Source organism: Colias philodice, chromosome 1 (assembly GCF_061535455.1).
Source record: "Colias philodice isolate Cphi_HAF_F1 chromosome 1, ilColPhil1 Martin Lab GWU primary, whole genome shotgun sequence".
Taxonomy (NCBI): domain Eukaryota; kingdom Metazoa; phylum Arthropoda; class Insecta; order Lepidoptera; family Pieridae; genus Colias; species Colias philodice.
In genome coordinates this window covers 5,385,382-5,503,329 of record NC_143086.1, presented here as the reverse complement: position 1 = coordinate 5,503,329, position 117,948 = coordinate 5,385,382, and the positions used below count along the sequence as shown (strand labels likewise).

Sequence of the window (117,948 nt, the reverse complement as noted above, 5' to 3'; positions counted from 1 at the left end):
GCGGCGATCAATCCGGAACTTTGTAAGCGAGTTTTCGCCAACATGAAGGAAAGGTTACAAGAATGTTTGCAGCTAGAAGGACGCCATTTGAGTGGAGTGCTTTTAAAAAAATAAAATCCGCATTATTCTTCTGTAAGATAATTAATAAATGACTTTGATAGTATTCATGGTTCATTTTATTTTATTTTTTAAAGTGTAAAATCTGCCGGCGGACACCCTTTACAATCTTTCTGAAATATTGTTTCCTTCTGGGATTTAAATGTAGATTTACATCCGTAAACGGAACAGTTTGTGCGCGCCATAATAGAATATGTAAGTACCTATGTATAATAAAATTATTACACAAAAAATACGACTGCGTCGTCCTTTCGCGCTAGGTAAGGCAAACTAAGCGTGTTTGACTTACGCGGCCCGCGTCGCCCGACCCCCCGCCAGTTCCCCTCCGTTTCTCTGCACAAGTACATTCGCTTCCGTACTGTATAGATATTGTAATACTGTGGTAATACTGTGACAGTATAGTATGCTTTGAAAAAAACATAATATTTAGATAGGTAGTAGACCGGGAGATACTGACACAAAATTTCGAGTCATTTGTAACAGGATGGCGGTTCTACAGGGGTCTTAGTACGCAATGACAAAAAGAAAAATGATGGTGTGAACGCTGGTACCGGTGGGTTAGTCGCGTGGGCGTTAGTCGAACTCGTCGGAAAAATAGCGAAAGTCAAACGATTTGTAACACAAAAATTTTAGAATTTACCGATAGCCCATAAAAAAGAAGTAGGCGGTAGTGTCATGCCATACTTTTCCGGTATGACTTACAGCCCGCCATACCGACGCGAATGTGTTGATTTAAAAAAAACAATTATTCAACCATTTGTACCAAGCTAACTTTTGCACAGGTAACCATCGTCGTGCAGCCATTTACGAAAATCGCCATGCCATACTTTTCGGACGATTCCAAATGGTCGCCATACCGCCGAAAATCTGCAAAATTTTTATATTTCGCCTATCTTTTTGTACCAGTATTGCATTTGGCTTTTTGGAGAGTATTTGATAAAATGTGACCATTATTATATTTGCCATACTTCTAGTAGGGGGAAAAAGTGCTGTCATACTTGAAAAATAAATTTATTATTAATTTATATAAGTGAAGATTTCCAACACCTAGATCTTTGAAATTTTGTATTTATATTTGTTGATCCTCAAACTTACAGGAAAAATAAGTGCCATACTGTTACAAATCGTTTGACTTTCGCTATTTTCCGATGAGTTCGACTAACGCCCACGCGACTAAGCCGCCGGTACCAGCGTTCACACCATCATTTTTCTTTTTGTCATTGCGTACTAAGAACCCTGTAGAACCGCCATCCTGTTACAAATGACTCGAAATTTTGTGTCAGTATCTCCCGGTCTATAGTCTGTCACTGCCTGTAGGTAGTAATGAAGGTAGTAATTAAACATATTTTTTTTTAATTCTGGCACAGGATACTAAACATAATAGTATAATATTTTCTACTTACTAAGTAAGTATGATGTTAAAATAATAATAAATGTTCTAATCCAATAATAATGTCTTGTAATATTGCCCCGCATTGGCTTCGTCTAGGATTTTTTATAAGTTTTAAAATTTTATTTACTTTTTAGTTTTACGTTAGAGATTTCAGATTGCTCTACACTGTGGTTCTAAAGTGCGTTGACAAATTTAAAAATAATAAATTTCAAAAATGGAACATGCTGCGTTGCTTTTGTTTTTTAATTATTATTTTCACATGTTTTGGCGCCAACTTAACGTTATTTGTGAAGAGAATAAATAAAAAAATAGCTATTTTTTACTATGTCTGCTCAACGAGGTGCAATAATATCCTTATATGAGGCTGGTAAGCGGCAGTACGAGATAGTGCGACTTCTCGGTATCAGTCGGCAGTTAGTTTCTTCTGCTATTAAACGTTACGATGAGCTTGGCCATCTTGGTGATCGTCCGGGAAGAGGCAGAAAAAGAACTGTGAGGACGCCTAGGCTACGACATATCGTCAAACAAAGATTGACCCGCAATCCACAAGCCAAGGTAAGAAAAATGGCTCGAGATTTAGGTGTAAGTCATTCAACGTTACAACGAGTTGTTAAAAATGAGCTCAAGTTAGCAGCATACAAGCTGCGAAAAGCGCAGCGGTTGGATGATAAAGATAAAAAAATACGCCTTGAAAGATGTCGCTTACTGAAAGCGCGCACCGCTGGTGAAGCGTGGAAAAATATTGTTTTCACAGATGAAAAAATTTTTACGATTGAACAGTCTCATAACCGCCAAAACGATAGAATTTACTCTTCTAGTCGCCCTGGAGCCACAGCAATTATCCCCCATCGCCAAAAACCGCATTCAGTCATGGGTTGGGGTGGCATTTGCTCAACAGGCAAAACTCCTCTCGTTTTCGTAGAAAAAGGTGTGAAAATGAATCAAGAAATATACCAACGCAATATTTTGGAGAGTGTAGTTCTTCCTTGGAGCCAGCAGCACTTCGGCGACCAACCGTGGACTTTTCAACAGGACTCTGCTCCATCTCACAGGGCCTCAAATGTGCAGCAGTGGTGTATGGACCATTTCCCAGAGTTCATAAGTTCCAAGGAATGGCCTCCATATTCACCAGACCTTAATCCAATGGATTACAGCGTATGGTCAATTCTAGAGGCGAGGGCCTGTGCAACATCACATAGAAGTGTAGACGCGCTGAAGGCAACACTTACTCGTGAGTGGGACAAAATATCTGAAGAGGAGGTACGGAAAATCGTTGAAAACTTCAGAAGACGTTTAAGTCTTTGTATTAAAGCTAAAGGTGGTTATTTTGAAAATAAATAGATATTTACGTTAAAATAATACTGTATTTTTATTATTTAGTAGTCACCGTTATTCTGTGTAAAAGAAAAATAAAATAAATCGTAAAATAATTTGTCAACGTATTTCAGAGCCACCCTGTATTTCCCTACACATATTTTTAAAAATAATTGTCTTTCTTACAAATCGTAAAATATGAGTTATGTTTAAATACTTATATATCATATTCCATACCTACTCTTTTATTTTAACGTTTAGAGTAGGTACCGTACCTAACGTCATGATGTATAATAATTATTCCTCTCATCGCGTAGGATAGGATGTAGGACGTAGGTAGTCGGTAGATAGGTATTAGGTACCCACAAAATCTAGCGCCCATCGCGAGCGCTGGATTAAAAAAGAATGTAGAATCACTTTCAATAAGTTAGTACAATCGTCTAACAATGTGTACCTATACTGTATAATTATTTTAATGATTGATAAAAAGGGCAGTACTTTTTAAGACCAATTTATTGAAATGTTACTTAATAAAAATCAATGTAGCCTATGGTGGATGCTGTAGTAGTAACCTAATTGCAACCGACATAGGTCAGCTAACCGTCAATAGTAGGTACCTAATTAGGTATCTAAACATATTGTATGTGCAATCAAATGGTTGTTAAATATAAATTCAATTTCAGGTAGGAAAAGCTTATTATATTTACTATTTACCTTGTTATCAAACCAAACATTGATTTAATTAGTCCTGTAATGTGATAATATGGAATGAAATTGAAATTTTCAGTTGTGTTTCAGATATAAATACACAGAATTGTGTCTGTTTATTTCTACATCTCTAATTTACAGAGAATACATTACATGCACAGTTTCGGAAAGAGTGTTAGTTTCTTATTAGGAAAGTTTCCGGACGTGCCGTACCTATGAGCTCAAACTTCCGATACCTAACCGACTAGCTGTGGACTTGAAGTTTAACAAGAATTAGACATTAAACTTTTAATTGGACGCTTGTAAGGTCTTCACAACTTCATTCGCCGTAAGTGTTTAATTATGTTATGCGCTACGGTTTTTTTAATGAACTCGTGGATTTGTTAACTAACCGGCTAGGCTGACGGACGTCATGTGTTGCGTTTTACGTTCGATGTTAAATGCGAGAAAAAAGGAAAAGATAAGAAGCATGTTTTTGCACGGATCGAATTTTTTATTGAATTTAAATGTATGAAAATATGTTATTTCATAGTAGGTATTGTTGTTGTTACTTATTCGACTACCAATAATTGTAACATTGTAAAGACGTATTTCTCCTTTCTAGAATTATAATTACCAAGGTGATAACAGACCTAAACTTAGAGAATAAGAAGACGTTTTGTTTTGTAGACAACCGATAAGAAAAAGAGGACAAAACTTAATTATTTTCAGAATGTTATACATAATTTGTCCCGAAATCATAGCGATCCAATATCCTTAATGTCTGTATATTCTAATTTAATATTACGTGCGTATGATCTTCACGGTGAACGCTTCCGAGGGGTACATTGTCTATGAAAGCCCGGGGCAAAATGGAATACCGGGGTAAAATACACGTGGAAAAAGATGCAAAGCGTTGCGAACTAGGTAATTTCTTCGCCTTCGAAGTTTATTCGTGGCATAGATATGTAATAGACTGTTATTTTGGTAACGATCTCATTGACTCGTTTTGGAAAATTATCATCATGTTCTTTAATCTTTATTTATCTGTCTAGATATTTAGAGCTCTTCTATTTCAATATCCGATAAGAAATTTGCTGACACCTGTTGATTCAATAAATAACCTTTTATCAAATGGTTAAAAAACATATCAGCAGCTATAGGTATCTTTTCCATCATGCGTGATGCGCATAACTATAACTAGGTAAAAATGTTGGTATTATGATGCTTTAATTGTTCTTTCCACATCACAGACATAATTATAATGTACCTACTTACTAACTTATAATTCGATCTTTTCTGTTTCTGTACCTATAGGTATAAGTGTAAGAAGGTCACAGAAAAACACAGTTACTTACCTACTTAAGGGTCATTAATAGTCAATAATTAACCCTTAGTAGGTGAAAACGGCAAAATGGACTGTTATCTATGAGCTTTAATTGAAAATATTGAAGTTTTTTCGCACTAAAATTTCTAATATGTATTACGGAACGTATGTGTGATGGGATCACTGTTTCCAAAACACGATTGGAAAAATTTTGCTCGATAAAAAAAATCCTGAAGTTACCTCTAAAATATCATATAAATGCTCATTACAACCGTATTTTACGATAATAATTCGTATAAAATCACAAATACATAGGTATTTCTCGATTTCGTGACTGTTTTAGATTTAGAAAATACTAAATATTTTCATTTACTTTTTATCAAAATGTGAATGGCGCTTACGATTTTTAGTTTCGAGCACGTTGATTCCATAGGTACTAAACGCGGACCCCCTCACCCCTTTCCTAAGGCGCGAATAGCTGAATTTTCGCTGACCGCCTAACCACTCTTAACACTACATTTTGTTTAGTTGAAATCTTCCTTCCATCTCTGCTCCACCGAAAAAAATATATTTCTTATATTCTGATTTAGAGCTAATAATCCTCCTAAGTCTTATTTCCCAAAATTTATGTGTAGGTGGGTACTGGGTCTATTTGCTTGACATAACACTGATGCACATGTCGAAATATAAACAATATCAATGAAATACAGTACTAAGTAAATAATATTATGTTAACATATCGTTTCTAGGCTAGATTATTATTTTAATATTATTAGAGGCATGTACGAAGTGACACTAAAAATACATTGTTTGCTTCTGTTATTAATTGGCCCGGGTCGTACCTTTTACGTAACAAAATATTATTTCAGATAATTCAACCAGCCAGAATTTGGACTAAGTTTTAGTAAGATTATTATTTTCATAATTTAAAAGGTACAGACAACTTAATAGTACCTACCTATTAACCTTCGAATAATTTGAAGAACGTAGGTAAGCCACAACTAAGCTATTTCAATTACTGTCCTCAGAATTCTCTTGTGAATCTTGACTCTGAGGTATTCCTACTGGACACAAGTCAAAATCCGAGCCAAAGTTCATAACACTCTTTTTTAGAGTAATTTTGTTAGGAAAAATATTTTTATTTTTAGTAGCTAGCTAGCTACCTACTAGGTAGTTATTATTCTGTGGTAGAGGCCTTCCATTATTAAGGTCCTGCGGCCTGCCTTCGCTCTCCTGTTTACCGTATGAAAATTATATTAAATCGATTAACTTTACATTATAGGTTTGCCCATTTGTTGCTATAAAAATATTTATATTCCACGTATAATTATTAAAAAATATTTTTTAAATCTTCACTTGGCCAGGAATTACCTATAATTTTCATCTTGTTGGTATAAACAAATGAGCGAAGCCTCGCAATTTTAGACCATTTTCTTTGGCATTTGAAGCTTTTTAAATTTCATTAAATCCAACTTACCTACACCTATCTGGTTCTGAATAATTCCTTTCAGAAAAATTATGTTTTTTTTCAGAATTTTATTCGAGAGAAAACACGCCTTTCAGATACCTATCTAGTGTATTAATCTTCTAGATCACTTCTAGATACTTGCAAACTTTCATAATTCTCTTCTAATATTTTATAGCCGTGTTGCTAGCTTGCCGCCCGCGGCTCCGCCCGTGTTGTCAAAGAAAAACCCGCATAGTTCCCGTTTCCGTGGGATTTCCGGGATAAAACCTATCCTATGTCCTTCCTCAGGTCTTAAACTATATCTCTGTATCTAAGTAAATCCATGCAGTACTTTTTGAGATCAGCCCGGACATACATACAGACAAACAGACAAAAATTAAAAAAACTGTATTTTTGGCTTCGGTATCTATTGTAGATCACGCCCCAAGTATGCTTTAAAAAAATATAATTCAAGAAACTGTTTTCACTTTCCTACGATTTTATTATACCTATTATGTACCTATAGATTAACGTTCAAGTTAGTTAAAGGAGAGTTATCTATATTAAAGGTTATGAAGCAGAAGACATAATATTTATATTTTATTAATTTTAATTTTAAATTTATTAAACAAAAAAAATATTATAAGCAAACACAAAATCAACGAAAAGTTCTTGGTTTCGGTAGGTATTAACAATTTCAAATTTGGAACACACTTAAACACTGCTCTACAAGTAAAGCGCAGTATGTTCACGAAAGCTCTCGATTATAATATTTTTACAAGACATTAACACCGCCATTATTGATAAGAATGTATAATTAAATTACTCCTACATTTTAAAATGAGCACAATATTATAATTCGATATGAAGACGTAATATTACGTTCTTGTAAGAATTGGCAAATTACCTACAACGTGTTTTGTGATTTAATTAAATAATTTTTATTTTATACTTTACTTTTAACATCGTTATGTATATTACATAATATTATGTTCTTAAGGTTTAAAGAGAGTATAGTATTATGATCGAGTCAATATTTTATGTTTAATTAATACCCAAACTAATAAATATATCTAATAAACCTGTTGTAAATGGAAACTGAAAAATTTGCAGAATATTATTTTTATTATTTTGTATTCAGCCTTTTCTGAATAGGTAAATAACGTAAAGAGCTATAAAGAGCTGTTTCAGTATCAATATTTATAAATAACAATGTTGGACAAAAAAATAGTTGAATACGATGTACCTACCTACATAATATCGCGAACTAAGTTTTGGAAACTGGCTAGAAACAATACGTTCCGAGTTGTTACTTTTAAAGTCGGAAAATAGTTTCATCGGATATCTCGGAAAACTTTGAAGAAGCTTTCGCGAAAAGTTGTCTATGGAAATTCCGCACTCTAGTGCGAAATATGGCATGATCTTTTTGCTGTTTCGAGTCGGTCGGTGATGGTCATATGCTGGTAAGTGATCAGCGGAGGTACGGCCATGTTGCGGCCTCGGACGGCAAATCGCTGCCGCCCATGGGAGGCGTGAGGCGCTGAACTGCGGGAGAGGGACGGAGCGATACGCGCCAGAGCGGCAAAAAAGAGAAAGACGCGAGGCGGCGCGACGCAGAGGGCGTTTGGCTTCGCGGATAGCCACGCACTCCTGTTCCGGTCGAGTCGACGGGCGGCCGGAATCCCGCTCCTCGCAACACTGATTCCGTAGAAGCTGTTTACAACGACTTTTCCAAGTACGATATTTGAATGCGCGCTAAACGGCGGCCAGGTGAGAAGCCCGCGGCCGCAACATTTTCTCTTTCACACCCCGTGACGGTCGCGTCGCGTGCGAACTACCCCATTTTCCCGCCAATCCCAGCTCCGAAAAAAGTGAGCGAAAAGTTTTTGGCGCGAAAGCCACGAGTCGGACTGTAGTGGTAGCCGATACGATGACTTTGGTTATGAGTGAAGATTGAGCTGACTGTTGTGTTTTGGCATTGTTGTCTTGGAGTTTATCATAATGGATGACTGGGAGCGACACGTGACTCCCCTTCTGCAGGACATGGGTTGCTCCAATGAAGAGCCACAAGATGACTTCTTTAATCAACAAGATGTAAGTGATAACGCAAACCACTTTACCTGTATCTCTTTTATTTGCTCTTCATCATTTTCAGATACTAATAACATCAAAAGTTAAATCACACAAATATCAGATCATGAAAAAGTTATAAATTTTTCAGATGGCTTTTCATCACAAAGTTTTTTAAAAAACATCAACACATAGTTTATTGCAATGCTACACGTTCTATAATTAGTGAATTCATTTAATTTTTATATATTGTCATAAATTATTAATACCACAACACATACCTATCTTAAGTAAATCATTGCCTACGGAAATAATATATTTTATTCTTAGATAGATATCATTATAATAATATCATTATTAAAGATCCGATAGGTAATTATTTTATATATAAATAATACAACAGTTGAGTTTGCTCTACCTCCATAAAATAATCATAACATAGATAACAACAAGTGACCGAATACAGGGAGAGGGAGGTGAATGGGTTTCAATTTAAACTTAACCCTTAATTTGGTATAGTCCGGTGTGACGGACACTTGTTTAAAATAAATCCTGCCAAGTTTTTATTTCATGTTCATCGATTTCTAATCGATTAAATGTTTATTTATACCATAAACAAATAGTAAAAAATTAAGTAATGATTGTGACAACATTGCATATGTCAGTTGGGACGTAAAATGTCTGCGAAAATGTAGCCACCTGTTTTGCTCAAGGTATTTATACCTATTTTTCTTATTTTTTGTGGAAAAATGAATTGAATTATATATTTATTTATTAGATAATAAACATTTCAATCATTATTTACAAAAACATACACACTTTATTACATTTTTATGGTGTTTATTTGTAACCAAAATGTTTTGTCCGTCACAGCGGATGTTGCTAATTGTATAGAAAAGTACCACTTTATAACTATGTCCGCTGCGGCGGACACCGCCAAAATGTGGGTGCTTCTGGTTGTTTGGTTATGGTTCTGAGTTTGGATTTTTTTTCTTTGCCAACAGCCTAACCGCGCAAGTAAAATTATTGCTTTAGTGCCGAATGAACATGCACCTTCCGATACTAGCGAAATATCAGATTCGGAAACTGAATTGCATGATGCAAGTACTAATTCTTCCACCCCTTGTTTTCTCCTGCACCATATTCCCTTGCTAACGTAACGATAGATACATCCGACGATGAAGAATTACACTCCGTAGATTCTGATAGACCTGCTGATGACCAGAGTCTTTCGTGCGTAAATTGGCGAGTCTTTTTTTGAAAATGTTCTATCTCTATCTGCTATTCCTAGATTGCCTGCAACGCCTATAACAACAATAGCTTCTTGATTAGCACCCCGAAAAATAAGTACTAAGAAACCACCCACAGTCAAAGCCAAAAGACCAAAAAAAAAACAACTTTCAGCTGACTTACAATTATTGGAAAGTAACTCAATTCCGTCACCAAGCGACAATAGAAGAAGGTGAGGAGGATGATTACATAGACATGCCAGAAGATGATTCACCTTTGAGTTTCTTTCACCTTTTTTTCTCAAGATATTTTTACTAGTTTCGTAGAGCAGACAAACTTATATTCAGTTCAAAAAACCGGCAAGTCAATTCAACTAACAGAAGAAGAATTAAGACTTATTTTTTTAATTTTCATACAAAATAAACATGAATTGTTTTTTTTTTTTAATTTCCATATAAAATAAACTGTACTTCAGTATCAAATAGTTCTAAAATGTTCATTTCTGTATTTTTCTTTAGTAAAAAAAATAAAATTAACTGTGGTTTTTATTTTCCGTAATTTGGCAGTGTCCGCTGTGACGGACACCAGTTTTCCCAGCAGTGGGCAATGGTAGATTTTTTTTTTCATTTTTCGAGAACTTTATGACATACTCCTGAAACCACAAAATTGTCAAATTCATATATTTTGAATATTTTTATCCGTGCCAAATTAAGGGTTAAAGCAGACAATGTCGTAGCAAATGTCTAGTTATCTAGGTACCTACTCATACAGACTCGATCACTCGCTTTTGGGAATACATACCTACTAGGTATGTATTTTCCAATAAGAACTCTATATCTTTACTTTTTACCTGTTTTATGTTCTATATTTTAATCTGTGTTCTTTAATTATTTATATTAGACTTAAAGCTCAACAAAATTATTTTCTCATAATTTAGATCAGCCTGAGTTTCATTGGATTTTATGGTAGTTAAAATAATACTTTCCTATGTATCTCATTGAAAAATAATAATACCTACAGTTGAAGTTGTAAACATGTTCTGTAACTGATAATTAATTACTTAAACGGTATTTTAGTAAATAAATATAAATAAAAAAATTAAAAAGTTGTAATATATCTGCCACTTATCAGGACGAATGTTTTTAAGACGGCATTCTATAGAGACAAGACGATGTTTTATGACTTGACATCAGAAATAAAAATACCTACTATACAAAATGATAAGTAGGTATAGAAAATAACTATAGCTTAAAATAATTTAATGGATTTAAGGTCAACCATTTATATTATGTAATTATTTTTAATCTTCAATATCGTTACCTATTACTTACTTGAAACGTCATCTGATGAATATTAAAAAAAAAAAAACTGATCTTACTAAATCATGCCAAATAAATAATTGGATAATGCGTTTAACAAAATATAAGGTATGACAAACATTCGCGCACAGCACTATAATAAAATGAAAAGCTCTATTTCGATTGGCTACAATTAATTTGCAATTTTCCACTAGGAAAATATCAGTGGAAATTCATTTAAACTGAATACAACCTGGATTTTCCTATATTAAGTATGGTTCGCTATTATTAGGTATAGTATACCTACACAGAAAGGGCGGGTTGTCTTCAAAGGGTATACTATGTAGAACCTACCCTACTGCAACTATAATTAGCGGATACTAATTTAATAGGCTTGCTCTGTCTTGGCTTACGTGAATCGATTGCCACCTGTAATTGGCACCAAAAAAGCAACGCCGCGGCCGTAACTTAAAAAAAAAGCTTTTTTATTTTTTTTCATAGCTCGTTTGATTTCCTTAATAAATGTTAATACACACACAATTGACAGGTTGGCAATAATTATAAGACTAAGTAAGAATTCACGAACAAGTCTCATAATGAAAAACTGCAATAAAAGGTTCGTCTGATGCAGAAAAAAATATGTTTATTTTTTCGTATAATAAATCACTCACTTGTCCCATTCTAACAGTATCTAAAGAGCATTAGTGTGAAAGAGACAACCGGCTATTTTTTATGGGATACCTTTTTATAAGTTTTCAATGCTTATCAATGGCACGCGATCCCATTTTTATCCTATCTCATCTTAATATTTAATTACTTTGATCAACGCCTAGGCGTGGATATCGACAGTAGAGATAGAGCCTATCAGATATTATTCACTAGTTTGATTCTTATTCTTTCATATTTTTAATACGTTTAATTCTTTTTTGTAAGTAAAGTACCTAAGTGGTAGTTATAAAAGTATGAGGTTATAAATTTTATTTTTTATAAGCGTTATGACTTACTTTATTTGGTATCTATATATTATGAAATGCAGTAGGTACAAGTTGAAAGTATTTATTTAATATATGATTCGATAAAAATAGAAAACACGGTAAATACAGTAATTACACATAATATGTTTTGTAACAATTAAAAAATCATTATAACCCTTTATAAAATTTACACACCATTTACTGTATTGCTTGTAACATATAATTTGAAGAGCATGATTAACACAATGTGTATTAATAATAGAATTACATAAAAATTGGCGTTTTTTAAGCAACAAGAAACTAACAGTGATAAGTACCTACGTATTATTATTATTATGTAGGTATTTGGCAAGATTTGAAATACCCAAATATCCTTGTCAATGCCGAAATGCCATCAAGATTCACTAAATTATGTATGAATTAACTTGAAAGGATCGTTTTGTACGTCACGATAATTTATTAGCTTTGTATCTATAACGTTTTTAATAAAAGAAAATATTTCAGCGTGACCCAAAATGAATGTCATAAAATCCGTAATTAAAATTAATGCTTTGATTGTTACATGTAAAAAATTTTACAACACAAAGATGTCAAGCTCACAATAAAAACTGAAACATTGTTTTCAGATTGATGCTTTTTATATATTTCAAGGAATTCCGAGTGAAGCTTTGTTGACTGAATATTAAATAAGAAGAACATGTTATCTCTTAGCTATTTTCGCAATATCTGTTTGCTTCTTAACATTTTTCAGTCTTGCTTGCGGCAAAAATATTGCCAAGGACTGGGCAAAGTTGGAAATTTGTTGGAAATGGTCATAAATTCATCTATACCTTCTTGTTATTGGCATTAATGTAGTTGAAATCTATATTTAAATCACATTTTAATTACCTACATATGTGTTTTCATGCTACGTTTATTTGCTTTAATTCTAACACAACACGTACCTAAGTAATTACACAACTCTAAAATTTCACTAATCAAATGACAATCTTGTAACATGTCCAAATTATTTCACTTCTAATTTACAAAGTAGCGTTTCCCATGTTAAATGTTAATAGAAAGTTTACAGAAATATATTGCAATTTAAACAATAGCCGCAACTTTACAAGTGGCGACTAAAAAAGCAGTCGAAATTCTCATGAACAATCGCATTAGAATAAATTCGCAATGAATAAACTTGGAAAGTGTTTAACAAAGTGAATACACGCTAGTGTTCGTTTATCCAAGCGAAAAGTGAATGGAAAATCGCTGAATTTTTTATCGTGTATCAAAATTTCGAACATTAAAACAAAAGTAGGCGTGCATTTGTAACAATACTGATATCCGAGTAGGTATCATGCAAAACGTGTTTTACAACAATTAAAGATCTTTAAGTTCTTGTAAAGTCGATTACTAAGTGCATAATTTGTCCCTTGTAGGAAAAACGTTGAACGCAGCCACGCGTGGATATGCGTCTTCCCCGTATAATAACTGCTATGCGCAATGACGATTGACTTTTTCTTACCGTGAAAGTATTATTACACCTTTATTACCCACTCGACTATCTATTAACTGTCGCAATGTTGTTATACATTAATCGCACAATTGTGCATTTGCCACAAGTTGACAAAGGACCCCTTTTTCGCGCCACTATAATTGCACGCCTCATAAGCGAAGCGTTGAGGTGGGTACTACTGTCACTTCGCGCAAAACATCTGATTTTTCAAACTTAAAATGTCTTTATGTATCATACATTGCACTTGTAAGATAATACATACACACACATATTAAGAAAAAACACTATTTTTAACGTTCATGATATTTTTGATGTCATTTTTGTTATTTAAACTAGTTAAAAAACAGTTTAAAAAAGTTCTGTCTTGGACGTCCGTGTGTCTGTATGTGCGGATCCTTTTTCTTGTTAACACGATAGCGACCGAAATACTTTACTAATCGAGTCTTTTTTTTTCTCTTACGCTTGAGTATGCTCAGGAATAGAACCCTTTCATTTTTCAGGGTCTGATTCGATGTGGTTTAATTGTTATTAAATAAACAAAAATAATAATTAATAAATATTTATTAAAAAAAATTATGAGGCGTGCACTTTTGGATTTTCCAAATTATTTTGTCTTTATTTTTATGGTGTTTACATGGTGCTTTAAAATTACTATGGGTTTACACGTGTAAAAATAAATACAGTTTTATGTAATATACAAATGACCTGACACCGTACAAGTGCCAATTTTAATACTTGGATTATAAGGAAGTTATTTGTAGTCGTGCCGCTCCATCGTAATAAATTAACGTGCTTTTATAACAAAAACAACATTTATCATAAAACTAGTCATACGCGAGAAAGTTCATTACATATTATTTACATTTTGCTTTTTGTCGCTGTGAGTGAGTAAAAAATGACGGTGTAATTAAGCCAACATGTATGTATCCTTAATTACATGATATATTTTTTACTTAACACACCTATTTATGTTTGCAACTGTGTATGGCTGGCTAATGATGCATAGCTGCGGCCAACTCTGTGATTACTAAATTAGGTATTAAAAATTAGAAACATTCTGAGTAATTATTTTAACATATTTTGTGTTTTTAGTGGGGGTAGGTAATGTAATTAGATAATTTACTACATTAACTTTAAGTAAATGTTCTATTCGGAGTTGCTTTTTAGAAAATGAAAATTATGATTTTCAATTATTGAAGCACTATAATGAGCTTATTAAATACATGCATTTTTTTTCGCTTATGCAAACCCTAAATATTTATATGTAATAAAAATTGCACCTGTTTAGAATGAATTACAATTGATTCACTTTTATTCTAAATACAAAGGTAGGTAATTAAAAGCACAAAAATATTCAACTTACCTAGGGGCTAGTATATTTTGATAGTTCAATTCCCTTAGTTACAATAGAAAGAGTAAATACAACATGTACTAATGTTCCTACAACCAACATTAACTGTTACCAAAAATTGATAGCATCAAAAAAGCCTTGCTTAGTAATTTGGAGTAAACTATAATTTATTTGTAATAAGTGGTTTTAGTTCTGTGCTAGTTATACAAAACAATGATTTGTACTAAAAAGCTGATGAAAACGTAAACCTATAGGAAAATATAACGAGCAAGCAATTTATAGCTATAACGATAGCTAAGAAATGTTACATTGTTTCCTTTTAGTATTTAATATTATGTACATTGTAGGTGTGTAAATACTTATTTTTTTTACATATCAATCGGTATTTAGTATTTGTATCCAACCAAGTTCACGAGAAAACCAATCTTCTATGGAGATAGGAAATATATTTATGTAATACTTCCACTAAACAAGCATTTTTTAAATCTTTTTTTGACGTGACGACGTCTTATAATTCGATAGAGCTGGCTGCACGCACGAAAACGCCTCGCTCTGAGGCGTTCCATAGGCTTGAAGTGCAAGCGAGAGCGCGGAACGAGCGACAAACGTCAGTAAACCGACTTTACAGACAAACAATTTTTTTTTCTTTTCTTCGTATTTGATTGTCTATCCTGTGACTTACGTTATTGTCCCTCATTGTCGATAATATCAATGGCAATTTTCTTAAGCTAGCTTCAAATAACTTAACTACTTAGGTACATAATAATATTATGATTTGCTTTTAATATGCACTAACAGTGTGTAACAGTAGTCGAGTAATCGATACTTACCACAGCTTCTGTAATTGCTCATTTCATATAGTATGGAGAATGTACATACCTACAGAATATTAACACAAAATATTAATTTAATCTTACATGTGAAGTCCCAAATGATTCAGTTATACAGATAGAGCTATTTATTTTCGTTATACATTCAGTTATAGCTACAATACTTGTAGAGCAAAAGCTCTATCAATATTTGATATTGATAGAGCTTATATCTTGATATATTCTAGTAAAATATTGTAAATTTATATAGTTAAGTTTTGGTTTATTTATTCGGTCCGCCCTGGCTTCGCTCGTGGTACATATTTCGCAATAAAAGGTAGCCTATGTTATTTCTCAGGGTCTAAAGATTGTCTGTGCCAAATTTCATCAAAATCAGTTGAGAGGTTTAAGCGGGAAAGCGTAACAGACAGACAGACAGAGTTACTTTCGCATTTATAATATTTTAGTAGGGATGCATTACTGTAATATAAAATAATGCATACCTATATAAAAATTATGTAGCACATTTAATTGTGTTTTACATACCTAACTACTTACCTAATTACCTTTATTGATATTTTATTCCAAATATTTTTCAAGATAATAAAACTAACTTTTTCACCAGGTATTTCCATGAATGTCAATAATATATATAGGTACGTCTCACATAAACTGAACTTTGATATTTATGAATTCTATAAAATAATCTTTTAAACAGATTGAACATATTATTCTTAAAAGAAATCGGCGTTAAGTAAATAATTAATACCTGCGTGTGGACAGATCAGTTTTTATTTGACGATTTATATAAGGTTCTTGATTTCAACAAACCAACAGCTTTTTAAATAGCAAGATAAAAACATAGTTATATGCTTATCGCGAATGAGAATTCTCTTCGAAGAGAAAGAAAAAGTATAACAAATACAAGCCATTCGGATCGTTGCTACTGTTTTTTAGTATTTGTTCATAAACAACTTGTCAAAGTCACCTCTGTTGTGGAATTACGAGAATAAAACACGCATGAACCTATTGGCGGGGCTGTAAACCTTCGGTTCAACTTTTGCTTTTGTACAATCATTCTACTAAGTTCAACCTACTTAAAAATAATTAATAATATAATAAAAAGTTATTTGCTCAAAAGTGATAGCAAGCTTCTCAAAATTTAATTTCCTATAAGTACAATTCATAAAGCCCCATCAAATAAGCTCGTACTTCCACGTAATCGCACAAATACATACTTATGATCGGGCCGGTCGCAATAAACATACGTTTTGTATGTTGCGTTGTAAAGGTTTATTATCCCTGCTATAAATCATAAAACGACAGAGGTTTTTCAAATCGTAGTCAGCGAGCCTTAAACTTTGCGTGTCCGGGCTGCTATCGGACTTGCGAGGTCCAGAAAAAGTCTAACTGTCGCTCGAGAACTTATCGAAAAAGCCAATAAAAACAATAAAACAATCGACACCAAGTTCAATACATTTTTATGAGAGTAACTCGCTAATATTCAATGTTAATTTTATTTGTTTCTACGCAACACTTATTTATTTGTTTATTGTATCACAATTATAATACGGCTGATTAGCAATTACGTTATGTGGCGTTAAATTTTAATTAAATTTAATTGTCACTTTATTAGCATTTATAAATTCGCTGCTATCTAAATTTAAGGCACACGAACACGCGATATCTACTGAAATTATTTGAAAATACCGTATATACCCTATCTATAACTAAAACTTATGTGGCAATAAATAGACGAGTAAGTACGTCTAATTATCGAACATTGCAGTAACATATAAAATAAGTATTTATAATTTCAATAAAAATAAAATTGCAGAGCCTTTTTATGACACACATTCCTAACACTTCGAACATACCTAATTTATTACAAGAAATACAAGCACATAGGTAATTGTTATTCCATGAACCAGCCATTCACAAACGTAGTTCTGTACCAAAAAAAGTTTATCAATATGTAACATGGTTTGATTGTAAAATTGTTGGTAATTTGAGCTTTATTGTAAAGGCATAAGGTTCATAGAAGTGGCGCTCTGTGACGAGTGACAGTCGTATGTGATCCCGGTGGCGAAGGTGTGTGACCGGCGCATTTATATGACCACTTAGTGTTAACAATCGCCAATACTTTAACACGTTTCTTTGGAAAATTTGCTAATCACATCTCGTCGGGTCGTTTTTGCGATATGAAATTAACAGTTCTGTTGTGTTCAGAGGAAACCTTTATGGTTACAGGAGTGCATTTATATCTATCAATTGTGAATTAATGATAAAGGGGATGCTGGTAATTTCTTTTTTTATAAGATTCGCAATGTTTAGTGAGTCTTCCATAGAGTTTAAATTGTCTATAACAACAGTAATTGGTTATCTTAAGTTGTAGACAAAGGATAGTTAAGTTTATGTATCGGCGTGCAGTGGTCGATAAGTCAGGGGTTCGAGACAAAATAAGTAGGGGACATAAATCGATTTTTCAATTTATCTGCGCATCTGCACATCATCACTGATGATTTTGATGATAATAAAGTATCGAAATGGTCATAATAACACGAAAAAATAACAGATGCCACTATAGCAAAGCATCTATATACTTTTCGCGTTAAAAACTTGTTCTAAATAAATAAATCGTATTACGTAGGCAGCCTTCTGTACCGACCACAATTTCATTGCCTCATTGTTGTAAAATACACAGCATTTATCACTTACATACACTCACCTATAATATATACCCCTCTTCCAATGCATATAAAAATGTTTACGTAACGAAGCCTTTTTTTGTAAAACACCTTATTATTTCATGTCATCTTTAAAAACGCGTTTTTTTCCTAATTGCACAAAACAATTAAATACTTCATAAAATATAATATCCTCATTTGTATTTGTATCATCTATTTACCAACCAAGTAATTGTTTGTGAGTTCAATTCTATTACAACCATTAAAAAATCTACTTTAATATTCATAGCTTTAAGGCTGTATTTTCAAAACGTTTGATCCAACTTCGTTTTATAAATAAGTGCAAACGCATACATAATACTCGATATAATAAATTACGATCTTGTTTTCGTGGGAACCTTTTCCGAACGCTTTTCATTATAGAGATATAGCTAAAATAAAATCTGCCCGTGCAAACTTAATAGCGTAGATACATTGATATCGTGATAAGTCAGCAAATGGCATTTCACTGTCGATTATATTTATAGAATTCAACATCTAAGCTTGATCTCATTTTCTATTTAGACCGCTGACATTCAATTATGCAATAACCGAAATATTCTGGAACAATCTAGAACATCTCAAGGTTCAACCGCCGAATAATATACCTTAGAGCAACCAACATACATTGAAATTTGCAACGAACATTCTGAACGGTGCTTTCGTTTCACATTAGTTGTCAGCGTCGTATATAATATATAGCTGAAGTGGTTAAGTGGCAAGTTAAGTTTTCCATTATGTCTAACTCATTAGTGAACTGAATATTTAGCGGTCACTGGCGTGAGAAAGTTTAGTGCTATACATTCAGGTGGCACGAGGAAATGTTCCTTGGACACGTGTGTCCGCCAACCGATCGACTACCCGCATTATTTTTACTCGAGAACCGGTAATTTTAATGTTATTCTACACCCAAGTGCAGCTGTGCCACACTCCGCTGAATATCTTTGCAGAGGCGAATTAATTTCTTGCTCATCAAAACGCACATTGAATTTTAAATCCAATATAGACAACTGACAGTAATCCACTTTTAAACACTGTTTTTTAAATTCCGTTTTTCCATTTATAACGCTCATAGTGATGATTTTTTCAAAATTTATTATTATTGCCAAGAAAATGTACTTTAAATCTGTATTAGAATCACCACGTAGATATAATTACAACGAACATAAATAAAATATGACTAATATAAAAATTACATAAAGTTCAAAAGCGAAGTGAAAGCAATGAAAACGTGAAGCATTCACTTGTGGAGTCAATAGTCATCCTTAATATACATAATGCAAATATTACAATGCCGAATATCTTACTGTTTTAGATATCAATTTAAAATAAACCTCACATCAAACGGGTGCAGATAAAATAATACATAACGCAACAACAACTACAAAAAATTCCAAAGAAAATGCAGTTTCATAAAACAACCGATATCTACGGAAGAATTACTGATCCATAATTACAAACAAACTATTTGACAGACTTCTTTTATATAGCATGACATAAGATATTGCCGATTGCCGTGGAGGAAGCATTGCGTGCGATGCGCATACCTAAATGCTATGCCTATAAAAACAAACGGGGACCTTATATCTATGGAATCATTCAATAAATATTAAATAACATTGATGACTTTTACATGTACGATTAATACAATTTGCTTGTCCATTGCGAGACTATTTTATGATGATCTAGTGAACGAGTTTGTCGAAATTAACGATTTGATATGGTCAATAATTGGTTATTGTGTTTATAATTTAAGAGATAGTCAACGCTTTATGAGAAAAAGAGATATTTCTTGAAAGATTTCACAAGATAAACTCGTAGAGATCAGAAAACGTATTATCTCAAGTACAATTAATAAAGTTACTATAGGTATCCTCCATTTTTGTATTAGGAATCGAGTTAGAAGCTACGGAATAGTTGTGAAGAGCCAATTAGTTGCAAAGCAAAGCTACAAAGTTCCTCACATTTTTGCACCCATCGCAATTCAGCGGTTAATTAAAATGCAAACAAAATTACAAACTGCATCCGATCGATAGCGATCATATTAATTCGCATAATACTTGTAATAATTATCATACAAAGCTCGAGCACTTAGTAGATCCCGCGATAAACTTTCATTATTATCGAATTCTCATCACAGCGAGGCGAGTAACAATGTATTACAGGAGATCGTCAACATAGACAAACGATTACAAATTGAGAGTACAAAAAATATTGTTGCGTGTAAATTATACGGGAGACAACTCGTTGGCGGAATTAGCATTCAGCAGTCCAGGATCGGCTTCGACGTTAAACTCGTATTGTTATCTCTTTATCGAGACCTAACCTTTCCGTGAGTGTTATTTAATATAATAACATAAATGATAATTAGCCTGGTGTATGGTAATTACAATATTAAAGGTATAAATAATTCAAAGGCCTATCGGTGGAAGCACGCGACGTACTTCCGGAGTGTTCTTATTAATGCGTGTCTGGGAGCGAACCTTTTGACGAACTACGAAAATTATACAATTATCGAATATCTATAGCTTCATTTGGGCCGTCGATTCACGCGCCAGCGACGCTCCCACTAATTTGATTCACATAAATATTGACTATCGACTTTTTGTCTGCAGTTTTACAGTTTTAAAATACAATGGTATCCATATTTACGATTCTTGATGTGATATTAATAGATCTGGAAGGTTTTTGCAGCTGAACTTAACAACTTTGGAGAGAGTTGAATAAATAAATTAACACTTACTTAATGCTATACCTACTACAAGACTTTGCTCGCAACGTGGTTCGCGAAGAATCGGGATAATAACTGTTTTTTATAGAGTAACAATGGTACTTAATTTTATCTATACCTACATATAATAAATCTGTAGAAGGGTCAATTCTGTACATTGAAATTAATATTGAAAAAATAAATAGCAGGGGATGTTACTGGATCGATACCAAACCCAAATATGTGATTAAAAAATTTTTTGTCTGTCTGTCTGTCTGTCTGTCTGTCTGTCTGTATGTGAAGACATCACGTGAAAACTAACGGTTCGATTTCGATGAAACTTGGTATAATTATACCTTATTATCCTGGGCGTAAAATAGGATACTTTTTATCTTGGAAAAATACATAGAAAAAAAATTAATCAAAATTTTTCAGTTTTATCCATAGACGTTGTTCTGTAGAACCGCGAACACACGTTGCGTATTATTATAGGCCTAGCCGTATTTGGGTCCAATAGATATTTATAAGATGTCATTGTCAGAGTTAATCAAAATGGAGACCATCCACGCGAAGACCGACATCCACGCGGACGGAGTCGCGGGCGGAAGCTAGTATCAAATATTATTACTTACCTTTACTCAAATCCAAAATAGTCTTAGGCTATTAGTATGAAAGCCTTGCATACATACATACACACGTTCAGAGTTTCAACATTATAATACCTACAGAGGTCTTTGAAATGTAAACAAAAAGCGCCTATGCCTTTGTATTTTTAAGATTAATACTAGGATTTATACAAATTCATCTCAACACGATTGTGGAATTGTGGGTAAGTTTCACCCACGCTTCATTGAAGATAATATATTTCTTAGGATCACGAAGTTTAATGACCCGTGTACTTCCTTCCACCGCACCATATAAGTCTTTCCATTGCGAACTTTGATTGTCCTGAAATCCATTGCTAATTTCGACACTCGGAGATTACCAGATAAATTATCGTCAGACTTGAATTTTGTAAGGATACTTAATAGGACCCTTTAAAATAAAAATGCATGTATTCACACAGTTTTATTACGTATAATAGACCGGGGTATGTATTCTCGAGTCACGACAAATACGGGTCTTAAGGACATACCTTAATCACTGGGCCCTTGTAGTATCGAGGGCTTTATTTATTGTTTACTCGACCAACATTATTACCTGACTTCGCGTTAAGGTGTTATATGCATCTGTTCGCTTGGTGGCTTTTCAGATATTTCGGTTTTAGAAAACGTTATATTTCGTTCGAATTCAGTTCTATAAAGGGTTAATGAAGTGAAGTTCTTTTCAGCAGTGGTTAGATTTCTAAAATTAGCAACGTCTGCAAAGTAGGGTAGACAGGCTTTTTAGTAGATTAAAGTGGCAATTGTTTAACGAAGAGAATCGTCCGCTATCAAAGCTACATTTACACGTAAAGTGGATCTTAATTATGGCTATTCATTTGTAAAATTTCTGATGAAAAGCGTACAAAAATTATTCAATAATTGTGGGAAATTTACAAATACTCTGTGGTCAGGAATTCTCGGTTTGCGCGTAACAGTTTTATTACGTGACACTTGAAGATAAACAACAAACATAAATAATACCTATTTATTTTCCGCTGCACTGAGTACTGAATGAATAATAATTATTGGGGTTGTACAACTGGTAGTTACATAAAAAATAATATGTTGATATTTGTTCTGGAGTAAAAAAAATATTTAGTAGGTACTCGTTTACTGAAAGGGAGTCTAAGGACCAGAAACCAAGAAAATTAGGAGTCTCAATTTGTTGAGATAATGCTGCAGTTTGGTATATTCTTCATATTAATTGAGGAGTATTAGGTTATAAACCTGAAGATCAAACTGATTCAAGCGCTTCGACCACAGTTACCTACTATTGCAACTTCAATGAGTCAGCAGACTGTGTTGACGACGAAAGAAGAAGACAATAAACTTGTGCGTATATAGTTTAATATTTAAAATTACAAAGTGCGTTTGGTAGAATTAATTAATTTTAGTGAGGGAGTGTCCTGCTCAGCGGTTGCGTGGCGAGTCGATGTCGTAGAGGACAGTGGGGTCAATCCGCGGCCAATCGCACGGCGCCGCGACGTGACGATGCGATGACGCAGTCGCAACGCTCCGTTCTGCACGATTTTGTTGCGGCAACATGCTCCCGGCCTTGGAACGTGCTGGTTCCAACGAACTGTCGACCACGAAGCGAAGAATCAGCTATCTGGTGAAGGAAGCGGACAAATTTTAGTGAACGCCCGACGCACGATGCCGTCTGCAGTACGAATGTCGGCCACTCGTGCTACTCCATCCTTCCCCGGATATGTCGCGTGGATGCGCCCCAAGCTCCACTTCAACGGCGGCAATCGGTCGTCCTTAATGAGAACGAGCGTGTTCTCCTTGAGCTCCCCCTTGTGCTGGTGCCATCTGGTTCGCGTTTGCATCTCGGAGACATACTCTTTGGACCAACGATTCCAAAAGTGCTGGCGTATTTGTTCCACCCTCTGGAACCTCGGGAGACGAAGCTCAGGCACGTCGTATAGCAGCTCAGCCGTTACAGGTGCAGTCAGCGGACGACCAACCAGGAAATGTGCAGGGCTAAGTGGAAGGAAATCATTGGGATCTGTGGAAAGATGGGTCAAAGGACGGGAGTTCAGGACAGCTTCAACCTGGGTCAATACTGTGCTAAACTCCTCGAACGTTAGATGTGCGTTACCTACTACACGTTTGAGATGGTGCTTGCAGCTTTTTACTCCAGCTTCCCACAATCCCCCGAAATGACTAGCGTAAAAAGGTATCATTTTAAAATTAATATTTTGCGAAGTTGCATATGCTTTAATTTCATCAGAACAGGTAGCTAAAAATTTTTTGAACTCATTCATGAGACCGACAAAATTCTTCCCATTGTCAGAAAAGATAGTCACGGGTTTACCTCGCCGCGATATAAAACGTTTCAAAGCTAAGAGATATGATTCCGACGATAGATCGCTAACAAGTTCCAAGTGAACCGCGCGTGTAACAAAACATATAAATAAGCATATGTACGATTTTTGTAACTTAGCACCTCTGCCTTTACGATTCAGCGTGAACACTGGGCCAGCGTAGTCGACACCACAACGTATAAACGGATAACCTGGGTCCAGACGCTCCTGCGGTAGATTCCCCATAATAGGCGCGACCGTAGTCGGTTGTAGTCGTGCGCAGCGCATGCACGAATGTACCACCTTCCTAGCGAGGTTTCTGCCGCCGACCAGCCACCACATCTCTCTGATCGTAAACAGTAGAAGCTGTGGCCCGGCGTGGAGTAAACGTTCATGCTCGAACCGAAAAAGCAAAACTGAAAAATGATGATTAGCTGCGATTAAAATAGGAAATTTTTTATTAAAACTAAAATTTGGCGAATTTTGAATACGCCCACCTACACGAATTAAATTATTATTTGCGTCAAAGAATACATTTAATTTAGAAATTTGATTGTAGCCTGATATATTCGTTATATTTTTATTATTTTTAAGCGCATCGTAAATATCGGGGAACGATTCCTGTTGACTCAACTTTGCTAACGTTAATTCAGCACGATTTAATTCCTCGACTGATAATAAACCTGACCACTTATTAGTTTTATTTCGCGCGTTATTAATAAAACGTAATACATAAGCAGCTGCGCGTTTAAGTCTATTATATTGTGAAAATCGAGAAAAAATAATTAAATTATCGTTTAAATTATTACTTATGTGACAACAAATATTCGTAGATTTAATTTCCGGCAAATCTGAATTAATTAATTTGGAATGTTTTAATTCGGGCAATTCAAAATGTACATTATGTAAAAATAACGGACCCTCCCACCATAAAGATGAGGAGCTAAGCGCTTCTAGACTTTGCCCGCGTGAGACTAAATCGGCTGGATTATCCTTGCCTGCGACGTGACGCCATGGATGTTCCTTGGTCAGCTCGTGAATCTCTGCCGTCCTATTTTGAACATAAGGTTTTAATAAATTAATAGGCATACCTAACCAACCTAAAACGATAGTTGAATCTGTCCAAAATACAATTTTATTAAAGTTTGAACGTAGTGATCCAATAAGCTTATAATATAATCGTGCACCTAACAGCGCACCACACAACTCTAATCTAGGTATAGTTGTAGGTTTAGTCGGCGCGATCTTACCCTTCGAACATATCAAGCGCACTGTGACATCAGCTGTTGCATTGATCGTACGAGCGTATGCGCAAGCTCCGTACGCGACCTGTGAAGCATCGGTAAATATATGTAGTTCGGTTCGCACTGGATCAATGCACATAACGTGACGCGGTATTCGTAAACTACTAAGAAAAGATAATCCATTTATAAACTTATCCCATATTTGCGAAATTTCGTTAGGAACCGATTCATCCCACGTCAATTTTAACAACCAACATCTTTGTAATAAATGCTTTGCGATAGTAATAAACGGACTCAATAATCCTAGCGGATCGTATATTTGTGAAGCACACGATAAAATAATACGTTTTGTCACTACTTCACTCTTTTGTATAATTTGCGTGAAATAATAAATATAATCATCGAGACTATTCCATCCGATACCTAAAGTTTTATTGTTACAAGTTTTATTCAGTAAACATAGATCGTGTGTTTGCGATTCATTAACGCTAGGCGTAATTAAATTTAAATTATGACTAAAAATCCATTTTCGTAATTTAATACATGCTGAATCTAAAAGACTACTAGTTTCTTTACAAATATTTTCTAATTCGGATATAGAATTCGATGAAACTATGAGATCGTCAACGTAAAAACAATTATTAATAGTATCGGCTACATACGGAATATTCGAGTGTTTGGCTAATTCCTTTAAACATCTACAACTTAGATACGGTGCGGATGCCGTTCCGTACGTCACGGTGTTGAGTCGGTACACCCTCAGCGGCTCTGAGGGATCATCCCGCCACAAGATCAGCTGCAGGTCACGCTGATCTTCAGCAATATTCAATTGCCTGTAAAATTTTTCAATGTCAGCGCATGCAACATACCTATTCTCGCGAAAACGTAATAAAATAGAAATTAAGTCACCTTGAATAGCAGGTCCAATCATTTGTATGTCGTTTAATGATACGCCGGAACTAGACTTCATACTCGCATCAAAAACTACGCGTAATTTAGTTGTGGTGGCGTGCTCCCTAAACACACCATGATGCGGTAGGAAATAGTGCGGATTCCCATACGTATTGACGAGACTCATATGACCTAAATTAATATACTCCTGTATAAAATCAGAATACATCTTTTTATAATTAGTATTTTGCTGAAGACGTTTCTCTAACGCGTAAAAACGACATTCAGCTTGTGCGCGTGTATTACCTAATAACTCAGGTGATTGTTTCAACGGAATTGAAACACAGAAACGACCATCGGAAAGTCGACGTGTTGTGCGAATAAAATGTTCCTCACAAGCAATATTATCTTCGCTCGATAATTGCTGTAATTTATTGCTAGGCGCGGATAATTCTTCTAATTCCCAGAAATTCCTAACTAACTTATCGAGTGAATCATCTTCCGTGGATAATGTCGAATAATTACAATTAATATGTGATAATTTTTTATTACTAGTATACGGAAAAGATTTAATTGCACCTGACACTATCCAACCTAATTTGGTGTTTTGAAGGAAAGGACCACTTTTCAGGCGCATTTTTCCTTCGGTTATTAATTCCCAAAATAAATCAGCACCGATCAGTAAATCAATAGGTTGACTTTCGTAAAAATTGGGATCAGCTAACAATAAATTGTGAGGAATATTAAATTGATTTAAATTAACCGTGGTTGTAGGCAATTTTGATGTAATTTGGGGCAAAATCAAACATTGAAAACGGGCAGTGAAGCTCCCGTCGCGCGATTTAATTTCAATGTTACAAGATTGCGAACATTGCGTAATAGAATTACCTACACCGTGAATATGTTGAGTGGACTGTAATATTCGTATATTTAATTTATTTGCAAACGATTGCGTTATAAAGGATCGCTCGCTTCCGCTATCTAGAACTGCGCGTGCGCAATAATACTCACCCGATTCATTATATACTTCAACTATCGCCGTAGACAATATGACAATCTGTTGCGAAGAATTGTCATCCTTTGTATGCATAACGGTTTGTGCGTGATTAATACATTGAAGTTGCATGTGTGCGTTATCTACTGAAACCACTGAAACGGGATGCGTATTAGTAAGCGAGGGGTGCTCGTACGTAGTTAACGTCACTGTATTTTGTTTAATTGGTGATAATTTAATTGCATCACAAAGTAAACTATTGTGCTTTTGTTCACACTTTCTACACGGACCAAAAAGACAAGTACCAACTAAATGACCTGGGCGCATACAATTAATGCATAAGTTTTTATCATTTATGAAATTAACCCTATGTTGCGGAGATAAGTCGAGAAACTTCTGGCATGAATACAGCTGATGCTTTTCGTTACATAGCAAACATGACTTGTAATGGCTGCGCGACTTATTGGATTGCAATTTAGAGTGTTTGTTATCCGAAACTATGTTGCAATGAATTTTGGATGATGAATTTTTATTTTGGTAAGTAGAAAATTTATTTGAGTTATTTGAAATACTAGGTTTATTGTGATTTACGGATAGTGTAGTTAATAAATCGGCTTTTTCTTTAATGAATTCTAATAAATCGTTTAGTTTAATAATTTTGTCCTTATGTAATTTATAAAATGTGTTTTTATATTGTTCCCACTCGCGTTCAGTGGTAGGATCTAACTTTGAAACTACGATATAAATAATCAAAGTGTCCCAGTATTCCGTGGGTTCTCCTAAGATTTTAAGAATACGTAAATTTTTTAAAACTGTATCAATTAAATTGTGTAATTGAATAGCCGATTCTCTTGAGACGTTTTGAAGTGAAAATATTGCCTTAATGTGACTTTGCACTATCAATCGCGTGTTATTAAAACGGTGTAATAAAAGCTCCCATGCAACCAGATAATTTTCGGATGAAAATTCAACGTTTTCTATAACGATTTTGGCATCGCCTTTTAAACTCGCCTTTAAATAATGAAATTTTTGAACCGGTGGTATTGTTTTCGAATTGTGAATTAAGGATGAAAACGTATCGCGAAATTCTACCCAGTGTTCATGTGAACCGTCAAAGCTAGGTACAGAAATAGTCGGTAATTTTACTGAATCGTTATTAAAATTGTTACAGGTCGTATGGTCGTGCGCTAAGGAACAGTCAATGGATTTATTAGATCTATCCTCGGAATTATCTGGGTTTACCATGCAGTCCAGCATCGCCAGGACAACATAATATTCCCTCTCAAACTCTACGCGTGATTCTATGAGTTTATCCGTTTCTGACTCCGGGACAAGATCTTCGATTTTACTTTGTACTTGGTTGAAATCGTTCATTAAACTTTGTGCACCTGGTATACGTAATTTTAGTTCTGCCCTTTGATGTGTATCAAGATCCACGTTTTCAAAAGACGAAACATATTTCTTAAAATTCGTTAGCCTACATTTGATTAATCCCCTTTTTTTTCTCAAATCCTTAAGCTCCTTTTGCTCAGAAAGAGACATAATGACTGAAGTAAAAAGCTACAAGTACTTACGTGCCACGTGAAGCAGATTCTTCGGTAGCGTAAAAGCACGTGAGGAGGCAAGCAACACCGAAAGCTCTGGAATATACAAAGCACAGTATCACTCAGATGAAGCTTTACAGGGTTGGATAAATTAGCTGGCCGTCTTACCAAACTGCACTGTAATTTTGCGACTTCTTCGCCGATTGCGTCTCCAAAATCCAGGATGTGATCCGGTGTCGAAGGTCCAGAAAATGTTGACGACGAAAGAAGAAGACAATAAACTTGTGCGTATATAGTTTAATATTTAAAATTACAAAGTGCGTTTGGTAGAATTAATTAATTTTAGTGAGGGAGTGTCCTGCTCAGCGGTTGCGTGGCGAGTCGATGTCGTAGAGGACAGTGGGGTCAATCCGCGGCCAATCGCACGGCGCCGCGACGTGACGATGCGATGACGCAGTCGCAACGCTCCGTTCTGCACGATTTTGTTGCGGCAACAGACTGCTAGTCCGATCATGCCAGCTTTACCTTTTAGTAGAGCACTACTTTCCAAATTCCTCCTTAGACATACCTAGATATAAGACTACACAAGTCAGCATTATTCATTCGGACGACATAAATAATAAAGACATTACATTGGTCATTCATTATAATTACAAACAAACTCCCAACTCATTTCAGTTTTACAATTACGAGATCATATCGACCGATTAAAAACTGTTTGTTCTTTAAACATGAATTATTGAAAACGATTCAACATAAACTGACATACAATTTAATACGCGTAATGAGAAACAATTAATCGACTCCGGATATTTGTTTTCTAATCAATATTTAGATCGATAAACTTATAATTAAATGCGAATGATGGTGTGAATGGTCGATAAATAAATTCATATTTTTAAAATGAAGTATAGGACTGATAGACGGGGCGAGATAACGCCCAATTAAAACAATTCCATCAAAACATTTTGTGTCAGGTCATTCCACCTGCCGTGGCTTGATAATTTATTCATAAGGAGTCGACGGTGAGTTGAGCGTATTTGTGGGTTGTACGGCCGGAGTGGACAAGCCTCGATTTTTCCGTTTGCGAATTAAACAAGCGAGGAAGACAGAAGACCACTTTGTGTCAGTTTTCCTTGGGAGTTAATGCTGAGGCCGTGTTCACACGAGATCGTCGGTTCGCATTAAGGACATTTGTATAGACACGTATTGTACCCACTGGAACTGTGTCTATACAAGCAGTTTGGGTTTTATTGCACAAATATCTTATTACCCTTCCTACTATTAATACTATAACCACAAATCTAGACAAAAAATAACTATATACTTTTGTATATTTAACTATGAACAACGTATTTAGTATTTACAAGCCCTTTAATACGCTCGAGCTCGCGGATCGTGTGGAGTGGCATTACAAACAACGTTGTACCTCCAAAACTTGGCTAGTCAGTGTTGGCTAAACATTGTTTAGTTTTTCACCATTTGCTATCGGCGTTCGATCACCACTTAATCACGAAATTAATGCGCTTTTATCCATATGTTTATATGAATGTTTAATTCCCAACTTGTGGTTTAATTCGATATCTCTATTAGGTTATTTTTCAGTGGAGTTAGGGTTTCTTTGTTTATACAATTAACACTGTTTGAAAGGATTTAAGTGCTTTAACTGCTAGAGTGAAAATCAGTTTATTTACAATATTCGATTCTGCACTTGACATTTAGGATAATTACCTATTCTCTCAAGTTTTGCAATGCGTGTAAGTGTATTGATTAAGACATCGTTTAATCAACTATTCGTTTGGTGAATAACATATTAATCTGAAGTTGTTAAGTATGCAAAATAAAAACATACACCAAACAAATTTGTCAAACATACTTTTCCCATAGTATTCCGTTGGAACAGCCGCTGGTTCCAAGAATATGTTATAGCAGAGCCTCGGAGCGGACCGGCCGTGGTACATTATACAATACCGTACCTATTGTCAGATTTATAGTGAGACGAGCGGATAAACTGAATTCGTGGCGAAATAAAACCATTTTAATGCTGTGTTAAATCGACTATTCTTATTTAGTTCGACGTTTATTATATCCTGTGGTTGAATCATCTATTTGGACGTCGTTAGTGGTCTATTACGGTTTGATGGGGGGGGGGGGGGGGTATTTGTATTTTTGTGTAAGAAATACCCAAGCTATTTGTACTGTTTGCTTTAATAAAAGTACTGTTTGCTTTAATAAAAAGTCTGTAGACTTCTCTCTCCTTCAGCTTAATTAAGAACTGCGCGTTGTTAGATTTTATTTATTTCTAAAAAAAAAACGAACCTTTTATACCATTTTAATACTCGATATTTATATATTTAAATGCATAAACCTGCAATCTCTGAAGAAAATGAAACGATGTTTTTTTAATTGGACAATTTTCTTTACAAAGAACACATAAAACCTTTTACGTAGAGTAAGACTACTCTATTGCACTGTAAATGATCTCACAAATGCGACCAAGATAATATGTAAAATATAGAGCTAATAGGTGCACTTCATATGTATTATAATTTCACAAAAAATACAATTAATCAAGACACTAGTATACTAGGTATTCTAAAACAATAAACAATCATACTCTGCATGTTATAACATAACAAAACCATACGTTATTATCAAACAGTACTTAAAAATCTGAAAAAAGTACTGTAAATGTGCAATGTAAATCAGATCGCCCCATTGCTATAAATAAAAACAAACCTTACAGTTGCCAAGAACGAACTATAAAGTATAAACTTGGTATAAACCTATAACAATCATGCAGTGTACGAACAGAAATCGAACTTGCGAACGGTACTTGAAAACAAAGCCTTTTACTCGAAAACGATAGGATTTTTCAATGAATGCGGTTTTTCAAAACAAGTCTATAACTGTTTACGCTTTCATCGTTTGACCATGTTTGACTTAAGTAGGAAAGATTTGTTTACGAAATAATATTTTTTTTTGCTAATGATTTTTTTCTGTAAATCAATTATTCAATTAGAATCAAAAACAGTAACCTTATCAAACACAGCACCTATGACAACCAACAACCTAACGTTATCAAAGCTTTTGCAATTATTAATAAAAAAATTCATTAAATTAAGGATCCGTCTGATAATTGAAATATTAATTTAATTTATATTCTATTTTCATTGTAATAAACAAATAAATAGTATTTATTGTGTAAGTATAATATTTCATTTACATATGAGTTAATGCATAAGATTGATTAATCATGATTCATGAGTCAGTCGTAATTCATCAATGTTAATTTTTTCATCATGTCTAATCAGGCGCAATAAAATCACTTTCGCATGAAAACTATGATGAATAAAGATAAATTTGAGATGATTTGAGGTTTCTTTTTACGTTTGTATGGAAAAGGGAAGGCAGGTGACGAAATTAGATGTTACTTTGTTATAAATATGTATATTATTTACATTAAAATAAAAAGAAAAGTCCTCATAACAACTTCTATATGAAAACTTAGGCCCCTTATTCAACTTCACTTAAATTACTTTTCTCTAAAATAACTCATAGTCTACGATCACCTATCTATATATGTATATCCTATATATACAGTATACACACAGTGTTTCTCTTCCTTAAATAAAATTACATTCATAAAAAGAAAATTCAACACAGAACCGCTGAATAAAATTGCAGTACTTCATCCAAAAGTGATAAAGGTTAACAAGGTCAGCAGATCGTCGGTGAGGCGAGCGAGTCACCGGCCCGTCACGATAAGCATCTCATGTGATAACCCGGTAACTAGTGGACAGTCGCCCGCAGATATTATAAGTGACGTTTTAATTATGCTAGAACGTATGCTTGAGTGGGAAAGTGTTAAATTGTATATTATGTGATTATACGATGTTAGTGTATGTGGTTTATACTAATATATTGGTAAGCTAAATAGCTGTGTCCTGCCGTTTCAGTTACGTTTTACGAATGGCAAAAATTTTCACCCCCTAGGTTGATTAGATCCTCAATTATACATTTTTTTTTCAAATTTCATCACAATTGTATAGTTTAGGCGTGAAACCAGACAGACAAACTTTCGCATTCTTCATGAATTGAAGCGTTGAAATAAGATAATAAAAAGTAACAAATGTTTCTTCCTTCGAAATTTTAGGCACATTCGTTATTATTCATTATTTCTAAAGTAACAATAATTAATAATTTAAATAAAATATTAATATACACAATTAAAACATTCACAAACAAACACGATAAAAGTTTTAATATATACCAATTTATTGTAACGTTCAATATATTTAAAACCACTTATTGTTATAGAGATTGTGGTACGCAATTAGAATATAAATTTAGAACACACCGTCCCTCATTATTTCCCGCCAGTTCAAAATGTGTTCAAACGCCAGACCACTAATTAGCGTCTTATTAATTTCCAAAACGTAGTAAAGTTGTTAGCGGTTGTGTCGACGACTGTACCCCCACTTATTGTAAACAGCATTTAAAACTTCGCTGTCCCTCCTTTATCTTTGTAGCAGGTAGGTACTAATTATATGTTATTATTTTATACAATGTCATTAACTAGCGACCGGCCGGCTCATGCTTCATACACGTAAGTACGTGCGCCGATAGTGTTGAAAACAAAGGAATATTGAAACGAAAATTAACAAGTACGGTTTTGTTATCTGCCGAGAACTTCTAACGTGTACTTAACGCTTATTCTACAATTGAGTATTTACATTTTTTATTATTCATGAATTTTAATTATCTGTCCAACTGACGTTGTAAGTCTAATTATGCTACTTAATACGGGAGGTTAAAAATTAAAATCATATCGTATGCAGTTTATTTTATTGATTGCGCGCGGTATTCGATAATTATATTTTTATGGGGTTATAATTTCTTCGCATTAATACCTGCCGTTCGCAATGGTTCGCTTGTGTATTTAAATGGTACATCTTCAATCATGCTGTAATGAAATTCACATGTACTTGTTTTAAGATGTTATTGTGCTTATTATTGAAGATATTAATATTTAAATTTCACTTGATTAACTCTGTCACGAAATCATTTGTGTATTAATGGGTTTTGTTTATTGCTATTGTATTAAGGTATTCATTATTGCAGTTTTCTTGAGTAACAAGAATCGTATAAATCGTGACATTAAACTAGCTTATCAAAAGCATAAATAATCATTTAGTACTCGATGTCTACTGTGTGTAGAAAGCATTCAAATCTATTTCAAAAACAAATTTCATTTCCATCATAAATATTTATGATATAGAAGTACTTAAACGAACAACATAAGACGTTAATTATAAAAACAAATTGGAAATTACGTATCAAGGAGCACTTAGGGCGATATTTAATAATGCAGCAAAAGCGCCGTGGCCCGCTAGTTATAATAATAAGAGATCGAAACAGAAGCCAATCTCTGTAACGGACTTGGCTTCAATTATATACAGCCCCGGGCTCTTCACATTTCAAAGACAATTCTGGGTTCGCCAACGCGCTCAGGGCAGTTTTATTTAAGAATATTTTTCTAACTAATTAAAAGCGTTAAAATAAGAAGATAAAAACAGGATTGGTTATCGAAGGCATCGACCGGCGTTGTGTCGTGGCCACCAGGGCAGGCAGGGCTTAGCTGTTCTCAATAATTAACTAAAACCGACGCACCAAATAACAAAGAGTGCAACTCGAATAAAACGCGGCGACAATGCTGCGCCACTGCACATGCTATAAATTATAGTCACTGCATTTTTCCTTAACTTTGCAGGTCTAATGCGCTATTTTTAAATTTTTGCTCGCATATTGTTCAACGCAAAAAGGATAAAAAAAAAATTTAACATTAGCTACATTACCTTTACTGAATATTATCATTTAGTAATGAAAATATCTAAGTCGTCTAGTTTAGTCCGCTCTTGACAAGGGTCACTTAATTTAAATTTATGTGTTTGATCATCTAGGCACTTTCAAAATTTTAACACATTAATGTGTCTGATTATAAGATAGCGTTGCTTTTTTAATTTATGAAAGTGATGAAATTTATTCGCTCCATGTGCGTTTTACTCGTGGAAACCATCACAATTTCAGCGTTTGTACTCAGCTTTAAAATACAAAACTGTACCCGAACGTAAAGTTTTTTCAATCAGCCCGCACCTCATAATCAATCAAAGTAAACTCGTAAAAGGTCCACTTTAGTAGGTAATTTTATTCTTTTGTTTTTACAAAAATCCGTTTTTTATCTCCGGAGACGATGGTCGATTTTATCGTGATATAAATCCAGATAATTAAGTAGTGTAACAAAAAATGTAGGCGTTATGTGTTTTCGGCCCGTCGCGTCTTATAAAAATAGATGGTAATGAATGAATGTAGATAAGCGGAGATGAAGGGAGCCTGGCCCGAGACGCGACATGTTGGCCTTTTGTGAATGAAATAAAATTTCTCAGAGTGAGTGTGATTACAGAGACACGTATTTTTACGCTACATGAACTTTGACTTAAAATTAACGTGAGCAGACACCTACAGACTGGTTTTGGACGAATAATGGGCGTCAATTTTACAGTCGCCATTTTAGTGTGGTGTAATAATGAATATTGGGGTATAAACTCCAAATTGTTTAAACCAAATTAAGTAATTATATTTTGAATTTGCCCAAAAACGGAGTTACGAATGGAGTTTATGTAATTGTTCAATTATAGGTACTTCGTCGTATCATAACTTTTGTTGAAGTTTACTTCGTTATTTGCAGGTACTACAATTAACCACATTTCTCCTTATCTCACATCTCAACTTGTATTTATAACAAATATTTTAGGTAGCCAAGTGGATATTATGTAAATCGATATTAACCCCACAACACATGCTTCAAAATCGTTAGTCTGCGGTGTAATTAAAACTTTATAAACATTTAATGTGTAACATGAAACTACGTTATCGTCATCGGAATTGTTAAGTAATTGAATTGAAAGTCTCACCTGCTTTGTATTAATCTGATCTCCAATTATAATGGAGTAATCGTCCCTACCCCGGCTTAATATTATAATCTTATTCTGAACAAGGAATATATTAAGAAGATTCCGGCCTAAGTTGTAGCTCAGGCTGACGGGTGAACCGATTGAGGAAGGGTGTATGGGGAATTAAGTTGGTAGTATTTTGCATAGTAACTTCTAGTAGTTCTTTGTAATTTTACTTCTAGTCATTTTGATGATAAGTCATACATCATACATTGATTATTAGTCATAATAAGGCTATACAATAGGAGATAGTTTATGCAGATGTATGTTGCAATTTCCATCCAATACTCCTATTCTAAACTAAAGTAGGTACAGGCAAAACCCATGGTTTGAAAAGTATCTTAAAAATTTAATATTATGTTAAAAAAAATATGAAATCAACACATTAAAATATTGAAGAATCAACATAACGAGTTGAAATTAAAGTAATTATATCTATAACGATGACAAAGCGTTATAGAATAATATTAGTATATTTCATAAAATATAGTACTCCGTTTTACATATGTTATGATAATTAATTAAGGATGTAATAGTGGCAATAAGTCATTAATTATTTATTCTAGAAATTATATTTAAATTATTATCTATCGTTCATCTATAAAACCAGTTTGAAATATAATTTGCGTCATCAAAGATGCTAATTTCTGGAGTCATGTAATAGGCAAATAATTATAAAATGAAAAATTAATTGTTAAAACTTTATTTAAAATTGTATTGAGAAAAGGTGCAGTAATTGTAATTAATACATAGGTATATTAAAGGTAAAGAATTAAAAAAAATACTATTTTTAAATAATAAGTTTCCTATAGCGAGACCATTTTAATATTATGTAGGTACCTTTATTATTTTCAAAATGTTACCCAATTAGTTGTATCTCGCACCTACACAAGCAAAACCTCAACCTATTCCTACACTACAAAACACAGACATCTATTAGGCAAATCGAAATGAAGTAAGATCAATAACGGCACATATACCCACGTATAGAACACGACACAATCAAGCAAGTGTACATTCTCCCAGAGGATCTTGTGACATGTAAATGCAGTCCCGGCACGATCATCTCAAAAGCTCTTATGTGAAACGCGTACCTTAAGGTTTCACTCGATTCTCGATGCTGTAAAAAGTTTGTTCGCGACACGTCTTTGTATTGCTTCTGTTTGCGAGTTATTTTCGGAATATTGAGACTTGTTTTTGAATATGGTTTCGGTTGTTTTACGGTAATCCGAACGTATTTCCTTACTTATGTATATGGGAAATTGGAAACAAGGAATCTTTTGTCGTCGGTAACGTTGTATATTATAAAAAAGTACTTGACCCATACAAAATCTCATCTCATCAGTTCTATAATATTCCTGATTTTACATCACTGTGCGTCGTTAATCCGTGCTTAACTTCGAGTAATGCCCTTTAAAGGCTATTTTTCCCTTTTAAATAATGTATATACTAAATAATGTAGGTTACATTATTTAGTATACTCGTGTTTTTAACCTCATTTCCTATATAGATAATTTGATAATTCATTTTTAAATTATAATATAGGTAGGCTAAATGACGAATGAAACAGATTTTATTCGTGTACACCGTGAAACTGGAGAAAAAAGTGTAATCAAACGTTCCCACACTAAAAACTACTAAAAAGGAACGTAATTAATGACAGACAGACTGAAACTTATACACTATTTCATTATACGATGCGTGTATCATTTAAATTTATATCACAAAAAATTGCATGTAATCTCATAAACTACTTAGTTAAAATGTCATATCAACAAGAGTAAACATTCGAAAAGTACAAGTGAAATAGATAAAAAATATGCAATATTGGTATTTAGAAAATAATATACTTACCCATTTAGCAATCTAAAATTGTACACTAGTCAAATTACGCAGCTCTAACTTTTAACGCACAATCTATGTCCTATATAACAGTGTGAAGCTAGCATTGAAGTCACATGAAAACCATTACCGTATAAGCATACCTATGCGTTTCAATGAACTGAGTAACTAGGTAATGAGATTTGCGCGTAACCGCTCTTAATCCAATACCAGAGTAAGCGGCTCACATGCGATGCGATGAGATGTAATCGGCTTATGTCCGCAAAGAGTTAGCTTTTCTTCTAATTGGATAATAAACACCATTTAATTATCGTGTAAGATGTCCGTGTACAGTGATATTTGTTAGTCGTGTTTATTTAAGTAGTCTATTATAGAATATATTGTCTTTTATGAGCCTTGGAGGAAATTCATAGATTTCTATTCTGGTTAGAACTTAGAACTCTGTTTTCTCTTGTGTTATTAGCGACCACTCTTCTCCGCAAGACATCGCTGATATAATGATTCTATCAAAACTAATGGAATTTTGAAATGTAATATTCAGATAGAGTAAATCATAACCATAGTACCTTTATTGACCTTGTATTTTTAACCAAAATTTTCAAAGGTTTTCAATTTATACCGTTTAGGTTTAGCCCATTTATTATAGCAGATAGATGTGTCCTGTCTCTCTAAGCTATTCGTGTATAATTCAAACAATAATCAATAGTTTATTCGAATAGATATTTCGTACGATTGTTTCTTTCGGAATTTCCTTAACATACACAGTTAAAGCATTCGTATGTACTGTTTATATAGCCATTGACCACCGTAAGCCCCGATCGGGGCGCGACACAATAGATTTTCTATTGTGTCTGTGATTCCGAGGACTGATGGATTAACAACGTTTATCGTTCGTTATCTCAGAGTGCGAAGTGAATATTTTAACATATACGCGACTTAATGTTGATTCCATTTGAAAGAGAAATTATGTTCTATTTCGAATATATATTCTAAGAGTTATTAGAACTGAAACTTTAATGTTATGGTAATAAAGATACCTATTAGTACATTTTAAATAAACAGGTACTTATCTATTTAGTTAAAATACTGTTTACAGTTTATATGGATAATATTATTATGTGCTCTTGTATTTAATTTGTGTATACAATTGAATAACTATCAGTATGAAATAGCCCATTAACTCTAGACAGTTAAATTGCATTTGATGCACCGATCTTTAAGTTTTCACGTTTTTATGATGTTTTGCGATTCTCAACAGTGATACTGTGTGTTACAATTAAATATTATTACATGTGATAATAATCAGATGACTGGTAGGTATATTATATACTCTACTATGGTAATTAATAAGTAGGTACCTTTGTTCCTTGAAGATGTTTGTGAATTTATTTTAAAAACTCTTTGAATTCCTACAACATAATTATATCAACGTCTGCATTAAAAAGTTTCCTTGTCATACAACCATATAGGGAACAGAAAAGAGCCCGCTTTATTCCGGATATTTTCGGTGAAAATTGTAAATTTTCCATCAATTTATATTAACTAGATTCTAGAAGTAACGTAACCTTAAGCGATGCTTTAAAAAATTCAAATTATTGTCTATGAGGTAAATTAGACAATGTAAATTTATTTAACTGTCGTTGAACCTTACACAATATAGAAATAATCATTGTGCCAATTTGCGTGTATCGAAAACTATTAATAAAAACCATTTAACTAATTCGGAACACGTTTAACATATATTACGTGGCTGGTAAAAAATATGATGAAGTATCGAATCCTCGTGTATCGATCCAAACATATAGGGATGTAATTATCGATGCAAAAAAACTACTTACACGCGATGGAAGCGAGGCAATTATTGCGATAAATACAGTCTTACGCACTTATGTTAATTTTGAGACACGATAAGGTAACGGGTGTAAACATTTCTAACACGTGTAAGTGGAATATGCGACAAGGAGCTTTTTTGAGCGCTTCCTGAACTCATTTAGTTAGGGACAATGGAGATAAGGCTGACCGCGGACGGGAGACAGTCGGAGCGGGTCGGTTATCTGCGGTAGTTTTGAATCAATTACGATTATAACGATGAAATGGTAATGTTAAAATGTTATGTTATGATAGTTGAATTTGTTTTAAGATTGGATAGAAAAACGTGGTCAGTATAACGTAACCTGTAAGTAGGTAGTTTACAGGTACGTAGAATATTTTCATAAAGTTTAAACAAGCAACTTTAAACGTGTTTTATACAAACTGGGTTCGTAGATGTGCTACCTATATTATCTGCCAGACAAGGATACGGATGAGATGAGGTTGCCATAACAAATTCTTGAAACTACCTTTCCATCCTACAATTAAAACATACATCTAGCATCATCATAATATGTATTATAAATTTAACCATAATCATACGTACCCAATACATAAATATTCCTCTAGCTGAATAACATTCAAGAAAATTATTATAATATAAAAACAAGTCGCAACATTAGTAAAACCTAAAAACACAGATGCGTACATTTTTTGCGATTTGGTGTTTGTTTGATATGCTCACTGCCCCACCCCGTCCTAACTTCTAGCCACTTATGTTTTTTGCCCTTGTGTATTTAAGTGAAATGCTACTTTGTTTCCGACACTCGAAGCGTATTTTTCTATGTCCGACAAGATAGATTGGCATATCAGAATGTTATTGAATTTTTTCCTAAAATATACAACAAAAATAACCGGTTTTGTTCTTACCGTGATTTATAATGTCCAGTACAAATTAATAATTTAAATCAATTTATTACCGTAATACAATAGTGCAATAAATCTATCAAAACACCATACGTAATGAATTACGACATTTTCACTTTATCATGATAATATACAGATGGAAATTATCCTAAAATCTCAACTAAGTGCTTGTTTCGTACGATGATTAATGATCACTTTATTAAACAATGAAAAAAATGTGTAACGCTCCAAGATAATGAGCGTTGACTTGATAAAATTAATGATTTCGATGTTAAAGATAACTCTAGAATAATCGATAGCCCATTTTAATGTAGGTACATGTGACGGATTGTCCTTAGTAAATTAATTACTAAACGATAATGTGTTTTGACCTATTTGATGGAAAGTTGAAGGTTTCTAGATAAAATTTAACAAGTCATTGAAATATACTTAATGTTACGAATAAACAGTATTAAATTAAGAATTACGAATAATGCATAATGCAGTTCATTTTATGCATTGGAGGGCAGTGCCGTTCTTGCGAAAGAACAGAATTGAAAAATGGTTTGCTTCACCACAATGACTATATTATTTTATTTACAAAGTCAGACTTTTTAAACTCACATCACTATAATTTAAAATATAATCAACTTAGTATAAAGTAATAGTATTTATGAATTTAAAATACAACACATTTATTATAAACTAGTGGTCCGCCCCGGCTTCGCCCGTGGTACATATTTCGCAATAAAAGGTAGCCTATGTCCTTTCTCGGGTATGAAAATATCTCCATACCAATTTTCATGAAAATTGGTTCAGTAGTTTAGGCGTGATTGAGTAACAGACAGACAGACAGAGTTACTTTCGCATTTATAATAAATAAATAAATAAATATTATAGGACATTATTACACAAATCGACCTAGTCCCACAGTAAGCTCAATTAAGGCTTGTGTTGTGGGTACTAGGCGACGATAAATATAATTTTTAATAAATACATATATAGATAATAACACCCAGACCCAAGAACAAATAATTGAGTTCATCACACAAATATTTGCCCTGACCGGGGATCGAACCCGGGACCGTCGGCTCAGTAGGCAGTTACTTTACCACTGCGCCAATCCGCGTCGTCAGACGTCAATATATAATATTAGTATGGATTAAATGAATAGGTATAGAGTCTACAATACCGAAGTAGAAAATTAACAATAAGTAGGTAATTTGTTTTCATAATTATTTCCAAGATAAGTACCCCATCGTTAAAATACCTACTTGAACAAACCCACGTGTAATAAATAAAAGATAAAACAAATACCTCCATGCACACATTAGTTTCCAATTTAATTGTAAATAAAAACACCATATTATCTACGAAAGAACTAACTTGTATGAAAATAACGTTCACGATATCAAAAACAAACATGTTCCAAATTCTAATAACCAAAACAGATACAAAAATGGCTGCCGGAGCACGCTCTGAGAAGACACGATAAACGGTCGAAACGCAATTCAGCCTGTGCCTATTCTACAGGCGAATTCAATTAACTGTACAAGGCACGGGGGTAATAAATTCTCTAAACAATCAGAATTCGAGCCCTAGTAATATGTCCGTCCGCTTGCATACGCATTGCGGCCGCGGCTGTTTAATCAACGGATAAACACGCAGCGCCTACAAGCCTACGTTGTGTACTTTTTCGGTAGAAGTATGAATTTACTCTTTGTCGTGGCTATCAATATTACTTGGGAAGAAATTATAAAAGGTCCAAAGTATTAGAGTTATTGATAACAAAGTAATAAGAGTTATTGATGTACTTTTTCGCTTGAATTTTCTCCTACAATATAATTACCTACTCTACTTCGGATAATAATTATAAAAGGTCCAAAGTATTAGAGTTATTGATAACAAAGTAATAAGAGTTATTGATGTACTTTTTCGCTTGAATTTTCTCCTACAATATAATAATTACTCTACTTCGGATAATAATTATAAAAAGTGCAAAGTAATAAGAGTTATTGATCTAAGGATGACTTCAGTTCTGAGGAAAAACGAGTTTAAGGATCATTATTACTTTATGTAGATAAGAAGGAAACTGTAATTACTAGCTTCTTGCTGGCTCTTTCCGTAGAAACTACTTTCCGATTACAATACATCATTGTTACAATATAATGAGGATAGAAAAAATATTTGGCAAGAGTTCTTTTGAATATTTAATTTTAAATGTATGCGTTAGAGTTACGCGAATTGTAAATTTTAACATGGTTTATAATTTTGTTATGAAAACTATATTTAAATTTATTTTAACTAAAGATTTCATGTAGAGTCCAAATTTGAAACCAAGGATAGATCTAAAGCAAATATCTCTGTCTGTCTCCAGGCTGTATCTCATAAACAGTGATAGCAAGAAAGCTGAAATTTTCACAATGATGTATATCTGTTGCCGATATTAAAACTAATACCACAGCTAATACTAAAAATTAAAAAAATAGTATTAGGGGGAGTCCCCATACAATAAATGATTTTCTATTATAGATAGTAAAGAACCCTTTGTGCGCGAGTCCGACTCGCACTTGGCCGGTGTTTTAAAGCTTAGGTACTTTTAGTTAGTCTGTAAATGTTACTCCTCCAGTTAACGTTGTTAGATACTAATGTTAGTAATCCAAGTAAATAGATACTGACGTATTTTCATAGATTTATATAAAATACCTACATTAATTAAATATATTTTAATAGCAGTTTTTATAGTATTTTGAATTCTATGGAAATAGTAGTTTTATCTTATGTTTATTTTACGAGACTTTAAGAGTTAAAGACTTATACATACAGGATAAATAATCCCTAACTATAATGAATAAACCGGGTTTTAATAGATCCGTTTATAAGTAAATAATTCCTAAGTATTATGTTAGGAATAAAATGCTGTAATGATTATTCCTAAAACAATTGTTATCATGGATTGAATATATCGACGGAGCAATATATGTATGTCCGTGTATTCCACATTAACAACCAATCAATCAAATTATACTCAAATTGTTTGTTAGTATTCTGTAATTGAGATCATATCCATAGTAACGGTATCATGAAGGGTAATTGTATTACAGATAGTATATTTATATTAGAATATATGAATTATCTATAAGTTTAAATTTATTTTGAAATCATACGAAAATTATCAAATAAAATATACTAGGCGATACCCGTCACTCCGTCTTTTTTTATACTTACATAAATATTTCTCTATGCAAGTTTGTAGAGTAGTATATGGATATTAGGAAAATTATTAAATTCGTTTCAGAAGAGATGATTGCATTATTATAATATCAAAAAAATTATGTTCAGACACAAGCAAATAAATAAGTCCAACATTTTTGCATAATCAAAGAAAAACTGGAACATGAAAGGTCCTACATATAATGTATGAACACAATTAATTATTATAAAGTTAATTGAATTACAACAAACATTCAGGATGCCAAAATGGTTAACATATTTACATTTTTCCTAGAGAAAGTTTCTGCAACGCTGGTTTTCAGAAATATAGTCAACGTTCCGACTGTATAACTGAGTTTATAAAAGTGCTAAATTCGACTAATCAGACTAAATTAATACAAATAGAAGCAATAAATCACCACTCAACTAACCAATAAATTTAATTAAAAATAACAATAATTGTTAGAGCAAAACCTTAAGTAAAAAAACCTGCCGAAGTAAAATAGTTTACTGAGTCTTATCTTATCTTATCTTACTAATATTATAAATGCGAAAGTTTGTGAGGATGTGTGTGTGTGTGTGTGTTTGTTACTCTTCCACGCAAATTCTACTGAACCGATTACAATGAAATTTAGCACACATATAAAGGGTAACTTGGATTAACACATAGGATAGGTTTTATCCCGGAAATCCCACGGGAACGGGAACTATGCGGGTTTTCCTTTGAAAACGCGGGCGAAGCCGCGGGCGGAAATCTAGTTATCCATAAAATAGATAGCTATCTAAGGTTTTAAATAAAAGTGATAGTTTAATTGACAATAGCGTTAATTAAGTATTCTGTGACAAAATATCAATCAGACATACCTACTTAGTATTAATTGTAAATAGTTAAATACCTACCTCAGTTCGTTACAAGGAAATCCATTTAGAAGTCATAAAATAGTAATGCAAATCAAGTAAATAGTTAAATGTAGGTAGTTGAAATTTTCATTTCGTTAACATTTATTGTGAAATGTAGTTTTATTGTTAACTTTAAATCCATCAATGAAACACTTTTACAAAATCTGTTTCGATTTAAATAATAAGTACTAATTATTTTATGTACGTAATAAGTAATAAATGTTTCTGTCTTTGATTTCAAATACCTTGTACCTCATTAGAGGGCGGGGTATAAAAAGAATCGATTGGTTAAAAATAATTCTTCGTAAAACGTAGAAATCTTTATCTTTTGCTATATTTTCTTGTTCTATACGATTATTGAGTTTATTATTATTTTGAAGAATGAACCTGTTTTATAGTTTTCTAATTAAATGCGTTTGCAAAATAATCATACCTTATTAGGTAAAAAGCATTGTTCAGTTCTTTGTATTATTCATTCCAATTTGCCTTAAATGTACATGTAAATATGCTTTTTGAAACCTTCTGTTACAGAAAAGATTTATACTAAAAGTTCATGAATCTCTATTAATTAATAAATACTTAATTTATATTTCTTAAATTCTACTACTCGATAAAAGTTAATCCATCTAAAATGTTGATTTAATAAAGAAGGTGCAAACAAAAAGCTCAAAATTATACTAATAAAATAACTAATTTCAAATCCTACTAATATTATAATTATGCGAAAGTTTGTGAGGTTGTGTGTGTGTGTGTGTGTTTGTTACTCTTTCACGCAAATACTACTGAACTGATTACAATGAAATTTAGCACACATATAGAGGGTAACTTGGATTAACACATAGGATAGGTTTTATCCCGGAAATCCCACGGGAACGGGAACTATGCGAGTTTTTCTTTGAAAACGCGGGCGAAGCCGCGGGCGGAAATCTAGTAGACAGTAGGTAAGCTTGAACTCAAGTGCACTACGTACTCTGATGTCTACGTGATTGCTCTCAGAGTAATACCTACTGACTACTGTCAAATGGATTAGACAAGAACGAGACAATTCAATATGTACAATGTACATACATATAAATATTATTATATAATTGAGGTTTGTCATTACGTAATTAATAGATATTATTCATAAATATTAAATACATAGTGACTCATCTTAATTCCTTTGTTAAATTTCAAGTTTCGAAGTAGCTACAGTTATTTGACGAAATTTTTATTTAAACGACACATCCTAAGGGCACATCACTAAAAATTTTTGGTAAAAAGACGATAGGATAGAAGTAAACAAGATGATTCGACATATTCCCTGATTTCGTTGTATATCTAGCTTTCGTGATGATATTAAAAATGATTTTAAAAGAGTAACTATGAAGTTTCTTGTAAGTTGTTTTCCTTAGATACTGCTTTCTGAATCGGTGGTAATTGTTAAAAATATATAATGACGATTCAAAAGTGCTTACTGCTTAATAAATGTATGTTTGAGTTGTGAGTTTGAATTTACTAAACTTTTAAGCATTTATTTCTAGTCCAGTGTCACCTGTTCATAGTAATAGTTAATTAAGTATGAACCCAGGCATAAGGTCATCGCATCAACAACTAGATGTGGCAAGGAAGTGACAATGCGGGTTGCCAGTTCTTACATAAATATCCCATATTTTGAATTTTTTATATAAAACAGTTATATCTTAGGTCCAAGGAATAACTGACCCGTGATAATCGTTAAGGCAGTGTAGATATGTTAATTCGGATTGTCTCTCCTTGTCAAATATACCTAGGTACTATCTGTACCAAATTTCAATCAGATATCAGCCAATTATTGATAGAGCAACATCTATCTATTCTCACAAAATTTAGCGTTAAAATAGATATGAGTGGTTTGTTTAACTACGTCTGTCAAAAAGACGATAATAGATATTGTAATGGTTTAAAGAATTGGTGCTTTTCCTCTATTATAAAAGAAAGTCTTTGGCCGTTAACTACATTGATTAGCGGTTCAATCAAATCTTAAAAGGAGATTGTTTAAACTAGCTTCAAACTGCGGCATCTCTCTGTACCTACTTGAATGAAAAGTGCAATCTAGATGGTATCTTTTTCCAAGTTATATACATTTTCCATTGTGCATTGTTGTGTAAAGGAGTATGAAAATAACAAAACAACGGTTATACTAGCAGGATATGATGTTTAATTAATGACAAAACATATTTCTTTTGCGATTCAGGACTTATTATAAGTTGAGGGTTACAAGCAGTGATCTACCTATATAGGTAACGATAGTTACCTACTACTAGTTATTATGAATGAATGAATGAATGAATGAGATATAGGAAAACATTTTACTATAGGTCAATGGATTAGCGTCACTTTTTCTTAGAAACATACACTACTTAACCTAGTACCTACTTACTTATCCTAGTATTACGCAGTCAATAAGCTACCTAGTGTTGTACTTTCATACGAGAGTGAACTAATTTATGCTGCTGCATGCTTGATTCTCAATATGGCTTGCTCATTGTTCATTTGTGAAATATATATCGTTATAAATTAGTACCTATAGTGACAGTATGAGGAAGTGATATCAGTTGCCTTGGACTAGTGAGATAACATCTGAATAATTTAGCATCACTATTGAAAATGTATATAGCAAATAAATATAATATTGGATCTTTTAAAAATTCATCGCTGAATTTGGATGACTTATAAGGCATAAAATTGTTCATAAGCATCGGTAAAATTTAGAAGATACACTTTAGTCTTTATATGGTGTAATATACATATAATAGATACGTATTAAGTGCATAATATACCTAATAGTTTTTTTTTGCAATTTTTTCAACAGTTCCGGAATAGATTAAGTTTAACCCCGAACCTTCTTGACATCACTTATTCTTCCGTCCGCGACGCCAGTCACACGTCCAACTTTTCCACACAAAAACAAATAAGTAAATTTAAAAGCTCATTAAAATTTGTCGTCAGTATTAGTAAACGTATTCTTCATTTATGGAAAAACGTTTCCTAAACATGCTTACACGTCAGCGATATTGTATTGTCTCGGCGATTCGTAAAGTGACCTTTACAACACAAGCGTAGCAGCCGACTGCTCCTTATCTGATGCATCGTAAAAATTAATTATGTACACATGTTCATAAATATCTAAGCTGAGCGTTTTCCAACGTCCGTTCACGCAAGCCTTAATGCTTTGTCCACACGGAATTGACGAGGTGAACGCATGAACTGCCCTCGTTTCTAATGGTTTCGTATCAGCGACGACCGTTTGGCGCGACTCTTGTGAATCAGTGAATTAGGGTGCTCTTCCACTAGAGATGTATGAGGATGCGTTGCGAAGGATGTTTTTAAAGAACTAATAGAATCGCTTCCACCAAAGCTGTGCTGACAAAGGCGAAGTAAATAAAGCGACAGGAAACAACACATCGATCGCAACGCATCCTCGCACATTCCTGGTGGAGAAGTACCTTTACCGCGAGCGCCAAGTCGCCAAGGCCTCATGGTGTAGATGTCGTGGCCATATCGTAGATTTGCTCATTTCATGATATGACTGGCCATTTCACGAAATGGTCGCATTTCGTGAAATGGCCAACATAGTTTGACCAGATCGTTAAATCGTCAACGTTTCACGATTTGGCCATCCACATTTGGCCAGATCGTATATTTATAAAGAGTCCATGCGAATCGTTTTTGCAATAAAAAACAGTTAGGTTAGGTTAGGTTAGACTTTGATAAACAACGCACGAGCCGAGCGAGCAAAGCGAGCGTGCCGCGGCAGCGGCCGGCGAGTGCCAGAAGCGGATCGCTTTTTAAAAAACAAACAATTATAATACTATAGTAGGATATATAAATATATATCCTAAAAGAAAAAATGCGCCTTAAATTATTTTATTTAAGACGCATTTTTTCTTCAATACATATAAGATATCCACATTTTCCATAGTACTCGAACCGTCGTAAATTCTTTGCTATGACTTTCTTCATATTGTTATTAAACGAATTATGAAGTTTTTAACTGCGAATAATTAAATTTTCGCCAGCGGCCGCCATCTTATCACATAAACACAGAGCTTGCAGCGCCTCTACCAATGATTAATGTAACTATTTTACGATATGATCAAATAATTTTGATCATTTCATGAAAAAACCGCGCGTTTAGTTGGCCATATCGTGAAACGATTTCTTATCATTGATCTGCTCAAGCCACATCATGATGTGGCCAAACTAAATTGGCCATTTCACGAAATGCGACCATTTCGTGAAATGGCCAGTAATATCATGAAATGAGCAAATTTACGATATGGCCACGACATAGACACAGGATAATGTTAACACTTGTTTTATAATTAGTTGAGCTAGCCGCCCACGGTACTGTTCGTGTAAAATTGTCATGTTAAATGATTGGTGAAAAATATCTCGAACAAATGTCATAGCACTTGCTGCGAAATTGGAGCGGTGATAAATGATCTTACTTGTGAAGCGGGTCTTTACTATTTATATAATTAATATTATGTGTCGTAATCATAATGTACATTGTACATGTTTATTTTAATGATGCCACGCAATTTTAATATAATTAGCTAAAAATCTGACTACATTCACAGCGTGTTAACATCAAAACCGCTTTGAAATTCAACGATTTGTTTGACTATGTATAAATCATTTTGCTCACGCAATTCTTATTGTATTTTTTCAGCGTCAAATCACATTATTTTAATGCTACATATAAATCAACAGACTTTCTTTAGTTCTCTAGATAAGAGCTATCTGATAATTTGAATTTCTATATTTTATAAAAATATTTTTGCATATTTACATTTTTATTTTTTAACTTCAAATACGTCCTAAGTTATACCTGGAAAACATGGAAGCATAACATATATTAATTTTGGCACCACCGCAATAAGGAATTGATGGTAAATATGGGTTTATATGCAAATTCCTCTGGACCGTGAATTTACAAGTAAACACATTTTATAGAAAACGCTTTGCAATAATTCAATTTCATTGCAACATCTGCAAATATCTTTATCAAGCTCAGCACTAAATAACCACTCGTAATGTCTTCCAAACGCCAAGTAGGCGTTTCACACAAAAACTACGAGTTGTCAACCGGCGTATTATTTAGTGCTTGTTTTTATTTAACTTCCTGTGGTGAGAGTGAGACGCATGGGCGCTCAGTTAAATTCCAAAAATGCGAAATTAGCTCAAATTGCTTCTTATTAACGATGACAGATGTCTTGGCGCCAGGCGCGCGGTGCTCACCAAGTAATTACCGACCCTATTCTATGAGCGCTAGGTTCATTTTACCGGTGTGCGATCTGGAAATCTCTTGCAGCGAGCGATCGGATGTGTTGATACTAGGGGCTATGGATATGCAATTAGTGACAAAGTTTTTTTATTGTTTTTCTTTGGAAGTAAGATGTAAAGATATGTTTAGTTAGCGTGGTCGACGGGACGCTTACGTTAATGTTGTGGTCACAGGACGCTTCATTACCGCTGCTTTTAGACGTGTCATACATTTCACTGCGCACCTGCTTATTATCGTATTCGATAGTTTTGTTGTTCGCCGATCGATATCGAGTTCAAGGTGATTATGAGCTAAGTTATAAAATTAATAGATGTTTGTAAACCATTACGATAGCAAGTGTTTTGATTTATCTGTTTCCAAAATATTGTATTTGTTTTTCATATATTAAAAACATTACGGATCATCTTCTTTTTAAAAACTTAACTGTTTAAATACATATTCTAATTAAGACCCTACATAAGTACCTAATAGGTCTTATATTTAACAAAACAATCAACAACCTAAAACCATCTCATAAAATAGTAAACTAAAACAAAAGTACATACAAGTCCATCCAAATATTTTTCAAGTATTATAATATATAAATTATTGTCCCTGCATTAACGTGTATGGAGCCACAGGGGCGAAGCCGCGGGAGGCCATTATAGAATACGCATATATTTTTTATACAATACGGGACTTAGTTCACTCGATAAACTCATTTTGACCTTTTTGGTCTAGAATGATTTGCGCTTATGTGAATGACTTTCTTTATATTTATTTGTACAAATAATAGAACTATATTATCTTCCATTTGATTTTTGTGATATAATAGGTAAATGTTAGGTAACGACGAACATTACAATGATATAAGTAATTAGTTATGTTTCTCTATAGGTTACTTAAACATATGCACATAATATCTTTTACCTATCTATGAAACATTTAAATGTTTACACTCAATCACAGCAAAAGCAGCAAGAAAAGCAAGACCAACCTACCTAACTTGTCAGCTAAAATACCATAAATAGATAATTTTTATTCAAATTAAGAAGAATCCGCCCACTACAACTTTATTAAACTATTTAAATTCTGAATAATTACACAGGTCTTCACGAAGCTATTATCATCAACCGTCATATTCGTTTAAACCAATGTGCCATAACCCTTCCAAAGGTTGGAAAAACAATAAATACTTAATTACCATATATCGAGTTGTCCAATAAGATTCCTAAGTGCACTATATTATTTTTTTATTAATACATGGCACAAATATCGCGTGAAGAACACCTTCGTGATAACATATGTTTTTTGAAGTTAATTTTCTACTTATTTTTTAAATAAACCTGTGGCAATGCTAGACATAGGTACGTTTAATGCATGCATTATGAATATTTTAATTAACCGCTACATCAAGTCGTGGCGTTATGGCTACACCTTTGGTTTGTTTTTTATTGAAAAAAATAATATACAGAGCAATTATATATTGTTATTATGTTTGCATACGATAGTATAAACAGAACTAATAAAAATTAAAAGCCTGTAAAGGTTTTCATGATTAAATGAATTCAACGCAAAGGAACGCAAATCTTGAATTTCAATTAATTTAGAAACTTAGGTAGGTATAGCTAACTATAATAAATAAGAAACTAATATCAATTACAATAAATATTTATCCTTAATCTATTATAAAGATAAAAGATAGGTAGATTAAAAAATTGGGTGTTCTATAAAGTAGGTAATATACCTACATGTAGATATACCTCTAACTTTTATAGTCGCGTTCAAAACTACCACGAGTTTTCCTTGAATAAAACCGAACACATGAAACTACATTTAAATAAACACATGTAATATCACTTTTATTAATCTTTAGGTACTTATATTGTAACACATGTAATAATTATAATAATTAATGTATTAAAGCAAATCATTTCCTTAACTGGGTAAAGTCATCAGATTATCAAAGAATAACACATTAAATGGACGAAAATATAGGTAAGATACGGTTATCGTTACATCTGTACATTAGCAATTCCACATTAACACATGTATCGATTGATCGATAAAGACAAACTTGATAAAAACAAGCTGATTTTGGCGAATAAATAATAAATACACTACATACCCATACTAATATTATAAATGCGAAAGTAACTCTGTCTGTCTGTCTGTTACTCAATCACGCCTAAACTACTGAACCAATTTGCATGAAATTTGGTATGGAGATATTTTGATACCCGAGAAAGGACATAGGCTACTTATAATTATTGCGAGATATGTACCACGGGCGAAGCCGGGGCGGACCGCTAGTAAACAATATTTTCGCCTAACAAATAATATTCAAAAAACGTCACCCGAAAATTAAGTTTCAAATTGGTTTCAAGTCATCTTTCCACGTGACTAAATAAAAAACAAAGAACCAATTTATTCGTTATAACTGGTGCCGTTCAAGTACCGATGTACGTAATTAAATGAAAAAATAAGTTCCTAAGCAATTATAAGTCAATTACGTATTCAACAGTTAGCCACAAACTAACGAGAGCTTTATCAATACAAAATCTCACATCCTTATTAACGATATACATATGCACATGTATTTTAACAGTGCTCGGTTTTAGTGTAACCTAATTTACCTCTAATTATAGTGCAACAGGGTACATTATAGCGTGCATAATTATGATGTATTGTTGCATACATTTGTAAATGTTGTATTCAGTGTTTATCACCTATTTTCAAGTGCTGTAATTAAATGCGTATTCAAAATACCACTTTGTAAAATACAAGTTGTTGTAAGGCTGCAATACTTCGCCGGGAGGCCTGCACGCGAAACTTTAGTAATGTTAAAATTACATATTATTTACTTTTGAAAAACGGTTTTCAAATGCAATGGAATTATTGCTATATTAATATGGAGAAAGTACATTTTTTTCTAGATCATTCCAACAAGCTTATTGTTTTAAAAGAATGCTGTTTAGTCTCGCTGTAAATTGCAAAAATCTCACTGATATTAAATGTTTATTATAATTTAAAATTTTGCATTTATGGTCTCGCGAAATAAACGATTTAATTTATTATGTGTAAATTTGACACAAAAGGTTGCATAAACATATTTATTATAGATATATATCGATATAATTTGTTGAATCCATCCATTACACATTTAAAATTTAATTTCCAATTTACAAAATAAAATAATGTTTTATTAATAGGTTTCTATTATACTCATAAAATAACCTATCTATTTGTAGAGAACTAAGTTATCACCAATGGATAGTTCATCCCGTATTTTATCTCAACACTTACTAAGTGTTTTAGTGCATTCATTACCTCTAAACACTTACCCACAAACACAAAATACAATGCAATAATCCGGACAACTTTAAAACACCCCAAAACCGTGGTACGTTCCTATATTGGCAATGCATTGCAAATAAGTTGAGTTGCGCAATAGGAGCTTTGGATTTTTAGTAAATGGTAGAGCGCCATCTACCTCATACAGCTGGAAACAGTTGAGCATTTCAGAAACAATTGAAAAGTGGTAAAATTTACTCAAACGTCCGTCGTACGGAAAATCTTTTTTAACGCGACTCTACGTTTCATAGTTTTATGTAGAGCTAGTAGACTGTAGAGATTTTGTGAACGTTGAGGTAAGTATGTGAATGTAGGTAATTTTTAATTAAGATTTATGATTCATTCTTAAATAAATTTTAATACGTGCTAAAATAATAATGTACCTATCTAATAGGTAGGTATATCAACATAGCTACATAACTATATCTTTATTACTTATGAAAATTGAATTAAATAACTGACTCTATCTTATCAATATTCAATTAATAAAAATATTAAAAAAATACTTTTTATGTTCAATATGTGCGAAAAACACAGTTCACAATTAGTTAAGACTAATCCGAAATTCAATTTATAACAATAAATATCTAAATCAACTTTCTTTTCAAAATGTAGAGCTCTTAAAGAATGAATTAAATTTGTTTATAATACCTACAGAATTTTCTTTTTAAGTGTTTCACTTGTTAAGACAATACGACGCATACATCTGACAAGGTGAAAAAACTTGTCCTGAGTCAAGTCATTTTTTTGCCACTACAGATTTGTTTGCTCGTCGAACACTCCACGACTGCGTCGCCGAAAACCCATAAACATCACTCTGACTATACCGCTTTTTTCTTTACCCCCCACCTCGCACGCAGGGAAGGCTGCGAAAGGCGGAGCTTGCGCATGGTGGGGATATATCAGCCAATCGGCGCGCGTATTTTCTGATGCCACTTTGAAAAGGATAGAAAACTGGTTCCGTGATTGGGCGATACGCGTTCGCTCCGCCTCGTGGGTGGGGCGTAAATAGTTTATTCCTACAGTGGAGGGGCGTTTACGGTCTGACGCGCGCCAGTCTGTGTTGAGAGCTAAACGTGTAAAGGTGTTCGTCGGTCGGACGAATGTGGTCCGTCATGCGAGTGCGAGATTCACCCTGACGCGCGGGGATGGCAGCGCGCAACCCGCCGCGCAAACAAACTGTGATAATATAAATTATTTACCGTATAGACATAGCATAACCGTCCGTGATAGACTTTGAGAGACAGTGTATTGTGAAGCCGCCCATATGATCGTCCCTATGGCAGCGTACGCTCAGTTTGGCTACTCATATCCGCCCGCCTCGCAGGTTTGTTATCTACCTTTAATTACCCCTAATTCTATCATGGAAACAACTATTCGTCGTTATTATAAGTAACTATCAGTAAATAGTCATATTATTAAAAATAAATATATACTGTTTACTTATTAAATCTTAAGGACACTCAACAAGTGTAAAACTTGCACAAAAGTAAGGTATAGAGCAAGCTTTATTTTAACTCTACATTGAAACAAGTAAGCTCTTGAGTTTTGTAACGCATGTAGGTTCTAATAGTTCATTTTTATATTGACAGCATGTGTTTAATTGTTTAATTGTGTATTTGATATCTTTTTTAGATGATGAATAAAATTAGTCAGTTAATTAAATATAATATTACAATTATTGGTTCAATAATGATATATAAAGCGTAGTAAGTATTTTGTGATAAATTCTACCGACGGACGCGTGGAGGCTATCATTAATAATTACCAACTTATAATTGATTAATATATGGATTTTACTCATTTCACATATTTTGACGATTTTAAACATTATTGTTATACCTACTGTAAATATTTTAGATACTAAATGGTTTTAACTATACCTACCTATCATATTATTTGAATCTATATTCTGCACTCTAAAACTCTACCGTTTATTATAGAGTTGTAGAGCAGTTTATTATAGTACCTATTCTTACAATAATATGTATTTATTTTTAATACCTAATTATTAATTAATATTATAACAAAAAGGAGTGATTAAAGAAAATAATGCTATTATTTATATTTAAAAATAGATGTCAAATGGTTATAAATAATAAATTTATGTTATAATAATATTAGTATTGAGGGCTTACAGTTTATACTAAATTTATTTATTTATTTTCATTATAATTTACATAGTGTTTACATACAATTACAATTTATTACAATAAATAATTTATATTCATGTAAAAGTATATAAATATAAAAAGGCTACTAAAACAATTTATACAAGCCAATGTTTCTCTAGCTAGGTTACTGGGCAACCTGTGTTTAGGAGAAACAGCTTGCCTCTAAAATAAATTCACAAAAAGCCTCTTAGCAAGTAATTAATTTAAATTAATATTAAAAATAATTAGCAATTAAAGTGTATTCTTGGAAAATTAACAGAACATGTTTTGTATAAGTATAATCCATACTAATATACTAATATATACTAATAATATTATAAATGCGAAAGTAACTCTGTCTGTCTGTCTGTTACTCAATCACGCCTAAACTACTGAACCAATTTGAATGAAATTTGGTATGGAGATATTTTGATACCCGAGAAAGGACATAGGCTACCTTTTATTGCGAAATATGTACCACGGGCGAAGCCGGGGCGGACTTCTAGTATAAAATAAGTCGTAAAATGTAGGTAATATAGAGAATTTTACTATAATCTTAATTAATAAGCAAAAGTAATTATATATATTATAATTCTTTAAAGAGTAGGTAAGTAGGTAAACCTAATTATATTTAGGTAGGTGCTCAATTAATGTGTAACAGTGATCTATTTTTAATATAATTAAGGTTATCAATAAGCATGTAGTTTTTTTAAAGGGTTTTATTATTCATATTTAATATAACTTATGTGAATTGTTTAAGACAAAAATAATAAATATACCTATATAACTATTATGCGAGAAATATATTACCTAAAACTAGAAATAAATCGAATAAAAAGTCAATTACTTACCTATTTCTATTGGAGATATTATAGACTCTAGTGATATGGTAGAGAAAAAAGAAAATAAATATAGAGACATGAAATTATTAAATAAATATTATTTTTAATTTTTATTGATTGATTTCTTTTAAAACAAATCTAATAACTTATTTATTATTGTGTTTTTATTCCCATCTTATAATATGAACTCTGGGTATAACAAAACAAAAAAAATATATTGAAAAATATCCAAACACATACCTAAGTAGATAAAATATAAAAATAAATTTATACGCAGAATACAGTAGGTATAAATAAAATTTACTCTAGCTACCTATCTTACATTAAACAAAAAAGTTTATTAGATTAAGTAAAAATTGATTGATAATTGAAAAAAAATATATAAATATATTTTTTTCAATTATCAATCAATTTTAATTATAATAATTATAATTATATTCATATATAAATATACAAATATATAAACTACTTGTAAATTGTGTATAGATACTAATATAATGATATTTATTTATTTAATTAATCACTTGTTAATTATTGTTAGCTGTTCGTTTGGAACATTGTATAATATTTTAAAAAAATCTCATTTGATTTGCTTTTCTTTATTCAAATCTAATTGGAAATACTTTTACATTGTATTAGGTATAGATACCTACTATATCTTCAAAAAAATAATTAAAAGCATGTATAAAATATTAGTATTTTCTTTTGATACATTGGTGTGCGTGAAAAATGTCCTGAAATATTTATTTATATAGGTGAATAGTGTCAAAAAAAGCTTAGTTATAGTACATTGTAGTTATAATATTAGATATAATGTTATCCCGTGACATTGCCCCCCCATTCTAATTTTAGCTTACTGTTTTGATTCTGTGGTTTTTGTAGTACCTAATAGATAACATTACGTTATTTAGCTTTACCTAAACATGAAATATGTATACGGAATTTTATATTCATTAAGTATACTATTTTGATATAGAATTAAACAGAGGAAAGATAGGGTTTTAACTTTTAACAGATTTAAAAAATTATACTTACGAGTAATATTCCAATAGGTATTGATAAAAATATGATGTTCAAAATATTTAAGGATGTCTTAGGTTATTTAATTTTTATGCATCTAATTAGTAATTAGGTACTTCAATATCGCTATACCTAACATTATGTAATTATTTTATAGATGTTCTTGCAGCTTCTTAATCTATATTGAAATTAAAAGTTAAAATTTGTATAAACTTTTCCTGCTCGTGGCAATTGTCACTTAATTTCAAAGGACTTTTTTTATTAACCATCATGTCTAAGTTTCTATGATAAAAACTAGTTTTTCATTATTATATGAAGGAAAGATTATTATTGGAGCTCTATAAGTAGGTATAGTAGGTACTTGAATAATTTTATAGAATTATAGGCTACAATTATTGTAACATTCATTTCATATAGGTAGGTATCTACATAAGTTAGTGTATGGAATTTCATATTTTTACCACTTATTAATTAATATGGTAATATAAATTATCAATGTGCTAAAACAAATAACAAAAAATTGAAATATTTATTTTCAATAAGTATTAAAAAATTATACTTATTTATACTTATTATTGCAAATAGGTATAATGTTTCCTTATAGAATTACGGAGCTCGTCACCCGAGATGCCGCGAACCGTACGATGTTTCTTCAATTTCCAAAACAGTATATTTCACAAAATGGCTGCGGGTACAAGTTCAATACAAACCACTCTATATATCGAATTACTTTATCAGTTATCTGACGTGGCATTTTATCAATAAGGACGCCATCTTGTCGGCTTTGCGCAAAGGGTGTTATTAGAGCACTTAATATGAAATTATCGATAATTATTATTTATCACATACATCCCTACGTTATATACATTTGTTCTAGGATATGCCTATTGACATTTGATATGGAATGATAATATAAGTGCAAGCTTTATGAGTTGTAGGTACGTACCTACCTATCTATCTACCATTACTTTAAATATATAGGTAAGTATTGTATAGGTATGTAATATGTATAAATATTAAATATGAACATGTTGTTATTTACTTTGTGTTTAAATTGTTGTTGTAAAAGAAAAATATGAGATATTCGATTATTAAGTATTACCTCCTACAATTTTGGAAAGAAGAAATTAAATCAAGTTACTGTAGAACTGTTCCTTCACTTTTTTAGTTTTTGTTTATTCTAAATAGGTATAACCTTTTTAAAATAGAAAAAAAAATATTTCGCACTGAGATCCTTCTGGGTCCAGGAGAAATTATTTTCGATATAAGAATTAATTAATTTCTTACGCGAGCGCAAATCGCTCTACCACGAAGAATTTACTATCCTGACCTTCTCATAGACTTTATAATTTATATGCTTGTCACGTAACTAAAAAAATGGTATTCCTGATTACCACATACATACTGTATACGTCTTTAATATTAATATCATATTCCACGCCTTGTGACGAACAAAAACCTGACCAACACGGTACACAGAGCGTATATGAACAATATTTCTTACTACATCTGAATTCCCTTGCAATATTACGATGTCTTGTACAGTGTACACAATGCTGTTCCCAGTACTGATTGGTGATTAAAATATTTTTAATACAATACATCGTTGGTCCATGTAGACTCGCGTAAGTTGTCAGAGAGTTATGAAGTGAACAACGCATCAAGTAAAAACTACCGAACGGATGCATTTTTTTCGATGTTTTCGATGTTAATTGAATAGTTTGCGCTTTGCGGTTATTATGTGTCTAGACAAAATGCTCTCTGTTAATCTGGATTGGTGTAAAAAGTAATTATTGTGTTTCATAGAAATAGGTAGCGGAGGAATGGAGCCGCTGTAGCATTGAAGATATTAAATAAAAGTTTTAGTATGGTTTTACTATATTGTGTAAGTATTCAGTAAGTATGTTACTTGTAGCTTGGAGTCGACCCTATGCCTATTGGTATGTTTTATTGTTAGTAAGTTATATACCTAGGTATACAGGGTGTCCCACTATTGGTATACTAAGCGCGAAGGAACTTGTAGTTTCGCATACACTGATCACGTAAAAAATACTTTTAAAAAAATTACGTCCAAAATTTTTTGCTAAATTTTTCGTGAAAATCCATGTTTTCTTCTCTAGCTTCGCGTAGCCGGCATATACCGCTTCTCTAATATGAGCATTTTATCTATGAAAACATAATCTTAAACGATAGCTCACGTGCTGGTGGCAAAGTTGGGCGGCTCGCTTGTTATGGGTGTACACATAGAGTTTTAAGAATTCATCTATTTGAAAAAAAAATGCGTCTGGAATTTTTTAATTATTTTTTACGTACTCAGCGTATGAAAAACTATAACCTCCTTTGAGCTTAGTATACCAACAGTGGGACACCCTGTATAATTTTCATAGAGAAGTGCCGTTTCAATTGAGATTAAATTAATAACACAATTGAAAGTTTCATTGACTTCTAAACAATCATTAGAAGGAAATTACTCTAAAAATTCTCATTAGTTGATAATAAGTAGAAAGAAAGTAAGAAACTAATCAAATCTACTAACTAATAAAAAGTACTTACAGTAAATTTTATACCTAATTAAATAATTCTTATCATCAATATACCTAGCACATGAACAAAGAAAAACAACTTGGTAACATAGCAAATAGAAAACCAATATCCGCTACAAAGCCGAAAGCTAACAACAATTTCACAATACGTTTCATATGAGTATAAACAAGGTAATACCAGTAACAATTTTCCGTCTAATTGAACGATTTAAATTGAGCATTCAATTTGACTCGGCGCAGTTAATAGCGATTATACGATTCAGAAGTAAACGCAAACAAACCCGTAGGATTGGACTAGCATTCCTGGAACCAATGACGCATTAAATTTCACACGCCTCCAATTGCTTGTTACGTTTTGATAAGTTTTTACTGCGTTAACTACGGGTTGAATCGAGTTCATGTTATGTAACAAAACAGCATTACCTGTACCTATGTTAAGTATAGTTATAGTTGGACCTAATCCTACCCTTTTAATCCGTATACGGTATGGAAATAGCCCTAAGCAATTATTTAATCTATTTACAGTATAGAGTAGGACTTGTAAAGGTGATTACTGATTATAGAGTTAAAAAAAACTACTCAATTTTAGTCATAAAAATTATCGATACATCTTGACTTAAAAAATATATCGATGAAGACATCTTGACTCAAAAAATATGAGAACTAATTTTTAAGGGATGCTGTTGAAGGACTAATTATGATCGATCGTTGATCATTTTACGACATACATAACAATATAAGGTTGATATTTTTAAACAAAACTAAATTAGTTGAGAGCCAATAAAAAAGTATATTACGCTGGTATCATCATATTAAATATACGTGTTACGAACGATAAATAAAATATTTTGCGTCCATAAATGCCGGGTACCTTTAGTGCATCAGACGTCCTTATTAGGTTTCTATTTTTAACATATCTCGATGTTTTTAACAAAAAATATGTCCATTTACTTTGAGTGACGGAATCCGACTGAAATATTAAGGGTAAAACACCTCGTCGCTACTTTTTATTTTAAAGTAAACATGTATTGAATTATTTATACATAATACCGTATCTTCTTAGCTGTATGAAAAATGTATTACTTGATATATCGTACACTTAAATGGCACATCGGTAGGTATATTATAAATACCTACGTAGGTATATGAAAGCGAAAAGCCATTGTTGCGCATTGTCTCTTCGAATAACAAAATTAACAGTTAGCTTTATTTACAAAACAAAATACTACGCTGAATAAATTTAATACAAAAGGTGAAAATTTGGGTTAATTACTCTTTATTATAATAAAAAAGTTTCAACAATACTACTCTCATCTTTCGCATAGTTTTTGATCATTGCAGATGTGTTGAAACGAATTAAATTTTCATATAATACGCTGTCATTTAAAAGGAACGTTTTAATGTCCTTATGGACTTAATTTAAGCATGTATTTTTATTATTTCACTAACAAGGTAATAGTGCACAGGTGTGGTAATATTATTATAATTTTATACTCGACGATCACGCTACGACATCACAAAACAACGTAGATACGTAAGGACGACATTAAAGGGGATTTTGCAAACGCACTCTGCGTAAAGTGAGTCCATTTATTTGGAAATCCGGTGGGAGGTCACAAAAGTCCACAATAAAAGCCGGGTCCGGTAGCACAGTTTAATTGAGTCCTCCGACCTCATAATCCGGCATTCCCGCCCCTCCCGCTAAATGTTATTTATAAACCAAACTCGAAACACCCGCCGGCCAGTAGGTACCTTACCAACAAATAAATTTTAGCCTATTTCATTCCACGGGTCGGCCGCCTGTTACACCGTTCAACTTACCCACTTTTTAATCAGCTAAAAGTTATTGACTTGAACATGTTTTCTGTAGTAATAGTAATTACTTACATGCTTTTCTTTAACAATTTGCACGGGTATGTGATTAATTATTGTAACTAACTTACGTGAACTAGCAATTAATGTGTGGATTGATTATTTTCTTGATCACTTCTTTTTTTGCTGATAGGTACATTGTATTCTTTTGTAGCTCTTATTATTTTGTGTAAATAATATTTATCTGAGTTTCAAGTCTTCAACAAAACCCACTTCCTATTGAGTAGATATTACTTATTAATTATTATTATATTACCTAAGCCGCAAAATATCACAACAACAGTTTTCTATTCATACATTATTGTTTAAACATATTAAACTCACCACACCCTTGTAAATGTTCTATTTAAAGTTTAAAAGTCAACTACCATTTTGGTATAATTTCAATTGCTAATTTAAATCATTATTAAATTCACGCGTTACGTGCTACCTTTAATGTCTTTTTTATTCGTTTACGTCACTAATTATTCATAGTGCGTTTATAAGCTTGTTAGCGCAGTTGTCGATTATAATTTAAGATGGAACATGGTTCTCAAATTGCTGTGTTTCGCCTGATTGCGTTTCGTTTAGATTGTGTTCGTCGCGATCGATTACTCGACGCTTTTCCATTTTACTTGTTCGATATGAATGACGTACACGATTATTCGCAGATACAGATTCGAGTAAGTCGACTTTTTCGTTTTTATACGTTACATTTTTTCAACTATTTTTTTTTGCATTTTAAAACAAGTTTCACGAATTTGTTAAAGCTGTCAAATTGAATATTTATTCTAATTAAATTATAGCAATTAATATTTAACTCGGAGACATAAAGCATTGATCTTCGACCTCTGTCAACTTCGAATTGAGTGGGCGACACACGTCAAACAAACAAGTTGAGTGGTTCGCACGTCGGAGGATCCATAAATGAAGTATTGAGTATTAACTATTGGGAATTTGGCAATTAGTATTATCGATGCAATACGCCTACCGATAATTGAATGGAATCGCGTTAAATAACCATTAATTGGTGTTTCGGGCGCGATTGATATTTATCAGCGCGCGATGGCACCCGGGGCGACAGGCGCGTTGCATGCATTGCTAATGTTGTTTGTCGCGTGTCGGTGTGATGGCGGTCGTGTCGCGCGTCATTCACGCACTATAGTCGTGACCATAATGTATCACGGATTCGTTCTGACCTTTTCGGTGTGAGATGTATAATGCATGCAATTAGATTGTCGAATTGTTGCAGAAACAGTAGCAGCACTGCTTGTCAAGGTACAGACGGTTCTGTGGTTCAGCCATACATGTCATTGGTTTCTAAACATAGCCTGAAAAGCATTTAATGATTGAACTATTGATAGAATAAAAAAAAAATGATTTGAATAATCATACTTTGACTTTTCATCTTGATCGAGAATTAAACACATATTATATTCATTAATATTTTCAACAATACAAACGTTAAGAATGAACACATCTCTTTATTTCATTTAAATTCATCCCATATTTTACAATAATACCGACCCTTTAAGAATCACGCCAAGTTTCCAAAGGCGGTATGCCAAGCAATCTGAAACGCCTCAAGGAATATTAAGGCCTCAATTTTTGAACTAATTGACATTACAAAGCTAGAAAATACGTTATAAAAAAAAAATAACAATAAAATTTTTAGTACATTAGACAACTGGTGTAACATCTATTTTTAAGTAATCCATACTTACTAATATTATAAATGCGAAAGTAACTCTGTCTGTCTGTTACTCAATCACGCCTTAACTACTGAACCAATTTGCATGAAATTTGGTATAGAGATATTTTGATACCCGAGAAAGGACATAGGATAGGTTTTATCCCGGAAATGCTACGGGAACGGGTTTTTCTTTGAAAACGCGTGCGAAGCCGCGGGCGGAAAGCTAGTGGTGTATAAAAATATTCATCTAATAATAATCAACGGTGGTACCTGATAGATATGAAAAACTGATTCTTTCATGGTTGAAAAATTTTAGTACCTATGTATTAAAACAAATAGAACAAATGTTTAGGGTGACAAATCAACATCGAGCTATGCTGCGCTGTACTGCGTTGTGCTGTGCTGTGTTTCTTAAGCTACGTTTTTTTAACAATTAAACGATGCTGCGCTGTACTGCGCTGTGATGTGCTGTGTTTCTTAAGCTACGTTTTTTAACCTTCCTATACTCGCGCGTTGGTCTGTGAGACCGACGAAACACATTTTCGTAATTATTTTTATGCAGGTAAATCCTGTGAAGTCGAGTTCCTTGCTAGTTTCCGGATTTGGGGCTAACTTCATTTTAGTGCACGTCGCGCGCGTGGTCGGCAGAAGTTCACGTGTCATAGCATTTGGCGCCAATCGGTCCATGAGACCGACGCGAGTATAGGTGCAACTTTTTGTGTAAGTATTAATATTATATATTTTGTACATTTATATATTTTTACAGACTTTGAATTATTTATGAAGTATGTATAGTAAAATATATGTATGAATGTTGCTCTAAATTATATTTTGGCCAATTTTTTAGGCCATACTTCATGTCAAAATGAACGATGATCAAATCAGATTGTTGCTGGAAGAATCAAGTTCTGGTTCTACTATGAAGACGAAAATGACAGTGAGGTGGAAGACAACGTGGAGGTACAAGAAGAGACATACGAAACCCAGCAAGACGATGACAATGAAGAGATATCTGAGGAAAAACAATGAAGTTCCAGTGATTTTTACTTGGGAAAAGATGGACAGACAAGGCTCAAAACTAAGCCAAACATAGATAAATATTATGTGCTTTGATATGTTTATTATTATTATTTAGAAGTTTATTTTGTTTTGAAAAAGAAGTTCTGTTTTTAATTTAGTTTTCCCTAGTACTTAAGAAAAACATCTCAAATTCGAGGACTGATTTGTGATAGACTATAAGTCAATAAAATAATTAATAAACTAAGTATGATCAATACTATTTTGTTTCAGTACATCCTAAACAATCTAGCTCAGTATAAAGTAATCAGCAGCTCGTGTAGTCGTTTATCTCGTCAAATATGACCCTATTTTCAAAAAACGTAAACATTACGACATAGTTGAATCCGATGAAGATGAAAGTGAAGAAGAAGCGGATATGGATATTTTATGTGTTATTTTGTCGGTAAAAGAGTCTAGTCACGGTAGCTTGTTACCTCACACCATACGTGAAAAAAAGGAAAATTTTAATGAATTTAATGCAGCGATGGAGGGGCACGCAGCGTGCTCCAAACCTAGCATAGCTCGACACAGCGCAGCATGGCAGAGCTCCATAAAAACATAGCACAGTTCGGCACAGCGCGGCTCAGCACGGCGGGTAACGCGCCTCGCTCGAGACTGCTGCGTTTTTAAACAGAGCGTAGCCTCACACAGCGCAGCACAGCATGGTTTGTTTGTATCCTCATTAAAATATTAGACGAGCGAGTTGACCAAACACAGCACAGCGCAGTACAGCGCAGCATAGCTCGATGTTGATTTGTCACCCTTACGATCATTTTATGTAAAGAAGAAATAATTGTAGGATATTTCCTACAATTTCTTCTCAATTAATAAATACGGTAAGATTAGATATCATGATAGCGTGTTATCATGAGAATATAATATTCTATACAATCAAATGTATGACAACAATTTATTTAAAAAATAATATTATTTTTACAAAGAATACAGCTTGTGTTACAAAGTATGTTATATATTCACTAGTAACGCCGTTAGTACACCTACGCATTCGCGTGCGGCAGCGAATCTCTGCGAAACTACTGCGTAGCGAAATATCTGCGGAACGTTAGTAGTTAGTACACAGCAATGTTTTCGCAACTTTTTCGCAATGCGTCTGTGTAATGGCCATTTCGCAGTTCCTTGCGAAACAATACTGACAAGGACGCAACTATTTCATCTATCTATGTGCTAGAGTGAGACATATTATCATATGCAAAATCCTGCCACACTACTGACAGATTTTTCGTTGTTTCGCTGCCGCACGCGAATGCGTCGGTGTACTAACGGCGTAAAAGCCAAATATGTATTGAAAAACAAAAACGACATCTCATCTTCATATCACATTACAATAAGTATTCATAATTGACATGAAAGGCCATAATCGTATGTCTTCTTATGTCGTTAGCGGCTACTGTAGATCGCTGCTTACCAAAATTACTTGGCTTTTACCTCGAGGGCACCCGATATCCATCTTGAATGCAATCGTGACGTACTAATTCCATCGTATGAGCCCACGATAGTCTACGTAAGAATTTAATTACTTAATTTTTATTTTATCACTCTCTTGATAAGTTTATGATTTGTAAACACCGGATTGTAAACAACACATTTTTGCAACAATCTTGCACGTAATTTCAACGACTATGGATAACTAACGCGAATTTCAATTTTTTACCATCACTCGTTTCCAAGTAGACATTCACAATTAAAAATTATTTAATATTCATGAACATTTTAATAAATTCCCCATTGTGTAGGTGTGCCTCGAAGAAATGAACATGAACTTTTTTGGCGCTTACAACAATCGTACGAACATGTTTCATTCATCTACCTTGCCACAAATCGTACTCCGATGCATTATAATTTTCCGACGAAAGTAGTAATTGTTAGGCGTCATTTTGTGGGTAGTCGGTGCACGCATGGAACCCTGCTCTAAACCAAACTCCCGTTCGTCAAGCGGCGCACAATAAAAAAGTGAGTTGATACAGACCAATCATTATAATGATTGGTTATCGATTTGAATAGCGTGTTTAAAAGGACCCACGTTTAGAGCGTACGATTACGCAGTTGCCGACGGCTATTCCTAATCTACGGCAACTCACGATATTTTATCTTACTCTTATAATTTTCGGAAATTCATATAATAACGTTTGATAACAATCTAATTATTATAACGTCCTATTTAACATATCCCGTTTGTCGACAAACCGGGACAAAATTGTAGTGGAGGGAATGCGTTCGCTAATATAATGGGTATTATAGTTATAATTACGAGCGTCTCTATACCTTTTAGCTCTGCTTTCAAAGTTTAGTGTTCGACGTTTTTTATAGTGTAAAATGGTGCATATAACACAGGAGGTAGTCTGTAATTCAATTAAAATAATCTGAAACAGTTGTTTTTTAATCCAGTTGGTTAATTAAGCTTCGTGAATTCGTGGTTTGCATTTATATTCCAATTAAAGTACGTAATATTTAATGTAGTTTGCACAATACAATTTTTGTTTGAGTATAAAATTGTTATTCATGGTGTTATTGGTTGGTTTTATTGTTGTATTTTTTGCGTTTGAATTTTATTTCATCCACAACGTGTAATAACTCTATAGCCTTAGGTATTCAATAATGTTCATAATTAAGTTATAATACTTACTATACCATTTTTAAATGTTTTGACCGTGACATTCAAGATTTCGAATTAGGTATTTAGATGAATTTTACATGGATCATAACATCATAAACAAAAGTTATCTTATTTTTTGAGATTTGAGACACAATGCATTTTTTTATAAAACATCCTAACATCAGCATGCGAAACATTAGAGAAGGGTACCATTAAAAATGCAAGGCAAGCAAAACTACAGTGAAAATTGCTTGATATTTTATTTAGAAGCGATGGTCAGCCTTCAGTCGAGGCAGTGGACGGGCGGATCTCATCAAATATTGACGGATCGAAGGCCTCCGCCTGGCCATTGGTTGCCTACGTCACAGCCTACGTCACTAGGCGCATTTGTAATGTACCCACACCACGCCCAGACGCAATTACCAAGTTTTGATACTGAGCTATTTGACTAGACGAATTGATGTGCTCGTAATTACTAGCCAGAGTAGAGTTCATTATTTAATAGACCCCGCTCTAACAAATTATGTATTGTGTGGAGCTCTACACCATTTTGAATAAATGGTTTTTTTCCGTTGTCCAGGTTATTAATAGTCCTTAATTTGTAATCGCAGATCGAAAAACACGTAAATGCTAAAAATCAATGTTTTTTTGAAAAATCAACCTATAAATGTGTTTTTAAATCGATATCGTTTCCATAATATGTTTATATTATACATACCTATCTACTAGAATAAATAGATTTCTTAGATTTCCTAATTCAATGCTTATTCGATTCTGTTTTTACAACGCTATTTATACTGGTTTTTTAAATAGATTTAATACAAAATGTTCGATTTATATGGTAAAAATCGTTTCAAAAATGCTAATACGTTATTTATAAAGCAAATTTAAACTGCTATTCAAATATAAAATATGTTGTTTAAATGTATATCTATGTATCTACGTATACATATAATACATATGCATATTACGAGAAAAATGCTAGAAAAATACAAACGTTCATGATATTTTTCCTGCTATACTTATTATTGCACTTACTTCTATTCACAAATAATGAATATATTACCTAACATTATTGTAACAGAGTTTAAATTTCAATAGCATTCGTAATTTAATCAATCAACTCATTCGTATTTGCATTCCACGAACCTTTGTCGCGGGTTTGACACGAGTTATAGCTCCTAGCACCTTCGCGAATGCACCTGAGTTATCTATAACATTTACAAAACAGTATCTAACGGGCCCTCTTTACAATGGGCAGCGTTGGCCCAACAAATGATCGTCGATGTTGGCTGCCAATACGGCGTTTATGAACATCAAAAATGAGGGCCGCTTGATATTTAGGCCCTCTACACTATCATGATTGCCTCTTCTCGCCCAACGCTGCCCATTGTGAAGAGAGCCCATAATGTAATCCTTCATACAATGTAAAATATAAAAGTCCTGAAATATATTTGGTGCTCTATCACAGAAAAATCTGATTTGATTAATGTTTATATTTGTACCTAGAGAAATTACAACCCGGAACTACATAGGCTGTTTTGAGTACTAAACAAGCAAAGCCACAGTGTTATACAATAATGCCAAAGCATATCAAATTGCTGATCACAACATACTATCGAATAGGCCACAGTGTGATAACCTATACCACAGATTTGTAAATAGTAACCTATACTACTATACTACTAAAACACGATAATGCCACAGAATACTATGTACTAATATGGTAATGCTACAAAATTTACGCGTCAACAAAGCCTCAATATTTCGAGGAAAGTTTTCATCAACTATTTCTTTGACTGCAGTATAAACAGACTTAGCTATCGATAGCCGGTTCTTCCATAGATACCTACTGCTTTCTGAATTGGTGGTAAATGTTTAAATGTTATGACCTATTGACGATTCAAAAGTGCTTTTATATGAAGTCTAATTGAATAAATAAGTGTTTGAGTTTGATACACCTTTTCAAAGGTATGTACTAACGAACCGATAACTAACCATGCTTACCCAAGTACACATGTAGGTACATTTTTATTATTACCCATCTACTAAAATTGTACTTTTTATAAATAACTACATGTAACATTAAAAGTTGCAATAAAACCAATCAACATATCATTAATATTTAATACTAATGAGCTGTTAATAAAATAACACCTTCAAATGTGATAAATTATTCGAATTTTTATCTGATCGCGAACCTGGTGACTGATGGCTGTAACATATCCTGTATTGTGCCCATACGAGTTTGTTTGTCCATAAATTTATATATAACGTGTGAAACAAAGGTTAATGTCACGTGATCAATTATGTAAATTTTTTGATAATCTCAGTTTGGCTCTACATAATAATATAGAACAATGACGTTGCTGATTTTTTCGATAGCTTGAAAGGTAGATTATAAAATCATATTCGTAACTTAGAGGAAAATTCGTATTTTAACATCTGAAGTGTCATTCATGCATAAATATTCTAGAAGTTTGAAGACCGATTTATTAAAACAAAAGACGGGTTGCACTCCGGAAGTGCCGGCAGAAGTGAAAACATGATTATTAACATAGATTATTAACGTTCATCATGTTTGATATTTTGGAATGGTATCCGTCTTACGCATGGAATATAAGGTCTAAAAAAAGATATAAAAAATCCGTCTTACGCTTTTTCGATCAGGCCACGTGTCCTGACGCGAGTTTATGATTTTATACCCAACGCCGCTAAAGAAGTTTTCACTTCAAAAAGGAAACTTATGACTGTGTCATCAGTTTAATCGTTTTCCATAATCACTACATAGTATAAAACAAAGTCGCTTTTTCTGTCCCTATGTCTCTATGTATGCTTAAATCTTTGAAAGTACGCAACGGATTTTGATGCGGTTTTTTGCAATAGATAGTGATTCAAGAGGAAGGTTTTAGTATATAATTTATTAGGTTTTAGACAAAGCGGGCGAAGCCGGGGGCGGTAAGCTAGTTATGTTTTAAACATCAAAATATACAAATATAATAAACGTATAATTAAAAAAATAACATTATTCGGGCACCTACTTAATTAAAATTAAAAAAATAATAATATAACACTAAAAGCGTGTTAATAAACTAGCTGACCCGTGCCTACTTCGACCAAATAATAATTATTAATTCAATTAAGTATAAAATAAACTATTTAATAACTTATTTATGTTTTTAGCATATTTAAAGAATTTTACATATTTAATACAAAACTTCCATTTGTGTCAAATAAAAAAAATAAAAAATAATCCTTATGACGTGCAAGATAACAGGAATAATCGCTAATTGTATCATAAAAATATACATGTCATAGTATATATCTACCCATGTATCTAAAATATCAATAAATGTTTCACTATCAGTTGCATTAGCACTTTTAAAGTATAAATTAATAAAAAATTACAAGACATGGGAAGTCTATTATAGATCGTTTTATAAGATAACTCGATAACATCACATGTGTCCTTGCTAGAACTAGATTTAAAGTTTATCTTACAACATCTCTGACATTTTCTAATCGCCCAATTATTTTTCCTAGATTATGTTTATTTTAAAATGACACTCGTTTTTTAATCGTTTTTAAGATTTCTATTGTGGTTCCGTACATTTTTGGTTTTTGTTTTTTTTTATAAGTCATGTAATATTAATACTCATTCAAAATTCATGTTTAACGAAGCAGGGGTAGATAGATACTAGAAAAAATATTTGTAATTATGAAAAGGTTTTATGCATCATATATTTTTTGCGTATTATACAAAAATAACTCTTAACCATACATCTATAACAACTCTTTACATTAGCCATTTCTAAAACAAAAATAAACGTTAACAGAAACAGTATAAGTAGCCAGCACACAAAGCTTCAAAGCAACTTAATAACAAATAAATCCATTCCGATTATCACACGTACCCTACATATTGTTTCCCACCCCATAATATCCCATATACGCCCATAAAACATTAATTCGCTCCCCTCTCTTTACTGAACACTTTCCTTTTGACAGATTCAACTGAATAACTGCAGCTTTTTTATTTAATTTAAGAGTAATAGAGATGCTAGTGTTTATTCTGTCCTCTTGCTAGTTTTTATTGAAAATTGTGTTTACAGAGTCACCCCCAGTTGACTGATATTGCTTCGCTTTGATTTGATCGTTTGATTTGGGTAAATTAAATGGTGAGCTTTATAATTACCGTTTTATTACATATTGATTATCAGGTTTTGCGTATATTGTGTTTATATTAGCGGCGATATTAGTTGAAAGAGGCCTATAGATTTTTTTTTTGTGTCACGATTTCAAATTAAGCTTTTGAACCCTAAATCTAGGAATCAAAATCGTATAAATTTGACTTAAATGCGTGGATACCATTGTTTCAGATTTAAACCTGATAAGATCTTAATCAAAGAATTTACAAAAAATCTCAAATCATCTTGTTTTCAAGGTCGACCTGTGCTTAAATCCTAGAAAATATATCATCTCAAAAGCGATATGTACGCTTTTAAATTATATTTAGACTTATTTAAAAATTTATTACCTATATAAATATCTTGCAAAATTATCTATAATTTATAATTTAGTCTTATCTTCTTGTCTTAAGCTAAATAAATTTGTGCTCTAGTAAAAATAGTAAAATCTACATCCTTAACATTTTTATTTATTTTTTGTTTTGCAATGGAAACAATAAATCAATCTTTTTGTAGTATTTAATTTTACAATTTTCTTCTTATTCGTTCTGCTTTTTTAAAATTATGAGTAAACAGTAGTTGATTAGCTTTTTGGAGATGTGAGTTTCGTAAGACTGTCACTTAAATTAATTCATTACTTATTGTCTTAGTTATGTTCTAATTTTATTGTTTGATAGTTCCTTAAACGTTTAGTAGCGTTCAGTAAAATAAACAGATCAATAAAGTTTCAAAAAAGTTTAATACATCGCATATTTGATTCTCTTGTACACTGTCTATTGTATTTATAAAAATAATTATATTTAAAGCGGGAAAATACAAACCGCATATCGATCGTCGATACGATTGTTTGATATCAACGAGTACATAGAAACTATCACTAATGACACCGTTACATCTAACCTATTATTACACATGCTATATAACAGCCGATATATGGGTCCATTTTTAACGTTCAACCCTTTCAAATACAAACCTTATTCACCACTAATAAGGTCGCTATTGTGTAGTGATGGTTTGTATAACGTTATCAGTGTTTGAATGACAACGGAATCAGTGATACCTAAATATCACAGGCCTTAATAACGTGGTGTGTCGCATGGTATTACCACGTATTACTAATTACTGGTATGCACGCAACCGATAGTCGCTGGGGTATTAGCTCATGACGCATTTATCGAAGCTCAATATATAAGGTGCTATCTCTATATACTAAATTGTCTTGTCACCATGTTAGTTACCATACTCCCTAACGGCTGCGCCGATTCTCATGATATTTTGTGTGCCTGTTGGGAAGATCTGAGAATCGGACAACATCTATTTTTCATATTCTGAAGTGATAAGCAACGTTTGTCAGGACAGTTAGTCATTAGTCAATATACTTATACATAATATATAGATAGATTACACCATATAATATACCTACATAATATATTATGTAAACTAACTATATGAGATGAATTTTAAGCGACTATTTTTGTTGTTGTTTAAATCCACATCTGAATATGAATTCAAACTCCAAATGCATGTTTTATTGTTCTTGTATAGCTTAGAAAACTTTAACTTATCCACAATAGTTGTATGCCCCAAGCCCCAAAAGTAAACATGGTGTTCTAGATATCTATTTTATTTCCCCTAGGACGAACACTGCTGTTCGAAGTAATATACAGAAAGTGCTCTTACAAGAATACTATGGTACTGATTGATACTGCTTTGAAACTCAGAATTTCCACTTCAATCACATAAAATTTTTTTAATACCTATTTGTTCAGATGAAATACTTATATTTTTTTTACTAGATTTCCGCCCGCGTCTTCACCCGTGTATTTAAAACAAGCGTAGCTCCCATTCCCGTGCGATTTCTGGGACAAAACTAATCTATATCCTTTCTCAGATCTTAAACTATCTTTGTACCAAATTGTATCCAAATTGGTCTAGTGGTTTAGGTGTGAAGAAGATCCAGACTGACAGACGCTATAATATAAATAGGGATAATTTCTAAAAGCTCTGTTTTCTCAATTAAGCGGTAATATGCCGACGACAGCGGCTGTAATTATTGAGTTCAATAGCCTGAACCTATTTAATTATCTCCTTTATTATAAAGTTAATTTAACGGCATTATAATAACCATTCACCGTGGTGTCTATTTCTCAGTTATAATAAATACTTATTAATTGGCTTGGAGAAATAAAGTTGTCTTTAGTAGTATTGGGATTCACTTTAGCAACTAAAGATTTCAGGAATGAAATTCCATTTGCTCATCTTTATAACGTACTAGCTTTCCGCCTGCGGCTTCGCCCGCGTTTTCAAAGAAAAACCCGCATAGTTCCCGTTCCCGTGGGATTTCCGGGATAAAACCTAGCCTATGTTACTCGTGGATAATGTAGCTTTCGAATGGTGAAAGAATTTTTAAAATCGGTCCAGTAGTTTATGAGCCTATTCATTACAATCAAACAAACAAACAAACAAAGTTTTCCTCTTTATAATATTAGTGTAGACTAGCAAACCGGGCGAACTCCGTTTCGCCACCAGAGACACCTTTTCTTTGCTATAATGTCAAAAGAAGCAAAACCGAAAGTCGAGCCTACAATAAACTAGACAAAGCACACTAGACATAGAAAAACTTGACCACAACATATCAAATAATTTGCTAACGCTATTAGAAATCAAACAAAACTCACATTTATTACACTACCCTAACATTCAATTTGGCCTATCACGAATTACGAGGACGAAATGCTAGAGCTTAAACCTGCAGTTTTATCTATACAGAATGATATCACACAAACAAGGCATCGAGGCAATTCGAATTGTTAGGTGCCACGCTTATCCGATCGATGGCAGGCTTAGTGTCCAATTATTGCAATTGATATTTAGAACGGTTAATTGTTATTGCAATACTACTGTAAATGGTACACTTCTTGATGTGCTCAATGCTTCTAACGACCTTAAAATTAGATACATAACTGGAAGTAAAGTTAAAAGTGAAATAAATCCAGACTGACATTGTGAATTGCGTCTTATAGATTATCTGTAAGAGTTCATTATCCAGAATCCAGCATTGAGTACTTATCTCCAACCACAATTAATAGTTATCTGACTTAGACATAAATTTGATTTTAGTTTAGCAACTTCTTCTGCAGATTATCTCCAGAAGATTCTGAGCAACATTGACATTTCTATTAGAAGTTTTGAACAGCTATCACTTTTGCGTAAATCTCTAAGATTCATTGGAAAATGCAATGGCATCTTAATCAATTCAAAATCACTATTAGATTACTCCATAGTTAAGGTCATTCTTGAACTAATTTTGACAGCTTACGCAGATATCAAAACGATAGTCCATTTTATTTTATCGAACTCTTGGTTATGATAGAAAGTAATGAAGACTAAACTTTAATAGCCGATCAAAGACATTTAGATAGTAATAGGCACTTAATTATCATTAACATTTTCTTAGCTCAGTATGCAGCAGATAATATTATGGTCCCTCGATCATTGCTGTACTTTATAGAATTATACTTTAGTGTAAATTTTTACGACCCGTTTAAATCTCCATGTGAAATATGTGGATTAAGTCATAGATATACAGCATATACTTAATTATTTTATGTCTATCTATCTCTCCGTCTCTGATTATCGCTCTAATTTCCATATAAATAAAGATGAAGATCGCATTAACCTATTAGATAATATTTGAAATAAAGGCGCGCATGAGGGTTATTAAAATTATGCTAATCATAAGTAAACCATTACATCATCAACAAAATCGTAATAGTACACGGTGTGTTAGGACCCGTTCATCCATAATGTAGTATATTAAACAAGAATCTTCAAAGACGTCTCACTTTGTTTAAAGAAAACATCGGCCTACAAACGGAGCATTAGTGCTTCAAGTGTGTACATACTTACTTGTGCTATTATTTCAACTCTACCCCAATATTTGACCAAATCTTTGGACGTCCTTTCGACCTCTCCACTCCCTTTAATCTTTTACCGCCAAAAGTTTAAGTATATATGTTAAATAAACATGTTTTTATTTGTCGTATTGGGCTGGAGGACGCGGAGGGCACTTTGGAGTATGATTGCACTCCACAAATATTGCGTTTTCAAATTGAACAGTTTTAACGGGCTTAGATTTTAGTGTACGATTACTAATTAATTTAATGGATTCGGTTTTTTTTATTTGATATCCTTTGTAAACAATTTCCCATTGTGGTAGGTACATCTATTGCTTCTAACTTCAAACTGCATAATAGCAAAATTTGAATTGTAATTAATAAATATTATTATTAAACTGTTATCGGTAGCGAGGCTGTTATCAAAACTCGTGACATCTATCTTAATCCATCCATAAATCTCAATTAATTTAAAACTGTTAATGCGTCAGTTTATTTAAAAATATCACAATTAATGAAAGACGTGGGTCGATTTCTAAAATATCTTTATCTCCGTATTGAAATCTAAAAATTGGGTAATACTGCGATATTTATGGTGTTGATAATGTAACGAATTGTTGAATTCTCTTAGGTTTTAATTAATTAATTGTTTTGTATTAGTCGATGTTCTGCTGTGTTCGGTTCGTCTTGTGGTTTAAGTAAATTAATAATACCATATCTTATAAGAATAAAGGATGTTTTTATTGCAAGTGGCAGTTCATCGGCAACCAGTGTATTAATATTATGTAGAAGGACCTTCATATAATAATTACCTGATTATTTACCATGTTCCATTTCCAGATATGTATATGCAAAAACATTTCACAATATATTAAGATAAATCTTAATCGTTTACATTGTAGATACGAATGTTGATTTAGCGTAATAATAAAAGATATAATTTGTTAAATCATTGAGTGTTAAATGACTTTAAATATTTATGTATCCTGTGTTATATTACCTATACTGTTATTTAATAATATTGAATTATGATAAAAGATTCATTATTGATAAAGGTGAATTTCTTTTATCCCTAAAAACGTTCCTCTTTTCATTAATTCTTTGTTCAATTTAAAGTAAAAAGTTTCTTTCTCTTTTCCAATATTCTATCGATATAAATTTATTCGAATCGTTTCTGGAATATTGTTGTTTGAAACGTTTTTAAACTCGCTTCAGAGTGATGCCCAACGTAACAAAATAATTTGATAAAGGCACTAAGAGTCTAAGACCTTTAAAATTCGATTGTTGTTTGAACTGGGCCTTAATGGACTTAACTAAACGAGTGGGTATTCAACACAGAGCCGTATAAAAAGAGGATGTGCTGACGTTCTGACGCTCGGGCAATGTGGTTGCATAACAGTTTTATTGTCAGATCAAGGTACCTACAATAAAAACAATGATCAATAGGATTAATCGAGTGCAATGCGGGAAATTGATACCTTACAAGCGAGGCTAAAGGCTTTATAAAAATAAGCCTATTGTATTGTTTTGTTATGGGCATTCATAAGTTTTGATGTAGCTGTGAGCAAACAATTAGTACCTAATTAATGAACTGCCCGATGGACTAGTTAGAGTTAATTTGTCTGTTTTGTAATGTTTTTGTTCTTCTTATTTTATTCTTTCCTTTCAGTTTTTCTCTTAATAATTCGTAGAACTTTATTTCTTTGCAAGTTTACTCTTTAAAGTTCCTAGATATTTATTTATACTCAGGTGTATTTTTAATTATAATCTAAATAGTTTATTTATAATCACACTCAATGTACCTTTCCTCATTTAAAATTAATAAACGAAATCAGACATCTTAATCAATTACAAGATAGGTATTTTAATATAATGCAAATTTAGTTTTAATTAACAATATTTTACCGATCAAGATAAAACTTACGGACTTGAAATAAAGCATAAAAAGTTGATCCTGTTTACAAAAACGTCAAAAATTCCGACATAATGTGAAATTGTTTTACATGAAAATCGCTCTTATGTCATTAGCATTAATAGTTAGAGTAGCGTGAAATAATTTGAAGAAGTGGGCAGGTGTGTAACCGCAAACCTATCGAGATTATTGACACTGTATTTTTATTTTGTTTGCTATCGGTTTGATGCTTAGCCTCAAAAGGCAATGTTTAAATTATTTAAAATGGTTTATTGTATATTAAACTATTAATATTGTAAGAAAGAAATAATAGGAAAAAATTAACAAGCGTAGGCGGATAATAATAAATGCTTATACTATTTAAATACCAAAGCCTGACGTATCTACATTCTACAACCGAAAAATACAAAATCAATTCTTTGATACAAATTCTGGAAATCAAAAATAAATCCAGCAATATAAATCCCATAACTTAAATACGAATACGTTTTGTATAATTTCGTGATATATCTAACGATGTCGATGAAATGAGAACTGGACATAACGACGACAATTATTTATTTTTATAACGTGTTTAATGCCTCTCAAATTTAATAATAAACATCGGTCTGAATGAACGGTGTTTTCACTTTTCTGATCTTATCTTCCTCGTCTACTTCAAAAGAGGTTAAGTTTATACATTATCGTAAAATAGCCTTTGTGATGACGAATAAAGATGTCGTCCATTCTTATTTTGTGAAATCAAATAAGAATAAACGGTCCGTTTGAGAATCGAATTTGAATGTATATTCTCCTTGATAAAAATAAACCGGCTAAATGAGTCGTTACCGGTTGATAAATGTTGTTATGTGCACATTTCTGTTGTTCAATAATTAAGTGATAGAAAATTTAGTAGCAATATTTCACTTTTTACTTGAGCGTTGAAAATTTTATTCATCGTACTGATAGTTCAGACAAAAGTCTAATAAGAAAAATGATTGGGCCTATGAAATGATTAAATTTTTAAATCATTAAAACCTACCTTTTTAAAATAAATATTATTCATTTAGATACGCTGGCATTTATATATCAGTCATGTCTCTTTATATTTTAGCAGTTCCAAAAAACTAATAAGGATTTATTATTTTCAGTTGCTGGTCGGCAGTAGCGGGGCGGGCAATGGCGGGGCAGCCACGTCACCAGACGGTGGCTCAAGTTCTGCCCCACCATTGTCCCCGGGAGGTTCTGGCGTCGTCGGCGGCGCCCTGTCGCCTGGCGCGGGCAGCCACGCCAGCACCCCAGCCGCCTCGTGCTGCGACACCCCTCGGCCCATCATCACCGACCCCGTCTCAGGCCAAACGGTCTGCTCCTGCCAATATGACGGGGCGCGACTAGCCCTGTCCTCGTACCCTCGCCTTTCAAGCGCCGCTGTCGGCGTGTACGGAGCTCCCTACCCATCTACAGACCAAAACCCGTACCCTAGCATCGGCGTCGACAGCTCAGCGTTCTATTCACCTTTGGTAAGTCCTCCGCCCACGTGGCCCGACTTTCCTATTCAATGGCGATACAGTTTGAAACTATTACCAAAAGTGAACATTGCAAATTGGTCCGAATAGGTTAATTCGAAGCGAGGTTTATCGTTCTCCAGCCCGATACATGTTCAGAGTTTGCGATAGCGTGGCGTGCATGGCGTCCAACCGGTCCGTGAGCGCTGGGCCAGAAAATCACCGACACCTCGAAACTCGCGCCGCCGCCCTGTCACGAAACATTAATATTTAAACTTGAAAATAAATTTGAAAAGCGACCGCCATTATTATACCAATTACACTTCACCGTTCAGCCTTGAACGCTTGCTATTCGACATGACCAAATTTCTCGCGTTATTTTTCAGTAGCATCAATTCCGTTGTGTCATAAAATTCAATTTGCGGTCGCGTCCAAGATGGGTAACAACGGTTTAGCACCTTGTCTGCTTGAAAAGGGGACAAATGAGCGGTTACTGTATGCGGGATCCTTAATCCTTATAAGGGGCTTCGGCCGCATCGCACTGTACATACACGCACTCTATAAAGAAAAACTGGGAATACTTTAAAAACGATTGTAGCGTAATTGTGATGGAGATCAATTCGATTCAATTCGTACGATTTAAGCTCATGACACGTAGCACATGTGAAATCCACTAAGCCCCGAAAATCCTATCGAACGAAAGATGATCCGGTTTTTGTCAAGTGTTAAGAGGAAGTTTCTCGCCTTAATCTTGAAGAGGTGAAATATTTCAAGGAAGTTTTGAGGTGCGATGTTCGACTTTATAATTCTGTTCCCTTCATTGTTGTTCTCGGTTCGATTTTCTGCTCGGGGCAGATAGCGTAAACCGAAAATTATTTAAGACTATACGCATAAAAATATGAGTTCGTTCAACTCTGCGCGTAATTATAATATCACCGTGCTCGGTAATTGTGGATGCATCCTAAATCGCCGGCAGAGAGATCTCTATCTGTCATTGTATTTAACGAGGTTTGTGAGTACCTACGCTCTGTGACCCTGTGCATGTTTAATAACAGGTGTTTAAATGTATGTATACTGTCATTGTGTGCCGTGTGCTCATACCTAACTCACGACAAGCCCGGCCGGTTCCGTGCAAGAGACAATTTAGCGAACAATGATGACGCTCCGCCACAAATATACTGTGTCTGACTTCATAAGTCTTCCTGCTGCTTTACACGATATTCGACTTATATGTACCGCATTTAGGTTTCAATTTTGAACAACACGAGCTACAACCCATTGCGAGTGAAAATATTCAACTGCCATTTTAGTATACGAGCGACTCCGGTGGCGCCGTCTGTCGCAATGGACTTAACAACAATGAGCAGCGCCATCTTTTATCTATTGTGCGCTTTTGATAATCAATAAAACAGTTTCGTTTTTTGTAGCGATCTTTTATTGAATTCAACGCGCGCTATGAATCATTAGCAATCATATTAGTGTTAAAGTGTAATGATGAATTAATTATAAGAGGACATTCAATATTTCATGCTTGTGAATAATAAATAAAAATAGGTATGTTATTATATTTTTATATAACAATATTTAATAACGCAAGCACTAGCGGTAGCAAATGCAACTATAAAATCTTTCACCAAATCCAAGCGATGTGCAGCTGCAATGCATTTCTCGTTCCCTTATTGCAAACGGAAATATTTGAAGCCCTACCTTGCATCCCTTCATTGATTGACATACAACTTTGACATCCTTCTGTTATAAAATCCTTATTCAAGTTTATAAGCTTTAAATCTCAGCGTCGTCGCGTTCTCAACCAAATCGAATAGACTTTTCTAAACTCATTATCATGACTAAATTAAGAGAAACGAAACTCACAGCGAGCGAGGCGATCAGATTCGTAACAAAACGCCAATTTAAATACATCACTAATCTTATGTCAAAGAGAATAAGTTTAGAAAAAGTCGACCAGAATTTCAATTAAAGGGCGACCGAGCAGGACAGCGTGCACGCAACCCCGGGCGGTGGGAGAGAGATGAAAAAAATAAATAAAACTGAAGCGAAATCAAGCGAATTGAAAATAGCCATTAAGGTGTTAATGAGGGTCTTATTAAGCCGTCTCCCGGTGGGTGGTCCGTCTTTGCTCTTTTGTTCATTAATCACAACAGATTAAGTTTGGACCTAATTATCAAATTAACATGAAAACAACTAGTTTAGTTGTACACGTAGTTTGTACTGCGGTGAAGTATAATAATTGTGTATTATTGTAGTAATGAATTCGTCTAAATGAAAGGTCAGTTATTATACGGTATATAACAAATGAATTATTGTTAAATTTATAAACGTTCATGTATTAAAATAGAGCTTTTAAGTTATTATATTTATTTTTTATTTCATGATTAATTAAATAATAATTTCTGCACAATTATATAAATTTTAAAGTAATTTACTTGGACATGTAATTAATCGTCACTACGTTTGCGTTTATTGATGTACCTATTATTAAAATCCACAGACGCGAAAGTAATAGACCGGGAGATACTGACACAAAATTTCGAGTCATTTGTAACAGGATGGCGGTTCTACAGGGGTCTTAGTACGCAATGACAAAAAGAAAAACGATGGCGTGAACGCTGGTACCGGCGGCTTAGTCGCGTGGGCGTTAGTCGAACTCGTCGGAAAATAGCGAAAGTCAAACGATTTGTAACAGTATGGCACTTATTTTTCCTGTAAGTTTGAGGATCAACAAATATAAATACAAAATTTCAAAGATCTATGTGTTGGAAATCTTCACTTATATAAATTAATAATAAATTAAGTTTTCAAGTATGACAGCACTTTTTCCCCCTACTAGAAGTATGGCAAATATAATAATGGTCACATTTTATCAAATACTCTCCAAAAATCCAAATGCAATACTGGTACAAAAAGTTTGGCGAAATAAAAATTTTTTGCAGATTTTCGGCGGTATGGCGACCATTTGGAATCGTCCGAAAAGTATGGCATGGCGATTTTCGTAAATGGCTGCACGACGATAGTTACCTGTGCAAAAGTTAGCCTGGTACAAATGGTTGAATGATTGTTTTATTTAAATCAACACATTCGCGTCGGTATGGCGGGCTGTAAGTCACACCGGAAAAGTATGGCATGACACTACCGCCTACTACTTTTTTATGGGCTATCGGCAAATTCTAAAATTTTTGTGTTACAAATCGTTTGACTTTCGCTATTTTTCCGACGAGTTCGACAAACGCCCACGCGACTAAGCCACCGGTACCAGCGTTCACACCATCATTTTTCTTTTTGTCATTGCGTACTAAGACCCCTGTAGAACCGCCATCCTTGTTACAAATGACTCGAAATTTTGTGTCAGTATCTCCCGGTCTATAAAATGTTTCTTAGACATTATAGCCAATTAGACAAAAATAAGGGAATACAGTTAAGCATTACTCTTTCATCAATTAATTATTGTTGTGACCTTGCTTTCCTCGTAATGGTTTTAGGTCTAATTATATTCAATGGGCCGACGGAGAAATGTAACGCGTTACTTGGTTATGTTTTAATTATAAAAGGTACAGTTACAAGGGCCTAATTGTGAATTATATTTTTCGAGATGTGTCAGTATGTTAGGAAATTGTGTGTGAGATTTTAGTATAGGATGAGTAAGTAGTAGGTACAAATTGTAAAAATGAGGTTGTAAATAGAGAGTTTGACGTGGTAGAGTCAGTATATTTTTTTTGTATTGGATGATTTTTTGATTTGATTTGAATACTAAATGTGTATGTTCTATTTCAACATACCATATTATACATATACAGAATAAGGAACTCTAATGAGGTACACATTACTTATGTACGTTACTAATTCCTATTCATTATATTCAATTTTAATAGAAGGATATTTTTTCAGCAAATGTGCAGAATATTAAATTCGAAATAAATTTGTAAATTTTAACATGTTTTGCAAAAATAACCAATAGGCTTATTAAATAGTGCTGTAGGTGTGACTTCTATTTCCTTGAATTCGAATTATACTAATTCTTAATTTATCCTCAAGCCGTATCTATGCGATTTGCCTTGAGATTCATTATTATATACACGATCTGATAAAGTGATACAAATAAATATAGCGAATAAATCACACTTACAAGCGCTCTACATTAATAAACAGGCTTTTCATGGTATAACTAGAACACTGTCAATTATAGTACGATTCGCTTTCGTGACATAGGTTCTCTGCGGCCATGATACATTTACACGTTACACATAATGTACTCGTGTCCGTACTCCGTACGCACACCAGCGTGTCTTCGCCATGACGCAACGAGAGCCGTGGGTGGGCTTATCACTAGGTACATCGACGATTTGACATAAATGCGTTAGATTATATGACAACTGATAAAATGTTGTAAGGCACCGCCTCGCCGTGATTGACACTTCGCATGTTTACACACAGATATCCAGACGTACACTTCTGTGGCGTTATCTACCGGCGACACATAAGCGCTGCGCTTATCCGCGCCCGCCGTACGGTGTACATGGGTGGACAAACAAAATCTGTCAGTTCGTCGGTTTAACAGCGTAATCATCGGCAAACAATGACCGCCCCACTACCCTCGTCGCACCTCGAAGCGTTAATTGCTCCGCAAATATACTCATCTTCGCACTAAACGTTTACTTGCCGACTTTAATGACTACGCAAACAGTGGAGCGGTCAGTCGGCCTGCGGTCGCCCGCTAATAAATCTTCGGCTTTTCCCCGATTTCCCGACGTCCCGCGGTGGCCGCGCGCCCTCGCACTCACAACTCTTATAAATTACCTACACGGTTCCACCATAAATCACGGCGCTGTTGGTAAATGCATTTATTGTATTCGGCCACACTTCCCACACCGCACTGACCGCGCTCCGCAATCATAGCTCGATTTGCGGACGATGCAGTCCCAGTTCCAGGAAGCTGGCTGCGACCCTTTTATTGGAGCCGGAATCGAGGATATTGCGTGTCTTCCGCGCGGAGACGTCGCGATTAATCGAACGATTTATTCTCGATTCGCGGAAACCGCTCTAATGTAGGCTAATTGAAAGCTCGGAGGGAAGGGAGCGATTTCATTTTAATATAAACAATTATATGAGTCGTGGCGACCTAAGCGTTTCGAGGCCCTTATTAACGACATAAAGGTGCTTATTCTGACCGTTATCTCGGCCGGAAGTTGAAAAAAGGTGATCCGAGCATAATTTTTGTCCGTGGCCATTCAACAGGCATTAGGCGGATAAAAAACGAGGTGTCGATTGAACGTAAGATAGCTTGTTACTGCGTTATTATTTCATTTGAGTTTGTTTTAGAATTGTGTTGTGGGTTTAAAGAAACGTTTTTATTAGCTATTAACGGAGCTGTGTGAAGTGTAATGAATTATAGCGACGAAAATAATGATCGTTGCTTATTCGTGTGCCCACAGTTATTATTTGGGGAACCGGTTATTCAGAAGGCTCTTTTATTTCCTTATGAATGGATACGCACCTTGTTATTTATACGATTGATAACGATTTGACGTTTGATTGGTCCTGTAGCAAGAAAAATTAGTTTTCATCGGCATAGGTATAACTTGTTTATTAAATATTAGGAAGATATCTTATTCAAAACGATTTTTTAAAAACTAAAAAAGATAAACGCCATTTTATAAGTCATATTAATAATGTATTTGCATATTTAAAACCTATTTAAATCCATATCAAGATGTTATTTAAACAAATGCATGATTCTGATAGGTATAATTTTATTAAAAGTTTTATCTATAAAGATAACTATGTACCACGTCGGACAGGTTAATTCTTTAATTATATATTTGTGTATTTAAATAACATAATACAAATTAAGAATATGCATAATGATCATCCACTTTCTAAACTCCATCATGATATAAGTGAATAAATTAAAAAAGTAAACGACATGTAATATTGTACGTAGCATTCGCATAATTAGTAAGTGAGAAGATTATTATTCAAATTAAGTTTACATAAAAGTATATGATAATAATTGAATAGTTTTCTTTTTTGTTTGCCTTCTGTGTTTGTGCCTTGTCTAAAAGTAGCACGTTTTTCTTCTGGTGTTTATGCAGAAATGACACCTTGTAGTCATTAGTTTTATAATTAATTTTATACAATGCATTGTCTATTCTTTGTTTAAATAAACAATTTGTCAAAACGTCAATCAGAAAAACCTTCAGGTAGAATGTACTTACCTACATAATCGGACAATATTTTTTTTAATTTCTAGCCTGTACTTTGACACAAAAAGGTACAACTTCACAACTCATTTTGAATAGAGTCGTCCAAATGCTGTCATGTCATTCGTATAATCACAATCATCTACCTTGAAATTGCAAAATTTATCACCTCATACAATATTGTGACACGGTGACTCCGGAGCCTTCGCCATTTAGTGCTGCGGACCACCGGGGTACCGACGACCCTAATTCGGAATAGAATAAATGATATGTCACCGACAACAATGCCGTCAATGAAGACGCCTGCGAATGCTGCCGCGTAATATTTTACGTTCAGTGGAAAATAAGCGGAGTAGCTTTACATTTGGTAAATTCGGAGTGAGTTTTTTGCGAGTTATTGTAGCGATTCGGACAGATGTCACGAACAGGGAATCCGCGGCAACAAAAGCGCCCCGGGGGCGCTTTGTCCCCGCCCGACCTCCCCGCGTCCACCATTACACCTCTAACACCACTCCACTATCCAAATTATTTATTCAATTTATTTATAGCCATTCACTGGAATAGTTATTGCTCTAAATGGTTTTTAATGTCCTTATTTTATAGATAATTTATACCTACGTCGTTTACAGCTGCTCGGCGCTCACCCTTCTGACGGCTATTAGCGAGACATCAGATATCAGTCCGGAAACTCGAGTCGATTGTTCAGTTATTAATTCAGATGGGTGAGCTTTCGATTGATTACGAACTACGATCGCGGCGCGTGGTGAGATTACGCGCCGTATAATTTGGGAGTGAAACGGAGCGAAAAGTCTTGAGCAGGTATGTCGGGAGGCGGCGGATTAGCGGAGGTCGCGGCGGTCGGAGGCCGCGCGGCGACGAGAGAATCAATCAGCGCGGCTCTATAATTGATTGCTCTCGGTGCTCCCTCGACCTAATTACCTCACTCCCGCACGCGTACGCCTCATTAAATACCGTCTGTTGTTTGTTCTCCTAATTAAAGCAGAACTTTATCGGTCCCGAGCCCCGTCTAATTGACATCATTGCGAGCGTTTACGATCATTGAATTACGGCTATAGGTTGCCGTCGGGTTCGGTTGTTAACCGAAACCGCACATCGTCTGTGATCTCCAATTGAACTGTGTAATCCCAGTTTATTGTTTATTTATTTACGAGCCGTCTGCCTGTCGCGACGCCTCTTCAGGTAACGACAGACGTTGCCGTCGATTAATTATCTATATTTACACTCCGCTCCTATAAATTATTTTTATCTAATTCATTAGCTAGGCGCTCGATTTGACGCCGTTCCGACCGATATCGTCGAATTATAAGCTACGACATAATTTAACGATAGAAAACTCAATTTGCGTTTCAAACGAGACGTAAAAAACGTTTTCGGCCATGAATAAAAATACAATATCACGCGTAATAAAATAATATTAACTCGATGCCAAATCGCATCGTTATAATGCGACCGAAGTGGAAAATGAGCAATTTCGCTTAAATCACAATCTAGCAATACTTTGATACCCGTGAAATTGCCGTAACGAAATAAATGTTAAATAAAACGTAAAATAAAATTATTGTGCCTCCATCTCCACAAACAAATAATTGGTACTGGGAACGTACCTACCCGAAAGGCCGCGGCCCGATGCCGTTCGTTTTATAGCTTATTTGGGGGAAGCTTTATTGAACTTAGCCACGTTGTCTGCTTGTTCGACAAATGTAGACCTTAAACTTGGCCCGGATAGGACACAAAGTTGTGTATAGTGAACCAATTGCGTCACCGTGCGGCATGAAATGACTGTTTCGTTTGTATTCGCTCTTTATCCACTTATAGTCATTCTTTTTTCCACTCGCTACAATTCACTTTCAGATTTCGCTAGTCGTGCTGTGTATCGTTATTATTTTATGGCATGAATAATATTGCCTTTTTGGTAGTTTTGGGGGCGCTCAAATCTGATTGGCGGATTTCCTACGATGATATATTTAATTTATTTTATGCTATCCAATGATGTGAATTATAATACTTAAAAAATACAACTGGTAAATACACAATTTATAAAATCACTAATAACCATATCACAGCAAAATAAATTGAAACAAATAATCTTAATAATAAAATAATAATTTTTGACATTATATTTTTAAAAGCTCTACCATAACAAAAATCAAAGAAAAAATTCTTAAATTAATTGTCCAGTTTCAAAAGGTGTATTACTATTAGATACATTTTATGTTTACTCTACACAAAATAACAAGATATTGTTTATTCCAGAAGAGACAGAAAAACCATCATGTTTTGGACTCGAATAATTATTTTGAAATTATTATTTTTATATTTATAATATTCTAATTTAAATATACTTAGAAAGTAGGTAGATACGTGAAATGTTCCTCAATTAGGTAAAGTCCAATTATAGGTTTGAAGAACAAATGGGTTATAAGTAGATACTCTTTATTTTATAATAGTTTTGATTCATAAAGCCCAAAATGTAGCGCCACATTATTTTTAATAATTTCCCATTAGATAGAGTACCTATATTCCAATACATTCTGCCTAGTGATTAAATTAAAGTTCTACTCAGATTCTATTATTCGCAACCAATATTTTCTTCTATATAAAAAACAAGGCCAATTTAAATCCCTAGTTTCTTCAAAGACCTTTACATAGCTTCGTAGTAAAAAATCTAAAAATCTCTACTTACTACTCCGCTATTATACTACTCCACTATCCTTTACTTTAAAATCTATAATATCCAAAGTATCTTAATCGTATAAATCGATTGACTAATTCCCTTGCGCCATCTAATAGTTATCTAATTCAAAGCCCAGTATTTGTTCACTCTGGGGATGTGACTTACTCAATATATTTACACGAGCCTAAGTATGTTCGTCTGTCTTCAGCTCGTTTATCAGTAATCTAGCACTGATGCTAATGCGATAACCAAAATATGCATTGCCCTTTCGACTACACGCGCCCGTATCTCGCCGCGCAATCTACGGGCTTCTGAACCCTTTACAATCCACATTTCGTATGTTAAAATATCGCTAAATATTTATTTGAATAAATAGTAATATCGCCAACGATTAATTTCGTATTCACAAGGTCAAGGGACCCCCGCGGAGACACATATGTTCGCATGGTTATTAAATTTATTGTCGCCCTATAAAACACCTTTGCGTTCATTTAAAATTCTACGCAATAAATTGCAATCTACATAAGGCTAGTCTTTCTTATCAATTTGTTTCGCTCGAAACTAATGAGTGGACAACCGACTATGAGGGTTAACCGTAAACAAATAATTTTTTACAACGATCCTCCGGCTCCCTTCTTATTAATACTGTGAAAATAATGTTTAGTGCAAAAACAAATGATTAATAAAATTTGAATTGTGTGCTCTAAAATGCGCATGTTCGCTGATAAAATCTAAATACCTAGACAGTGTTGTTGAAGCTAATTTACCGTCAGATAATGTGCCTCTACAAAGACACTATACCTAAGCTGCAACCATTGGTCCGCTATTTACAGTAAAATTTATCTATTGGCCAATTTCAAGCGATATTTGGCGTTCGCGCCGAGAGCCGTCGTTGTATACGCAGTTTATGAACCAGAAAATGGTATCACACAACACGGCCCCAAGTAAAATCAGGGCCTTAACTGCGTTCAGTAGCCAGAAAGCCAAGTTTGCGAATGATGGAGAGGCGACAATTTGGCAGAGACGCGGGTCGCGGCGGCGCCTCGGGCGCTTCGGCCGGGGCGCCCGACGCCTGCCGCCCGACGCGAGAGGGTACCGTTTTATGAACCGGCAAATAACTTAACACTTAAATACACAGAAATGAAGCTAATTTATGAACCGCACTGATTCTAACTTTGTTTTTTGCACGCGCATTCGGGAACGGAGCGGCGCGTGTGAATAACGTTAATAGTGGGTCAGGCCCCTCCAGTCTCCACTACTGTTTATATTTATTTGGGGTCGTCGTAATGAGTCTGTCTAACGCGCTGACTCGCGAACTCTGTGGAGAATTGATTAAAACGTTGTTACGTTCAGTCTTACGGAAGAGTGGGGTGAATTGGCTCGGATAAGATTTTTAAGGGTTAATAAATGAGTTTTATCGCACAGTTAACTCAAAATAACGGTTTATATAACTCGGAGGAGGTATTAAGGCCGTTAATAGCTCCTAAAATACGCATAAACAAGCGGTTTGAGCGTGTTTCTTATGTCGAATGCGTGCTCGTTTTGTTCATTAATTAATGGTAGTTCATGGTAGTAAAATGAAAATGTCGACAATGTCGAAAAAGAGTTGGTACAATATTGTGAACATAGATTTAATTAGTGGGAGAAATAGCTAAATTACCAACGAGCAGTGAACAGTGACCTACAAAGTTACATTATATATTAATAATAATGTTTATGAATGCGGCGCAAAGTTATGCTAATAAATATAATAAAGCTAATTAAATTCAATATGAACATTGAATACTACAACAGCAAAGAACTACTTTTAACAAAAATGAAATCATGTCGTAAAAAGTATTGGCCGCAAAGCCACCCCCAAAGTGACAATAAATAATGATGCAAGGGAAATTCATAAAAAACATCCGTATTGCAATCATGGAGGTCGTTAGGCGGAACACGTGACCTCTAATGCTGGGGCTCTCATCGCTTATAGTTAGTCTTCTGGCTGTCATGACCACGGAAAGACACAATTTTTATCTCGCCCCCACAAAAGAGTTGCCATCACGAATTTGTCACTGGCTTATTTGGGGAAAAAAGCGCTATGTTTAGCCATGCAATGATAGATATTAATGATTCGGCCCGAAATCCGAGTGTTCTCATTTTTCACAATCAGCAACTTTGGTTTTGTTAATGGGAACCTTAATTTATTTGAACATGTGTATTTATAAAGCCGTTAATATTATTTTACTTGTGTTGTTGTGAAGCAAAGGTAACATTTTATGGAAATTGTCTTTATGATATTTGATCGGGTTTTTAGCAGATGTCAGTTACACCGAAAATTATAAAACAAATGTATACTACCATAGACAATGGGCACATAATTCAAAAACGGGTGTACCAGATGATCATCTTAATGAAATAACAAATAATTTGCTTCGACTATTATCACAAGCTAGTTCTGAATAATCTGACAATTATCTCCGAGTACCTACTACGATGATTTGAATACTAATTACAGTTATAGCTAACCTTTAACTGTGCCGTGCATATTGATATCCAGTAATTAAGAACGATTAATGAACCAATGCGTTTTTATATGCATTGCTAATTATATAAACGGGTTATTGTGAGCTTCAGCTGTTACATTATCATTGCGTGTGTTTACTCCATTCAACGCAATATAGAAAGTTTTTAAAGATATTTTGATTGTGTCATTGATGTTTTGGTAAATTATATAAATAAATAATTCATTTGATGAATCAGATAAAAACGTCAACGAGATTAAATAAAAAAAAACTCAAAAATAAATCAATTTTTTTTACAAATCAAATACAATACAATATTAAAGCTATTAATTTATAGTAAAAAGTTATTTGTATATTATAGTTCAGGATCCATCGCCCATTTTTGCAAGTGATTACTATCAAGCTAATTTTCCGTGAGTAGCTTTATTTTGATGAGACGACCAATAATTTCCTGTACGAAACTCGATTGCGGTAGCTAACAGAGGTAACAAGGATACAATTTTTTGATTTGATGGTTCTCAAATATTTATTACGCAATTTGTAGGACAATATGTCTATTGAATTATATAAATATTAACTGAAGTGAAAACAAAAAAATCTGCTGGTTAGTAATCATTTATGATGACCTCGTATCGATACACATTGGAAAGAGGGGACTCTTTGATCAAACCATAGATTTTGTAGGACAAATATTTTTTGGAATAATTTAGATAATTATCTTGAGATTGAACAAAAAAAATTCAGTTACTTAGTTATCAATATTTGAGAACCATCAAATCAAAAAATTGTATCCTTGTTACCTCTGTTAGCTACCACAATCGAGAATTTCGTATAGGAAATTATTGGGCGTCTCATCAAAATAAAGCTACTCACGGAAAATTAGCTTGATAGTAATCACTTGCAAAAATGGGCGATGGATCCTGAACTATTACACACCTGATTGGACAAGCCCCGCTGAGTGTGACAACACAATTAATGACGCATAACAAACATTAACACAAATAATAATAAAACTCAAACCGAATAAAGTACAAAATAATGCACAAATTTTCCCTCACACCACCGTAAAAGAGCAACGCACGGAAGTGAAAAAAAGCTCGAAGACAATCTCGTCACTTTCGCCAAAAACGGAGGGTAAACAGTCTTCCCTTCATTCAGTTATCACGACGCAAACACCACTCCATATGTATCGTAATACTTCTCATTTTATTATCAGACCTGAGGGCCCGAGACAAGGGATAAGGTCCCGGGGCGAATCATTCACACTTTTAATTTAGTTGCTCCTAATGTATGCGAATAACTCAGTAAAGAGGGTACGATTCCCTCGCAGCTAAACAACTATCGGGCGAGGGTGCGTAAGGCTTAATAGTTTTCCCTCCTACATCCATACATTATGCAAATACGTTAGTGATATGTCAGCCCGTACACTTGGGACTTTTATTGTTCATGAGTTTATTCCCTTTTATTAAGTTAACTTTAATTAAATTCAAGGGGTATTTGTTGGGCCGATTGACTGAAAGGAATTATGTGTTGTGATTTATCTCGCCTTACACGCGTTGTCGGTTCTGTGGACTTATTAATATGTTGAGTGGTGTTCTTAAATGGATTTGTATTGATATCAAAATGGATATCGCGGATTTGTAGTCGCATCTGAATTTTCAATGTAAGAGTTGGATTTGAGTAGATGGATGATGTGTTAATTAGTAATATGACAAGTAATATTTGGAAGCTATTCATGTTGTAATAATATTAATGACATAGTGCAGTTTTTTAACTGAAGATTATGTCCATTAGATTAAAGAAATTATTTTGTTTAGGACTCCTTTCTTTTTCAGGTACCATTTGTTGTAAGCACTAGATATCAATAATAGGATTTGAAATAAAATAAATTATAAACTTCATGCTTGGATTTATTTACGTAATAAGTTACTTAATATTTGACACAAACCAAACTGTATCGCCTTTGAAAGTTGTACACACGAATCATAACACTCATTATATGCACCAATTTTTCCAGAGTAACCCTTACGCGCTCAAGGAAGGTGGCGGCGAGATGTCAGCCTGGACCTCCGCGGGCCTGCAACCCTCCGGGGGCTACTACCCGTACGATCCTACATTAGCTGCCTACGGGTAAGTCCCAGGGGCCTATCAGACCGAGGTCCAACGGCCCTACCTACCGCTTTAGATAAAGCCAGCGCAGCGCAGTTTAACATAACACCGCCCTCGACAAACGTATCTCTCTAATAGTCGCATTGCGAAAGGCTCATGTTTGTTTTTAACATCCATATTCACTTTAACGAATTGTGTCGTTTTGTGCACATGTACCCCCCTTTGTGTTCGGGATTGAGTCACGTTTTTTTGAGCGATACAAATCTGTTTATTATGCATCTTATTCAATGTTTCAACTATTTCAATTTGGAACTGCAACAATTATATAATTCCACATGTAATACGAAATACGCAATAATTAATGGCATCTGACTAAATTATACGAAAATAAATTTTTAATTGTAATTGCTCTTAAAAAAGTTAAGTGGATTACACAAGCTTATTTAATATCGAAATATAGGTAGTCTATACTTAATAATTTTTATTTAATGTGATCAATTAAATAAGCAATGATCGAACAAAGGCATTTGGGGAACGTGCAATTAAAATAATACACGTTCAATTTATGATGAAGAAACGCGAAACCTTGGCTTAAATATTTAAATTGCATAAAAGTTAAATTGTTGAGATGAATGTTTGAATTATTTTATACGAAATAGCGAGCACAGATATGCAATTAAAATCGGAACAAATAACATCGTTTGAACACGATTCTAAAAACCTGGTTCACAATAATAAATTAAAAGTCCATACCATAAAAGAGCCTACGCCATCCCACATCGAGTTAATGTACCTGTATTACTTACTGCGCAGTTTTTCAATCCAGGATATCATAAATCGTAAAGTCCCGCCGTCATTGGTGCGTTTTTCTAGCAGTGGGTAATTAAAAACCTGAATGGCATTGTAACAGATCTTGTAAGCTTTGTGGTACCGAGCTGTGTGGTCGCTGCCCATATGCAGTTCATTACGGAAGACATCTTTGCTTTTTACTACAGTTTAATTTATTAACGCTCACATATACAACCGTAAGAAGTAAATAATCCTAGATAAGTGCGACATAATGCGTGTTTATAAAGAGATTATTTTGTTTCCTCACAATCAATTAGCAGTTCTTGTGATAATGCGCGACGTATACAGTTTTTAGCTATAAATAATTTAGCATGATGGATGTCGATATCGATTCGCGAACATCGTTGCAGTTTTCGAACAGCGCTGGTGTGGCGGACGCCACAAGGGACAAATGACCGGGTAACCACCGCCGGGTTTTTCGTCGTCTCATTTTGATACATGGCCACCCTCAAGTGTGACAGAGACGAATGACGCCACATCCATTCGCGCTGGGGTTTGATTAATTCACAGTTTTTCTTCGAAAATTCGAAATGCGAACACGACGCGTTGCGTTGACATTTTTCATTCGATAGCGCCAAACGCGCCCATCCGCAACACACGATCTCGACTCGAAACCGACCGTAGCAAATGAACACATCTGTGAAATCGTCAGTGTCATAACAACGAATTGTAGACGCATCAATTTTAAGTGAGCTTCACGCGCACTTGAAAATTTATCCAGCCATGAATCACACAGCGACCGTCTGAAAATAAAAACAAATCATTGGTACATCAAAGCGAAGTTATGCTGACAATTCGGCTGCGTTCGACTTAATATATAGCAGGCGGTGCGTTATAATCTAAAAATAATTAGGAGCGACATTAGTTTTTATGCGTAAAAAAGACGAAATGATTGCGTCGGAATGGGACGAGCACGGAAATACATCGTGATATATCGCGTTCCCCGCTCGCACACAATAGTTCGCTAGGCGAGCCTCGCTGACACCGTATACAGGATGATCTTCATACGAGCGTTATTAAATCGCAAACAGTGGTTTCGCTACAACACACGGAACAGCGCCAACAAAAACAAGCGTAATTGCGCACCAGCGACGGACGACAAATTGCATCAGTAAACATTTAGTTTCATGGGGTTTTTCATGGGAAATTTTTATTTATCCACTGAATAATTATAAGGGAATAAACCGTTTCGAGAGCGGCAATAAGTTACCCGGTGGAATTATGAATGGCACAAATAAAAGTGCACGAGCCGTCGAAAGAATAACAAAAGTCGGTCGGTGGGCGCTTCAGTTAAGTACCGTTAGCGTATTATTTGGAAGAGCCTGTAATATGCCACGCCCGCCGAGCGTCGAAATGAAAAATTACTCGGCTATTTTTAACACAAGTCTCGAGCACAGAAAACGTACAAAAATTAGAGAAAAGAGCCGAGGGAGCACTTGTATCGCACCATTGAGATCAAAATACGTAGGAAATTACATCGCTCGGGGCTCGCGACGTTCTAAGGGAATTATTTGTGTGCCAACGATTTGGGCTGTTACATTTTAAATAAACCGAATAAGGAGCGCTCGTTAGCGAGACGCGGATCTCGAGCGACTCGTTCTGTGCGTATCTACCAATAGGCATAGAGATAACGCCGCGTATTTACGAGACGTGTGTCGCGTAATTAATGAATCTTGATTGAGTTCCATTGGGGTAACGTAATAAATCCGATACACGTGCAATTAATCGTGGAAGGTTCGCGTCGCGGGCTCTGTGCGTTTGACCGTTCCTAAATAGTCGTGAGCGATGCGATCGTTCATAATTACCGTTGGAGCGCGCAGACAAAAAGTATCGGGAAGGTGCGGTGGGACGTTTGCGTAAGGAATCCTAATAGGGTTTCTCCCCGAGAGGGGGTGAATTACTTATGTACGTACTCGTACATAGTGCCGAGTGCGGGTCTGGGAGGGTACGTAGGCCGCAATTCCCCCGGCGGCAGATCGTACACGCGATAGAGCCGGGATTCAATGCGTACTCGCCGTACAACGGAGGCTGCTAACCGCCCGTCCGCAAACGCTTCCAATACATCACCCTGAAACATGGCTGAACATTATTATAACGCTATATTTTACTTGTAAAAGCTCTTTAAGTCGATCGAACTCGTATGTTATGTTCCGGATGCGATGTTTAGATTGTTTTTATCATTCGGCTGTTTTCAAATTGGATTTGTTATGTAGGTACTGAACGCTATAATTTTATCAACACTAACTTTCTTGCGATAGATAATTAAACCTATATTTTATAGATCATACACTGTTATTAAAATGTATTGCTATTCGTTATTTATATTGAGAAGTAACAAAATATGCTAATTTAATAAACGTTCGTCTAATTCTAAAACAATGTTTGAATGTAGCGTTTAAATGTTTAAACCGCTATTTCCATAACGTGCAAAATGTCATGTTTACTCTAAATAATAGCGAAACGAGCATTTGTATTGACATACGTCTACAATGTCGTTTTGTGGTTGTGAATGTTATAAATAAATACTGAATATAGATAAAACTTTATATTTTATATATAGACCTGAATAAAACAACGCTCGAGTATGAAATCAATAACTGGTTTCAGAGATACGATATCACATGATGTACATTTTTATATCGATAAAAATGAATACGTCAAATCTTTATCATGTGTAGGGTTTCGATGATTCCAAAATTGTTCAATTGCATTATTCATTAACATTAGGTAAATATTCTTGATACATAAAATAAATTCCCCGACCGCGCCAACATTACTCACTAAAGAAAATCCAATTTATGTGGCACCCAAACTAATTTAAAACCATACTGAATACTTTCAAATTCATATTCATTTACATCTATTTCACGTTAACAAAAATGCACGAAACGTGTTTTTACATGTTAAACCGATATAAATTCAAATTCTTTTATTTCAATGGTATATGATCGAATAAATTTTCAGTATGTTTAAGCTCTTTCGTAAATAAACGTACCGGGGCGGGCGCGTCGAGTAAGTGGACTGTCTAAATTAATTACAGAGCCTAACAAAAACAGCGCTTTTAGCCGCTGTACTGATATTCGTCGGAATATAGAGCCGTCGACTGAAGCGCTGTGATTTTCTTTTATATCGCTGTCTTCGCTAACCACGCAGAATTCTGAAGAGCTTATTCGTGTAAAACTAATGCGGTTTAGTTTCAAAGGCTTTGTGTGGATTTTGCTTTGACAGAAGCATTTATATGTTTCAACACTATTTTATCGAATGCGCTTGTTAATAAGAATAAATCGTTTCTCTCTCGCAATCGGTGTAATGTCGGTTTTAAAATAGCTCCATTTTAGGCTGTAATTACGAATGACATGAACGACAATTGACAGGTACGTGCCCATTTAAACGTTTATAAATAAATGAATCTAAAAGATACGTAAATGTTCGATATGAACACGGCGGAATAAGTCGAATACGAGGAGCGTTAAAGAAAAGTGACTCCAAAAATTGGAACGGGTTTTCGCGCGTCCACCTTTAAACTTAGCCGATGACTTGTAAGTTGTAACCTGTGTCCAGTTCGCAAGATGGCGTCGCGATCGATGGCAAGTGAGCACTAACGCCTACACTACCACGACCCACGCGTGCGCTGCGCCGCCCTATTGCACTGAAGTGCAACATTAAGTAACCGCCCTCTAACCATTACCTTTAACAAGTGTCACCTTTGTACCTCAATGAAAACTCGACACGAAATTCATCCCGCCATTTTGAAACGAGGGAAACACAAACTTCGGACATTTAAATTTTATAGCGCCAAATAAAAAGTTCGTGTCTCCGTGCGGACATTAAAGGTGTGTTTCTTTCAATGTTACCTAAATCAAATCGTCACAACAAGCGAACTCGCATTCGTGTCACGTAGGAAGATCGCGTGCAATATTTTTCGACATACGACCGTGCAAACGGCGCACAAGGTATCAATTTGTGTGAACGTATGAGCTCACGGGACTATTTTTTAACTATTTTTACCCGCGGTACCTATTTATTGCGCTCTCCAGACTCGCCTTTGTCATGTCGGCAAAGAAATCGAAGTCAGGTACGATCTTATTCGGCGCTGAGGGATCAAAATTCACCTCTCCCCAAAATTACTCCTGAAATTCGGATGCAAATGGAACCGAGGGCCTTAAAGCTGCTTTCAATGCCGCAGCTGTTTTATTTTTACCGCGATATCTATTACTCCCAATAAAATGTCTATCTGCTTCGAATTTAAAATATATTGATCGTTGGAAATAAACGCTTCGGGAAAGGAACTGAATGCATAATCGATGTTTATGTAAAGCTTTGTACCTAATAAGTGGCATACATTGATTTTCTCATGAGATTTCTCTTATTTGCCGTTGGTTTATACTTCGTACATATTGTATACGCTGAGTAGATGTAGTTTGTACATTCTAATATTTTCTCTTTACATTGTATTATACCTACAAATTTATTTTTATATTTATACCAATTATACTAACACATTTTTTAAACATACATGCTTTTCGCTTTTCCATAGATTATTTCATACGACCACATAGATTGTATCATCTTAAAAATGTGACTCATATCCAAATAACATGTGCACACCGTTTGCGAATTTGTAGAATAAGGGCGAGAAGCGTTTTCACATTTTAGGTGTATGGATAAATTTATGTTTGTTAACAGATATGGTGCTGGGTACGATTTAGCCGCCAGGAGGAAAAATGCTACGCGGGAATCCACAGCGACGCTCAAAGCGTGGCTGAACGAACATAAGAAAAATCCATATCCAACGAAGGGCGAGAAAATAATGCTCGCAATCATTACAAAGATGACTTTAACACAAGTGTCCACGTGGTTTGCGAACGCCCGCAGACGCCTCAAGAAAGAAAACAAGATGACGTGGGAGCCCAAGAACAAAACTGATGACGACGACGACGCGATGCTCTCCGACGAAGAAAAGGAACAAGACGAAAAAATAAAGAATAGTAAAGGTGCGTTAAGTTCTGTCATATATTCAACATCCAACAGTCAATATCGAGTCGATCGCGATACAAATTGGATAATGCATCGGACCGTTGACTGTCGGATGTTGAATCATATTTCGTGCTTACGTTATGTCCCCAATGTATTAATAATGATTGCCTCGCGAATTGCAACACAACTATTTAACCTGCGCTCTGTAATGCGAATGCGAATTAAACGAATTATTGTTACTAATGTACTTTTACAGATTGCGTGTCGTACAGCGTTCGAACTGTGCTCGGTGTATCGTTTAAAATTGTTTTAATTTTGTCGTTGTATAAATCGTAAAGTGAATTGAGCGTAACCCAGTTGAGGGCTGGAGGGTGTACGGGCTCCGCAGAGGAGTTCGGGGTGGGGTGGGGCGTGCGAGGCGCAGGGGAGACGGTCTCAGGCGTGTAACTGTGCGTAACCGCTGCTCGCTCCCGGATTTCCTATTTGTAGTAAAGTGGGCGGCGCCCTCACCCAAATTTCATATAAAGTTTCTTCCGTTACGTAGGTACAGGCTGAAATTCGGAGGTCCCGTTCAGCTTGTCTGACGATCTGCCCTACTCGATGTTCTCACCGAAGGATTTGTCGACTCCGTGGATCGTTTCTTTTATGATGCTTCGAACGTAAGTAAATACGCTTTGTAGGATTTATAATGTGCGCCAATTGAATATCGGCTGATGTAACGTGACGGTCTCCGTTTGGAGTAACGTGGAGTGCGTGTCGGTAATGTCGTGGATTATGTAGGACATAAAATTCAGGCGCGGCGTGCGAGCGCTTTTAGTCTCGGTTGTCGACAACATAAATTATAAGTAGGTATTGTTGCAATAGAGATGGTTCGGGAGACGAGTGTTTTCATTGAAAACTTCACGCGTTTAATGGATGGAGGGGGTCACGGGTAACGCGTGGCATACGCTGGCTAATGAAGCTGGCTATTGTTGGGAAAGAAGTGCACTCAGTCCGCGAACCACATTGTCCTCGCCGACACCGCCGGGGGTCATAAAATGTCGATAATAAACAGTGTCGATGTGAACGACGCTAATGTTTTGATCACATTGTTTATATGGAACCGAGCCATTTTAAATGGAGCATATCCAGCCAGTTGTCCTACAAACTTACATTTAATGTAATCAGATAAAATGTAAGAAACATAGTTAGCAGAAATTTGAATTTTCTGAATTAAACACAAGTAAATGCCAGTTTGATATGTAAATATGCTACTTTTTAAAGAAAATTACATGCAAACATACAGTGTAATCTAATAAACTTAAAAGATAATTATCTAGTTTTTCCATAATTTTAATAAAATTGCCCAAGGGTGCCATTGGGTAGTTTTTGCAGTAACTAGGGCTGACACAAATAAGTTTATTAAATATAATTATAAAAAGTAATGTATTCTTGTCGTAAATATGTAGATGATTCACATTTATAAAAAAAATTTGTAAAATATAAATTTTCGGGCTTCCGTAATTTTCTGTAGAAAAAACAATTATGCGTATTAAACAAAATGGGCGTTATCGTAAACAATTAATTGCAATAGTTAAAAAAATATAGGAAATACGAGGTGTTTAATTATAAAGTCATATCCAAAAGGCAAGCGTTAGGGGAACGACAAAGTGGCAAGACACAATAGTAGCGGATTATAGCCACGTGCTCACAGTGCGACTTCCGTACTTAGTGCATTATAATTCTATATTATTTGTATACGGAACTATTTTCTTTTAATTATTGGGGATATGGTAATTCGATTTTTATTAAAAGTGACAGTTTTTTATTTAAAGAGGTAAAGGGATTTAAGTAACTATCACTCGGAAAATTTATATGAATGTAATTGAGGAAATTCGTTTTAGATAGCTTGTTAAATTTTATCCGCTAGTTTTTGCTCTAAAGAATATTTTCAACGAACAAGCAGATTCAGGTATTTTTAATATGAAAAAAAATTGAAGACTTCATAAAACTATTCATTCAACATTTCAATTAAAACACAATACTTACCTAAATTAATAAATAATTCAACTTTCAATTAAAGATTTAAAAGTTTCTATTTTAATTTGATACTTAGGTATGCTACAAAAAATAAAATACCCACAGCGTATCAAAAGCTCCTTAACCATTAACGGAAACAATAAATCATCGTTATGAGACACAAACATGAATTGCTTAATCCCGCTCGCTAATGCGCTCATAAATGCAGTATTGGCGATGGCAAAATTCAATAAGCACGTTGACCAAACAGCGTGCTGACTCTAATCCTATAATCCTAATCTCGTCATCTCAACGCGATTCCCAGGGCCTAACCAAACAAACCGTAACGCATAACCGACGAGCATAACGCACATTCTACAAAAATGTCAATGTTCGCGACATGTAATATATCATTTTAAGTCGCAGCAAACAAAGCCAATATAAAAGGTTTCACACGCGATCCCCAGTACGTCGTCGGTAAACAAACAGAACTATCTCGGGTTAAGCCACTCATGAATAAAAGCGTTCGGACCCCACCGATAAATGTTAATTTTTGTCGTAAGTACACGCATCGCAAACAAAATATTAATCCAGCGCGTTAATGGAAAATGAGTACAGGAATACACACAAGTGTCTGCGCTGACGTCGCTCGAGATGTAATAAATTGCAGTGTTCTCGGTTAGTGTGCAGCGTGGGGTAGGGGGTCGCCCCACGCCGAGACGACTTTTTATTATGTCTCATTCGCCCCTGGCATCGGTGACTAAAGGGGAAAACCACTCTGTATCAAGCAGAACTTCGATTTTCACGTTCGCCCGCGGCGTTCCACGGGATAAATCTATCGTTTGCATATTCGATAGAGGGGATCGTTTTTGTCTGGTTAGCATTCATTTGTTGAAACACGTCGAATCTATATAATGTGAAGTTTTATACAACTGAGGTGTTTCTACTTTTTTTAAACGACTTCATATTAATGTTATGTAGGTACCTGGTCCCGACTGAAATTTTAATTTTAAAACAAGCATTAACGTTATTCATAAATACTGTATTAAACAGTTTTTATTCTTGCCCAAATATAAATATTCTAAACTGAAACAATTTCAAAAATAATAAAAATGAAATGAAAACAAACAATTCATAACTAGTTAATTTATAGTGTTTATAAAACAGCCATTACAATTTGTAAAGCAATTGCCATAATGAACACGTTAAACGTATTGCGATGGCACAAACATTACAAAATAATCAAATTCCCGCTTATCTCTCGGCATTGTGGGTCTATATTAGATTAATACAATGAAAATTAAAACAATTTGCCGGATAAATATCTTCGCGCGCAGTATCAGTGGCATCCCCATTTATCCCTAGTGAAGGGCAATGCGGATAACCCCTCTTAAAAGCTAGGAGCAGTCAGCATTAAATGGAATAAAGCGAATGAAGTCGAGCGGTCGTCCCCCCCCCGCGCCCCGCGCACGGTCCCTGAATTTCATTAGACTCCCCGAGCCCTTCACGCCCCCGAAAGCCACTTTACAACGGCAAATGGTATTATGATAATACTTAGAGCTTTCTAAAATTTCGCTGAATAAATATTTCGGCTTAATTGTAAAACACTAATGTATTCACCGCCGAATATGAGACTCGATTCGATTCAACGATATCGCCGTAATAAATTTCAAAATTTACACTGGAAAAATTTACGTTCCGGGCCATTCTTTGTAAAAAAGAAATGTAGAAAATTTCCCACAAAGGGCGAAATAGAAAGGACGAGAGCGAGGTTGACCATTAATTGTGTGGGTCGAGCGCACATTCCGCGGAGGAGTGCGGAGCCGCGGGGCGAACCGGGAAATGCGAAATAAATGCTCAGCTCAATATGAAAGGGATCGGCCAGCGCCCGCGGCGGGGGAGTCGCGCCCTAAAGTGGTATTTTCACTTCGCTAATCGGATAACCACTTAACGAATGGGTCACTGCACGCCAAACGTATTTTCACACGACTTTCCCGAAGGGAGCATGAGATACAACTACATCTTACGAGCTGAAACTTACGTCCCCGGTGTAACGGTCACGTCGGATACAATGCGAATCGCATCGGTTCGGGAACATAAATACTTTAAGCTCTTTTTTATAGTCATAGTGTTAGTAACGGTATTGGCTATTGCGATAAATCTGTTTGTTATGTTTCACACACACGCTTCGAACGCGGAATATGAACGTGAATTTCGTTATCTTTACAGATGAAGAGCGGAAGGGTGACGATCTGCTACAGGGTATGCACAATCAGCTGCTCGGCTATGGAATAAAGGAGGAGTCGAAGCGCGGTACGTCGGAATGCGGCGTGCCAATCCCAGCGTCGAAGCCTAAGATATGGTCATTAGCCGACACGGCCGCTTGCAAAACACCGCCACCCGCCGCCCAACCGTGGCCGCAGCACGGCTACGGCGCCGGCCCCGAAAGAGCCTCTGTCGCTGACGGGAGTTCCAATGGCTTCGTATTGCCAGCGACCGCCGCAGCGAGTCCCGCCAGTGGGTCTTACGGGCGCTACGGTGGCTTCCCTGGAGGACAGTATAGCGGCCAGCACCCTTGTATACACCCGGCCGCCTTCCCCGACGTCCAAACCGACACTCCGCCCCAAACGCCTCCAAATATGAAGGTGCACAGTGTTGCCAACCCTCTCGGCAGCGGCGGCTCCGGCTACTGCTTTCCCAGACACCAACAGTCACCGCAACGAGACCCGTACCACAACCCTCATCACGGAAACAACCATCAAACTAATCAACACCATAACGAGGGATCAGCTGCATTCAAACCGTTCTATAAAAGGTAATTGTTTTTTGTTGTATTATTTATAGTGTTTACCTTACGAAGCGACAAACGTTAGCAAAACATCTGCAATGTGTCACCTGTGCCCACCCCTAGTATCAAACGTGTAACTTTCATTAATCTCATTCGCACAGTGTTGAAAGCCTCATCTCAAATGGAGTGCCGTGATAGGATTTCAAATGCAAATAAAATTGAACAAATGGATGATTGTAGTAGAGATATCGAGAGGGCCATAAACAGAGTTGCGGTTTCATAGTGGAGGCTCGCACCGATGTGTCATGTTGGTAATTGAAAACAATGGAGGCGCGTCGAGGGGAGAGGGCGGGAGATTGCAATCTTGTGTCATTTGTCAGTGTCAGCGCTACCAACCTGGCTACGTGAGCTGACCTGCCAAAATTAGACGTCTCCATGATTTGAAAAAGTACACTCGTTTATACCTAAACCCCATTTTAGACTCACACATTTCATTTCCGATAACAATATTTCATGGAGGTATCTTATTTGTCTGTATTGATGATTGAAATATCACTCTAAAATAACATTAATGTGATTAGGTAGGTACACAATATACATATAGGTACGTTTTATCATTATAATTTTACGTATCTTCTCTTAAATAAATACCGGTTTAAAAATCCCTAGAAATATCTTAATTATTACGAATAATTAAATGACTTCTTGTGCTGAGTTTACCTTACATACTGATTTGAAATAAAACGAATCCTGTTTTCAATCAGAGCGCATAGCTAATACCTACTTGAACGTACCTACACACATTCACATGTACTATTAATTGAGAAGTGGATACACCATGCTAAGACGGGTTCTATAAAAATTTCCGATGATACGTCTAGCCGCATTTTTCTAAGAGTCGACAAAGGATTTCTTAGAACTAACCGCGGTATCTTGGTCTCATTACAATAAATTGCGAGGTCGACATCGCCCCACACGGTGGCTTCGCGAAGAATTCTGTTTTAACCAAACGCTCACAAATTCACATCTATAACTTTTTGTATTATTTTCGTTTTCACGCCTTTTTGCCCAGTGAATTCCTTGACGCGAAAATAACTCCTTATCGCGGCATTCCTTTAAAGGAGTCCCAAAAAGAATGCTTCGAATCCGACAGTTCTTGTTTTCGGCTTAAATAACATACCTGTGTCGTTTTTATTTAGCCAAATAATGTCGCTACCAAATCGATTCTCCCAAATAAATTTTCAAAATTTAATCAGAATAATATTACCTACAACGGATAAAGTTTCAGCGGCGCTTCAATGTGCTTTCAATATATTATTTTTATATTCAAAAGTAAATTTAAAAGCAAACTAAGATAAACATTACACAATAAAACAAACACGAAAACTGTCCCCGACACAATACCATTACGCACCGATGCATAATTCATGATTCATAAAAATCTAGTAAAAATCATCAATGCTTTGTAATCCGGGCACACCTAGCTCTAATTCCATTCAGACCGTCTCATTTGAATAATACCTACTAAAAGGAATTGTTCTTAAGACAAAAAGTTTATGAATGTAAAAGAAGCATTGTTCGTAGTAGTTCGCCGAGTGGCCAGCAGTCGGCCGACGACGCTCCTGCGCTCCGAGCCCTTAGCCCTAAGTCAGATAAGTTGAACATGCGTGGGCGCGACCTCAATGGGACTTCATTCACAACACTACCTCCGCATTAAAACCGCTTTTTTTCGAGTCTCTAATCTTTCCTCTTATCTTTCGATCCCCGGGTCCTTCTCTGTTTCATTCAGTCGCGAGTCCAGCTAACCTGTTCGATTATATTTTTTTTTCATTGACGCCGTACAAAGTTTAGATGACCGCGGGCGAGGTCGAATTTTTATTTCTTTCACATTTCGGTTTTCCGGTCGGGCCGATTCGTTAATAAATTCTCAGATAATGAGACTGAACGTTTCGTCACCTCGTCTCGATTGGTTTAATCTTTTTTTTTCGGCCGTTATGTGTGAGCGCGGCGGAGGGCAACGATAGAATCGAAGCGGCTATCGAAACTAATTTTGTTTATTTTTCGATAATTTACTCGAGCTATTCTTTTAAATGGATGTATGGGATTTGGGGGAATCGCTTCGGGACCGCGGGTTAAGATAGCTATTGTGCTTTAATGAACTGTTTAGTAATAAATGAATCGTTGTTGTTACAGATAAAGCATGTGGAAGCTGGGTCGCTGCTTCGCCCGTCAACCATTAGGGGACAATTTAACTTACAGTGGCACAGTGCTTACATGATTTGATACAAACTGCAAACAACGTAAAGGCGACACTTTGCTGAAAGACTACACCCGGGGCCTGCTTCACGGAGTACTGAAATAATAAAGCAATTACTTATGATTAGTTTGTTTCCTATAGATAATTGTACGATAATTGTCAATACTTTTGACACAGAGAGCAGTGTGATTATTATTTATTACACTAATTCATATTATTTTACGTACTTACATAAGTTAACTGAACGTGAAGCGGGCGCCTCGAAAACGAATTAATATGTATTAAATTAATTTCATACTTTTGTTTATCTTGTAGTATAATAATTATTGAAATAATAAATTATCGCACGTTTTATTATAATGTAAAAAGTACATTGTTAACTTTAATTTTCACTTGGCTTAGAGTGTCGACGGTTGTTCTTAGTAAAAAATGTATGAAAATCAACATTGCTCAGTATTTTTTTATAGATTTAAGAATATTGCGGATGTATTGTTATCCAAATTATTTATAGAAATCGAAATTGGAAGGTCATGTGAAACGTAAACTAGCCATTGGATTAGTGAATTGTTGTAAATTATTAATTAGTGAAAAACAAAGAAACGTTTGTGACTCTATTTTCCTATTATTTCATCAGTTCTTCCATTTGATTTTGATCATAATATATTTTAAGGTGTATAATTTTATGGGCCCGTCGACGAGATGGGGTCCGCAGTAGGCGCATTGTTTGTTTTGTTGAAAGGTCTCGCAGATAAGTGATTGGCAATCGTCGATTCGTTTATTGTTGTTGTCTTTGTATATAAGTAAAGTTTTGTAGATTTTCTATTTTAGTTTCACATCAAATGTACAAAGTAATTAGTGCTTTTTCCACTTTGATGCAAATTTTGAAGCATCTGAACGAATTTTATAAATATTGTTTTAAAAGTATTATTAGAGTACATGTATATACTGAATAATATTTTATTAAAATCGATCGCAATCCTAATAATATGTTCCGATACGAATAGCGCATGCCTTCGGTGTTGTTTTCCGTCAAGTGTTAAAATCGATTTTATTTCGAATATTATCGATGAATTCACGATGGATTAATATTAAATGCAATAATAAAATACTTGTATCTATATATTTTGTCACCACTACATTATTACACTACTGTATCGAGTTCGTTTAATTCAGGTTCAATGTGCATTTAAACATAATCAGCAATAAATTTTAATATTTATAAATTTAGTTAAGTACACACATAATATCTCCTTAGTTAATTACTTAGTGCAATTTTCGTTTACTACATTTTGATTTTATTGTAAACTACATATAATTTCGCTTTTAAATTATTTATGACCAAAAGTTGTCATATTATATAGAATATATGAAAGTTCAGTTAATTGTACATAACTAATATTATATTTTAAATGTACTAAAACCACAGTACCAGACTATGTTCGATTATGTTTGGCGGTAGCGAATGGAACGAGTCTAAATATATGCGTATATTATGGCCCTAGGGTAAATAAATGAATTATAAAGTTTCCAAATTGCAATGTGTCAATTACATAACAATACATCGAAAAATATATTATATCGATTACCTTTCCTTCTTCAAATTGAACTAAGCAAGAGTATAAGAGTTGGTTAAACCGATGTTTGTTTGAAATGGGCCTTATAATATTACGTTTGCTTACACTGTGTAAACTACTTGGACACAATATTTCGCTATCGTCACAACTGCCTAGAGGGCGTTCAAATAGGGTTGATTGATAGATTTTTAAGATAATTTAACTAAAATAAGATGTGTTATACAATATCTGTTTTTAACACACCACTTGTAATAATATTATGTAAAGTATAGGTCACACGTTTTTAATTGCAATATTTTGAGGCTTGTAAAATTATAAGACTCGGTATGTAAAATAATTGTGACCAAATCGAATACATTTGCTTAATATTAAATGTCCTATATAGATATTTCTAAATAATGTACCTATTAATTATTATGATTAAAATTATGTAACGATTGTAATTAAATCTTTATTTGAAATTTGTTTATTTTATTTTATCTTTAAATCCTTTTAGTAATCGAGTCAAAGCAAGATAATTAGGATGAGTTAGGCAATCTTTGATAACTGATTTCCACAATTTAAAGTCCTTCTTTTCTTTAACATTCAGAAGTATAAAGCAAACCATCAAATAACGCAAAAAGTATATAAAATTAAGAAATTAATGTATAAAGGTTGAAAATGTGGGTATAAATTGTTGAAAGGGTCGATAACGAGTCAGTAAAAGTCGTCACTTGTAAGAGGGTGCCTCCCTTTACCTCTCAACTCTTAAACAATGCTTAAAGGCTAATAAAAGAACCACTTTTTTCAACTTTTAAGAGCCGCATTAGATACGGACCCCACTGAGTTAAGAGTTTAGTAATTTGGATTAATTAAAAGGAGCTTAATTAATGAACCCATTGGAAATCTTTAAGGAAGTAAGAATGAAGTTGTTCTCTACAATCTGGTTACGAAATGTAATTAAAGTGAACAAAATGAAAGTAACCGTAAAACCTCTTTTTTAATTATGCGATATTTCGCTCTATGTACTTGGCTGCTAATGAAATAATATCTAAAATATATAAAAATAGAAGACTGAATTAGTTGAACTTTCTAGAACGTTGTTAGATATGTTTTAAAATATATTTTTACTATCTATGCTTCTGCCTTTTTGTAATAAATAATATAATAGAGAAGATTAGATAATAATAAATAAGGAGGTAATCAAGTTTTAAGTAATAAGGTGCATGCTAAAAAAGGATACTCTATACAATTAATAATCTTAAAACTAAATTAATAGGAATATAGCCAATAAATAGAATAAACAAATACACGGTTTACTTAATCAAATCTCTGTCTGTAGCAATTGAATATGTAATAAAACCGCCAGTACTCATAAAATGGTCATAAACATTGACAACTCAAATAGAGCCTAATAATCCACGGGACCAATCAGAGTGGGGCCAATCCGAATATATTTTATAGTTCACCTTTATGGAAAGATAGCATTGCACATGATTGCCGCAATAAAATTGTTTGCTGTTACAGTTCTTAATTAATTTCAGCTGTACAAAGCATAATATATCGAGACAACGCAATATTAACAAACGCTTTTAAATCATCGTTCTCAATTAAATAATAAAAATGCATTCCACTGATCGCTTATCATAATGTCATTATTTCTCAGTGTTAAGCTGTAGGATAGTTCACACCATCTGATTTATTTCGTAAGGAGGCAGGTACACCGTGAAAGTTGGTTTATCATCAACTAAACAGGTTACCGCTGTAGTGCACCAGATGGCGACGCTGGCTTCGTTTGGATAATCGCCGCAGTTTGTCACGATTTTTGTGTTCGCCTTAAAAAAGGACGCATCATTAAAAGGGTTAGTGAATAAAATATATTATTTACGCTCGCTAAATGTTATGATATTTATTCGTAATATTATTTTATAACGAATACGAGTGGCGTGGTGAGATGTCATTAAGTTTGAATTATTAAATTATGTTATTAATTTTTAAATTGTATTATAATCATTTTAAATACAATTTGATATCCAAAAAAGGGATCATAAAAGTGTAGTCTATAGGGTTTTGATAAAACATTTTATGGCTGGATAACGCATTTGAACACCTTTTTCATTGGGTTAAGTAATAAAATATAATTTTGGGTTAATTCTGACCTCGTCCAGCCTCAACTTCGCGGTTGAACCGAAGGGTAAAGGGTTGCGAATTACCCTCCCACTTGGAGCTATTTAAATAAATATTTGGATCTTCCTACACCGTTTACGGGAACGAATTATTCCATTTTTAGGGTATATTCGGCGAATAGATATTTTGTTGGTTGTAGTTTTATTCGCCTTTCTTTTTAAAAATAATAGGCACAATACAAAATTTATTGTTATTTTTTCGATGCAATGAAAACATAAAATGCTTAGGTTATATTGTGATGATACTTTGTTTAAAAATAATATAAGAATTGTCTGCAAATAAAGAAATAATATTCAATAAAAATCAATAAATATACTTTAAAATAATAGATGATAGAGTTTTCAGAAATATTTGCGTAATGTTTTTATAGTATATAGGTATATTATCTAAACCTTTTCACTGTTTATCATTTAACATTTTATCGTATAAATAATTTATATCAAGCTCTATACGGCAATAAATTTATTACACATTAGTTGCAACTTGCAACGTGTAACAGAAATCACCTGTTTTGCCTTAGGAACTTCTAATCATGCATGCTTTGTAAAACGTTGGAAAATTAAATTTGCATTTAATGTCCTTTTATTCCAAGATTATAATACCGGAAGAAATTAATGACTGGCTCTGGATAAGGTAAGGTATGTTAGAAATAAAGAAACAGCTTACATATACCTAATTCAAGCCATCAGTAGTAGACTACAGGCCCGTGTTGAAAAAATTATGGGTCATTTGACCCACCAGGTGACCTATCTAGAACGATATAAGAGCATAAAATAATAAAATTCAGCACTATGACGTCACTTGTAAGCTGTCCACCTGAGTGCAGATGAGAATTCGAAGGTTCAGGTAGAGATTTTCTCCCCTTGTCTCCATGATTTTTGTACGGCGTTGCGGAATAATTGATTAAAAGTAGTATAGAAATAGTATGACACAGATGCCGTTTTATGCTCTTATATCATTCTAGATAGGTCAGGTTGTGGGTCAAATGACCCATAATTTTTTCAACATGGGCCTGTAGTCTATAGTGCTTTTTCTGGTACAATTTATAAGTTAATTAAGAAAATATTGTTGCAGACAGCGATTTTACATTCTTATTCGACTATTTGGGAAATATAGATAATTGTAGGTACATATAATGATACCTACATAGGTATAAAAGATTTGTACCTATGTCCTTTTAAAATAAATACGTAAAACCTCAAGACATTGCACCATAATAAAAAGTACCCTATATCTTTCTCTAGACGGCTAACTATCTCCAGACAAAAATTATATCATGAAAACACTCATTTACAACGTGAAGGTAAGACAAACAAACACACTTTCACATTCAATATTAGGAAGGATTGAAAGAGAAGCTTAGCGTTTCAAAAATAACGAACTAAACCGCATGCATTCGCTAGTAATTACTCTAAAACGAATCCAATTGAAAGTACTTAGTTAGAAAAGATAAAAATCACGCGCGTGAAATAGCATTTTGGATGGATTAGATGTGCGATTTTGGGATTTTGTTCAGCTAGTTTGAATTCGCTTTCGACATTTATCGTCTACTCTAATAATATTATTATATTCTGATTTGTTTTAAATTAGTACTAAATTGAATTCAAAGATTCTTTTACTGATATGTTATAATAATGGTCATCGATGAGTGCTCAAGGTTGTTTTGTACCACGGGTGAAGCCGGAGCTGACTACTAGTATAAATAAATACGTATTACTTGAACTAAATTTTCACTATTCCCTGGGATATCTCATAGATTAGAATGTTTTGCCCAATTAGGGAAATTTCGCGTCCCTTTTGAATTGAGAAGCGTGAAGGTAAGGTGTATTTACTATATTACTATTTTTGTACAGATACATAGGTATTATCCTTTTATATTGAAAAGGATTCCTTTTCAATATAAAACAACAGTTGACGGTTAGTTAGGAATAGGTTAACAGAAATAAAGCGTTACTGCTCTAAATATTTTAACAGATTAGCGAAATCTAATACCTAGATCACAATGTTTTCCAATTTTGGAAGTTTCGCCTTTATAATTGAGAAGTAAAGTTTTTAATTCCCTATGAATACAAATTTTGATACATGGCATCAATCAACTGTAGCTCCTGAATTCATATCGATTTGCCATTTCTAACTAAAGATAAGACACAATTGTGATGTACCTATTTAAATAATCAATCCAGAGCCTCCACTTGCCAATATTTTGGACACGTATAAAAACAAAACGCTCCCATATTTCAAATATTCAAAGTTGGGGGTAAAGAAAATTGCCGACGAGGAATTCCATCACGTAAGGGAGGGCTGACCTTTTGCACCTTGCGAAACCGATAAATCAACTATTGCGTAATAACGCCTTTGTATGCATCGATATCCTCTTAGTTATTTATTACTTCAAACAGATTTCGCAGCACTTACCGGTGCCCGCTGAATATTTTACCCAAATATTTGCACTGATTTAAATTTCATTGTTTTATCATCCTGTTTTGGTGCCAAAGTTGATATGTCAGTGCAGTAAAAGCTACTCTATTAATATGTAACGGTTTAAAACGCAACGGTTTAAACCAAACGTAAATTTTATACATCGACCGCTCTTAGTAAAAATATTCCTTAAATTATACACAGGTTTAATTCTCTATTCTGGTACACCCGTCACTTAAAATCCTTCGCGGCCGGCAGGTCCACGTGTCTACATATTTAATGGAACGTCAAGTCATAGGTTATTCACACCAGGGCTCAGAGAATCCACATCCAAGATTTGCCTCATTAATATTTTCCCGAATCAAATATCCAAGTTCCGAATACTTTCACGACTCCACGGTGGAATGAAGATTCCATCTGTACGAGTTTAGAATCTAGAACTTCGTGTTTATTAATTCTGAATATCCACCGTGATTATGCAAATCGTTTTGAAATTGGCCCGTGATTTAAATAAATAATAAAGATCTGAAACTATAACCATAAACTTATAAAATTTAAAACGCGAAACTCGAATATAGGTACCTGAATTCACACGTCAACTGTGAACTGATTTTATAGACTCGCCGGTTGCAACATTAAGACGGCGCCGTGTCGCTGTTTCTTCTCACGAAACAAACGCCAGCCCTTATTTAATTTTCACATTAACAAAAATGAACAAGCTCATATAAAACATAAATCGGATCCCGCCGCGAGAACGCTCGGCCTTACGCCTTGTGTTCGTACGAAAGAATACTTTATTGAGAATCACAACTACACGCTGAGATGAGTTACGGTGTTACGTTGCTGTCAATTTCGCGGTATAAAATTCCTTTTCGGACATGACAAAGGCAGCTGTCATCGCTCACTAAAGGGTCTTCGTCCCTCGGGACTAAGCCCCTGACCTCAGATGGAGACACGCACGACCACACGGCCTAATCTCACCTACTCCACACATAAACCCATCTAATTGATAATAAAAGGAATTCGAAAGCGTGCGGTTCCATATCATGAGAGTTGTTAATCGATTTTTACGACATCTTGCATCGATTGAGGAACAGTGCTAATTGAAATAGGGATGTGGTGTCCTCTGCAATGAGGGTTCGTGAGCCGAAATAATTAACGCCATTTCATTATTGGATACGTTTCAAAAAGCTAACTACGCACAAAACTGAATGTCGAATAATCCCGCGACTGAAGCTTTATGCCGACCGCTAAGCGCTCCTAAAATATTAAAGAAATTTCCGTTCGAACCAAATCAATACCGTACCAATCGGGCCCAGATAACTCGCTGTGACGCATTTGTCCAAGCACTGATATATTAAAACGTTATTCCATTCTTAATCCAAATTCATATTATGACATTAGTCAAGTAAACAAACACAAAAGACATCCGACCGGCGTCCAGCGGGACGTTAGAATTGGACTTTTTCTATTTTCGTCTCATCTTAATAACTCGGACAATATTTTTTGTTAAATGTCTTATTTCCTAGTGAATGAGAATTTGTTGGGAGTTCTTGAACGTGTACAACATAATGTTATTATAATTTATGTCATACTAAGCAGGTGAAGATATACGGGGGAGTCATTCATTTTATTAAACATGTTCGCTAAGTCGATTTTGTTATTTTTTTGTCGTTCGAGCACAGCATCGATCACGCAGCGAGTGGCCGCTTTCTACCTTAGCTCTTTATTACTACTACGATTTCCGGACGCAGTTTACATCTCTGTACTCTTAAAAACCGAGGGCTCGTTGTATTTAGATTACACGTTATCGTAAACTATAGCAATAAACGTAGCGCCGCTCACTGAAGGAGCACGCTGAATATTTATCTGTTCATAAAAACGACTCGTCTTCCGACTGACCGTTTAGAATATCCATCAATTAATGAATGAGCAAAGATACAACATAATAATAATTTTTCATGTCGTAGCAGTCAAAACATACATACGAGCGGGCATCGAGACTAATAATTCCATAAAGACAATACAACATTTGATTCGATGATAATAAATTTCACGATCCTCTAAATAAGAGGAACATTTGTGCAAAATGCGAACGTCTGGCCATCCATTATACGATGTCGCCGACATCGGCCACCTCCCTATAAGCACTTTGTATTAAGTCAACAAATCCAAAAACCATTCAGAGGACATTTGTTTCCATGAATAATAATATGTAAATGCTTTATTATATACACGAGTGCACTCCACTCGCTTTCCTGTGTTTGTAATATTTGGCGAACGTTGTCGGAACAGATAAAAATAGAAGTTAAATTATTGTTAATACGGGTCACAATGAAACATTTTTATTATCATTCGTGTTTTGCTCGCTTTCTAATATTGTTTGTTCTTGTATAGCTATTATATTGTTAACATGAATTTAAAATAGATGAGTGAATATTTAGCATACGTTATGTCGATTCGATTAATGGTTCAGCCGTTGTAGATTCTCAGAAATGATCCCTCAATTTGTAGGCTTTTTTTCGCTAGGAATTACTCACTTTATTTGTAAGTCTCAAGAAGATTGATATCCCTAGATGAATGTGGTCAAGAGTTACTAGAAAATCATTAGGTAACATGGTGCAATATTAAACGGTTTACAAATTTAATTAAAATTTTATTGTCGTTCGCTGTGATCTATCTTATGGATACGTACGTAAGATATGTTAAATGTAGTGCTTATTATTCAGGTTTAACCTTTGCTACTGATAACTGATATTTGCCTAGCATTGAAAGTAAGTTGAACGAAGGACATAGAACGGTTGACACTAGGAATTGAGTAGCGACCATGTAGCGACGCAGCAACGTAGATCTGATTATTGTCATCTAGCAAATGCTATCATGGCGCATGCGCTCGGAGACGGAGATTTTAATTTTTCTTTTGTCTTTATGGATCACGAAATGTTTTGTGTACGTAAGCCCCAGGGGGCTACGACCGCCCGCGGAGGTTTCCTTCCTACATAGTCTCGAATAAAAACTCTTGTTATAAAAATGCAAGAACAACAAAAACGCTTACTCTGGGTGACAAGAGGTCTTTGTTTATGATATACGTTGATTTGTTTGTTGTTTATGAATGTTCCTACACCTGATGACTTGCGGTTTGTCCGTGTGATTGTGTAAGTTATTGAATTTGTATGGGGTTGGAGGTTAGGACGTGTGAGACGAGGTCTCCTGATTTGTTTCGATGCGTTGTTATTGACACGCGTGCTAATTGTTAATTATTAACTAATAATATATTATTGTGTTTATTATAATACTCATTATGAAAAGTAATCTCATGTTACCTTTAATTTCAAATCATCATTCATACATGTTTGTAATTAAAGGTAGCAATGTTTGCAACGAGTAGGTAAATCAGAAGTAAAAAAAAAGTTAACATATAATATTTTGATAGACTGATGTCCTTAGGAATTTTCATGCATGAAAATCAACTGTTGAGATAGACTTGTTTCATGAAGACATCAATATTATAGTCTCAAAAGGGAATAGACCAGATTATATAAAGACTATGTGAAACTTTGCATTATTGGAGAACAATATATTTTCAGGAAGTAGTGTCATATCTGAATTTATTACCTGATAACTGATTAGACCTGACTTTTAACTTCGTCATCGTTATTCTGTATTGTCCATTTTTTTTTCATAGAGTCAGAATATGTAGTACCTATATTATTATCTTTGGTAGAGTCATAGAGCTACATAATACACGCATAATTATATAAAAAATACAATTACATGACTTCGTTAGTATGACTAGGTTCAGTCTGATAAAGCTCGAATGGGAGAAAGCTTGAGGCCTAAATCTTTATAAAATCCTTTCTCTCTCCGATTCCCTCAGGCGATTTTAAATTTGTTTTTTTTTTGTATTGAAGAACTAAGTGCTAATTATTATGAGATAAAAACTAAATTGATTCCTTTTATAAGATTAGAAATGTGTATTTTCTGTATTTGGTAAATAAGGCTACAAACAATAATTTTCTGATAGATCTATATCAAACTAACTAAATATAAATAATAAATATATATCATAGATGTGCATACATAAAGTCGTGATATTATATTATTCACATTGAAATTGTTAATTTTCTTTATTACATTAATATTTATCACATTAATATAATATACTTTATCCTGATTAACTGGTCCACAATAAGTAACAGTTAAAACTGCATACGCAATTACAAATACGCTCGATTACGATGTCTTACTTTTTGCGTCTCGGAATTCCGCGACTATTGAAACATCTTACTGCGTTCGCGAGCCGGACCACCGGCACCGAGCATTGTCATATTTGTTCTCATTTCCATGAATTTTGTTTATTCAATAGCCGTGTTTTTTTTAACTGTTTTTACGTGATTTATTCTCAACCATTAGGTCACTGTGAGTAATGCTCCTCAACTCGACGGGGAGTCCGATGCGATTCCGTAGATAACATTTACATGTGTTGTCAACTTGTCTCATACCGTCTCGACGTTAATAAATAAATTCATCATTACAAGAGGTGTTGGGGAATTTTGATCGGAACAAAACTTCATGTTGACACCACTAATAACATTCTTGATGAGTGTTAAATAGATTTTATAATCGCGTCACGTGTTTTTGTATGATTCTTTATCGATCGTTGTTATGACTGTTGTAGGCGGTGTTCGTATTTGTGTTTTTTGTTCCGTTAGCTTTTTTTACATTGCTTGTTAACAAATATTTTTAATCGAATTACAGTTGTCCGCGTTACGTTTCTTTACTTACTTACTTACTAGAGTGGCGCAGGGACCCAAAGTGAGTCTTGGCCTCCGACAATAAGAGCCTCCATTTGACTCTATCCTGCGCCATCTCTTGCCAGTTTTCGATCTGGAGGCTGCGCAGGTCTTTGGCAATTTCGTCTTTCCAGCGGTACCTGGGACGTCCAACCGGACGGCGTCCAGATGGCTGTCCCAGGTACGCTCGTTTCGCTGCTCGATCTTCCCCCATTCTTTCCACATGGCCGAGCCATCACGTTTCTTTAGTCATTTCAATCTATTGCTTTGTCTTCTCTGTATTTCAACGTTTATGAATGAATGAATGAATGTTATTATCGTCGTTCTACAATTAGTTCCTCGTGTTACTTTGGTATAGTATTGTATCTTCTTTTCTAACTTTAGGTGGATAATGTGTATGAATTTAATATGTATCTACCATAATCAAAATTGTGATTATATTGAGATACCACACTCCTTCAGCAAGATTAAGCTCGTAGTTCTAAGAAACAAAATCTATAAACAGAAAAGAATTAGTAAAATTTCCACTTTCTATCGTGCTATTCTATTATTTTGATTATACAAAAAACTATTTTCAAGAGACATCAATTATTTTCCATTATTAAATCTTCAATTAAATAGTACTAATAATAATAATTTATCAATAACTTAAACATTGAACACACAAAAAACAAATTTAAACAAATTTGTATTACGTTGATAGAATTGTCTACAAACAAAGTATTCTATCGCCCGAATAACCCTCCCTTGCCCTTTGTGGCTAAAAGTACCCCAGTATATTCATAACTCACTTTAATGTTAAATAATAGCCACGTATAGAATTATCATTTACCAGTGTCGTATTAGTGAAAGATTTTTTTTATAAATGCCATTTACTGAATAGTCACTGTCACTACACTTAGGGTTGGTATGAAAGATGTTACGATTAAACACATTTTGGCAACAAAAGTTTTGTATAATGGTATTTTTTCTTACATTACGTTATAAATTATGGTCCAGTAACGTGAATTGAGATAAGCATTTATTTTATTTCAGTACGTATAATATAGGTACAGGATATATAAACATCACTGTTATAATAACTACTTATGACTTCAATTTTTTTTATTATATTTAAATACACTCGTAATTTTACGCTTGCAATTTCCTTTTTTAATACTAAATGAATACAATGCATCAATTCATCATCATAAGTAACGGCTGATATAAACGTAAAGAACATTAGGAGCGGGCGAGGGATGGCCGCAATACACAATCAAAACAATAATTCGGTCGTTAAAAGAATCATTGCCAATACCGGCTGGTCAAAATCGTTTCAGAGATAAAAGCATCGATAAAACTGGTTTTTGATAAGTTCAAAACATAATCTGATGGTAATAAAATTTTTAAAATAAACACCGCTCAGCTTTAATAAAATCATAACGATTTATAGCTACGACATACCCGAACGCATTTAATAACATTTTAAAAGGTTACATTAAAAGTGTATCCATTTATATGTTAAGTTTGAAACATTAAAACGTTATATGTAAATCGCTGACGAGTACGTGAATTAAGATATAGCTAATGCAGTGGAGTGGTAAAAAAGTCCCAAGCGAGTGTCCAGGCTTAGAACAGAGAGACGTTGGGCGGGGGTTGAATAAATAATTTACAAAAACTAAGCGAAGCTTTTGATATGAAAATATCTAATCCGGAGCACGCGACCCGATCACCGGGAGATCTTAATGTTTGTTTGCTTTGCCTTCCACCATGTATTTATTATAGGCTTTTTCAATACGGCTTTTATAAATGCGCCGCTCGGAGTTATAAATTATAATTTATCTCGAGATTAATGACCATAAGTTGTTATAATTATTAATAATATTAATAATAATTGTCGTGAGGACGCTGTGTATATTTGAATCCGAGGAATGTATGTTATGTTCGACCATGATTAAATATTATACAAATAGAATTAAACGTAACTATCAATTCTTGTTAGTTGTTAGATATCATTATTAATGTGTACATTTTTATGAATGTGGGTGAAGAAAGTTGTTTTTTATTAGAACTCGGAACAGTTTGGGATGTTTATTCGTAGTTTTAGGACAATATGTGTATTTTTATAATGATGTTCGGTAACTAGTTTATTTATTTATTGCAATATCTTCAGAGAGAATAATTCTAAATTGGAACAGACATTCACAATTATTTATTACAACAAAGATGAACCTAAAATTTCATCTATGAAATAAAATTTATTTTATGAAAATATTATTTAATCAATAGTTCCAATTCGATTGAAAATTTTAAGAAAGAAGCAGTGACTAAATATTTTACTACAAAATTGCATACTCTACTATCTACCTAAACACAGAAATTAGATAACTTCATCCATTTATAAAAACCCATTTCCTCAAAGTCATATTTAACAACTGATATACCTACTGAGATAGTGTCTAGATATTGTA

General features: G+C 34.2%; 1 protein-coding gene and 1 long non-coding RNA gene across 4 annotated transcripts; both read left to right on the top strand.

Moving 5' to 3' along the window:
• The first annotated feature begins 7,949 nt into the window (after window positions 1-7,949).
• LOC149491119 (homeobox protein caupolican-like) lies at window positions 7,950-105,582 on the top strand. Of its 3 annotated transcripts, none has more exons than XM_089703903.1 (6): window positions 7,950-8,379; window positions 77,799-78,167; window positions 91,587-91,699; window positions 97,214-97,521; window positions 101,732-102,317; window positions 104,484-105,582. In XM_089703903.1, exons 1-6 carry the CDS (start codon window positions 8,287-8,289, stop codon window positions 104,485-104,487), a joined length of 1,473 nt encoding a protein of 490 aa, XP_089560029.1. In that variant the 5' UTR covers window positions 7,950-8,286; the 3' UTR covers window positions 104,488-105,582. The 3 variants fall into 3 exon arrangements, with proteins under 3 accessions (XP_089560029.1, XP_089560103.1, XP_089560183.1); XM_089704057.1 differs by lacking the exon at window positions 7,950-8,379 and adding an exon at window positions 53,972-54,225; XM_089703977.1 differs by lacking the exon at window positions 104,484-105,582 and having other exon boundaries at window positions 101,732-102,321.
• On the top strand, window positions 26,219-28,419 carry LOC149491120 (uncharacterized). Its single transcript, XR_016316310.1, has 2 exons — window positions 26,219-27,564; window positions 28,199-28,419. It is a non-coding gene; the product is annotated as an uncharacterized LOC149491120 (long non-coding RNA).
• Window positions 105,583-117,948: the final 12,366 nt, after the last annotated feature.

What these genes read in the sequence shown, in the direction of transcription:
- LOC149491119 (XM_089703903.1), top strand. Translation starts at nt 8,287, where the DNA reads ATGGATGACTGGGAGCGACACGTGACTCCCCTTCTGCAGGACATGGGT. An exon ending in ACTTCTTTAATCAACAAGAT is followed by an intron (nt 8,380 to 77,798) that starts GTAAGTGATAAC and finishes TATTATTTTCAG; the next exon opens with TTGCTGGTCGGCAGTAGCGG. An exon ending in CAGCGTTCTATTCACCTTTG is followed by an intron (nt 78,168 to 91,586) that starts GTAAGTCCTCCG and finishes CAATTTTTCCAG; the next exon opens with AGTAACCCTTACGCGCTCAA.